Here is a 144,179-nt window from a genome sequence, read left to right as displayed (position 1 = left end):
AATGTATATACGGAGTAAAGCGTACTCATTTATTTTCTGTCTTATTCTGGAGCAGTGGTTCTCAACCTGTGGGTCGCGACCCCTTGGCGGTCAAACGACCTTTTCACAGGGGTCGCCTAAGACCATCCCGCATATCAAATATTTACATGATGATTCATAACAGTAGCAACATTACAGTTATGAAGTAGCAACGAAAATAATGTTATGGTTGGGTCACAACACGAGGAACTGTATTTAAAGGGCCAGAAGGTTGAGAACCACTGTTCTGGAGAAGATATTATTATTACTAGCATTGTTGTTGTTTTAGGATATAGTTTCCTTCATATGGTGCTTTAAAAATAATTAGAGTTGTTTCTGGAAATCAGACCATTCCCAGGTTCTTTGTCTCCTCAGTGAATCAAAAACATCTACTGAGTGAAACACCGTTGAGGAGCTAAGTTCTGAGCACTGGGTTAGGAACTGTGCAGGGAACAAGAGAAGGGCCAGGGTGGGGCCAGCACTTACGGACTGTGCTTCCTGGTGCCGGTCTTTTACACACTTACGCTCACACCTCCCCTCAGGTTGACCGCGGGATCCTCACTCTGCAGACAAAGAAACTGAGGCTCTAATAACTCGGTCCGGAGCCAAGTCGGAAATCTTGACCCTGGGCCAAACCAAGTCAAAATTCAGACTCAGAATTCAGATCCTCAAGGCCCCTCACCTCTACACCAGGGGAAAAGCATACCTGGGGAAACTCTCCCTCCTGTAGTTCCGTATCCTAGTTACGTCTCCTCCTCTCAGATATTCCTGAGGAGAGGAGAGGGTTTTGTGGAAAATAGCGAGAGAGACTCAGCCCAGAACGTGGGGCCTTGGTGGACAGGCTGTGCGTGCTCAGGGCTCCTGGGCCAGTGCCCGCTGGGGCTTTAGGCGGAAGGCCTACGGAGCGAGGGCAGGACCCCAGAACCACAAGAGGGAAACACAAAGCTTTATGAATGGGAGGTACCCCCTGCACCCGTGCCCGTGTTCTGCTTATATGAAATCTGGAGGCCTGGTGCACAAATTTGTGCACGGGTGGGGTCTGGCCAGCCAGCCCAGATTGGGGCGATCGAGCTGGGCTGGCCGGGGGGAGGAGCCTCGGGTGGTTGGCAGGCCGGCCCCGCCCCCTGGTCAAACTCCTGGTCGAACTCCCGTCGAGGGGACAATTTGCATATTAGCCTTTTATTACATAGGAAGGATTGGTAAATTTACTACTCACAAGATGGTGAGGGACGTACACTTAGAGCCATGGCAAAGAAATACTACTTAAAATAGTGGCTGCCCTCCTGTGTGTGAGACAAGTTCTTTGCCTTTCCATTTTTAAAAATTAAGCAACTTTAGCCAGAGCCAGTTTGGCTCCGTGGATAGAGCATCGACCCACAGACTGAAGGCTCCCGGGTGCCACTCTGGTCAAAGGCATGTACCTGGGTTGCAGGTTCCATTCAATCCCCGGCCCTGGCCAGGGTGTGTGTGGAGGCAACCAATCAATGTGTCTCTCTCTCATATCCATGTTTCTCTCTCTCTCTCTGTCTCTTCCCCTCCCTTCCACTCTCTCTAAAAATCAATGGGAAAATCAAGTGAGGATTAACAAAAATAAAATTAAGTAACTTTCCCCAAGAAAGAAGCTAATGAATGAAACCTCTTCTTCCCGTGGCTCCCGTGTCACCGCGGGTCCCACAGCTGGTGATGAATGTCTGCGGAGATGCGATCTCTGCGGGTGTAATCATGTGTCTCGCCTTTATCGCTTGTTATTTTTTCAAACACAGTTCCATGTGGTAAAACCATTCATCTAGTTGACATTGTTTATAGCTCCAGAATAACCCAGCATATTGTTTTATTATCATTTCCCCGATTTGGGGGCAGGGCGGGGGGGAGTGGTGGTACATTTGAGGTATTTTCAAACTTTTAATTTTCTATGTGAAATCATTGCGAACCTCTTTGTACAAAGAATCTTGTTCCTTTGTTTTGCTTTTCCCCCTTTGGGTTTTCTTGGAGGCTCTTCTCCAAAGTGGAATTACTAGGTCAGAGAATGCACATGGTGGGACTGTGGCTCCCGGATCTGAGGAGGGGCAGGTGCCAGTGTCCAGGCACAGGTACCTGGGCTACAGCACTGACAAGGGAGGGGCAGGTGCCCAAGGGGTGGCTGTGGAGCCAGGGCTGGAAAGCGGGTGTGTGCAGAACCCGGGTCTAGGGTGTGGGTGCACGTGGGCGGATAGCAGCTGCAGGACCTAGGGCATGGGTGCTCCCTCTGTGGTAGTGTCTCCATCCACTGAAATTTTTTGTTTATTTTTCATTTCTAAAATGTTCATTAGAGTCTTCTTGATCTCTTCTATTTCTTTGCTGAGACTTCCTAATTTTTTATTTGTTAAAACATATTTTTAATGGCTTATTGAGGCTTTTTTTTTTTTTATGCTGATTGTTCCCAAATCGTTGTCAGTTCATTCTCAAATCGCTGTCATCTCAGTGCGGCCATCTATTTTCTTTTTTTATTCAGTTTGAGATCTTTGGGTTCTTGGTACTGTTACCAGACAGGGGGCCTAGCCCTGAGCAGGTCTGCCTAGGGCCACCAGTAGTGTGTGGGTTCTTGACTTTGTGCAGGAAAGATTTCACAACACGAGTCTAGGTGATTTTGAGGGTATGTTTTTTTAAAGGTGGGGACATTGAAACAAGAAAGAACCCAGCGTAGAAGCAACAGGAGAGACCTAGGCAGGGCTGGTTTGGCTCATGGGAAGTCAGAGAAAAGAGGGCCTTGGGGACAGGTTTGGGGGATAGCCCAGGATGAGCTGCCTCTGTCCATTGCTCCCCTGGTTGTGAGTCTCCTGGGGACCCTAGGGATTTAGGAGAAGTACGCCTGGCTGGGGTGCGGGGGTGGGGGAGAAGAGGAGAAGGGAAAGGTGTGGGTATGCTCCCGGGAGGGCGAGAGCATGCTGGTTCCTTTGTTTTGAGGGCACCTATCCCTCCCTTGGAGAGAGGATCTTAGGGGACATCTGAGGGCAGATTTCGGCAGAATCTCCATCAGTTTTCCAGGTGGGCTCTTTCAGGGTCGTGGTCTCCACTGATGGGTCAGTGCCAGGGCAGGGGGTCGTTAGCCATTGCAGCTGGTCCTGGCATCGCCCACCTGGTTTTGCTGCCTTTGTGGGCCTGGAGCTGAAATACACTGAGGCCTAGATGTTCTCTCTCCGGAGGGGATCTTCTGTATCTGCCGTAAATTGCTCAGCCAGTTTGTTCGGCTACCTGCCTCAGTTTCCCCATTCCACCTGCCAAGGAATTTTCCTAGCTTCTGACTACCCTGGCTCAGTACACGTGATTTTTCTTATTGAAACCTAGACATTTGGGGTATTTTAAGACTCTGGGTCTCTTTAAACCTTCTGTCTTTGCTGACTTCCTCTGACACCACCCCCTGGGGAAGGGGGGTGCAGCGTGGTATTGCCAGGTGGAGGTACAGTCCAGAAACCTCTCAGCCTCTGTCAACACCTCAGTGGGGGCTACCTCATTGCTGCTGGAGGGATGTAGGCTCCCACGGACACCAGCTTGTCTGAGCACCTTGCTCCCAGGTGGTCTCCAGAGATACTTTTTTTCTTTCAATCCTCACCTGAGGATATTTTTCCATTGATTTTTAGAGAGAGTGGAAGAGAGAGGGAAAGGCCAAGAGAAACATCGATGTGAGAGAGACACATCGATTGGTTGCCCCCTGCACAACGCCCCGACCAGGGCCCGAGCCAGGGAGGGGCCTGCAACCCAACCGAGGTACGTGCCCTTGACCAGAACCGAACTCGGGACCCTTCGGTCCACAGGCCGACGCTCTATCCACTGAGCCAAACCAGCAGGGCTCCATTGACACTTTTACCAAACTGCTGCGTGGTGATGTCCACTAGGCAACCCTGGTACCAGCGCAGAGAGGAGGGGAGGGTGCCTCCTCACCGCCGGGCGGGCGTGGAAGCCTAGGCTCCCAGGGTGGTCGCCACCGACACCGTGGAGGGGTGATGGTGGGGGGTAAACGGCTTGTCACCTGTGAACACCCTGGTCCACACTCAGCCCTCTTCGACACCAGTGTGATTGGCGGGGGCACGTTGAGGTGCCTGGTTACAGCCTGGAAAGGGTGGAGATCTAGGCTCCCCACCCGGCCTTTGCTGGCCGGGGTGGGGATGGGGACACAATTTCCCCCATAGTGTTTGGCTGGAGTGAGCTGTTGTCCAAATGTTTTCTGTTTTGCTACGCTGACCCTTTTCTGTGTGTATTTTTGGCCAGAGAGCGAGCTTTGGTTGGGCTTTTTGTGTGTGTGTGCCATTCATTTGGGTTTCTGATTTGGCAGCTTCTTAGCGCCAAGTCTGTGGCATGTGAGGCCACAAGAAACCCTGGGAGGTCACTACCGGCTCCCTCGGGAGCCAAAGGCCCTATGTGCTCAGCCAGCTTTTCTCCACCTTTCAGTCTTGTGTTTGCTTCTCATATGATGTCAGGGTTTTCATTGCCCTGAGCAGGAGGGAGAGGGAAAGTATGCCTCCCCAGTCTTTCCGGGAGCTGAAGTCTCCCTGTGGCTACATTTTCAGAGCGTCCACACATTGCATCCTGCCCCTCCAGTGTGGTGTGTGCATTTTTTAGCATGAAATTTCCTTCCCCGCTTGGTGGACTGCGTGAGCCTCCATCTAAAGGTGGCCTCTCCCTTCTGAGCGCCCTGTCGGGTCCCTGCCTGTGTTCTATTGCTCACACTGTCCTCCTCGCTTTGCTGTTTCATATTTTCCCATCTAGACTACACCATCTTTAAAAAAAAAAAATTTAATTAGGAGGGAGGAGAGGAGAGGGAGAGAGAGAGAAACATCGATGTGAGAGAGACACATCGGTCGATTGCCTCCCATACTTGCCCCAACCAGGGTTCAAACTCACAACCTTCCTGTGCACAGGATAATGCTCCAACCACTGAGCCATCCAGCCAGGGCTAGACTACACATTCGTTAAAGGTAGAGACAACTGGGCCTTTTGTGGGAATTGATTAATTACCTTATTTGACCCCTCCCCTCGTGTGTTGGTGAGGTAGACAAGATTTATCATTTTCCCTTGGAAGGGGGTGTCCGTCTACCCACTTTCTGTTTATGAATATATTCGATTTGGGGGGAATGTGGTCAAGTTCAATGAACAGGGCCTTTGGGGTCAGACAGGTTTGGATTCTAATCCCAGCTTCCTCTCTTCCTGTGACCTCAAGTCTCCTGCGCTCTTGGAACCTCATCTTTCTTATCTGTAAAATGTAGACCATATCATCACCTGCCTCTCAGAATTGACTCAGAGAGTTCAATGTTATTTATTCCTTTCTGCAGGCTCGCTTTTAAGCTTTTGGACTAAATAATTTGCCACCACTCAGGAGTTTTCTAAAAAACCCATTCGTTATTCATTACTTCGCTCCTACCTCCACCTGCCCCCAGACTCTCCAGAGAAAAGGCACGGAGCTTTGGGGCCGAAAGCAGCCCCTGAGAGGTTCCTGGGCCCCGGCAGATAAGGCCGAGCTTCTGCACGCTCCTTGGGGGAGAGATAACAATGGGCCCTGTGGACAATGTTGCTGTCAGCTGCTCATTGTGCAATGAATCTCCTTGTGGCTCTCAGTCGAAGAACAATATCTCTCCTTGGCTTTCTTTCTAAGTGTCCTCCTTTTTCAGATACCCTTACCAGAGGATCCACGTTCGCTCCACAGTAAAATATGGGATCAAAGTGAAGGTCTGATTCCCATCCTGCCGCTGATCGGTTGCATGTCACGGAATAATAAATGGTTCGCTTTTTATTTCATGATCAGAATACCAGTAAGATCAATTCTTTGGATCTAAGACAGTGACTGTGGGCATTTTAAGTTGTTTGACCTTGAGCATGGGCCTGCTGAAATAGACTCAAGCTGTAAAAATCTATGCATCCGGGCCACTGGGCACGCTCTCTGGAAAGGAGCTGTAATTCATATCCACAGGCAGATCGATACCGCTGTGTCCTCAGCTGTGGGCAGTTTTTACACAGCGATTGTATCCATAGCGCTCACACCTGAGGGGCACGCTGCTATTCCAACGGTTTCTGGGGCCACTCAAGGAAGCGAAAGCTGCATGCTTCACAAACAGCCAAGGATGCGTTCTGACGCAGACGGAGGGAGGGTGTTGGTGGCCTGTGGCTGCTATAACAAACTACTGAAAGCTTGGCGGCTTAAAACAACAGACATGTATCTTCTCACAGCTCTGGCCGCCAGAAGTCTGAAATCTATCAGGCCAGTGCTGCTGGGAGATGGAGGGGAGCCTCTAGCTGAGGCCACTCTGGGCCTCTTCCTGCATTCCTGGGCCCGCCTCCCTCCAGTCTTGCCTCCGTCTTCCTATGGCTTCTCCTCCGCGTGCCTGTGTGCTCTCCTCCTCTGTCTCTCTCAAATCTCCCTGTCCCTCTCTCTTTTAAGGACACTCATGGCCCATTTGGATAATCTTCATCTCAAGATCCTTAACTTAATTACATCTGCAGAAACCCATTTTCCAAATAAGGTCACTTTCATAGGTTCCAGGTGAGTGTCTTTTTGGAGTCATTGTTTTAGCCTGCGACAGAGGACTAACCATGACTCCAAGTTGGATGACTTCACAGGCCCTTTCTCTTTAGCCCATGCCTTGCTGGTTTGGGGCACAGAAAGATTTTTGTAGACCGACTTACTAGATAGTTCCTGGGGAAATATAGACGTGATTATGCTACTATATAAACACTGTGATTCTGGTTATTTCTTTAATTCCAATAGTGAAATCTCACTGGTGTTCAATATGATTTCTAAGACTCAGATATGCAAAAAAGGAAACCCTTAATTGTTTCCCCATAATTTCTATCTCAAGCTTCATTTATCTGATCAAAATTTAATCAAGCCACTTCTAAAAAACTCAATCCCTTCAATGATTCCTGAGACTTTTTTTTTGTTATAATTAGTTATTTCTTTATTATCCAGTTTTTTAAAATCTCTGCCTTTTAATTGGGGGTGATCAGACAGTTAACATGTTATGCAATTACTTTCCTTTTTATTGAATTTATTGGGGCAACTCTGTCCTTTTAGATTTAAAGCTCATTACTGATTTCTACTACTCCTCTCCCTTCTTCACAGGGTTGCTGCTACGTCCCCAGCTTAGGTGGGGCCTACAGTGCAATAGTTATGAGCGAGCCTTTGAACCCACAGTATCTGCAATGAAAGTCAGAATCTCTGATTACCAGCTGCGCAGTCTGAAACTTCCTGGCCTGCAACGCAAAGGGTCACAGGTTAAAGTGACCAGGAAAATAAAAATCAAAACCAACAAATACCGCTTAACCCCATCACCTCTCATCCTGCCCAAATGGTGACTCATGCCATTTCTTCCCCTTATTCATGTTTTACTGTCCTAACAGAGGAAGAGACTCGGCAGATTCTGAGCCCATTTAGTCTCGGTTTTATTTTGTGGGGGAAGTTGTCCGGCCATGCACACAATTCCTCTGAGAAACAGCGTCTCCCAGTTTCAGGAAATTCGAATGCAGCCCACGGAGGACCCCGTGTGCCCAGCAGCTGCTGCCCGCAGTGCGCCAGAGCCACTCCTGTTTGCTTTGTCATGGAGAGAGTTCAGGTTGTGTTTGCGTGTGTGGGTCTCAAAAGCCCAGTGTCAGTGTCTGCAGTGTTACAGCCACTTTGCCAAAGGGCCTCGCCGGTGCAGGGGAGAGAGAAACCAGCCTGGCTCCTCCTGGGGCCCCATCAACCGGCTCTGCGGGCCCCACGAGGAAGCGGAGGCTGGAACTCTGGGCGTTTGGGCCCCTTTCAGAGTCTCTGGCTGTTTATAACCTGCTCTGTTGTATGGAACTCACTTAGAAATCAACATCCCAGCTTCTTTCAATTAACATTGTGCTTTGATAAGGTGAGCTTCGTTGAGGGGAGCCGAACATCCCTTCTGGTTGATCTCCAAATGGCTAAGGGCAAAGATTGAACGTTCAGCTGGAATCGAGGCTGAAGCCAAAGATCACCATCACAGAAAGAACTTATGGGATATAAGAATGAATCTGACATTTTCTTCTGTTTTTTTGCTGTTTCTTAGAGTGGAAAATATACATTTTTGTAAATGGCCTCAGACACGGCCATATGAAAATTCTGGGCATTTTGGTTAAGCACGTGCATATTTCTTGCATAGTTAAGATGGTTCATAATGGATTTTAGCTTTTGATAATCCATTGTTCAGATGCATCATGAGTTCTGCAAAACATAAGCACTGGTTTTCCAATCTAATTCTTAAGATGTACAACTTACCCATCCGTGTACAGGTGAGCTGATGGTTGCAAGATGTGTGTTGGTCGGAGGTATCTACAGAGCAGTGTCCGTAGTTCTGGACTTTCTGGTGCTGTTTCTATCTTCCACTTTGATGACACCCACAGAATCCTTAAGGAACTAGGTACAGGGGTGGGCAAACTTTTTGACTCGAGGGCCACAATGGGTTCTTAAACAGGACCAGAGGGCCGGAACAAAAGCATGGATGGCGTGTTTGTGTGAACTAATATAAATTCAAAGTAAACATCATTACATAAAAGGGTAATGATGGATACATGACATTATACAGTTTCCCACACCCATAGAATGTACAACACCAAGAGTGCACCCTGATATAAATTAAGGACTCTGGGTGACTATGATGCATCAATGTAGATTCATCAACTGTAACGAGTGTTCCACTCTGGTAAGGATGTTGATACTGGGAGAGGCTGTGAATGTGTGGGGACAGGGGGCATAGGGGAAATCTCTGTGTCTTTCAGTCAATTTTGCTTTGAATCTAAAACTGCTCTAAAAAAAATAAAGTCTACCCGTAGCTGGTTTGGCTCAGTGGATAGAGCATCGCCCACGGGCTGAAGGTCCCAGGTTTGATTCCCAATCGATGTGTCTCTCATATCCATGTTTCTCTCTCTATATCTTTCCCCCTCCCTTCCACACTCTCTAGAAATCAGTGGGAAAATATCCTCGGGTGAGAATTAACAACAATAACAACAAAAGTCTATTTTAATCCAGTGACAATCCCAGTGGTTTTTTAGTGGTGAAGGTGCGATATGTTCCCAGGCTCGCTGTGGTCGAGTTCATTAGAAAGCCCTTCAAACCTTGAGCCTAAAGTCTATAACCAAAACTCGCTGACGTTCATCAAATGTCCAAGGTGCATTTTCAAAACCACACGAACTATGCCCAAATACCTCCATCTGCAGGCAATAGCTCTGGGAACGCAAAGGGCTGGACAGACATACTAGTAAGCATTGTGCAAAATAGTGTAAACAAAGCCACTTCAAACTGGAGTGGGAGCTGCCATCCCAGAGGAACTGCCCTGCATGCCTGAGTCCTCAAACCTTTGGAATGTGAAATCTGGGCAAAATAACCTTTGGACTGGGCCTGAAGCCGCAACCTGTCCCAAACCACTCAAAGCTAACGGAAGGCAGACATTCCGACTACAGGGCTAAAAATTACAGACATTCTTTAGCATTAGCACCGCCGCACATCGTTAATGAATAACTTAGCTCATGTGCACCTGTAGGGAGTCCTTCCTTCACTTGTTGACACCAACAGGAACCCTTTCCTTCTATTTAGGTAATTATTGCCCTTCCCCTTCTTATAAACACCCCTTGTCATCACCCCCTCGTGGGGACACTATTTGGGGTTCTGCCTGAATTACAACTCTTTTTGGATCTCAAACAAAAGCCTGTTGCCTCCCACCTTAGTTTTTTTTATTTTTAGGGAAACATGGTCTGTATCTGAATGGGCAACAGCATTCACATCCCCAGAGGCTGGGCTCCAGAGCACAAGGTCACCTGTCTGTGTTGCAGTGGGCGTCCCTGCCAGGACTTCAGGATAAATGTCCGCACTGGTCCCTGCAGCCACAAGATGGAGCCTATAGATGAATATTATTACATTTTTTATTATTGAAAGTTTAGAACTCAGATTCTAAAAGCGTGACACTCCAGTACAGGAATCATAATACTGCACTGCCCACTCAGCAACTAGATTCTTCCTGTGTTTTCCACGCCACACATTTGCAACACCAAATAGGTGCTTGCTTTTTTTTTTTATTGTCTAAAGTTTTACATATGTCTCCTTTTCCCCCAATTGACCCCGCCCCCACCAGCCAATCCCAGCCCCAAGGGCAAGCCCCCACCACCCCAGTGTCTGTGTCCTTTGGTTATGCTAACATGCATGCATACAAGTCCTTTGGTTGATCTCTAACCCCCCCCCCCTCACTTCCCCTGCCATTTATCTCTGGATCTATTTTTGTTCATCAGTTTATGTTGATCATTATATCCCACATATGAGTGAGATCATGCCATATTTATCTTTCTCCGACTGGCTTATTTCACTTAGCATAACGCTCTCCAGGTTCATCCATGCTGTTGCAAATGGTAAGAGTTCCTTCTTTTTTATGGCGGTGTAGTATTCCATGGTGTAGATGTACCACAGTTTTCCAATCCACTCATCTGCTGATGGGCACTTAGGTTGCTTGCAAACCTTAGCTATGGTGAATTGTGCTGCTATGAACATAGGGGTGCATATATCCTTTCTGATTGGTGTTTCTGGTTTTAGGTGCTTGCTTTTAATGTCACTTTAAAGACATATAGTCAATCCGATTTCAGTGAGTGCCCACAGGCATTCCCCGTTTGGAGCCAATATTGTGGTTCTGATTATGACTGCAAGATGCACCCCAGCAACAACCACCAGGAACTTTGAGAAAACAAGGTATTCCGGAGACACCTGGGCTTCCGCCCTCTTATCGAGCCCACAGGACGCGCCAAAGGGCCCACACCTGTGCCGGAGGACAGAGCTGGCACATGGATGAGGCCAGGCACCAGGAGCTGGGAAAATAGCAGCCACCCACCAAGAGGAGCGCCATCACCCCTTTTTCTTTTCCTGGGAGAAGCAAATTATTTAATGGAAAATTCCAAAATGCAGGACAGCCAGCCATTTCCTTTCAGCATGCTTTGATACAACAATTCCATGTGGTTAGGAAAAGGAACTCGGGCTCTTTAAGAACAGCAGCTCACGGGCCTTCGTTGTGAGGCCCTAAAGCAGTGGTTCTCAACCTTGGCTGCACATTAGAATCACCTGGGAATCTTTTTAAAAACCTGATTTCTGGGCCTCATCCTCCGGGATTTTAAAAAGATTCCCAGGTGATTCTAATGTGCAGCCACGGTTGAGAACCACTGCCCTAAAGTATTTCAGCGCCTCTAGCACGTCATCATGACTAACCACCGAGCCGCCCCACGCCACGGAGCGCGTGGGTCCTGCTGGGCGCCAGGAGAAGATGGTGGCAGGAGCCCAGGTGAGGGTCTCTGATGGTCCCTCCATCCTGCAAGGGGCCATGTGTTCACTGTACCCCTGTTGAAACACTACCTCCAGTCCAGTCCATGGGAATTTGCAAGGATGGCTCTCGGGAAGCTGTGTTCCAGGGTGGAGGTATTTCTAAAACAATCTGTGCGTTCTCACAAGGGGCGGTCCCAGCAGCTAGAGGCTGGTGCAGAGCAGAAAACAGTATTTTAACCGGCATGATGTCTAGAAGTAACCAGGCACCGAGGGGCTATGGCCCAGGCCAACCTAAAAGCCCCTCATCTTCCCCTGCTGGCAGCACCGTCCGGAGGCCGAGCATATGTACCTTTTATTTCAAAATCTTAGCTTCTCTAGATCCCAAACCATGAGGCTTGTCTTCTGAAAGTATTCTTATTACATCTGTTGTTTCGAATTTGATTAGTAAAAACAATGTGTTTTGGTTATCCCGTTTCTCTTTATCACGTTCTTAATGTCTTCATGTGTTTTATATGCGTTTGGCCTGAATCAAAGTGATTAATCACGCAATCAAGGTGCATGATTTTGGGAGTTTTACCTTCTTCAGGAAGGTTTGCGAGCCCAGAACCAGAATCTCCCATGTGTGGGAGTTTCTTGCGGACTCGGGTTTGGGGTTCCAAAGCTTGTTTAACAGTCACAGCCTCTGACGTTTAGGCCTGATTATTTTTTTCTGGTGGCAATACAATTCTAAGGTTGTTTCGAGGTATAGCCAATGTGAGAACTTGTTTATGAGATATTTTACCGTTTTTCTTGACTGCGTCTGAAATCCGGTGTTTATTTTACACTTTCTGTTCATGTAAGTTGCAACCAGCCGTATTTCCGGTGCTCACCGCTGGCATTAGACAGCGTGTTCCAGACATAATTCCCAAGCTCGCTTTATTTGTTTGCTTCTTCACCCTCAAGCCTCTCTGTTTTTCAACTTAACGGGAGCCACCTGGAGGCGTGGAGGCGCTTGTGTTGAGTGGATGAGACAGTCTGGTCTTTGCTGCAGTATTGAGTCCCTCTCAGTAATTAGTGAAGCTCTTAGGGGTTAGATTCCTGGTTCAGCTTTTTAACGCATATTTTTGTACTATTTCTTTGTCTTTGTTCTCAAACCAGGTATTGTTGCCTATGCTCAAGTCTTTCTCATGAGACTTGCTGAAAGCAGCAAGTAAAAGCTGACACAGGTGAATGCTGTGGCTTGTCCAACCATTTCCCTAGCAGGCTTGCGAGTGCACAGGGTCTGCCTTCCAAGTTATAATCAGATGACAGTTTTACCGAATGTTCGTTTGGCTTATGAAATCTATTTGTCTCACAACTTGTCCCTCAACTGCCAAGCTATGATTACATATTTTTTATTATATTATGGTAGCACCCCACTTGAAATTATCAATCTCTGATGAAGGCAAATGCTAGCTGCTGTAACAAATAATCCTCCCCTTACCCATCCCCCCCCCCCCCATTTTCATGGTTTCTCACAACTGAAGTTTATTTCTTGCTCATATAATAACCCAGTTGGTGGGAATCAGGCTCTTTTGGTCTTGCGGATGGAGCCACAATCCACTAGGGCCTTGTAATCCTCTGTTCTTGGCCAGTAGAAAGAGAGTGTAGGGGAAGTGTGAGTACTTTTTAAAGGCCATGGCCTGAACTTGCACACATCACTCTGGTCGCATTTCATTGGTTGAATGCAGCACCCTGGTCACACAAACTGCAAGGAGGGCTGGAAAAGGTCACCTTGGTGCCCAGGAAGAATAGGAGCGCGTGGATTTTGTTGAATAGCCGACATCCTTACCATGATGTTTACGTGAGTCGGATTGGCTTTTAGCTTTCCTTTTTCTTACATTCCTTGTCTGGTGTTTGATACCGAAGGTTAGATTGGCTAGGATCAGTGGTCGGCAAACTCATTAGTCAACAGAGCCAAATAGCAACAATACAATGATTGAAATTTCTTTTGAGAGCCAAATTTTTTAAACTTAAACTATATAGGTAGGTACATTGTTATTAACTTAATTAGGGTACTCCTAAGGCTTAGGAAGAGCCACACTCAAGGGGCCAAAGAGCCGCATGTGGCTCGCGAGCCGCAGTTTGCCGACCACGGGGCTAGGTTATGCTAGCTATAAAAGGATATTCATTGGGAAGTATTTCTTTCTCTCTTCCTTGGGAGCATTTGAGCAAGACCAAAATTTATCCTTTTTAACAAGGATTGGTAGACTTTTCCACTAAAGTTCTCTGTGCTTCTTTGTGGAAAGATTTTTAACTATTGATTCAGATTGCTCACTGGTGATGGGATAATTCAGGTTTTCTATGAACAGTTTGGTAGGCTCCACTTTTTAAAGGAATTAAGTAATTTCAACTCCTTTTTCAACTTAAGTTTGTTCACAGTGTAGTCTTCATATCCTTTTAAAGATTTTCTGCTACATTGGGGTTGTGTTTCCTGTTTCATTTCTAATATTATTTAATCTATATTTCTGAGAAAGTGACTTCAGGATGCAGCAAAACAAGGGTGTAAAGCAGGAAGGGGAAAGCAAGAGAATGGTGGGACCCCAACCCCGGGGGCAGGGCAGGAAGGTTCAGACACAGCTGTCGGTGGACTTTGAAAGTCCCAGCGGACACGAGAGAAGACGACCAGGGGCCGTCTTCAGAAAAAAAGTGAGGGGGATCCACAGAATGAGAGTGTTACAAAAGGTTGGGGAAAATTGAGGATATAAAGGCAAATAATGGAGGCAAGGAAATTAGAGATTATAAGGGATAAAACTACACCAGAAACATGTAAGCCAATATCAAATGTGACATCATTTTAAGGAGTTAATTTGGTAAAAAGTCAGAGAATCTTATGTTTTGTGGATGCCAGGAATGTTTTCCTCCCAGAGCCCCGGTGTTGTCCTGTGGAATCCATCGAGAAACCAATGTCATTCTGACTCCCTACATGGCCAGCGTAGGACAGTATTTGCCTAGTCATAGAAACGAGATGCTGCCTTTGATTGGTTTCAACCTTTGGAGTGCGCACATGGACGAAGAACACAGTGGAAGGAGAGAAGTGAAGTTTAATAAGCCTTGAAAATATAAAAAAAGTGAAACTACAACTATCATCATAACATACATCTTTGTACATATGTCCTATTATGCCTTTAGGATAAATTTCCAGGGTCTGTGAGGCTGCAATTATGGGTGTGTACATTTATAATTTACTAGAGGCCCGGTGCACGAATTTGTGCATGGGAGGGTTCCCTCAGCTTGGCAGGCAATCGGGCCGATCGGGGCCATCTCGCCCAGTCCTGATCAAGGCCAATCGGGGCAGGCAAGGGGAGAGACCGCGGGAGGTTAGCTGTGGGAGCACACTAACCACCAGGGGGCAGCTCCTGCGTTAAGCATCTGCCCCCTGGTGGTCAATGCGCATCATAGCGACCAGTCGACCTGTCATAGTGGTTGCTTAGGCTTTTATATATAGAGATATACTGCTAAGTCACCCTCCAGAAAAGTGTGCCATGTCTTTTCTCAGTATATCTCCCTGTTTCCATCTGCTTCAGTTCTGCTAGGAAATCCTCAGAGCTCCTGATCTATGGCATCCTCCTCTGTTTTCCAGCACTGCTGTAGATATATCCCCCTATATTACTATTTATTGGATCATTTCAAAGGATTTTTGCATTAGAGGGGAGGTAGAGTGTATGTCCCAAAATTACCCTCTTTTTAAAAATATGTTTTTATTGATATTTTAGAAAGAGAGAGAGAGAGAGAGAGAGAGAGAGAGAGATGTTGATGTGAGAGAGAAACATTCATTGGTTGCCTCCTGCAAGTACCCCAACCGAGCATCAAACTGCAACCTGGGTATGTGCCCTGACTGGGAATCGAATGGTGACCTTTCAGTGCACAGGACTATGCTCAACCAACCGAGCTACCCTGGCCAGGGCCTAAAATTACCATCTTGAAAGCAGGTGTCCCTGCCAGATTTTTAAATGGAGATTTTTTTCCCCTTCTTCCTGATTATAACAGTAATGATGCTCATTATAGGAACTGCATGAGGCAAAAAGCAAACACCTAGTTAGTGGCTCTGAGCTTTGAAAAGGGCTTAGAGAGATGAGAACAGTGGCCCGAGCAGGTGATCTGGGGAGAAGGGACAGAATCTTTTTTGGTATTTCTCTGCCAAGACCGGGAAATGGAAAAGAAACAACAACCTCTTTCTCCCTCTCATTTGCCAAATGTATTGAGACAGAAATCATCCACTTTGGCCTTGTCAATTTCCCAACGGAAAGCGGCACCATTTTGTTTGGGATTTCTGTATTGTCCTTGGTGCTTGTATAATTTCACTTTCCCCAATACCTTTCCTTGGCCTCACTCACGCTGCTGAAGAGTCCCTCAACACCCTGGGACCCCCACTGACGTGCCTGCTCCTCCAAGCAGCGGGCTCGGTCAGCTGGCCGATTTAGAACTGCTGACCGATTACACAGCTCCAGGGCGCGTAGGCTGCATCAGGCTGTGCTACCTGATGGCCACCAGCCCGGGGAAGAGAGGGACTCCACTAACCATTTAGATCTGGCTTGATTGGTGACAATCGGATATCCTGGGGGTCTCCGCACCCCTTGAAAGTCTGGTAGCACCAACTGGACCCAAACTTGCTTCCACAGCCTGGGGTATCACGCGCCCCTACACTTCCTGTCCTTGCTTTTCTTGTGGCTTTCTTCTGTGTTCCTACTTCCACATCTGCAGCCCCGATTCACAGGCATCGCATGAATTTGCTAACTGAAGGCTCACAGGGAGGGATCATTTCCACTGCCTTCGGCCAGGTGTCTTGTCTGCCCCCTCCCTCCCCCATGTCTTTCTACTTGCGCAGTCACTGACCACCCACCCTGGGGGCCTTGGAAAGGGTGCCCCCCTCCAGGCTCCTCAGGTTCTCTTGTGAGGGACAGCCCCTCGTCACACCAGGCTCTCTGTCCCAGGCCCACTGAGATCCGGTAAATGCAAATGCTGCCATCTTTTATTTCACTCTATTGCTTGAAAAGAATTCTCCTATGTGATGGTTAGTTTTGTATGTCACCTTGGCTGGGCTGCAGCACCCAGTTATTTCATCAAACACTAATCTAGGTGTTGCTGTGAGGGTAATTGGCCAATGTGGTTATCACCCACAGTCTGCTGACTTTAAGGAGATTACTCTGTGTGTGGGCGGGCCTTGCACAGTCAGTTGGAGGCCTTAAGAGCAAAAACTGAAATTTTTCAGTAAAGAAATTCTGCCTCAGGACTGCAACACACACACACACACACACACACACACACGTGTCTCCTATCTATCATCTATCATCTATCTATCCATCCATCTATCTATTTACCTACCTACCTACCTACCTACCCAATCTACCTCTCTTATGGGTTGTTTCTCAGGAGGACCCTGACTGATAGACCCTGTGTATTTATCTTAATCACATAGGCAAGGCATGTTTAGTATAGAAAATTAGAAATCGGAACTAAACCAAAAGAAAAATCTTACCAGCAATTTCATTACCACCACCAAATACTGTAATCACTATTAGCCTTTTAAAATCTGTGTGTAGGTATACAGATTTTAAAAAGATATATATTTTTATAAGTTGACTTTTCATTTAATATGTTATGAATCACTTTCTCCATCAGTAGAGATAAACATAATTTTCAGTGACTGCCCAATATTGTATTTTCAGCTATACCACGATTTATTTCATTCTCCCCCTTCTGTAGGAAAATTGCATTGTCTCTGCATTTTCACTGTTATAAATGACACTGTAAAGAGAGAAGCTAAACTGGCACATTAATATGATGGAATATACAGTTATTAAAATTATTTATGAAGACTATACAATAACATAGACAGTGCTTATAATGTGATGCTTAGGAAACCAATCTATATGGATTCCAGTTATTATAGCTTTGTATTACAGAAAATACAAAAACACTGCACACATGCTCCCCCCAAATGTTAACAATGGCTGCCTTTAAGCTATGACTATAGATCGTGTCTTTTCTTCCTACTGATCAAAATGTCCAGCCTACAAACCTTTGTCTGGGATTTACCATGGAATACATTCTCCCGACCTTCTCATGCTCCCCCCACATCCATACACACAAGGGGGTGTTTTCTACAAAACCGTGATCTCCGTGGGCAGTTGGCCTCTTTGAGTGGGATTCCTCGGTTGTTAAAGCTGGAAACACCTTGCAGATCTGCATCTTCCTATCAACAGAGGCCAAGAGAAGGGAAGCGATTTTCCCATGTTGCACAGGCAGCTGAGAGCAGCTGTTTCACAACTCAGTTCGGATAAACTGAGTCCCCGCTGTTCAACGGATGGACTGTTTTCTCAGGGAAGCACCACACTGTGTCTAGGTGATCTCCTTCACTTTGGTGATAATCGACGTTCAGAGCAAATGCCCTTAGCGTTTCGCCCCTGTGAAACCAGCCCAGTGAAGGATGAAAGAGAAAGACTCAAGTCCTCAATTTGATTTTTGATTAGGTGAACTATCCCCCAGGCAAGATAGAGGGTTGCTGCTCAATCAATGTTTACAGAAATTGAACTGAGTCGTAGTAATTATTCATGGAAATAAAATGTACCTTTTATTAGAAAAAAGGTTTTTACATTAGAAAAATAATCTATGGTCTTTAAAGCTGGACATTTTGAACAGTGGGAAGAAAATAAGTTATCTGTAATCACGTGGCCTAGTGGTAGCCACTGCTAATAATGGGGAGACCTGAACATCCAGTGCTCTTGTATTTTCTATAATACAAAGCTATAATAAATTGGGGTTCATATAGATTGTTTTCCTTGACACATTATAAACACTGTTATTATATAATCTTCGTAAACACAATCTTTATTTTTTATGTATTTATTCTTTTTTACTTTTATTGATTTCAGAGAGGAAGTGACAAAGAGAGAGAGAGAATCATCAGTGATGAGAGAGAATCATTGACTGGCTGCCTCCTGCACGGCCCCTACTGGGGATCGAGCCTGTAACCCGGGCATGTGCCCTGACTGGAATGGAAGCATGACCTCCCGGTTCATAAGGTCAACGCTCGACCACTGAGCCACACTGGCTGGGCTATAAATACAATCTTAATAACTGCATGATATTCCATCATTTTAATGTGCAGGTTCAGCATCTCTCACTGATCATGTAGTTGTCTCTCCTCTTTCACTAACTGAGATTTAGACGGGCACAGCAGAAGGTCCTCCAAGGCCGGGGTGGGGAACGTCCTGCCCACGGGCCGTATGAGGCCCAGGAAAGCATTTGGTCTGGCCCTGCCAGGGTATAGGGTGAGCTAGTTAAATGCCTGACCAGATACAGCAGGCCAATTGTTAGGTTGATAATGTTGTGTGGCCCGCGAATGTTAGAAACACCTAAGTGGCCCTCGGCAGACACATTCTGCTCTGAGGGATGTAGAGGTTGGAAATACTGGAAACAGTATTTCAAGGTTAATGTGCACATCAGTCTAACAGGCAGACAATAACTAGAAATAATTTAAATCTGATAACACTCTTCAAAAGTCTCCAGCACCTGTTCGCAGGAGGGCCCTTTAACATACCTATTTAATCTAAGGGTTTCAAAAATGATCATTCTTCCTGTACATTAAATTTTATCAGCCTGATAAAGGTCTTATGGCCCCATTCTGTCAAACTGGCCTCTGCATATGAATTGCCGTGAGAACATGTTAAAATTTAGGTTGCTGGGCCCACCTGCCGGAAGTCCGATTCAGGACTGGGCTGGGACCTGGGAGTATGCATTCTTAACCACCACCCCCGCGGCTTCTGATGCGGGTCACACATTAACCCCCTCCGAGGACCACTGCGATGCTTGCTAATGGAGTAGCTTCCACCCGGTGGACGCATGCAGGCCCTACAGTCAATTCCATTCTTCATGGACTATTTCTCTGATGTCTCACCAGTTCACCATGAATCCGTTCCTTCACCATACAAATATAACAGTCTGCATAGCAGCTCACGTTTTTTTAAGTCCTCATCCGAGGATATGTTTTTATTGATATTTAGAGAGGAAGGGAGAGAGAGAGAGAGAAACATCAATGTGAGAGAGAAACATTGGTTGCCTCCTGTATGTGCCCTGATCAGGGATCAAACCTGCAATCTTTAGTTTTGATGTATGTGACGGTGCTCCACCCAGCCAAGGCAGCAGCTTACATTTTACATTCGGAATAAGTAGCAAATGCTGCCACAGATTACTGACTACCTCCTCTGTAGTAGGTATACATTTCTAAATTTTCCCCCTAAATTTTAGTTTACTGAAAGGGAGGTATTAGACCCTTGATTTCATAAAATTAGCCATAATGTTCCTAACCTCGAACTCTCTTCAAGCAATGATTACGCTATGACTAGATCTGTCTTACCGTGGTGCAGATGAATGCCAGTCTTTACTCTGAGTCCCCAAATGACATGAGAAGAACAGTACTCGTAGTTGAGGACAAAGGAGCAACTTTGTCATAGCAGCATAGTCCAAAATAGACTTGCCCGTCCTGCTGATGTCACAGCCCTGGGGACATGAATGTAACCTGTGCACCTGGGCCTTACTAGCAGATATGGCCAATTGGACCAAAAACAATGACTGTTTAAACAATGGACTAAATAACAAAAAGACAACCCTAAAAAATGGGCAATGGACTTAGACATTTTCCCAAAGAATTTCTACAAATGGACGATAAACCCATTAAAAGATGCTTAGCATCATTTCTCATTAGGGAAATGCAGACCAAAATCACAATGAAATACCATTTTATACCCAATAAAATGATTTTAATGATTATCATTGTCATCATCATCATCATCATCATGAAGAAAATTAACAAGTATTGGTGATGATGTGGACAAATTGGAACCCGCTGCTGGTGGGAATGTGAAATGGTACAGGCACTGTGGAAAATGGTTTGGCAGTTCTTCAAAAAGTTCACCATAGAACTCCTGGATAACCCAGCAATTCCACTCTTAGGTATGTACTCCAAGAAACTGAAAACAGACTCAAACAGATTCTTGTTCACCAATGTTCCTGGAAGCATTATTGCAATAGCCAAAGATGGGAACAACCAAGTGTCCATCAACAAGTGAAGAGATAAACAACAGCCCGGCCAGTGTGGTTCAGTTGGTTGAGTGCTGTCCCATGCACCAAGAGGTGACCAGTTGGATTCCCTGTCAGGGCACATGCCTGGGTTGCAGGATTGATCCTCAGTAGGGGATGTGTGGGAGGCAGTTGATCAATGTTTCTCTCTCATCATTGCTTCTATCTCTTCCTCTCCTTTCCTCTCCCTCTAAACTCAATAAAAATATATTTTTAAAAAAATAGATAAAGAATAGCCCTAGCTGATTTGGCTCAGTGGATAGAGTGTCAGCTCTTGGACTGAAGTGTCCCAGGTTCAATTCCGGTCAAGGACATGTATCTTGGTTGCAGGTGTGTGCAGAAGGCAACCAATCTATATGTCTCTCTCACATCGATGTTTCTCTCTGTCTCTCCCCCTCCCTTCCACTCTCTCTAAAACTCAATGGAAAAATATCCTCAGGTGTGGATTAAAAACAACAACATATGGTTTATACATCTAACTTAATATTTTCAGTCATAAAAAGGAATGAAAAGTACATGTGGAAGAACCTCAAAATCATTATGCTTAATGAAAGAAGCCAGTAATGAAAGGCCACAATATTACATTATTCTACTGATATAAAACTAGAGGCCTGGTGCACAAATTTGTGCATGGGTGGGGTCCCTAGGCCTGGTCGGCGATTGGGGCCAATCGGGGCCTTCTTGCCCAGTCCCAATTGGGGTGATCGGGCTGGCCAGTCGGGGGGAGGGACTGTGAGAGGTTGGCTGTGGGAGCACACTGACCACCAGGGAGCAACTCCTGCATTGAGTGTCTGCCCACTGTGGTCAGTGCACATCATAGCTACTGGTCACTTAGGCTTTTATATATATACTAGAGGCCCGGTGCACAAAAATTTGTGCACTCGGGGGTGGGGGGGTGGGGGGGTCTCTCAGCCCGGCCTGTGCCCTCTCGCAGTCTGGGACCCCTTGGGAGATAACGACCTGCTGGCTTAGGCCTGCTCCCGGGTGGCAGAGGGCAGGCCCAACCCCTAGGTGCAGCCCCTGGTTGGGCTCAGAGCAGGGCCGATTGGGAAGTTGGGGCGCCACCCCCTGTCATGCACAGAGCAGGGCGGATTGGGAGGTTGCGATGCCACCCTCAGTCACGCTCAGGGTAGGGCCGATTGGGGGGTTGGGGCACCGCCCCCTGTCACACTCAAGGCAGAGTCGATGGGGAGGTTGTGGCGCCACCCCCTGTCACGCACAGAGCAGGGCCAATCAGGGGTTTGGGGCGCTGCCCCCTATCACGCACAGAGCAGGGCCGATCAGGGGGTTGGGGAGCTCTCCCCCGTCATGCACAGAGCAGGGCCCATCAGGGGGTTGAGGAGCTCCCCCGTCACTCACAGAGTAGGGCCAATAGGGGAGTTGGCACACCGCCCCCTGTCACATATAGAGCAGGGCGGGTCAGGGGGTTGGGGCGCCGCCCTCTATCACCCACAGAGCAGGGCCAATCAGGGGGTTGGGGCGCCGCCACTGTCACACTCAGGGCAGGGCCAATGGGGAGGTTATGGCTCTACCCCATCACACACAGAGCAGGGCCCGTGGGGGGGAGGGGAGTTGGGGCACCGCCCTCTATCACCCACAGAGCAGGGCCAATCAGGGGGTTGGGGCGCTGCCATTGTCACACTCAAGGCAGGGCCAATGGGGAGGTTATGGCTCTACCCCGTCACACACACAGCAAGGCCCATGGGGGAGGAGGGGGGTTTGTGGCGCCACACCCTGTCACACACAGAGCCGCAGGGCAATCAGGGGTTTTGGGCGCTGCCCCCTGTCACGCTGATCCCAGTGCTGGGAGGCATATTACCCTTTTACTATATAGAATAGAGGTCTGGTGCATGTGTGGGGGCTGGCTGGTTTGCCCTGAAGGGTGTCCTCGATCAGGGTGGGGGTCCCCACTGGGGTGCCTGGCCAGTCTGGGTGAGGGGCTGAGGGCTGTTTTCAGGCTGGGACTGAAGCTCCCAACTGCTTCTTTTTTTCTTTTTTTTTCTTTTTATTCTGGGCCAGCTTTAGCTCTGAGGCTCCAGCTCTTAGGCCTCCGCTCCTGAAAGCAGGTATCTGGTTTGTTTTGGTTCTCGAAACTCTGTATCAACTCCAGCTCTGAGATCCCAGCTGGCTGAGGTTTTGTTTAGTGTCTATATTTGTTACAGTGTTTGAAACTGCAGGCTCAGAGGCCTGCAGCGGCTGGAGGGGAACGTTGGAGTCCTCCGTCACTGAAGCAAGCAAGCCTCATGTTAGTTTCAAGCTGCCTGGCTGCCGGCTGCCATCTTGGCTGTCAGTTAATTTGCATATCGCCCTGATTAGCCAATGGGAAGGGTAGCGGTTGTATGCCAATTACCATGTTTCTCTTTTATTAGTGTAGATAGATGTCTAGGATAGGCAAATCCATAGGGACAGTAAGTAGATTAGCTTTTGCTGAGGGCTAATGGGTATGGGGTTTCTGTTTGTGGAGATGAAAACGGTCTAAAATTTATTGTGGTAATGGTAGTTGCAAACTTTGTGAATATACTGAAAACCATTGAACAGTATACTTTAATTGGGTGAATTGTATAGTATGTAAATTATGTTTCAATAAAGCTGTTTTATAAAAGAAAGAAAAAATTAGTATAAATACATTTATAGCTTGCATTCTAGATTCAGAGGAGTTTTAAAAAACTTATATAATTATTAATGTGGAACTCTGCTTACAATTTTAAAAGAAGTAACAACAAAATACTTTAAGAAAATAAAACCACCCTGACTGAGTGGCGCAGTTGGTTGGAGGATCGTCCGGTACACCAAAAGGTTGTGGATTTGATTCCAGATCAGGGCACATACTTAAGTGTTGGGCGTGTGCAGGATGCAACCGGTTGATGTTTCTCTCACATCTATGTTTCTCTCCCTTCTAGCTCTCTAAAAATCAATAAAAACATATCTTGGGTGAGAAGTAAAAGAAGAAGAAGAAAATAAAACAAAAATCTGTGTATTAGTACACAACATGTTATCTGAGAAACATACCAGCGGGCATTACATTGTAATATATTTGCTTGTTACTATTGATATGATGATGATAATGATGAAAACTGGAAGTCTTTTCTTCTGCATTTTGGCGAAAGGTGCATACTCAGAATAACTTTTTCTGATCTTTTCAGTATACATATGTACCCAGGAGTACAGATCTATGTGTATTTTGTGTATAATTTATTATAATCAAGATGCATACAAATACTTGCAAACAAGTTTGACTCTAGCCACGTTTGAGTCACATGCATAGTAGACCTGAGCAAATTGCTGGCCAGATCCTGTTTTTATTCCTCAATGACTGTACTTCTTCTCTTTACTTGCTTTATATGAATAATGCTCTTGACTATGTAAAGGACCCTTCTCGGAGCCTGTCCTGTGCTCTCACCACTGGTCCTGGGGTGTCAACAGAGACGGGAGCAACCAATGGCTTTGCATGGAGACTTCTTATGCACAGCATCTAATTTCCTCTGGGTTCTGGCTGCTGTGTCCTTAATGCCTTTCACAGTGTGGGTAATCCACTTGTTAATTCAACCAAAAAACTGGTATTAAAAGTTTACATCCTGAGACTTAGAAAGGAGCCAACTAGAGTGAGGAAAGAACAGGGAGAAAATGTAAGGCGAACATAATTTTTCAAAAAGAAATTACTGTGTCACACTTTGATGGTTCAGTTTAAAAGGCCAGGGCCCCAAAATAAATAAAAATAAATTAAAAAGGCTGGGGCCAGAGCACACACATCCCAACAGGTCTAAGAAAGGACCTGGTACGTGTGGAGAACACTGCCTCTGGGCCTGCAGCATGCATGTGGTCATTCATGTGGTCCTTTGTCATAGGGTTATGCATTTTCCCCTGCCTGATCTGGAGTATTAATTTATTCTTAAAATCTTTCTCCAGGTGATTAAAAATAAATAGGCTATTCCTTAGGGAAGGTTTAGGTTCACAACAAAACTGAGCAGAAAGTACAAAGTTCCCATACACCCCGTGCCCCACTCAGCTTCCCCACCTACCAACACCCCCACCAGAGTGCTGCATTGGTTCCAGTGGATGCACCCATATTGACACACGATGGTGCCCTCAAGTTGGTGGTTTATATTAGGGTTACCCGTGGTGTTGTCTGCTATTCTATGGGCTTGGAGAAATGTGTAATGACATGTATCCACCATTATAATGTTACATAGGGTAGTTTCAGTGCCCTAATCCTCTGTGCTCTACCTCCCAGTATTCATCCCTCCCTTCTCCCAAACCCTGGCGACCCTTTTGTCCTTTCCAGAATGTCATCCAGCTGGAATCATAGTGTGTGCAGCCTTTTCACAGGGCCCCCTTTCACTTACGCATTTATGGTTCCTCCATGTCGTCTCATTTCTTTGTGGTCCTGAGTAACAGCCCATCGTCTGGATGAACCACAGTCTATGTATCCATTCATCTCCTTGGAGGACGTCTTGGTTGCTTCCAAGTTTGGGCAATTGTGAATAAAGTTGCTATAAACATTTGTGTGGGCATAAGTTTTCACTCCCTTCGGTCAATATCAAGGAGCATGGTTGCAGGATCCTATGGAAAGGGAATGTTTAGCTTTGTAGGAAACTACCACACTGTTTTCCAAAGTGGCTGTACCATTTTGCATCCCACCCCATCAGTGAATGAGAGGTCCAGTTGCTCCACATCCTCACCAGCATTTGGTGTCGTCTGTGTTCTGGATTTGGCCATTGTAATTTAGCGTGTGGTGGTATCTCATTGATTTAATTCACAACTCCCAATTGACATATGATGTTGACTATCTTTTTATATACTTACTAGAGGCCCAGAGCATGAAATTCATGCACAGGTAGGGTCCCTAGAAGCTGCTGGCTGCGGGTCGGGCCTCCCTTCCCCGCTGCCAGCTGGGGCCTTGCTTGTTCTGCGCCGCGCCCTGGTGGTCAGCACATGTCATAGTGAGTGATCAAACTCCCGGTCAGTAGAACTCCAGAGGGGACACTTTGCATATTAGGCTTTTATATATGTAGATTTTCCATGTGTGTATCTTCTTTGGTGAAGTGTCCAGATCTTTTGCCTAATTGTCCCTCACCCCCCTTATTGTTGAGTTTTAAAAATTCTTTATATATTTTGGATGTCTTTTATCAGATGCGTATTTTGAAAATATTTTCTTCCAGTCAGTGGCCTGTCTTCTTATTCTCTTCTTAGTGTCTTTCCCAGAGCAGAAGTTTTTAATTTTAATAAAGTCCAGCTTATCAGTTCTTTCTTTCATGGACTGTGCCTTTAGTGTCCTATCTAAAAAAAGTCACCACATACTCCAAATCATTTAGGTTTTCTCCTATGTAATTTCCAGCTGTTTTATAGTTTTACATTTTACATTTAGGTCTTTGATCCATTTTAAGTTAATTTTTGGGAAGGGTTGTAAGTTCTGTGTCTAGATTTCTTTCCCTTCTTTTTCTTTTTTTTGTCTACATGTGGATTGCTGGGTATTTTTTAGAAAAAATGTATATGTTTTAAAGGAATGTTTTATTTACCATGGGGCCTTTTCAAAGTTACATCCATCAAAAGAATTCTTAAACAGTTTTCAGACACAACTAGAGAAAGGTTTTTTCAGTCTCAGCCGGGGGCATGGACTATTTGATTATCAGTTAGAAACAGCCTGGGCCTCGGCCAAGTACCATCTTCTCTCTTGTGGGTCTGATTTTTTCCTTTTTCACCTTGGTGAGTAGCCAGGCAGGGCAGGGCATCTATCAGTGCCAGCCATTCTCAGGTGAACAATGAGTTGGAGAAAAGGTTACTGCTGATTTCGGTTCAGCTGGCAGCTGCAGCCGCTGTATGGGGCCAAAAGCACGGAAACAGATCCTAAATCCTACATTGTCTCTGGAAAGGAAAACGCGGAGCAGAAGCTACGGGGCAGGGTGGGAGGGGTATCGGTGACTCAGTGCTTTATGGCCCCTTCACGGTGAGTCACCACAGAAGCAATTTCCTCAGAGGGATGATCCTCCAAGGGGAATGTCGCCTGGTAAGCCAAGCAGAGCCCCGCTCCGCAAAGTGAACAGACTGCAGTGAAGGTGGGCCAAGCCGGGGCCCGCTCCCCGCAGGAGGTCAGGCTTGGGTGAGGGAGACCCCAGCAGGAAGGAACGGGGGCCTCTCCAGGGGGGAGCTGCCAGGCTCATCAGCACAGTGGGGGATGGATTGGTGAGCACCCGCGGGCAGTGCCATCATCGACTTTTCCCCAGATCGGTTTCTCTCCTGGGCCTATTCCTTCACCTTTCCCCTCTCCTGCCCCGCTCCTCCCACTCTGCTCCTCACTTGGCTCCCTCCCTTGCTCTAAACTGGGGGTTTCTGATTTAAGCACCCCACCTCCTTAAATCAGATTATTGAGTGTCTGCTATGAGCCCAGACCCTGGGCCAGCTCCGGGTGCTGGGGAGCAGAGGTACAGAAATGGGTAAGACATAGTCGCTTTTACAGAGAGCTGGGAGGGGAGATGCCGGACATATTGTTACTGAACTCCAGGGGATCGTCACGTGGGGTGCTCTGTTAAATAATGAGACATGGCTGCAGTTTTTTTTTTTGGTTTTTTTTTACTTATAGTAAGTAAAGGAGCCAGGGGATTCCTATCCAAAGCTCTGCCACCCCACAGGGAGCCTTAGCCATTGCTTTGGTCAATTACACGTTGATTTCTTCTTTGCAGTTGGCTACACTTATCAGCCTGAGTTCTTGTCAAGCTCATCCGGTTTATAGCTGGTCTACAAAATACTATGCTACATTTTAACATTTAGCAAGAATAGCATTTAGTAAGAATGGCCCAGCCCTGGAGACCCTTGTCCTATCTAACAATATTAATGCCACCATGTTGACATCAGGACCACGTTTTAAAATTATGGTGAAAACACAGAGCATTAAACTTACCATCAACCATTTTCCTGTGTACAGCTCAGTGGTGTTAATTCACAATGCTGTGCAGCATATCTCCAGAACTCTTTCATCTTGCAACGCTGAAGCTCCATACCCATTAAAACACTAGTTCCCCCAACATCGAGATAACTTTTAATGCCCGTGTCTTGTTAATCACAATGTCAGAAAGCAAAATGACTGAGCTTTCATCTTTAAAAAAAAGCAAGCACATACACTGATAAACTTGCACCTGCACTGAACGCCTCTAAGAAGACGGGGAATTGCTTTGGGAGAGGATGGGGACTGGGGACAGGGTGGTAAAGGAGACTTAGTTTTTATGATTATAGCCTTTGCACCTTTGGGATTTTGTACCATGTGCTTGCATATCCTAGTTTAAAAATATGAAAGTATCTAAGGGGGATAAAAGATCAAGTCATGTGTGCCATAGACCCCGCCCCCCTGCATTTCTGAGCACAGCCAGGCTCAAGGAAGGGTAAGGGTTAAGGATGTCTATTATAAATTTGATGCGGTCCCGTTTGTTTATTTTTTCTTTCCTTTCCCTCGCTGGAGGAGACATATCCAGAATTATTACTAAGAGCAATATCAAAGAATTTACTGCCGTGTTTTCTTCTAGGAGTTTTCAGATCTTACACTTGCCTTCAATTAATTTTGAGTTTACTCTTGTATATGGTAAAAGACAGTGATCCAGTTCCATTCTTCTGCATATACCTGTCCAGTTTTCCTAACACTGTTTATTGAAGATACTGTCTTTCCCATATTGTATATTTTTGCCTCCTTTATCATAGATTAACTGACCATATAGGTATGGGTTTATTTTGGGGTTCTGTTTCATTAATCCATGTATCTGTTTTTATGCCAGTACCATGATTTTTTGATTACTATCAACTTGTACTATAGTTTGCTGTCAGGTAGCGTGATATCCCCAACTTGTTTTTCTTTCTCAAGATTGCTTTGGCTATTTGGGGTCTTTTGTGGTTCCATATAAATTTTTGGATTATTTGCTCTAGTTCTATTGCCATTGGTGTTTTGATAAGGATTGCATTAAATCTGTAGATTGCTTTGGGTAGTATGGACATTTTAATTATGTTAATTATTCTTCTCAATGAGCACAGTATATCCTTCCATTTATTTGTATCTTCTTCAATTTCTTTCTTTAATGTCTTACAGTTTTCTGATTACAGGTCTACTACCTCTTTGGTTAAATTTATTCCTGGGTATTTTGTTCCTTTTGGGATTGTTTTCTTAATTTCGTTCTTGTAATTTGTTATTGGTGTATAAAACGCAACCCTCCCACTTTACAGAATTCATTTATTAGTTCTAACAGTTTTACGCTGGGATTGTTAGGATTCTCTATATACAGTATCATGTCATCTGCAGATAATGAGTTTTACTTCTTTCCAGTTTGGATGCCTTTATTTCTTGTCTGATTGCTGTGGCTAGGACGTCCAATACTGCGTTGATTAAAGTGGTGAAAGTAGATATCCTTGTCTTGTTCCTGATCTTAAATAAAAAGCGTTCAGCTTTTCACCATTAAGTATGATGTTAGCAATGGGTTTGTCATATATGACCTTTATTATGTTGAGGTATGTTTCTTCTTTGCTGAGAATTATTTTTTGTTAATCCTCACCTGAGACTATTTTTCCATCAATTTTTTTAAGGAGGGAGGGAGGGAGAGAGAGAGAGAGAGAGGAACATCAACATGAGAGAGATACATCAATTGGTTGCCTCTCGCATGTGCCTCAAGCAGGACTAAGGATTGAACCTGCAACCCAAGTACATGCCCTTGACTCAGCTTGGAACCCACGACCCTTTGGTGTGCAGGCTGACACTCTAATACTGAGAAACACTGGCCAGGGCAAAAATTTTTTTTTATCATAAACGGATGCTTGCTTTTGTCAAATGCTTTTTCTGCATCTATTGATGTGGTCATATGATTTTTATCCCTCATTTTGTTTGTGTGGTGAATCACATTAACTGATTTGCAGATATTGAACCAGCCTTGCAACCTGGGTATGAATCCCACTTGATCATGGTGTGTGATCTTTTTAATGTATCGCTGAATTTACCTTGCTAAGATTTTGTTGAGGGTTTTTGCATCTACGTTAATCAGGGATATTGGCCTATGTAAATTTTTGTAGTTTTTTTGTGTGGTTTTGGGTAACTGGACTCATAAAATAAGATTGGAAGCTTTCCCTTTCTTTGATATTTTTGAATAGTTTGAGAAGAATTGGTATGAATTCTTCTTTGATTGTTTGGTAAAATTCACCTATCAAGCCAAGACCGGTTTGGTTCAGTGGATAGAGCGTCGGCCTTTGGACTGAAAGGTCCCAGGTTCGATTCCGGTCAAGGGCATGTACCTTGGTTGCGGGCACATCCCCAGTGGGAGGTGTGCAGGAGGCAGCTGGTCGATGTTTCTCTCTCATTGATGTTTCTGACTCTCTCTCTCCTTTCCTCTCTGTAAAAAATCAATAAAAAATATATTTTAAAAAAATTCACCTATCAAACAAGCTGGGTCCAGGGCTTTTTTGTTTTTATTGAGTGTTTTTAGATTACTGATTCATTTTTGTTATTAGACTGTTTTAGATTTTTCTGTTTCTTTCTGATTCAGCCTTAGAAAATTGTATTATGCTTCTAGAAATTTATCCATTTCTTCCAGGTTTCCAATTTGTTGGCATATAATCGTTCATAGTATTTCCTGATAATCCTTTGTATTTCTGTAATGTTGGTTGTCACTTCTCCTCTTTAATTTTTGATTTTATTAATTTGAGCTCTCTCTCTCTCTCTCTCTCTCTCTCTCTCTCTCTCTCTCTCTCTCTCTTTGGCTAAAGGTTTAACAATTTTATCTTTTCAACCAGCTCTTGGTTTCATTGATTTTTTTCACGTTTTTTTTTACTTCCTTTTATTTTTGCTCTGATATTTATTATTTCCTTCCTTTTACTCACCTTGGACTTTGTTCTTCTTTATCTAGTTCCTTTATGAGTGTGGTTAGATTGTTTATTTGAGATTTTCTATTTTCTTGAGGTATTGCTATATATTTTCCTCTTAGAATTGCTTTGGCTGTGTCCCATAGATTTTGCATCATTGTGTTTTCATTTTTATTTGTTTCAAGTATTTTTTTTATTTCTTATTTGATGTTGTTGGTAACCCATTCATTGTTTAGTAGTATATTACTTAGCCTCCTCATGTTTGTATGTTTTTCAGTTTTCTTCTTGTAATTGATTTCCAGTTTCATACCACAGTGGTTGGAGAAGATGCTTGATATGATTTTAGTCTTCTGGAATTTTTTGAGACTTGTTTTGTGGCCTAACATATGGTCTATTCAGGAAAATGTTCCTTGTGTGCTTGAAAAGAATGTATATTCTGCTGCTTTTGGGTGAAATGTCCTGAAAATATCAGTTAAGTTTGATCAATTAAGTTCATCTGGTCTAAAGTGTCATTTCAGGACACTGCTTCCTTATTGATATTCAGTCTGGCTGATCCATCCTCCGAAGTCAATGGGGATGTTAACATTTCCCACTGACTGTTACTGGTGATCTCTTCCTTTATGTCTCTCAGTATTTGCTTTCTGTACTTCGGTGCTCCTACATCGGCGCATAGATGTTTATGAGAGTTACATCCTCTGGTTGGAGTGATTGCTTTGTCATTATGAAATACTCTTCTTTGTCTGTTGTTACAGCCCTATTTTATTTTTATTTATTTTTAAAAATCGATTTTTATTGATTTCAGAGAGGAAAGGAGAGGGAGAGATAGAAACATCAATGATGAGAGAGAATCATTTATTGGCTGCATGCCCCACACTGGGGATTGAGCCTGAAACCTGGGCATGTGCCCTGACCTGGAATTGAACCGTGACCTCTTGGTTGATGTTCAATCACTGAGCCACACCAGCCAAGTTACAGCCTTTGTTTTCAAGTCTATTTTGTCTGATGTAAGTATTGCTACCCAGATTTTTTAAATTTCCATTTGCATGAAATCTTTTCTATCCCTTTACTTTCATTCTACGTGTATCTTTCAATCTGAAGTAGGTCCCACCAAGATCAGCCCATGAGTTTTCACAACTGGAGGGAGCCCTTTGGCTCTCCCTTTCCAGGCACTCCCCGTCTTGCTTAGCGGCTGTCTTGGAGACCCCTTAGTTATCTTGGGGAGGCCTCTCCCTTCGTTTTCTCCTCCCATGAATTTCCTTCAAAGAATTCTTCTTTCCTGGTTCAGCCTTCTCTTTGTAGGCTGGAGGTGGCCAACTGGCTGATTCTGCTCTAGTTTACTGCATTATTGGTTTTGCTAGTTTATTCAGCTCCTATCATTGGTTAAATTTCAGTTCTCTGCAGAAGTGGAGGTCACTGTCATTACCACCCTCAGCTTGGGGACTTCCGCCAAAATTCTGAGCCAACAGGCAGAGTATCACCACAACTTGTTTAAAGCATGCACCTCCACCATAGCTTATTGTACTTTTGGTGATGTTCTTTTTCTTAAACCTGCTTTCTTAAACCTTGGCCCTGCAGGCATGTGAGATTTTAACCTCTGCTCTATATTTTTACTTACTAAAAAAATGTTTGATTTGACTCTGACAGAGGTGACTATCTCCCATTGCTATTGTTTTGTCCATTTGGCTGCACGTCTAGGTTTTGTTTTTTGTTTTTTTTTAATGTTTGCAGGAAGAGTTAGCGGGAACTTGGAAATAGGCAGAAGAGATGCTAGCTGTCCTGTCAGTGTAATGCTGGGCTTGACTCTGTTTACTGGGTGTTTCACAAGGCTACAGGGCAGGGGTTAACTTGTAGATGGTTTTCAGGTAGAGATGGAAATCATTGCTGTCCAGAGGAATAGATAAACCCAATGTTATGGGTTATGGCCCTGTTGGACATTAACCAGTTTTGTATCTAAACTCATAATTGATTAACTTCCTCTACCTATCTTAGCTTCTCAAATGGTCTTTTGACTGGTTTTAACATCTTCTTGGTTCCCTATTTGTTAAATGAATTCTTTGCTAGGTGTTCTTTTTATATTTGCCCGAGAGTCAGAATTTTGACCTTTATGAAAATTACACTTTAACCATTTATAAATGTTGATACTGTAACTTGGCATGTAATGATTTATGACAGTTATGACCTCTTTGTAGATCATCAGCTCTGGCGATAAAGTTTTCTTTTACAGCTTTAATATTTGTAAAATGTTTTAAAAGTATTACTTAAAGTATCAAAGCCTCAAATTCAGCTTTGTCTGATATGAAAATAATACCAAATTTTGCTTTTGGTTGGTATTTAATACATTATGGGTTAGGTGCCTGTTAATTTTCATTTCCCATTATCTTAAATACCTCATATCAACATATAATTGAATCTTATTATTTGATCTAATGTGGATTTGTTCTACTTACATTTGTTAAAATTGCAAGTATATGTTTGGTCTTAATACTGTTATCTTTTTGTTTTGTTTTGTCTTTAATACTTCCTTGTAATTTATTTACATTATTATTTTCCTTTTTTAACCATTTTATTTTCCCAGGTAAAATAAAATAATGCAGTAAAGTTTGTATCCTTTGCAGGTCTGCTGGCCTCATTCTTTATGCTCTATGGTCCTTCCTGTACCGTCCTTCCTGCTGTTCTTCTGGAAAATTCAAAGTTTATAGACTGTTTTTATTTTTTATTTTTATTTTTTTTAATATATTTTATTGATTTCTTACAGAGAGGAAGGGAGAGAGATAGAGAGTTAGAAACATCGATGAGAGAGAAACATCGAACAGCTGCCTCCTGCACATCTCCCACTGGGGATGTGCCCGCAACCCAGGTACATGCCCTTGACCGGAATCGAACCTGGGACCTTTCAGTCCGCAGGCCGACGCTCTATCCACTGAGCCAAACCGGTTTCGGCAATATAGACTGTTTTTAGTTCTTCTGTTAATGATCAACTATAGCTCTAACCTCTGTTTCTTGATTTATCAAGTTAAAAGATGAAGTTGAATGTATTGATTCTTGCTATGAACTATGAGGAAATTAGTGTACTCATGCCTTTCTTCGCTGTTTCTTCTATTTCCTAATCTTTTTTTAGTTGACTTTCTGTCCCAGTGCATTATTATTATACTAGAGGCCCGGTGCACAAATTTGTGCATGGGTGGGGTCCCTCAGCCTGGCCGGCGAACTGGGGGAGCGGCCTTCCGGGGGGGGGAAGGACCACTGGAGGTTGGCTGGTTGGCCCACCCCCTCTCGACCAACAGCAATGGGAGGGCTGGCCAGCTGTGGGGAGGGAGCTTGGACCCAGCAGCAAGGTAACTAACAGCCGATTCCACGAGGAATCGGGCTCCCTCCTCCCTCCTGTCTGGGTTCAGGGCGCGGATGAACCAGATTCGGGGCTGTCAGGGCCCCAGCAGCAAGTTCTGGGTCAGTGCTACTGGCCAGTCATCTGGTTGTTCCAGTTGTTCAGTCATAACGGCCACTTAGGCTTTTATATGTGTATAGATTACATTTCTCTTCTACTGTATTTTTTAACCATTTAAATAACAAAGACATGTTAGAAATTTTAGAGTGTATAAAATAAAGTATGAAGAGAAGTAAACTTGTGTACTCATCACAACTTTAGAAGAGCCCCCCTGGATGTACCTCCACAATCACAATTCCCTACCTCTCCATCTGTTTGACTCTGTGCTAATCTGCCCTTGCGTCTCTCTGTCCATCTGTGTGTATGCATTTTTATAGCTTTACCCAGCTGTGTAAGGCCAAGGCGAATCGCTACTGTGAGAGGAAGGCTCCCAGGAGAAGATGAGCTGACCAGAGACTGGCCATAGTCTGGCTTCAGCTACCCTGAGACTTTCCAAGTGCCTCCTCCGGAGAAGTCACTGAGTAGGCTTATGAGCGAGTCTCTGGGAATATAGGACTCCCATCGTCAGGTGTCCGGCAGGACTGCCGTTCGGGGCGGGTACTGGGTGTCCGGCAGGACTGCCGTTCGGGGCGGGTACTGGGTGTCCGGCAGGACTGCCGTTCGGGGCGGGTACTGGGTGTCCGGCAGGACTGCCGTTCGGGGCGGGTACTGGGTGTCGGCAGGACTGCCGTTCGGGGCGGGTACTGGGTGTCCGGCAGGACTGCCGTTCGGGGCGGGTACTGGGTGTCCGGCAGGACTGCCGTTCGGGGCGGGTACTGGGTGTCCGGCAGGACTGCCGTTTGGGGCGGGTACTGGGTGTCCGGCAGGACTGCCGTTCGGGGCGGGTACTGGGTGTCCGGCAGGACTGCCGTTCGGGGCGGGTACTGGGTGTCCGGCAGGACTGCCGTTTGGGGCGGGTACTGGGTGTCCGGCAGGACTGCCGTTCGGGGCGGGTACTGGGTGTCCGGCAGGACTGCCGCTTGGGGCGGGTACTGGGTGTCCGGCAGGACTGCCGTTCGGGGCGGGTACTGGGTGTCCGGCAGAAACATGGCCAGGGACAGGAGGCTGCTGTGTGTTCTGTGTCTAATGTCATCATGATTGACCTCAGAGAATTTGGGTGGCAGGGCAAGGAGGGATGAGCACAAACTTCATCAGCATGTGGCAAAGACAGGCTGGGTACAGATGAGGATTGGGAACAGGCTCACGTGGGCATTCTGGGCTCAAGTTATAAAGGGTACAATGGCAATGGGGGTTTGGGGTGATATTCCTCAACATGTGTGAGTCTTGAGTCTCCTCGCTTTAATCTGGATTTGTTCCCCTGGGCAGTGGGGTCAGTCATCATTCTAGAATTTCCCTTCATCATCATCCAGAGGATTTGGTCTCCTCTATCGTCCTTTATCTTGTCTCTAATAGCATCTTCTTTCTGGGTTCACTCCTTTGCTAGAGTAGAGCACATCCTTAGTAGCCTCTTGAGAAGGAGCACATGGGAAGTAAATTTTTTGAGACCTTAAATATCTGAAAATACCTCTATTCTTCCCTTACACCTAGTGGATAATTAGGCTGACAACAGAATTTGGAAATTTTTCCCTTTAGAAATTGAAGGCATTGCTTCATTTTTTTTCATGCTTTCAGTATTGTTGTTGAGAAGTCCAAAAGCATTTTCATTCCTGATCCTTTCTATATATAAAACTTGTCCCACAGCCCCTTTGAAATGTGTGTATCTTCTTTTGTTCTCCAGTGTCCTGAAGTTTCACAGTCCTTTGGTGGGGGTGTGTTTTCAAGCTATCACACTTGAAAGTCACAATTCCATTTCAAGCTGGAAATTCATGTCCTTCAGAATTGGGAGACTATCTCGAATGGTTTTGTTACAGAGTCCCTTCTCTCTTGTTTCTCTCTGTTCCATTATTCTGTAACTCCTAATGTTCAGTTGTTGGACCTCATGGATTGGTCCCCCGATTTTCTGAGTTTTTCATTTTAGCTGTGTGTCCCCCGCCCCTCGCCCCCGTGATTTTTTTTACCTTTGTGAATATCTCTTGATATATGTTGAATGAAATGGCATTATTCAGGGACCTGCTGTATAGAAGTGCTAATGATTTTTGTATATTAATTTTGCATAATTTAACTTTACTGAACTTACTGATTTTTATCTGATAGGTTTTTGGAGTCTTTAGGACTATATCTATACATATCTATATCTATCTATATCTCTCTATATGTATGGCTATATATAATCATGTCATATGCAAATAGAGACAGTATTACTTCTTCCTTTCCAGTTCTGATGTCTGATTCTTCCTGCTTGTTCTGGCTAGGACTTCCAGTTACTGTGTGGAATAGGAGTAGTGGGAGTGGCACTTCTGTCTTGTTCCTGATTTTAGAGGAAAAGTTTTCAACCTTCACTGTTGACTATGACATTAGCTGTGGGCTTATCCTATATTTATTCGGTGGAGGAAAGTTCCTTCTAGACTTGTTAAGAGTTTTTATCATGAACAAATGTTGGATTTTGTCAAATGCTTTTTCTGCATCTATAGAGACGATCACGTACCTTTTTCTCTCATTTTATGAATGTGATGTATCATATTGATTGACTTCCATGTTTTCAACCATCCTTTAACCCCAGGGATAAATCTCACTTAATCATGGAGAATTATCCTTTTAATGTGCTGCTGAATTCTGTTCGTTAGTATTTTACTGAGACTTTTTGCATCTATATCCAGCAAGGGTATTAGCTTGTAGTTTTTCTTTTCTGGTAGGGTCCCTTTCTGGATTTAGTATCAGGGTAATTCCGGCCTCATAAGATGCGTTTGGGAGTGTTCCTTTTGACTTTTTTGAAGAGTTTGAAAAGGATTGGCATTAATTCTTCTTTAAGTGTTGGGTAAAATTCACCAATAAAGCCATTTGGGCCTGAGTTTTTACTGTTGGGAGATTTTGTTTTTGAGTTACTGATTCAATCTCCTTACTAGTTATTGGACTGCTCAGATTTTCTATTTCTTCCTGCTTAAATCTTGGTAGGTTGTATATTCCTAAGAATTTTTTCCATTTCTTCTAGGTTTTTCTTGTGTCCCATAGTCCTGTAGGCTTTCTGCACTCTTTTTCATTCAGTTGGTTGTTGCCGTTATTCCTCTAGATCAGTGGTTCTCAACCTTCCTAATGCCGCGACCCTTTAATACAGTTCCTCATGTTGTGGTGACCCCCAACCATAAAATTATTTTCGTTGCTACTTAACTGTAATTTTGCTACTGTTATGAATCATAATGTAAATATCTGATATGCAGGATGTATTTAGGCGACCCCTGCGAAAGGGTCGTTCGACCCCCAAAGGGGTCGCAACCCACAGGTTGAGAACTGCTGCTCTAGATGGATCATTTCAAATGTCCTGCCATCTAAGTCATTTATTCTTTTTCTGTGTGGTTCTGTTTTGATGCTACCTATTGGATTCTTTAGTTGTATTTTTCGGCTCTAATATTTCACGTATTCTTTTTTAATGCTTTCTATTTCTTTGTTGAATGTCTCGTTTTGTTGATGCATTGTTTCCTTAATTTTGTTAGTTGCCCATGTGTTCTTGTCGTCCATTAAACTTCCTTCAGAAGATTATGCTGAATTCTTTGTTGGACAGTTCCTAGATCTCCTTTCCTTTAGGTTTATTGGGGCTTTATTGACTTTTTTTTTTTTTTTTACCTGTTTTGTAATCCTTGGTTCCTAATATTGATATCTGAGCATTTGAGTAAGTAGTTTCCCCTTCCAGAACTTCCAGGTGCCCACTCTTTGGCAGACACTTCATCCCCAGCAGCTCAGTGTGGCTTCTGGCTGTGTCCGCTGGTAATGTCCTTGAGCAGGTGGGGCTCGCTAAAAGCGACCGCTGGTATAAATCATATTGGCTCCAACCTTCTCCACTGCCCAGTAACTCTAAGGTTAGGGTGGAGGGTTTCTGCTCACTGGCTGAAAACCATGAGACAGGACTACTGACTTGGTTCCGAGCAAGGCTCGGATGAGTGTTCTGCAGTTGCCTGGGTTCTCTGGTCAGGATTACTAGACGGAACTGGGTACTATGCTCAGCAGTAGATGGGGCTAGGAATTAGCTTTCCCGCCCTCACAGGGCAGCAGGACAGGCCTCGTGCCCTGCACAGCTCATTGTTTAGGGACTTGAATCAGACAAGACTGCACTGAATTCCCTGGCCAGTCAGGGCCACTAGGCTTGCTCTGCAGATGGAAAAAGCCACGGGCTTTGCTTTCTGTTCAAGGGCCTGTGTGAGCAGAGCAGTTCGATGGGCTATGCAGCTTCCCATGGGCTCTGATTAGGTTCCCTGGCAGGGTGGCTGAAGGCTGTGCTCAGCAGTGAGCAGGGCTACCAAGCAGTTTCCTGGCCAAGGGGGAGTGGGAGAACCAGCTCCAAAGGTGGCAAGGCTATTTGAGGTCTTCACTCAAGCTGACCCGTTCCCCGAGTTCCCTGACTTTGCTCTGCGATCAGCTCTGCCGGTTCTCCTCTGCTCAAGCGTTGGCCGGCTATGCAGCTTCTAGGTGTTCCCAATGAGGCCTTCTGGTTGAGGAGCTGGGAGCTACATTCAGCTGTGAGCAAGCCTGTGACTCAGCTCCCTGCCGGGTGGGGCAGACCAGGCTCTAGAGCTGGCAAAGCTCTTTGTTTGAAGACCTGGATCAGGCAGACCCGCATCCCACCGACTCCCTGGCCAGACTGCCGCTGCCCGGGCCCTGCAGGTGAGCAAAGCAGCTGCAGTGGTTGGGACTGCTCCTTGGGCACCGCAGGTAGGAGCTCCGTCTGCCAAGGTCTGAGTGCTGGTTGGTACCAGCCCCTCCTCCCTTCTCCATCACAATTAGATTCCCAGGGCCCAAGCCCCGCAGGTGCCCCTGCAATTCCTATGGGGCACAACCGGAGTAGGGCCCCATGAAGTGACCTCAATGCCGGGGAGGCTAGATGCTGGCCCTGGGCTCTTCTACCACTGGAAGGACCTAGGCTCAGAGGCAGCCTCTTGGTGTGGTCCTCACGGGCCTGGGGGAGGGACAATGTAGCCAGCGGGAAGCCGCTCCTCTTATCCTGCCAATGTGACGTTTTGGTCTCTGTGGTGCAGGGGAGGCTTTAGCCCACCTCCGTTTTCTAGAATTCTCTCAGTGGTGTCTTGTCCTGTTTGACAAGAGTTGTTCATTCTGTGAAGGGGAGCAAAGTCAAAAGGGACCTATGTCACCATCTTGGTGACCCCTCTCCTCTGTTATCTCTCTACTAATATTATTGGATCAAGGCTCTACCTTTCTGACCCCGCTTAACGTTACCTCCAAGAAGGCCCCATCACAAATACAGTCCCATTGGGGGCAGGGGCTTCAATATATGAACTTGGTGGTGGTTGGGGGGGGGGGGGGGGGACGGCACATTCAGTCCCTAACCAAGGAGTTTACTGATGCTGTATAGCGGTCATTGGGGTTGTTTCTGGAGAAGCTTATATAGGACGGTATTTTGGGGTCTTTTCTCTAGCGCGGGTTAGATTCTCCTGAAGAACCTTTCAATTTCTGGCCTGTAGGGAAAAGGTCTAGCCTCCAGCATTCTGAAAACGGATTTGGGGAGGATTCAAGTTAGTATGCATGAGCTCACTTCATCATCCTGTTTTATTACCTTGACCTTCCACTTTGTCTAGAGTTCTCTTATCCCAAGGTCTGTGTGACTCTCTTCAGAGTAAACTCCAGACTATTGCTGGGGTGGAACTGAGCATCTGCTCCGTGGAGGAAATGGTATGGGGACCTAATGGCTGTCAAACAACTGCCATCAGTCTTCCTTGTTTTGGCGGCTACCCTTGCTCTCCAACGTGTGATGGTGTCAGTTCTAGGGGCTTTGAAGTTTCCGTGGTATAAATCAGCGGTCGCCAACTGGTGGGCCATGAGGTCGAAAGGTTGGCAACCGCTGGTATAAATTGTATTGGCTCCAACCTTCTCCACTGCCCAGTAACTGCTGAGTTACTACTGTCCACCTGCTGTACAGCTTCCAGATCTTATCCCTTTTGTCTTTTCTTTTGTTCTTCCTGTTCTTGGAGATTTGTGGTGTTTCTTTTAAAATCCCCTTTAGTCTTGTGTGAGCTTAGGGTGGGAGCAAAACTAGAGGAATATTCAGTCCTCTTATTTTAACCTAGCGTTCCTTCTTTTCTATGGCAGTACATTAGTTTCAGTTCTCTAAGTAGGTTGATTACTTATTGCTGGTTCTTTCCACATTGTCCCTATTCTCAAGTTCTTTATTTCGATGTATTGCTTATCTGTATTTTTTCATCAAGTAGTTTTTCAAGTTGTGCCAAGAAGTGGCATAAGGAAGGTGGGGTGGAGGGCAGACAGCATCTGCTTAGGCCAGTGGTCGGCAAACTTGTTAGTCAACAGAGCCAAATATCAACAGTACAACGATTGAAATTTCTTTTGAGAGCCAAATTTTTTAAACTTAAACTATATAGGTAGGTACACTGTTAACAACTTAATTAGGGTACTACTCCTAAGGCTTAGGAAGAGCCACACTTAAGGGGCCAAAGAGCCACAGTTTGCCGACCACGGTGCTAGGCAAATGTAGCTTCAAAAACCCCCATGCCTTTCCCCAATCCAATTGCTAGCCCCAAACCCATTCTTTTAGAAATTCTAGAGCCACCATTGCCCATAGGTATTAGAATCCTTGAAGCTTTCTGAGTTTTCAAACATCAACGTGTTGCCTTTATACTCAGCTCTTCACTCACTAGCTGTGGTCTTGGTTAATTTACTTACCTGTTTTGAACCCTGGCTTCTCATTTGTAAAATGGAGGCTGTAATTCCCGCCTCAGAGAAATAGTTGTGAGGTCAAGACTAGGCCTAACTGCTCAACAGATACTATTCCCTTTCTTCCTCTTTCCCCGTTTCCTCCCTTCCCTTTTCTTCAGGTAGATGTAAATGATCCTTTGCCTGCTGCCCCAACACCCCAAACACAGTGGTCCAAGCCCTTAGTTCTTGCAAAGCCAGACAGAGGCAGAAGCCTCAAACCCAGGCAGCTGGCCACCAGGCCTGCTCTTTCTTGAGGGGTCCAAGTGCTGAGCCCTCCCCCCGCCCCCCACCATGGGCTGGTCGGGACAGTAGTTACTGTCACCTTCCTGGCGCTCACATTTGCTAATCTTCCGGACAATATGAGCCCTGTGCAAGCGGACAACCTTCTCTGCAGGCTTTAGCTGGCAAGGGAATCCGTCTTGAAGCAGTAACGTCTATCAGGGGAGAAAACGTAAGGTACCGTCACCTCTAACCTCAATAAAAGCATGTTACGCTCCAGTACCTTTCAGTGAACCGGCAGCTTGACATTTTGTTTGATGGGACTTGTTCACCATCAAACGTGCTGCTGCCTTAATGGAAAAGGCCAAGCTGCCAGACAGGTTTCTCCTCCCCACCTCCTGGACGGCGAGTTACGAACGCAGGACTGAAAGACTTGGCGGTAGAAGTAAAGGAAGGGACACCGAGGAAGCCTGCCGTGGCTGTGTGACTGCTTGTAGACAAAAATTTAAAGCAAATCTTATGAGTCAGTAATGTGTGCAGCCCTCATGCTTAATCATTCCAGTTGCTATGAAAATAAGAATATGAAAGAATATAAGAGATGAAAGACCTGCTTAAGTAAGCTGTGGCAGCTGCAGACAGTGGAACGGTGGGTAGTTATTAAAAAGGACGAAGTAGAGCCATGTGCTCTGCCGTGAGATGTGCCATTATTTTGTCAAGTAAAGGTTACAGAGCAACACATGCAGTGTATTCTTTTAAATAAAACTGTGTGTGTGTGTGTGTGTGGCGGGGGACGGGGGCGGCGGGGTGGTGGGTGAGATGGATGGATGTTCATCGCAGTGCTTAGCACGGATGCCTGTGATGGTGAGACTTCAGGTTATCCTGTGCTTTTCTGTTTTACTTCAAATTTTTTCCACAATGAGCATATGTAATTTTTAGAAAAAGCTGTTTTCATTTAAATAGAAAGAGCAGACTGATTGCTTTGCATTCTCTCCTGATGAAGCCGCTCACGCCCACTACCTGCCACTGTAAACCTGAGACAGGACCTTCCGCGCAGGCTGGCGGTTGAGGGTGAAATCACATGGGCTGTTGGGTCCTCGAACGTAAGCCGCCTGAAACCTCTTCTCCCTAAGAAAGGAAATGTGAGGTAGAGGAGTGAGCAAGTCTGAGTCACTGGCTCAGGTCTGACTCCTAAACCCATTTAGTAGCTGAGATGGGGTTGCCTGCTGGGCCGCTCCAGGGGCACGAGGCGTTGAGTGTGCGAGCCACAGACATTTTATAACTGGTTCCGACTGGAACTGGCAACGTGGTGGCCCTGTCTTTGGGTTGGTGTCCTTGCTTGTTAATTGGGGGGAGAACAGTGCTCACTCTAGGGCTGCAGTGAGGATCACCCAGGTAACGGATGTTCTGGTGCAGGGGCAGCGCGCAGTGGGCCTGAGGTGGTGGTAGTTTCTTCCCTGGAGGAGGAGTGTTTGGGTGCACAAGGGGTGCTCGAGGCCTGTGAAGACAGAGGTAGGAGACAACGCTGCGAACTTGGATGCAGATGGCTTGCTACTTTTGTAGGCATGCATTTGATGCAGGACTCCTGAAGGGGACACAGCTGCCAGCACACAGGGGAGACCAGCCACACTGACATGGACACCTTGCTGGGGGCCCCCAGAACTGTAGGGAGATTTAAACATGCTTTTTGCTGTTGGAGTCTCAGCTGGTCTCTCATCCTTCACAGTATGGTTTTGTCAATCTGCAACCCTAGACTTCTGTGAATGAAACAGAAGGACCGACAGGAGGAAGAAATGGCCTCAGAGACCAGATACTATTCTCTGACACTGGCAAAAAGTCAGATGCTACTGCCAATAGACAACTTTGTTAAAATGGGCCAGTCTGCCCCGTTAGATGTTAGCAACAGCTGGGACTTCTGGTGTTTTACGCTCCACAGGCCCTGCTCTCGGAACCTTACACGCAGGAGCTCATTCAGGTCTCTGCATGGGGGAGTACGCGTACGGCTTCCATTTTGGAGAGAGGAACTGTGCCGAGCCAGGGATTTACTGGCCCAAGGGCACACATCTGGCAGAAGCTACGGCATCAGAGAAACAACTGTTTCTATAGCAAATGGCATGGTTCATGCAGCCTCTGAAATGTGACCGCATCTGACCCTCACTCTTACCCTGAGAGATGGGTGTGCATCTCCCGTGGGAAACAGGAAGCTGCAGGTCAAGGTGAGGGACCTGCCCACATCCCCGAGTTAACGGAGGAGCCCAGGTTTGCAGAGCCTAGACCACGAGGTCTTTCATAAACTCGGGGGTCTGTGAGTTCTTTATGAATAAATGTTTTTCAATTTAATGATAGTCTCACAAAAAAATCTTTGGAAATGAAAATTTGCAATTTGAAGGATATTTTTAGAGAACAGGCTTTGTTTTTTGTTAATCCTCACACAAGGACATTTTCCACTGATGTTCAGAGAGCGGAAGGGAGGGGGAAGACACAGCCGAGAGGGAAACATCGCTGTGAAAGAGACATCGGTATGTTGCCTCCTGCATGCACCCAGACTGAGGCTGGGGATCAAGCCTGCAACTGAGGTACGTGACCTTGACTGCAGTGGAACCCACAACCCTTCAGTCTGCAGGCCAACACTCTGTCCTCTGAGTCAAACCGGCCAGGGCCATCTCAGGATTCTTTTGAGCCTGTGGAAATTTTTTCCTTTAAAGGGAGTTCATTCTTTCCCACATTTGAGAAACTGAGCTTTATTCTTTCACTGGGTGATATGGATCTTTTTTTTTTTAATCTCATATTCTATTCAAATAGATTTGTCTGTTCTTAATTTTTTTTTAACTCTCCAGGTGGTATCACAAGAAGCTGAACTAAGCAGAGCTATTTGGTTTGAGGTGGTTGCTCAGCTGTTCAATACAGATCAGGAACCCAAGGTGCAGCTCTCAAGGTTTCATGCAGAGGCCGCCGGGTCCTGCCTAATGGATCTTTCTTATGAGGCGGCTGCTCTACTGAGGAGCAGCCATTTCTGGGAGGGCCAGGCCGGCCAGGCCACCGGGTGCCAAGCGCCATGAATGCCAGGAGAGGTCCTTGGCAGTCAGCAGAGAAGCTGGCTCTAGTGACAGAACGCTGCGGGGACTGCACCCCCGGGAAGCTTGAGAAGCTCCGCATCTTTGCTCAAGGCTAGGAGACTCACTCCTAGGACGGCTGGGGATGAGCTAGGTAGGTACTCCTGAGCCCTGAGATGAAAATCCAGATGAAACAATGACTTATCCATTAGAAACGGGCAATTACGTCTTAAAAACTTGCTCTAAACTGTCATTTTACAATGAACCTTACATGTGAAAGTCCTTTTACAACTTTACAAAGGACTTGTTTGCACCTTACACAGTTTGACACATGGAGCTAAGTAGGACAGATGAGAAATTGGAGGTGCAGGGACTTCGGTGGAGGCAAGCCTGGGCCAGCACGCTCTCCCTTCTAGCTCGTCATGTGTGCTAACAGCCATCACAGTATATGCTTTGTTAGCGTAACAGTTTTATTTTTAAAGGAAACACACACATAATTGAGAAGCAGCTAAGTGCCCTAAACTACGCTCGTGGAAAGCCTCTGGCTCCACCGAGCCCACGGGAAGGCAGTGCATTGGCCTCGTGGCAGTTGAATGAAACGGCAGACGGCACCCAGGGGGAGGGAACAGTGTCAAAGGCTGGAAACAACCCTGTATATTCATGGCACATGCCACCGCGTTTACAGGGAGAGGAAAACCCCTTACGTGATTCTTCTCTGTTTGTCGGTTTTATTTTTTGTACCTTTGAGAAGAACCAATCCCATTTAATAATCCTTGTGAAACGCCACAGAAGCCGAGGGGCACAGGCTTCAGCCATGCTCTCAGGGACTGACCCCCTCCAGGCCGAGTCTCCTTAGATAACCTGGAACTTACGAGACAGTTCAAGGTGGAGCTGGGAGAAGCCGACCTTTTTCCTATCTTTAGATTTGGGCCCGTTCTGCAGTACCGTTTTTAGTTTTGCTTTCATATGAGTTGAACTCTTATCTTTATCCATTTAAAGCAAACCGAAATTCATCTTAAAGAATTAAAATGCAGGGAACAGCTCCTGTGGGAGGGCATCTTCACTTAGGGCCACGCCACCTAAGACACACGCATGCCCGACTCCGCCTGCTCAGGAGAGACAGACGGAGAAGCCAATCGTTTCTCTGGGTGTAGGTGCTGCCCACACTGCTCTGCAGTTATAAAGAAACATAAACACATGTCAACTCCTCTCTCCATCACAGTTACTGCAAACATCACAGAAACCAGAATGACTTGCAATAGAAGAAAAGCTCATTTTCGTGTGCTGGAATGCTTCTGAGTTCAAGTCCAGAGGTCAAAATCGGTCAGTTTTCACGTGTTCAACCTGCCTTTTTGTCCCTGTACCATATAAATAAGTTTCTCCTAACTTTGCTTCTACCCACCACCTAGTTTTATTTCATGAATTATGGAACCCAAATGAGTTGACTAATTTGCTGTTGTCAGTCTGAGTAAGTCACTTGCTGCCCACATGCAGAATTTAGAAACTGGGTACATGACTTAGCCTTGAAAACTGGAGTGACTTCTTGACAACACACAGATCAGGGCACAGGAGCGCCGAGCGCCAGAGGCTCCATGCTTGGTCACCAGATGCCCGGTCGTGCCCTGAGAGCAGTTTCCAGTCTCCGCAGCTGCAGGATGAGGGTGAAGCTTCTTGCCAAGGGGACAGGGTAGGTCCATTTGCTTTGCTCAGCCTCTCTGTTGAATATTCAAGACACCTCCACTTCCTGCCAGAAACACTGCATCAGGTGGACTATTGGGGCTAATATTTTAGCGTCTTCACCATGTACGGGCCTTGTAACCGGTAGCCAATCTTTCTGTAATAATTCCTGGTGCCAACCCCTGTGAAGAAGCAAAACTATACAAGTAAGAATCTCTACTATACATAACCATAGCGACCCTCAAAAGCCACCAAACACTCCCTCCTAGCCACTCTCCCCTCTCCCACTCACAGACCACATTGCGTTTCAGATTGAATCTTACTTTAATTAAAGTTTGGACCATTTCTATTATTTTGAATTCAAGATGCTGTCTTTCAGAGGCTGCGTGTGTGAGATGTCTTCACTCCAATGGAGCCCAACAGCAGCATGCTTTCCAGGAAGCTGAGACCAGAGGTGCGGGAAGACGGGGTTTCCACAGAGCGCCAGGGACAAAGGTACGCTGCGCTTTACTCCCAGGGCCTACTCACTCCTCGCGAGTGACAACTTCAGCAAAATATCATCAGTCACATGAAGACTAATGAAATTAAGTTGCATTAATTTATAGTTTTGTTTTTATTGATTGATTTGCTACATGATCAGTATAAGCACCAGGAGTTTATACCAGTTTTATGTTTGCAAACATTGCAGGAATATTAGCTAATTTAAGTCGATCCAAAGTACACCACCATCAAGAAGCTGAGCCCATAGGAAGATAAAGCATGGCTTATGTAATGGTCTCTTAGAGGGTGGTGAAGAGAATGGGCTTTTGAGCCGCTAGAGAAGGCCCGGACCTGTCATTTTATCGTCTGTAACGATGTTCCTATGTGTTAAGGATGCTGAGTATTCATGAGGTAGTCCATGAAATGTGATTAGTCTAGAGCCTGGAAAAGGCCAATTCCTCAGAAACATTGGCTGTTATTATTGTTTTAAAGCTTTTCATGATCTAGTATCTGATTATATTTCCATCTTCTGCAACTACTCTCTCCTTAAACACTATGCTCCAGGCTGGAGTGAATTTTTAATTTTTCTAAGTTCCTGTGAGTGTCTGCCTCTTTCCTCATGTTGTTCCCTCTGGCAAATTAACTGAACCTCAGGAGGGAGTTGTGGGAACCTACAATTTATAGCCCGTTGGTTAGAAGCACAGGTAACAACCTAGACGCGTGACTGGAATCTGAAGTGGGAGCAGTCTTGTGTGACTGAGCCCTTCAGCTGTGAGATCTGTCATTATCTCCAGGGAGATAGTGTCGGACTTGAGCTAAATTGTAGGACACCCAGTGGTGTTGCAGAACTGCCTGATGTGTGGAAACCTATATGTCACGGGTCGGTAGTGTGGTCGTATTCAGAGCACTTTATGTGACGTAAATGAAAACCAGAGTTTTCCTTACAGTGCTTTGCCCTCCACAATGGACCGTGATGGCTGGTCTGCCTCTTACGTAGGGTAAGCTCCATGTATCTTGTTCATCACTTTGTATTGCTAGTGATCAGTACTGTGCATGAAATCAACTGTTAGTTCTCTCAAGTCTGGCCTAATTCTTTGGCCTAAACGTTTGCTATTTAGGAACAGGATTTCCTACCCCCTTCAAAAATTTTCAGGTACTAAATGGAACTGATGCAATGGGGCTCACAGAACCATATCTTGTGATAACAGGTCACTAGAGAATTACCCTTTTAATCCAAGGATTGCTGTTACTCATAACCTTGTACAATATCACCTTGTCTCTGCATTCTAATCATTACTTCAGTTCAACATTGTGGCCTGGGCTAGAGCGAGGAGAAGACATGAAGACTAATGTGTCAGGCAGTACAGCTCAGACCACTGAATACAGGAAGACTTCTCAAAACCCCAAAGAGGGGTACGGACACTTTATCAGATCCTCTATCCATCAGCATATCCTATGACCCAGCATTTATACTGTCAAGTGAAAAGAAGAATTCTTACATCCAACAAATGACATGTATTCATAATATCCCCAAAATCTATCAATAGAATAGATAAATCGTGGTATTAAAAAAAAAATGGAATACTATGCAGCAATGAAAAATGTACAGCTATCTGCAACAACATGGGTGAATATCATACCTTGTTTTGCATGAAAGAAACTATAAAAGATTCCATTGCCCTGACCAGTTTGGCTCAGTGGATAGAGGGTTGGCCTAAGGGTTTGATTCCCAGGTTAAATCCTTGCCCTGGCCAGGGTACATGCAATCTATGTATCTCCCTGTCTCCCCCTCCTCCCTGCCTTCCACTCGCTCTAAAAATCAATGGAAAAAATAACCTTGGGTGAGCATTAAAAAAAAAAAAAAATTCCATCAGATAAAGGCAAAAGTAATTTTATGGTGACAGAAATTAGAATATTGGTTACATTTGGAAGATAATAAGGACTGAGAGTTCTCAAAATGTATCTTGATCTGAATTAGTAGTTACATGGGAACATACACATGCACAAACTAATTAAGCAGTACACTTAAAATGTATTTTATTGCATGTATGTTATATCTCAATTTAAAAAACATCCATTTAACAGAGGTTTCAATATGTTTTAAAAGCTCTATTTTGCCCAAAGAATTATGTGAAAGAAGGCAGGAGGAGCAGGAAGAGAGGCAGAATGATCACTCTATCACACAGATGCCTCTGGAGTCATTCAGTGCAGTGCTTTCTACTTCTAGAGTCCTACCTGCTAGAAACGATTCTTCCCTTTCCCCTTCTCCCACTTGAAATTCCACATTCAAACTGAACTAGGCTCTGTGGCATAGCAGCATTTAATAGAGCACAGGAACGTCAATGTTAAAACCCGACTTTTCCTCATCTTCAGTTACAGGTAGATAGTATTAGCATGGGCAGGTGAAACGAAGGATTTTGATCAAAGGAGAGACATGACTGACTTATACTGTATTTGAAAGAAATCAGTCTGACTGCTGTTTTGAGAACAGAATGAAAGAAAGCTCCAAGAGGTCAGGGAGTTTGATCTGTTCTAGTCACTGCAGAACTGCTAGGACCAGGAGCAATACCTGGCACATATTTAAAAACTCCAATATTTTTTCTTTTTTAAAAAAATATATTTTATTGATTTTTTACAAAGAGGAAGGGAGAGGGATAGAGAGTTAGAAACATCGATGAGAGAGAAACATCGATCAGCTGCCTCCTGCACACCCTCTACTGGGGATGTGCCCACAACTAAGGTACATGCCCTTGACCGAACCTAGGACCTTTCAGTCCACAGGCCGATGCTCTATCCACTGAGCCAAACCGGTTAGGGCTCCAATATTTTTTTTCAATGAATAGGTGATCAAGGGCAGAAACAGTGAGACCGGTTAAACTACTGCGATAATCCAGGAAGATATGGAAGTGGCTCAGAGCAAAGTCATGGTGGTGAAAAGTAGGCGGAGTCTGGAAACATTTTTAAGGCAGGGTCAAAAGAAAATAATTTGTTGAAGTATATAGGGTCTGACATAAGGAGAGGGGTCCAAAATGACCCAAAGGTTTTTAGCCTGAGTGATGGGAGGGTTTGGAGAGAAGAGAACTTGCCACTATGAGACTGGAAAGACAGTGAGGAGGAGGGATGTAGGAGGACATCGGGAGCTCGGTGCGGGCCATGCTGCTGAAATGGCTGTTAGATGTTCAAATGCAGATGCTGAGCAATACGGGACTCTGGAAGCCTTTCTTAGTCTTAAAAAGAGAGATGGAGAAAGACGGTCTCTCTTCATGGCTGTCGTGCTGGAAAGTAATTTCTACCAGGGCAGATGTCTTGCAAGGGGACCTGCCTGTGGAGGATGGCAGAGCAGACAGATGAAGACAACCTGGGTCTCTTATTGCTACCGCTGAAACCATGAATTCGCCTAACCCTGAAGCTACTCTGACGATGAAGTTGTTATGAAATAATGTTTTCCAGTTAGTTTAAGCCACTTTGGGAGCCAATTTTTTGTACTGTGGTAAAATAGATAACATTTACCATTTTAACCAATTTCAAGTGTACAGTATAGTGGTATTAAGTACATTTACATTGCAGTGCAACCCTCACCACCGCCATCTCCAGAACTCTTCATCTTGTAAAACACACTCCATACCCCAATCCTTCCCCGTCCGTCTCTGGCAACCACCATTCTACTTTCTGTCCCTATGAATTTGGTTACTGTAGGAACCTCTTGTAAGTGGGATCATACGTATTTGTCCTTTTGTGACTGGTTTATCTCACTATATCTTCAAGGTTCCTCCACGGTGACTTTATGCCATTTTGAGTTTTCTCTTACTGAAAATATTACAACTGGCATGTCAGCTTAAGGGCAGCAACTGATAAACACATGAGGTCACGTCACCATTTAAAATCAGCCCTGGCTGGGGTTGTACAGTGGTTAGAGCGGCAGCCAGCGCACCAAAGGGTCATAAGTTTGATTTGATTCCAAGTCAAGGGCATGTACCCGGGATACAGGTTTGATCCCTGGCTCCGGTTGGGACTCATGTGGGAAGCAACCAATCAATGTATCTCTCTCTACCCTTCTGTTCTAAGGATCAATGGAAAAATATCGTTGGGTGAGGATTAAAAAAATCAATTCAGGGGGGGTAGATCAGACTATGCTACTCTCCCATTTAAAATTGCTAAGGGCGAGTCCCAAGATAAAGCTCAAATTTCTCGGCCTGATATACAGCCTTTCATGCCCAGTCTGGTTTGCCCTTCAGCTTTAGTTCCTGCCACAAATGACCTTTCCCTATCCAAAAAGAAGCTGGGATTCATAACCCCGTCTTGATGCTAGCTGGTCTATTGTTTTGGTATTCATGCTTTATTTCACTCTGGAGGCATCTCCATACTGTCTACCTCCCCTCCTAGAATTAAGTTCTTATTGCTGTGTTTTATTTCATTTTGGGGGGCACCTCCATACTGTCCTAGAATTAAGTTCTTTGAAGTCAATGATGTCCATCATTAGGACTTAGCACAGTACAGTGTCTAGCATGTAATCAACATGCAATAAATGCTTGCAGATTTACTGTCCAGGCATACCACGTTTTATTGTGCTTTGCTTTACTGTGCTTCACTCTAAATGAACTTCACAGAGACTGTGTTTTCATCAACACTGAGGCAAAGTCCTCCACCAGCAAAAGGATTATGAATTAACACCATTAAAATGTCCATACTACCCAAAGCAATCTACAGATTCAATGCAAATCCTGTAAGATACTAATGGATTTTTTTCACAGAACTAGAATAGCCCTAAAATTTATATGGAACCACAAAAGACCCCGAATAGCCAAAATAATCTTGAGAAAGAAGAACAAAGTTGGATGTATCCTGCTACCTGACATCAAACTATACCACAGGCTATAGTAAGCAAAACAGCAAGGTACTGGCATAAAAACAAACACAGAGATCAATGGAACAGAATAGAGAGCCTAGAAATCAACCTAAACTGATATGCTCACTTAACACTAGAAAGACTGAAACTTAGTATATACCTATATTGCCCAAAAGCAGTCAAAATGACTGCATTGTGAAAGAATAATATCGGAGCACTCTTCACTTATGTTCCTTAGCTTTTCCAATAACTCACTTCTATTCGACATTTCTTTCATGAATTTAGGGCGCAAAAGAAATAAAATAAACAACTTATTAGAACAAGTATCACTGCATAAAGATTTGAATAACAAGTACTAGTTTAGCTTATTGAGCAACTGCAACTTATCAAGTATCGACAATTTATCATGTACTTGTATGTTATCATGTGACGGTAATCGAAAAAAATGAAAACTGTTATTTCAATACAGGGCTGAACTGGTCATATAAGAAATTTACTCAATTCAATAATAAGAGTCATTTGATTATTTAAAATTTCCCAAGCAGTCAAAATGACTGCTTTTGGGCAATATAGGTATAACACACATATATATACCGGAAATGAAGGAGGGGGGAGGTAACTACAATTATTAATAAACGCATTTATATGTTGTACAAAAAGTCACAAAATTCTAAGACATTGTGTCCTTATATACATAATTGTTTTTCTAATTGAAATTAAAAAGCAGTCAAAATGACTTCCTTGGGCAATCTAGTGTTAATCTATGACAAAGGAGGCAAGAATATACCAGTATACAAGGGGGTAAAGATAATCTCTTAAATAAATAGTGTTAGGAAAACTGGAGAGACACATGCAAAAGCATGAAACTGGACCACTTTCTTTTACTACATGCAAGAATAAACTCAAAATGGATTCAATACTTAAATCTAAGACCCGGAATCATAGAAGAAAACAGGCAGTAAACAATCCGAAATCGCTCTTAGTAACATACATATTTTTAGCTATATCTCTCCTTGGGCAAGGGAAACAAAAGAAAAAACAAATGTTTGATATTGAACTATAGAGCTTTTGCACAGCAAAGAAAACCATCATCAACAAAAAAGACAATCCACTGAATGGGAGAAGATAGTCACCAATGATACATATGATAAAGAGTTAATATTCAAATATTTAAGGAACTCAATGTGACTAAAAAATGAGCAGAGAAACTAAAAATCGGTATTTCTCTCAAGAGGACATACAAATGGCCAAAAGACATATTAAAAGATGTTCAAAATCACTAGTCATCAGGGAAATGCAAATTAAAACCACAATAAGGTATATCACCTGACACCTGTCAGAATAGCTATCATCAATAAATCAACAAGTGTTGGAGAGGATATGGAGAAAAGGGAATCCTTGTGCACTGTTAGAACTATAAAATGATGTAGCCACTATGGAAAACAGTAATGAGATGCCCCCCAAAATTAAAAATAGAACTACCATATGACCTAGAAATTCCACTTCTGGGTGTTTATCTAAAGAAATCCAAAACACTTATTTGAAAAGATACGCTCCCCTATGCTCATTGCAGCATTATTTACAACTAGGGGCCCGGTGCACGAAATTCATGCACTGGGTGTGTGTGTGTGTGTGTGTGTGTGTGTGTGTATGTGTGTGTGTGGAGTGTCCCTCAGCCCAGCCTAACCCCCTCTCACATACTGGGAGCCCTCAGGCGTTGACCCCCATCACCCTCCAATCGCAGGATCGGCCCCTTGCCCAGGCCTGATGCCTCTGACAGAGGCGTCAGGCCTGGGCAGGGGACCCTCATTTCCCCCCATCACTGATTCTGCCCCTAGCCCAGGCCTGATGCCTTGGCCAGAGGCGTAGACCCCCATCACCCTCCGATCGCCTGATCGGCCCCTTGCCCAGGCCTGACGCCTCCGCCAGAGGTGTCAGGCTTGGACAGGGGACCCCCATCTCCCCCTGCTCATTGGCTCTGGCCCCCGCCCAGGCCTGAGGCCTCTGGCCCAGGAATCATGCCTGGGCAGGGGACCCCCATCTCCCTCTGATCGCTGGCTCCACCTCCCGCCCAAGCCTGACGCCTCTGACCCAGGCTTCAGGCCTGGGCAAGGGGACCATCATATCCCCCCAATCCCCGGCTCCGCCCCCTACCCAGGCCTGATGCCTCCCTCGGCCAGAGGAGTTGACCCTCATCACCCTCCGATGACCAATCACCGGATCGGCCCCTTGACCAGGCCTGAGGCCTCCAGCAGAGGTGTCAGGCCTGGGCAGGGGACCCCCAGCTCCCCGCGTTGCAGGCTCCGCCCCTGCCCAGGCCTAACGCCTCTGGCTGAGGCATCCGGCTCGGGCAGCAGGGACCCGCAGCTGCAGCGGCCCCGCGATCGTGGGCTTCGCATTAGGCCCAGGCAAGGGACCCCTAGCTCCCGGGACTGCCAGCTTCGACCGTGCCCAGCTCCCATTGCTGGCTCCACCCCTACTTCCTGCTATCACTGGCCAGGGCAGCAAAGGGCCCAGGGCCGCCTTGGCCCTGCCCCCCAGCTCTTAGCTCCCCCCTGGGTTTCCGATCACTGTCAGTGGCAGGGGGCTTCTTCCTGCTTTCCCTTTCGCCTCCCTGCATTGTGCCTACATATGCAAATTAACCGCCATCTTGTTGGCAGTTAACTGCCAATCTTAGTTGGCAGTTAATTTGCATATAGCCCTGATTAGCTAATGAAAAGGGTATCGTTGTACGCCAATTACCATTTTTCTCTTTTATTAGATAGGATAGCCAAGCTATGGAAGCAACCTAAGTGCCCATTAACAGAGGATGGATAAAGAAGATGTGGTACATATGTACAGTGGGCTATTACTCAGCTATTAAAAAGAATAAAACCTTCCCATTAGTGACAACATGGCAAATACCATCTGATTTCATTTTTATGTGAAATCTCAAAAAAAACCCCCAAAATAGAAATAAGCTCATAGAGAACTGATGATTGCCAGATGGGAGGGGGTTTGAGTGAAAAAGATGAAGGAATCTACACTAATAAAAGAGAAATATGGTAATTGGCGTACGACCGCTACCCTTTTCATTGGCTAATCAGCGAGATATGCAAATTAACTGTCAGCCAAAATGGCAGCCGGCAGCCAGGCAGCTTGAAACTAACATGAGGCTTGCTTGCCTCAGTGACGGAGGATCGTTGGAGGAAACCAACGTTCCCTGCCTGCGGCTGCAGGCCTCTGAGCAGGCAGTTTAAGAAACATTGTAACAAATACCGCCCGGACTTCAACCAGCAGATTCGCAACATTGTAAGCAAAGGCCAGAAACCTACTTTCAGCCGCGGAGGCCTAAGAGCTGGAGCCAAGCCTCAAGGTAAAGCTGGCTCAGAATAAAAAAAAAGAAAAGAAAAAAAGGAGCGGTTGGGAACTTCAGTCACTCCCAGCCTGAAAACAGCTCTCAGCCCCTCACCCAGACTGGCCAGGCACCCCAGTGGGGACCCCCACCCTGATCTAGGACACCCTTCAGGGCAAACCAGCCAGCCCCACCCATGCACCAGGCCTCTACCCTATATAGTAAAAGGGTAATATGCCTCCCGGCACCGAGATCAGCGTGACAGGGGCCAGCGCCCAAACCCCCTGATCGCCTTGCGGCTCTGTGTGTGATAGGGGGCGGGGCCCCAACCCCCTGAGCAGCCCTGCTCTGTGCCTGATAGGGGGGAGCTCCCCAACCCCCCCCCCCCCCCCACGGGCCCTGCTCTATGTGTGATGGGGTAGAGCCATAACCTCCCCATCGGCCCTGCCCTGAGTGTGAGACTGGCGGCGCCCCAACTCCCTGATAGGCCCTGCTCTGTGGGTGATAGAGGGGAGCTCCCCAACCCCCCCCCCCCGCCTACGGGCCCTGCTCTATGTGTGATGGGGTAGAGCCATAACCTCCCCATCGGCCCTGCCCTGAGTGTGAGACTGGCGGCGCCCCAACTCCCTGATAGGCCCTGCTCTGTGGGTGATAGAGGGCGGTGCCCCAACCCCCTGATTGGCCCTGCTCTGTGCGTGACGGGGTGGCGCCGCAACCTCCCCATCGACCCTGTCTTGAGTGTGACAGGGGACGGTGCCCCAACCCCCCAATTGGCCCTACCCTGAGCGTGACTGAGGGTGGCATCACAACCTCCCAATCTGCCCTGCTCTGTGCATGACGGGGCGGCGCCCCAACTCCCCAATCGGCCCTGCTCTGAGCCCGACCAGGGGCTGCACCTAGGGATTGGGCCTGCCCTCTGCCACCCGGGAGCAGGCCTAAGCCAGCAGGTTGTTATTTCCTGAGGGGTCCCAGACTGCGAGAGGGCACAGGCTGGGCTGAGGGACCCCCCCCCCCCCCGAGTGTACAAAGTTTTGTGCACCGGGCCTCTAGTTAAAAAATAAAAATTGCCAGTTATAAAAATAGTCACAGGAATGTCAAGTCAATTATATTTTAATAACTCTGTATGTTGTCAGATGGCTACTAGACTTACTATGGTGATAACTATGTAAATTATATAAATGTCTAATTACTATTATACACTTAAAACTAATATATTGTATGTCAACTGTACTTTAAAAAAATTTTCAAAACCTTAAAGACTCCATCAAAAAACTAGATTTAATAATTTTGTATCCTGCTACATTGCCAAAGTCATTTAACACCCAAAAATCTATGGCTTTTTTATACACCAATAATAACCTAACAGAAAGAGAAACTAAAAAAAATCCCATTTACCATTGAAACAAAAAAATTAAGATAGGTAGGAATAAACTTAACTAAGGAAGTAAAAGACGTGTACTTGGAAAACTACAGGACGTTGAAAAAAGAGATAGAGGAAGACATACTAGAGCAGAAGAATATACTGTGTTCATGGATTGGTAGAATCAACATCATCAGAATGTCCATACTACCCAAAGCAATCTATAGATTCAATGCAATCCCCATTAAAATACCAACAGAATATTTCACAGACCTAGAACAAACTCTCCAAAAATTTACCTGGAATAAAAAAAGACCCCAAATACTAACAGCAATCCTGAGAAAGAAGTACAAAGTTGGAGGGATCACAATACCAGGTATCAAGCTATATTACAAAGCCACTGTTCTCAAAACTGCTTGGTACTGGCACAAGAACAGACATATAGACCAATGGAATAAAACAGAGAACCCAGAAATCGACCCAAACCACTATGCTCAATTAATATTTGACAAAGGAGGCAAGAGCATACAATGGAGCCAAGATATTCTCTTCAATAAATGGTGTTGGGAAAATTGGACAGATACATGCAAAAAAAATGAAACTAGACCACTAACTTACACCATACACAAAAATAAATCCAAAATGGATAAAAGACTTAAATATAGGACGGGAAACCATAAAAATCTTGGAAGAATCCATAGGCAGCAAAATATCAGACACATCTCGTAGCAATATGTTTACCAGTACAGCTTCTCAGACAATGGAAACTAAGGAGAAAGTAAACAAATGGGACAACATCAAAATAAAAAGCTTCTGTACAGCAAAAGGAACCATCAAGAAAACAAGAGAACCCACTGCATGGGAGAACATATTTGCCAATGTTACATCCAATAAGGGTTTAATCTCCAAAATTTATAGGAACTCCTAACAACTTAAAAAGAAGATAAAAAATCCAATCAAAAAATGGGCAACGTACCTAAATAGATACTTTTCGAAAGAAGACAGAAGGAAGGCCAAGAGATATGAAAAAAGGCTCAATGTCACTAATCATCCGAGAGATGCAAATCAAAATGACAATGAGGTACCATCTCACACCTGTCAGAATGGCTATCATCAACAAATCAACAAATGACAAGTGCTGGAGAGGACATGGAAAAAAAGGAACACTCCTTCACTGCTGGTGGGAATGCAGACTGGTGCAGCCACTGTGGGAAACAGTATGGAATTTTCTCAAAAAATTAAAAATGGAACTTCCATTTGACCCAGTAATTCCACTTCTAGGAATATATCCCAAGAAATCAGAAACACAAATCAGAAAGGATATATGCACCCTTATGTTCATAGCAGCACAATTTACAATAGCTAAGATTTGGAAACAGCCTAAATGCCCATTAGCAGATGAGCGGATTAGAAAACTGTGGTACATCTACACAATGGAATACTATGCTGCTATTAAAAAAGAACTCTTATCATTTGCAACAGCATGGATGAACCTGGAGAGCATTAAGCTAAGTGAAATAAGCCAGTTGGAGATAGATAAATATCACATGATCTCACTCATTTGTGGAATATAATGAACAACATAAATTGATGAACAAAAGGAGATCCAGAGACAGAGAAGCATCAGACTGTTAAACCTCAGAGGGAAGGCAGGGGAGTGGTTAAGAGATCAACCAAAGGACTTGTAGGTGTGCATATGAGCATAACCAGGGGGTGAGGGCATGTGCTGGAGAGTGGGTGTGGCCAGGGAGAGGTCAATGGGGGACAAAGGAGACACATGTAATACTTTAAACAATAATTTAAATTAAAAAGAAAATACTTTACCATTGTCCCTTCAATAATTAGGTTTGACCCACACAGTTCAAACATGTGTTGTTCAAGGGGCAACTGTAGTTTGGATGTGCAGTTGGGGATGGAGGGCTGACTTGGTTATACACTGATTTTTGACTGTGCAGGTGGGTGGTCAGTGCCCCTAACACCAGCGTTGTTCAAAGGTCAACAGTACTTCCCAAAACATGGCACAACCCACATCTGTCTACCACAAACAGCAGCAGCGGTGAGAGAGAAGCAGTTCCCATGTCCTACATGGGACTAGACAGCTGCTAGATAACCAGAGTGCAGTGATCGAGAGCCCTGATTTCCCAGGCTTGCCGGTTAAAAGAATATCTTTATTGGGGCATAACTAAGGAATGATTCCAACCGAGCATCCAGGTGCCCTGGGGTCTCTACTCCCACCTGTGCTTTCACCTTTCACAGGCGGTGGGCCCAGAGCTAGCACCGACTTGAGAGGCACCAGGGCTTTTTGAAGGAAAGGCTTATTTTTGAGCTCTTATCCTTGTTCTTATCTTTTCAATAACATGCCGTAGCACTGTGATGGAAAGTCTATTTCTGGACCCTTTGGGAAGCTTTAAACATTTTGGGGAAAGATGTCTGGACTCCAACCTCTTTTTACTTAAAAATTCCCCATTTGTATTTCTTTGTGCCTCTTGCTTGAAAAAAAAAAAAAAAAAGATCTCTCCCCGTCCCCACTCCCCCCAATTTCTACAATCTACAGAACAGGCTGGCAAAAATATTAGTGTTGTTAGCCCCCTGAGAAAGGAACACACACACCATCACCTGGGCTGGATGGAGACCACATTCTGTCTCCTCTCCATGCTTTTCGGGCTCCTGGACCGCCCTGGTCACAGTAACTTTCCTTTCGTTAGCCAGCCAAGAAAAAGCAGTTAAGTTTCCAGCTGACGTCAGCCAGCCTCCCGGCCTGACGTGGGCAGGCTGTCTCACAGGCCCCCGTGTAACGCTGCTCCTGCCCTTGAGGAGAGACGCAGCGGGCGTACAAGCAACCACGTTCTCCGCTTGGTGGCCTGTGTGTGGTTCTGCTGGCCCCTGGGCGGGGAGTGGGCAGGAGTTAAACCTGTGCGGCAGTCCTTGGGCTCCACCAGCAGAGGCAACAGTTGCTAGAGCACCGAGGACAGGAGGAGGGAGGCAGTCCAGTGCTTGCCTTGTTCGATCCTCCAAGCTGCCTAACCCACAACCAGAACTTGCCTGTATTGCGGGGGCCTTTTTCTTTTCTTGGAGACAGGATAAACGTTTTTATCTTCACCATTTTACCAGCTGGGATGATGATAAAATGAGTAAGGCAGAAAGAATGCCTCGACATGTGCTCAGAGTGATTTCTGAGATTGGGCTTTAGTGACCAGCCTGTTTTTCCCTTCCTGGCCTCCACCTCTGCCCAGGGCGTACATCTCTTTTTGGGAGAAAAGCACAAACTTTTCTGTGTATGTATAAACTTTAGATATTAAGAATTAAGTTATCAAAAGAACAGGTGATACTTCAGCAGCAGGTACCTTAGACAGAATGCAGCCCCTGGGCAGTGTTAAATTACAGGCTGTTGTCCACGCTGTGGGATGACAGGAGTACAGAGTGTGAACTAGGGGAGAAAGCCTCCTTTCCATTTCCCAAGGCTGGCTGCCAGGAGCTGCTGGCCTCCCCCTGAACCTGAGACCAGGGGCTACAGCATTTCTCTAATCCTTTTTCTGTACCAAATGCCTTTCAAGCCTCAAGCCCCAGCTAAATCAGCGGTTCCCAACCTGTGGGTCGCGACCCCTTTGGGGGTCCAACGACCCTTTCACAGGGGTCGCCTAAGACCATCGGAAAACACATATATAATTACATACTGTTTTTGTGATGAATCACTATGCTTTAATTATGTTCAATTTATAACAATGAAAATACATCCTGCATATCAGATATTTACATTATGTTTCATAACAGTAGCAAAATTACAGTTATGAAGTAGCAACGAAAATAATTTTATGGTTGGGGGTCACCACAACATGAGGAACTGTATTAAAGGGTCGCGGCATTAGGAAGGCTGAGAACCACTGATCTAAATATTGAGGAAGAAAGGCAATCACAGAAAATGTACATGCCAGCTGCCTCTTAAGAAGATTAATCAAAGATGAAAATGAAACAAACCTAGCTGTTCATTTAAGTTCTACTCTGGATTAGAAAACAAAGGGAGGAGCAGGCAAAAGGAGTAAACTAGTCAATGTGGTACCCAAACTGGCTGCAAAGCAACTCTGCTTCTCCACATCACTACAAGCCCTCTTTCTAAGGGGACAGATCCAACACCAGAGGAGAGGCTTTTAAAAGAGAAAAATCAGTCAGGAGCAGGAAATGAGCCTAAAACCAAACGTGCTTGAGATTCTGACTACTTCGTTTAAAAACAAACAAATGGAGCAACAACTGTATAGCTGTTTATACTAACGTATAAAGCTAGACGAGGAGGACACTTTCTGAGTATACACGTGCCAGGCACTGAAGTTTCAGGAAGAGTCATAACTCAAGTTCACACAGCCGGCAAGTAGAACTGGGACTCAGACCCAGCCTGCCTGACCCCTTGGCTCAGAGTATTCCTAATGAGCTCTGGCACCTGTGTTATGGAAACGGCTGCTCCGTGCCCCCAACTTGGTCCTTAAACATCAAGTCTGCTCTAGTAACAGCACATCCCTTCTTTTACAGAACAGAAAGGCCATCTGACTTGTCTTGATCACTTTACCTCCTCTACATGTGTCCAGTTTTTCTCCTTTGTTTCTAGATCACTAAATGAAACAAACATAATGACCTATTTCCACTTCACTAATGGTTCAGTAAGGAATAGAAGAATAAGGCATATACAAGGGTCTGATAATATAGGTAGGCAATACAAAACTTAAAAATGAAGATAAATGAAATATAGGGGTTTTTTTTGGGGGGGGGCAATAAAGATGGAATAATGATGGGAACTAGATCCTAGAGAAGAGCAGACAAGTCAGGAGTATTTAAGCTTACAGAAAAAGTGCTGAAAGGAAATGAATACAAACTCAGAATTCAATACACAGTGAAAACTTCCTTTAAGAATGTAGCAAATTAAGGGCATTTCATACAGTCAATACTGGAATAATTTGCTACCAGCACAAAGAAAACAATACTTTCAAATTGCCCTTATACCCATTGATAGTAAATTAGATGAAGTGAAAACGGATAGCAGTTTAGAAAACTACTCTGCAGACTGTTATAGTTGAACATACATACTCCCTACAATCCAGCCACGCCACTCCTCTAGGTATATATTCCATAGAAATGTTTATGGATCCCAAGATACATATACAAGAATATTCACTGGAAACTACCCAAATACCCAGCAAGAGTACAAAAGATCAATTATGAGATATCTGCATAACAGAATCCTACATATCAGTAAAAATGAGCACAGCTACAAACAATGTGGCTCAATCTCACAAGATTGCACAAAAGTAGAACAAAAAAATATGCTATAAATGATCCCAACAAAACTATACAGGTAAGGAAATCATAATTAGGTAGTGAAATATAAATAAAATCATGGACAGTAATAACAAAAACGTTAGGCTCCTGGGTGGAGCGGGGAGAAGGCACCATGATTGAGAAGCGTCAACAGGAGGGTACTTCTTGGGTGCTGGTTATGTTCTTGACCTTGTTTAACATTTGATGAACTTTACTGTCAACTTTTAAAAAATGAAAAAGAGAAGATTTATGTAATTTCATCTATGTGATTGCTCCTATAAATGGGGAAATAATTCATGCATATGGAAATTCAAACAAAATTGGGTTTAGTGATTCCAACTCCAGAAAAAAATATATAAAATTACTAATGTGTTTTAATAGAGGACAAAATAATAAAGGAAAATTAATCAAGTATTTAATGAGTCAGTACTGGGAGCCTGGATATTAAAGTCTTATCTCTTGGAATTCTTCAAGGAAAGAAAAATTCTGGCCATATAATTTAGACATTTTCTTATCTGAAGCAGGAAAATGATTTAGAAATCTGGAGGTACATTCCTGTTCTTTAAATTTTTTTAATTTTTAAAAATTGTTACTGAATTTATTGGGGTGACATTGGTTAATAAAATATGTAGGTTTCAGGTGTACAATTCTCTAATACAGCATCTGTATATTGTATTGTGTGTTCACCAAGTCAAGATTCCTCCCATCACCACTTATCCTCCCGTTATCCACTGCTGCCTCCCTGTGCCCCACTTCCCCTCTGGTAATCACTATACTGTTGTATGTGTCTGAGTTTTGTTTTATGTTTTTTTTTGTGTTTTTTTTTTTTTTTTGCTTGATCCCTTCACCTTTTTTACCCAGCTCTCTCCCCTCTAACAACTGCCAGTCTATTTTCTGTATTATGGGTCTGTTTCTATTTTGTTTATTTTATTCGTTAGAGTCCACATATAAGTGAAGTCATATGGAATTTGACTTTCTCTGACTGGCTTATTTTGATTAGCATCATACTCTCCAGGTCAATCTATGCTGTCACAAAAGGTAAGATTTCCTTCTTTTTCACACAGCAGAGTAGTACTCTATTGGGTAAATGTATCACATCTTTTGTATCCATTCATCTACAGACGGGCACTGGAGCTGCTTCCAAATCTTGGCTATTGTAAATAGCACTGCTATGAACATACGGGTGCATATACGTTCCTGGTTCTTTGACACTACCTTTGTTAGGACATGAGGCCGTCTTTCATCCCTACTTATGTGTTGTACTGAATTAATATTGAGCCCACATACATTCCTAAAGCCAAACTTGAAAAGAGAAAGAAAACATGCTAATTCTAGCTTTTGACACTAAATCTGATTTTTTTTATTAGATGAAAGATTGATATGACGATTCATGATTACTTAATAAAAAAAATCAGTGAAATAAAAACAAATGAAAAAAGCTATTTTAATTACTTTTGATTTCAATTAATCAACTATTTGAGTGCTTGATATATGCCTAGCAGCATTAATTCAAGGCAAATGTATTCATTAGATACTGAAATGAGACTATTACATCTCATTGATCTTAGTATGATGGCAGTATTTCACTCTTCAACAATGCACACTGATATGAGAGTTGAGCAAAGGTTTCTATTCTGGACATTTAAAAAAGAACCAATTAACTCAATGACTCTAGATCTCTGAAAGAAAAAATGTTTTCTTCTGCTGTTAAAAAAAAAATCTTACAAGGTCACATATAATCTCAGCTCTTCAAAGTAGCTGGTATTGCAAATCATTATCACAGCACATGAGCACATTACTCCCCATTACCTGGGAAGATAGGAAATATCGCAGGAGAGGTAAAGGATCCCATTTGCTACGCAGCAGCCTAAAGGTTCCTCTATGCATTTTGTAGTAGTATGCTAAAATAATATAGAGTAAATATGAACAAAAAATAAAAGTAGGTAACTTACAAAGAGCAAGCATGGAGAATCTAAACAGAAGCTACTGTGGTACTTACAATAGTGTGATGCTGGTGGGTTAGCCTATAGCCCTTAGGTTTTTTCCTCACTGGGCATCTGACATAGGAGGACCCACAATCATCTAATTCAAAATGGAGTGGCTCTGTTCCTACCAAGGTGGAATGTTTGCTATGTCCCAGATCGTTCTCACTACTTCACCCATGTCCAAATCATTAGTGTGTCTCTGCAGAAGTTAAAGACTGTGCCGTCTATTATAACCCAGAAGGAAGAGGGATCCCTTCTACTTATAGTCTTAAATAGACTTTAAGAGGGAAAATGGTGGCATAGGGAACTCCAGAGATAATTCCCTCCACTGAAACAAACATTAAGCTGGAAAAAAAAACCAATCAGAACCAACTATTTTTGGGCTCTAGAACCTGATAAAACACTTAACACACCAGGGGAATGCTTGATCTTTGGTAAGAGAGCGGATGTGAACCACCTACCACCCCGATTCCTAGAGTGACTGGCTGGAGTCATGCTGGGCAGTAAGCCCTAGTCCTCCAAAAATTTGGGGTCGTCCTTCTTCCCTAGGGTGTCTATTGTAAGATTTAAAGAGACATCAATCCCTCCCCTTCCCTTTTTAACGATCCAGACATTTAAGGAAATCCCTGTCAGTTCACAAGCTGACTGCAGAGGTAACAGAACAGAAACTTTAGTGGCCACATGCAACATAGAATACTGACTCTATAAAAGTCACTCTACTAATGGATGACTATAGCCCTCCAGAGTAATCCCCAAGGAGGGGAAGAATCCTGACTTTTATAATACTCAAATGCAGAAAACAGGAAAATAGAAGTCATTCATAGGAAAAAAGAAAGTTGAGAGAAACTATGCTGGAGGAAGCCTAGACACTAGAATTACTAGGCAAAGTCAACTTATTAAATACTAGACCAGCCGTGGGCAAACTATGGTCCGCGGGCCGGATTCGGCCCGTTTGAAATGGATAAAACTAAAAAAAAAAAAGACCGTACCCTTTTATGTAATGATGTTTACTTTGAATTTATATTAGTTCACACAAACACTCCATCCATGCTTTTGTTCCAGCCCTCTGGTCCAGTTTAAGAACCCATTGTGGCCCTCGAGTCAAAAAGTTTGCCCACCCCTGTACTAGATGCACAGTGCACGGATTTGTGCACCAGTGGGGTCCCTTGGCCTGGCCTGTGGGGGTCAAAACAGGCTCTCCAACATCCCCCAAGGGGTCCCGGATTGTGAGAGGGCGCAGGCCAGGCTGAGGGACCCCACCAGTGCACGATCGGGAACAGGGAGGGACCATAGGAGGGCTCCAGGGGGTGTCCAGCCCACCTCGCCAGGTCCCAATAGGCCGGACCCCAGCAGCAAGCTAACCTACCAGTCGGAGCATCTGCTGTAGTGTTTGGACAGGTTCAAGTCTAGGACTAATGAGAGGGCACTGTCCTCCCAGCACAATTATAGCCAACAGCTATAGTTGTAAGCTTGAACCTATGGTCCGAACACGTGGCCCCACATGGCTGAGTAATGTGGGCTTGATAGGCGAGTTCAGGTGCATGTAACTGAGTAGGATTGAAACTCATGAGAATGTTGTAAACATCTTGACCACACCCTTAGTTTGCCTCATGGAATCTGGCTATAAAATAATGCAGACTGGTGCAGCCACTGTGGAAAACAGTATGGTGTTTCCTCAAAAAATTAAAAATAGAACTGCCATTTGACCCAGTAATACCACTTCTAGGAATATATCCCAAGAAAACAGAAACAACAATCATAAAGAATATATGCACCCATATGTTCATAGCAGCACAATTTACAATAGCTAAGATTTGGAAACAGCCTAAGTGCCCATCAGCAGATGAGTGGATTAGAAAACTGTGGTACATCTACACAATGGAATGCTACGCTGCTGTAAAAAAGAAGGAATTCTTACCATTTGCAACAGCATGGATGGAACTGGAGAGCATTATGCTAAGTGAAATAAGTCAGTCAGAGAAAGAAAAATAGCAGATGATCTCACTCATTTGTGGGATAGAAAGAACATTATAAACTGATAAACAAAAATAGATACAGAGGCAAAGAAGCATCGAACAGACTGTCAACTACAGCAGGAAGGCTGGGGAGGGTTGAGGGGAGAGGGGGAGAAGGTAAGAGATCAACCAAAGGACTTCTATGCATGAATATAAGCATGGACGCAAGACACTGGGGGATGGGGAGGTGAGGGCATGTGCTGGGGGGTAGGGGAGACTGGGGGAAGGTCAATGGGGAAAAAAGGATACATATGTACTACTATTTGTAATACTTGAAACAATAAAATAAAATTTTAAAAAGCGGGAGACTGGGGTGGTTGTATCACTATGAAATAAAATGCACTTAAGTCAAAAAAGTTTACCATAAAAAAGATGTTACATATTAATAAAGGTGCAATTCATCAATTTATAAACATATAATTATAAACATATAACTATAAACTTAACAGAGGCCCAAAATATATGAAACAAAAATGGACAGAACTGAAGGGAGAAATAGATAGCTCTATAGTAAGAGTTGGGGACTCCAATACCTACTTTCAATAATGAATAAGAAATCAGACAGAAGGTCAATAAGAAAATAGAGGACATGAACAACACTTGAAACCAATTAAACCTAACATACATACACAGCACACATTACCCAACAACCACAGAATACACACAGAAACCATGAAGCATTCTCCAATTCAGATAATGTATCAGGCCACAAAACAAGTCTTAAGAAGGACTGAAAACATATGCAGTATGAGAAAATACAAAGAGAAAATACTCAAATCAGTAAAATTAGAAATGAAAGAGGAGATATTACTGCTGACTTTACAGAAACAGAAAGGATTATAAGAGAATATTAAGAACAATAATATGAATGTGTATGTACAGTAATACAATGGATAACCTAGATAAAACAGAAAAATCCTAGAAATACAAACTACAAAAAGAAGAAACAGAAAGTCTTTATAGTCCCATAATAAGTAAGGAGATTGAATTAGTCACCAAAAACTTTCCCTAAAAGAAAAGTCTGACCCAGCTTTACTGGTGATTTCTACCAAATGTTTAGAGAGTTAACACCAATCCTTCTTAAATCCTTCCAAAAAACTGAAGATCAGAGTCACTTCCTAACTCATCCTATGAGGCTAGCAATACCTTGATACCAAAGCCAAAGACACTACAAATAAAACTATAGACCACTATCGAGGTACATGCCCTTGGCCGGAATCAAGCCTGCAATCGAGGTACATGCCCTTGGCCGGAATCAAACCTGGGACCCTTCAGTCTGCAGGGAGAAAATATTTATAATTCACAGGTTTTATGAGTCTAGTATCCAGAAACTACAAAAAATCCCTACAACTCAACAACAAAAAGGCATCCCAATTAAAAAAGGACTTGAATAGACATCTTTCTAAAGAAGATATACAAATGACAAGCACACAAAAAATGTTCATCACTAGTCATTAAGGAAATGCAAGTTAAAAGCCCAGTAAAACATCACACCCAACAAGACAGATATTAACAAAAAGAGATAAAACAAATTAAAAGTGTTGGCAAGGATGTGAATAAACTGGAACCCTTATGTACTGTTGATGGGAGTGTAAAATAATGCAGCTACTGCAAAAAACAGTTTGGCAATTCTCAAAAATTTAAACAGAACTATCATTTGATTCAGTATCTCCATTTCTGAAATTGAAAGCAGGAACTTGAATAGATATTTGTACACCAATGTCATAGCAATATTACTCCCATAGCCAAAAGATGAAAACCACCCAAATACAGGGTGGGGCAAAAGTAGGTTTAGAGTTGTTTATATGGAAAATAATACAATAATTAATAAATAATAATACAAGAATAAACTTTGTGTTTTGAGTACTCACAACTGTAAACCTACTTTTGCCTGACTCTGTGTGCGTACACACACTGATTATTATCCACCTTAAAAAGGAAGCAAAATCTGATACATGTTATAGTGTGTAGGAACCTTAAAGACATTATGCTAAGTGAAATAAGCCAGACACAAAAGAGCACAAATTATATGATTCTATTTCATAGAGAGAGAAAATAGATTAGGTTACCAGGAGCTGGGGAGATGAAGGAATTGGGAGTTGTTGCTTAATAAGCACACTTTCTGTTTGGGGTGATGAAGATGTTTTGGAAATGGTGGTGATGGCTGCACAACACTGTGAATGTAATACCACTAAACTGTATACTTAAATATGGTTATAATTTTGTGTTATATACAGTTTAGTACCTCCCTAAATAGAAAAAAAAGACGACTTTAAAATGCATTAATTATCTTCAGGTGTTTTTAAGGAAGAGGATATGGATTTAGGGTAGGATATCTCCAGAGGAAAATCAGGTACCTTCAGCCAAAGATGGTCTTCTATATTCCATAACTTAGAAGATATAAGTGGCCAGTATCATAGACCTAAAGCATCAGACACTTAGGCGTGTAAGGAGAAATAGAGAAATGTCCTCATGGAAGCGAGATGGCAGACAAGAGGTCAGATGCAGGTGCTACTTGTGGGGCCTGCCAAACTCTGCTTAGTGTTAGGTATAACTGTGCTTCCAGGACTGGCATATAAAAATCTGATATGGGGGTTGATTGGGACAAGAACCCTTGAAGGTACATCTTAAGACCTTGAGAGAAGGCTAAATGAAGTTTCCTATAGAAAGAAACTGGATGCCTGTTAATTGCAAGTTCATGAAAATGTATTCTAACACTTAGTAGCCACCAGATCCACGCTCTTTGAGAAGTGGAATTTATTTCCTCTTCCTTTAAATCTGGGCTGGCCCAATGACTTTTTTCCTTTTTAATCTTCGCCCGAGGATATTTTTCCATTGATTTTTAGAGAGAGTGGAAGAGAGAGGGAAAGAGAGAAATATCAATGTGAAATAAACACATTGATTGGTTGCCTCCTGCATGAGCCCCAACCAAGGCCTGGGCCAGGGAGGAGCCTGCAATCGAGGTACATGCCCTTGACCGAAATCAAACCTGGGACCCTTCAGTCTGCAGGCCGACACTCTATCCACTGAGCCAAACCACCTAAGGGCTCAATGACTTAACCACCAAAATGGGGCAGAAGTCACATTGTGGTGGGCAGTCTTTAAGATGGACCCCCTTCGCCACACAGCTCACTGTCTAATGGGATTAAGAGTCTGTGTAATCCCTTTCCTTTGAGGGTGGGTTGGACCAGGGGTGGGCAAACTTTTTGACTCGAGGGCCACAATGGGTTCTTAAACTGGACCAGAGGGCTGGAACAAAAGCATGGATGGAGTGTTTGTGTGAACTAATATAAATTCAAAGTAAACATCATTACATAGAAGGGTACGGTCTTTTTTTTTTTTTTTTTTTTAGTTTTATTCACTTCAAACAGGCCGTATCCGGCCCGCGGGCCGTAGTTTGCCCACGGCTGGGTTGGACTCACTGACTTTCTTCCAGTCTAGGTTATAATGACTATGGTTTCCATCTCAAGCTCTGTCTCTATGATCACTCGGCTGGAAGAAGCAAGCTGCCATGTGCTGACCAGCCCCTGTGGCACGGTGAGGAACTGAAGCCTGCCAAAACCAGTGAACTTGGGAGTGGATTCTTCAACCCCAACTGAATCTTGAAATGATTACCGCCTGACTGACACCTTAGCTGCAGCTTCATGAGCTACTTGGAGAGAGCTGCTTGTTGTTTTCAGCCACCAAGCTTTGTGGTAACTTAACACACAGCAACAGGTAACACATGTAAGGTGATCGGAGACTTCTAAGCCCAGGGCTTCCCTTCCTTCCTCTTAGAACCCAGCCTTTGTGCTATCAAAAGCGCAAGGCACGTGAGGAAGAACCAAGGTGCTCATATTGACAGTCTCAACTGAGCACCGCCTACCAGCCAGAACTAAGACTTCAGACCAGCCATCCAGCCAGCTGCCAGCCAATGAAACCACTCCAGCCAAGGCCAGAGACACCATAGGATATGATGAGCCAGCCTCTGAATTCTTTTTAAAAAATATATTTTATTGATTTTTTAACAGAGAGGAAGGGAGAGGGATAGAGAGTTAGAAACATCGATGAGAGAGAAACATCAATCAGCTGTCTCCTGCACACCCCCTACTGGAGATGTGCCCGCAACCAAGGTACATGCCCTTGACCGGAATCGAACCTGGGACCCTTCAGTCCGCAGGCCGACGCTCTATCCACTGAGCCAAACTGGCTAGGGCCAGCCTCTGAATCCTGACCCACAGAATCAATGAGCAAATAGAAAGGTGGTTGTGTTAAGCCCCTACATTTTGGAGTGATGTGTTACACAACAATGAATAGCCCAAACAACCACTAACCAGCAGGGTTTGCAGTAAGAAGTAACAGACCCCATCAGGTACAGATCTGGGGCTTCGGGTTGCTATACTGAGCACCAGTGATTCATTCATAAATGATGGGTAACTGGATGCTTAGGGAGGTAGAAGACGTGGATGCATAAGAAAACGTTTACCCATGGTCACAATCTAAAACCCTGTATCTACCAGGTAATGTCTTGGAAATGGGAGCTCCTGTCTAAGCCAGGCTGACCAAAGAATAAGAAATTGTCTGTGTATGTCCTGTTGGAATTAAAACGCCCAAACAAAGAGGCTCTATAGAAACCAGTATCTCGGTTGCTGCTAAGAAAGGCAGCATCCATATTTTCCCGCATTACTTTAGTTATCTGCTCACTCAAAGGGGAAAACTCTCTCAAACCCCTGCCTCTAGTAGCTATAAAAGAGAAACATTTTTATCAAATTGATTACAGAACATATTTAGAGAAAAGAATAGTATATTATATGTAAGTTACATTAAAAAGGAGTTAACATTGCAACTGACTATAATCAGACTAGTAGTGTGAGTAATATAGGCTAGACCCCTTGGAGAAGGCTTCCTGGCTCGGAAAAAAGCCTGTGAAGTTTCTAACTTTACAATAAAGGCAGTCTTTGATAGCAAAGCTCCCAGATCTTTCAGGAATATTATTAGGAACCTCATGCTATAACCTATTCCTCTTCCCGAGAAAAAGCATACAACCATCATTTCCAACAGCAATACACCAGGAGGAACAAAAATGGAGAAAAAGTCTACAAATCTGTGTGTCAACATTAGCGGGGCTTTCCTCTGTGACTTTAACGTGCCTGTTTCTGAAAGACGACTTGACAGCACAGACCTGGGAGGAGCAATAGCACTTGCCAACTGCTGCTCCTCAAATGTCAACGAGCCACTAACTACTGGCATCACTAGCTTCTGCCTAGGAAACGTCACCAAATATTCAATTGCCCACAAGATCCAAATAGTGGAAATTCACTAGTAACCTATTTATAAATATGTGAAAAATATGCATTAACAGTCATGTGATGCCATGCGAAGAACAGGTCTTTATGCAATGTACTATAAACTGGTACCCAATTCAGCCACAAATAAATATCAAGTCAGGGAATAACAAGTCCTGAGAAAAACTACGCAACAATGCCTTCAGAGTCCAGTTACAATGCAGATACCAATTAGCAAACATTTGTTATCTAACAAAATAGTATTCCATGTCATTAGTGCTGGTCTGATTAATAATGAGGCTGAAATGAATAAAGTTCTTGTAAAAGCAATATTTTATTTTGTATCTATTATCTTTAAAAAGAAAGATATTAACCACTACCATAACAAAATCCTATTGGAACATGCACCACAAAATAAATATGTATGAACATTGTTAGAATGCCAAATGGAAGACGGTGAGGAATATGTAGAACCCTAACAATGTGCATTTAACTGGGGAATAATTTATTGAAAGATAAACTATGTAAAGGGATGAAACAGAAACCATAAGAGAGCAAACAATCTTTTTCCTTCCTTTCTGAGAAGCCCTATATTAACACATGCAGCACATGCTGGTTGCATTTGGAAGGCTTCCGGTGTCCATTAGCAAAGAGATACTCCAGAATGAGGAAAAGCTTTCCTAGGCATTTTAGATCATGAGTCCATTACCAGACAGATCTAGTTACAAACGAATCCTTCAAGTAGACTATAATGCAAAGAATAAAACGGCCTTCACCTCAAACAGAGGAGATAAGCTGCATCCTGGAACACAGGTTAAGTTTCTGGGGCCCAGTAAAGTATATCTCAGCTATTTGTAGTTTAATGAAACCAAACAATGATTAGTTCCTGCCCACGTATCATTTTGTTAATCAGGGGTTCTGGGGACAAGACCATTAATTTCAGTCCTAAGAAGCCACACTGGACTGTGCCCGGCACAGGCACATTGATTTTTTTTCACTAGTAGGAATTGTTGAAGTGGCTTTAGAGTCCTCACTCTGAGCATCATGATTTAGAATGATCTCATCTCCACAGTGACTCGTTTACTCACCCTAAATTTAAGCTTCTTTTCTCTCCTTTTTTGTCTTTTTAATAGGCTTAAACAAAATGGCTATCAGTCTCTGACTTCAGTGATTCCTATCATCAACCAGTCAGACATTTTCCTCATTTCTCATCATCACTGTATGATATCAACCTTGTACAATTCTTGGCCAATGGCCATATTAATTTTCTACTTGAAAGAACACAAATAGAATACTGCTTATGACGAAGGTAGGAGGGGGAGCTTGGGGAATAGCTGTTAGTCTTGATGCATAGCAATTAGCTTTGCAAATAGAAACAGTAACATGATTGGACCTGATACCTAGCCAAACTGCCAAAGGGGGGGGGAAATCATTCTGTTGGGGGTCCTGAGTGACTTTTTAAATAGTGGCTACATTTGCCTTTTTGGAAATGGTATGAGCAGTGTGACATCAGAGATCTTCCGTTTCCATGGTGACTATTAGTGATGGCATTTCAAATGTTGTGGTTAGGTTCCACGATATCCCATGAGAGAGGGAAGAGAAAGCACTGCTTCATTTTAACATTTTTAAAGGAAAGAATGCTGATCATCCAAGTAGATACGATCTGTTCATCTTAAGCATGTGGGCTGATAGAAGCTACATGAGTAAGCTGGTGAGAGATACTAAAGCACTTGGACTTGATAGGGACTAATTAACTGCTTAGGTATTTAGCAGCAATTAACTGTCATTTTCCGTCTACACATTATTTTATAAAGTGGTTTTCTTATACCACGGATTTACCCACATTTTACGTGTAGGGAAAGTAGTGTAAGTTGGGAGAAAAACTTAGCCTTCCGCTGCAGTTAAGGACAATCTCTAGGGTGAAGACGGAGAGCTGTCCAGCCCAATACGACATCCCTCACAGGCAGGCAGCAGTGCGCACTTCTCTCTGCCCGCTCGGCCCTGGGTCCCTTGCACATAGGAGACTTAATAAATACACTTAGTGATTTTGATGTCGATGAAGCTAAACATTTCATTTTTGCTTTGTTTAATTTCCCATTTAGAGCTGACGGTTAACTTTAAAACACTCAGTTTACTTACGAAGAATTGCATGTAGTTGAAAAAAATAGAATAAGCAAAAGCCTAAGAAAGTGCTTCATTTCACTCCGATAAACAAGGAAGTTTTTAATTTTCTCATGTAGCTGTAAAGTTAATCTCTTAAAAAAGATAAATCAGTTATAAACTTTATATAATGCCAGGTATTCTTTTTTTCTATTAAAAATTGTTTTTTATCTGTTACTTCAATATATTTTGTTTATAGAAGGTATATGCTAGTTTTTCTGACTAGTGATTTAAATCAGATCTACTGGGTAGTTAATATTGTCTAGAGCCAGAATCAAAGATTACAAATCTAAGTAACGGAGAAAATCTGCTGGCATGATGAAAGGAGGTCATAATGAATCAGAATGTAATTTAAAAACAAATTCTACATAAACGCATTCTTACAGTCACAGTAACCAGAATGATAAATAAGCTGCCTCTCTCTGACTCAAGCTACTAGTTACGTGGGGACAGAATATTTAGGCCATCACTGGGTAAGAGTGTTACAAAAGCCCAGAGCAAGAATGGATATGCACATTGATGACAAAGTCAGAAAAAAAAGTAGGACATTTAGGTCACAAAGTACCATCAGTCGTGATGAAGTTAACAGGCATCCACAAATCACTGATAGGACTGAGCCACCTAAGGTAAACTTTATTTTTATCATCACATACCCAATCCACAATGAGACTGAGATCAGTTACTGATGAAATTAAAGGGTATCCTGCCACTGTTTCAGAAAAGAATCTACTTACAATGTAAATGTAAACAACTGGCCATGTGGAGAACTTAAATAAAGACACTAGGGGGCAGAATTCCAGACTGTTAGAACTGTAAAAGATGACGTGAATCACATGTTTTTAGTAAGAAAATAAAGGTCCATGAAGATCAAGTGAAATTATCCAAGATCACAATAGCTACTGTCCATGCAGAAATGGAATCGTAACCATACCCTGCCTAAGTGTCTCTTCTTATGTGCTACCTCTAATGGCGTATTATGAATGACTGCAGCACACAAATACCAGTGCTACCACAAAGAGACCTGCATTCTAAGAGTCAACTTATGGAGAGTAATTGTTTGGCATTTTATAAAAACCAATTAAAACACACACACACACACACAACCACTGTACTTAAATAAATTATGTAAAAGTGTATGACTAACTACTAAGCAGTATACCTAAAACCAATACAAAATAAAATTGAAAGTAAACTGTTAAAAAAAAAAAAGAACCAAAGTCAAAATGAACAAACATGGAAGGAAAAAAACAACAACATAGAAAACATGTGAAAATAAACACTTTAAATTTACCTTCCTTGAAGTTCTGAATAATGGACATCTCAGATGTCTGATTCAGAAATTTAAACAGAACAGTAACATATTAGTAAATTAGATATCAAATGCATCATACACAGACAAAAGTCCTAGCTTTTTCATTTGAAGGGTGACCAGATTTTGAGTCAAACAGAAAGTCAAACCCCTATGTGTTTCCCCAAAAGCAAGCAATGTGGGGCCTACAGGCCACAGTGACAGCAGTACCACTTTCTTCCTCCCACAGAACTCACTCAGTTCTTCCAGGGCTGCTCCTCAGGCCAGAGACCCACTGACCAAAAGAAACCCCGTAGGGAAATCGAGTAGTTCCTATTGTAGGTGCCGATAAGGAGAAAGGCTCTTCCCTGTTATTCTAAAAAGTCTACAAGCAGATGATCTGAAATTGAGCTATTATTTAGATTATGATAAAAAGCTAGAAAGAGTACAGATGCTGATTTCCATTATCTGCTCATAAAAAGCAGAAACTGAGGCTCTTATGGGGAACTGAATGTGACCTCAGGCAAGTCAGCGGCCTTTCTTCCTTGCATGTATTATTTCTAAAAAGAGAGATATCATGAAGCTAAATGAAATAACACGCAGAAGTGATAGAGTACCAATGCTCTCAGTTTTAAGACTGATTAGGTTTCCCACAGATACCAGAAAATCATGAAATTGCGTATCAGCCTTTAAGAGTGCAGGCACGGCCAGTGTCACAGGCAGTACCCTTACCTTAATGATCTGGAAGAGGATATTACATTTGGAAGAGAATACTAAAACCCTGCTACTCAAAGTGCGGTCTTAAAAGAATCAGCTTGGGTGTCACTGGGAGCTGGTTAGAAATGCTGGCTCTCAGGCCCCACTGCAGACCTAACGAGTCAAAATCTGCATTTTAACAAAATCTCCAGGTGATTCCCAAGCACATGAAAGCGTGAGTACTGTACTGCAGACACTGACAGTGCCCGGAAAAGAGGCCACTGAAATTTCAGATGATCGCTGCCCTTCAGATACATATGGAGAATGAGCTCTGAGTTGGTTTGGCCTTTTCCTGGTACCACCAGGAAAGGCTGACTTCTGGTCAACTACAGATTAAACCATTGAGAGGTAATCATTTGTTATCACATATATCAGTATCAATCATGTGAGCCTCATTTAGTTCATTTAGTTCCCTCTTCTTTAGTGGGGTTAAAGATAACAGCAAAAAAATTATAAAGCTAGCCATGTTAACAAGTGCTTTATTAATCTGTCTGGATAATGCCAAAAACCATGGCCAGAATAAATGATTAAGTGAGCCTGGGTCATTACATTTCCATAATTATAATCATTAAAAGTTAGGCAAAGGTATTGACTTACTGATGGGCAACAACTTACTGATTAAAAAAAAACACCTCATTTCAACTTTCATTTTCAGAGAAAAGAATATTTTCTTAAAAGGAAATAATCCGCCTTTAGAATGGAGTAATAAGAAAACAAACACTGGAAGAGAAATAACCTACATTTTGATCATGGTTTTCACCATGTTAGCTTCTTAATCGGAACAGCAATTTGTGTAGGGATACAATACCAAGAAGCAAGTGTGAAAGGGAGCTACATTACTTCTTGTCCCACTCATCTACAATGTCCTTTTCATGCCCCTTCCCAATGACCTGCTGTCCTAGATCAGGAATGGAGAATCCACACAGCGCAAGCTCTTCCCCAAGAGCAAAGTCACTGCGAACGGTATTTAAGGAGCAGGAAATTCTGCCTTTAAAAGGCATTTTGTACTGGCAACTGAGATTCTATTTTAATTTCCTGAACAACAATATTGATAATCTCCACACTGATTTACATTTTTCTTGGATCCATATCATCAAACTTCATTTTCCCAGACAAAGTAACTGGGCATAAAGCACAAGAGGAGAGATGAACACGATGACTAGTGTGACAGACAGTGAGGAAGACAGCACACTCAGAGACGGGTTGCTTCTGAATGCTCTATTCCAGCAAACTGCTTATAGGAGTTTTCTTTGTGTTTAAGCACAGGTATTTCACTATTCAGTTTTGTCCCATTTTGAACATAAACAGGCGCGAAAGAGTCCTGGGGTAGTTTTAATTGTGGTACCAAGTTAAAAATGTGAACGAGTCATGAACTTTGCCCTCACCAGCCCCACCCCCCCTTACCTGATATAACAGCTATTTTCCCAGACCCATGTTCTTCTCTAGCTATTCTTTCTGCTTCCTCCATCAGCAGCATGCCAAATCCCTATAAGGAGCAATAAAGAGGGTGAGTGAATTAAGGAGAAGTCATTAAGGGAATCTATAAAACAAGAAGGCTAATAATTAGTACTTGCTAAAATCTGTTAAAATAAGAGTGACAAAAAGAAACCCACTTATGAAAGTACGGAAAGAGAAATCTTTTAATTATACTGAAAGTACACTACAGCAGGCTAGTGGGAGGGAAAATAAAAAAGGAATAACTTTGCAACAAAAGCCAAAAGGTATTTTGTGGCTGATGTAATCTACTCACAGCAAGGGGGTGACTACTTTCACTTCTGTCTCTTTTTGAACAAGTTCTACACAATTTCAAGGTGATGAAGTCTAGGGCATCTAACCTGTATTTATTAGTCACCCCTCCAATTTCTAAGAGGCTTTGAGTGCTAGTCTGCTTAGCCTAGCACTTAGTCAAAACTACCAGGTAATATTCTTAAAAAGAAAAAAGATTTTAGAGAGAAGGGAAGTGGGAGAGAGGAGGGGGGAGGGAGGGAGGTGGAAATAGAGAAACACTGATTTGCTGTTCCACTTATTTATGCATTCAATGGTTGATTCTTATATGTGCTCTGACTGGGGGTGGAACCCACAACCTTGGTGTATCAGGATAATGCTCTAACCAACTGAGCTACCTGGCCAGGGCCCCAGGCAATATTCTTAATTCACTAATTTTGGAGTCTATGCTAAATCTACCACTAGTGTCTTTAACCCATTTTCCTAAAACTTAAAAAGTGAGTTTTTTATTTATTTAAGTTGTTTGGGGAGAGTGGAACAGTGTTCCAATATATATCATATAACTCGCATTTATGAAGTGCTTTAATACTTCTTAAGTGCTTCCACATTATCATCTCCTTTGATGCCATAATAGTGGATCATTCAAAACTGCCAGGATTGGATCATTTCTGACTTTCAAAAACAGCAATTTCATATCATTCAACCTAGTATTATATTCCACTTGCCTGAGTCTCACTTTGTCTCTTCCTCCTCCCCCTCATACCCAAAAGTGGGCAATTTGAAGAGAAGACATCTCTGAACAGCTAAAATATTGGTTCCTGTTTCTATACTTCCCTTTCACCTTTTGCTGGGTCTTCCTCCCATTCCATTTTTCTTTCCCTCCTTGGGGGAATTTCCTAAATAATTATGGTCAAACAGAAATTAAATACAGGATACCTGATGCTGAAACTTAGTAGGATCCCGACTGCTCACAGGGACCACACTCCCATACACATGCAGCTCTCGGACTATGGAAACACCTCCAACCAATTCAAAACGGAAGGTTTCCTCCGAACACTTTCGTAATCGCAGGAGGCCAATCAAAATGTCTTGATCTGGGTCTTCGTATGATAAGAATGTTTCCCAGCCACCATTTGCAACATAATCTCTCCTTACCAACTCAACCTGTTAAATAAAACAACAACAACAACACAAAATCAACAAACAAAACCACATTTTTTAAAAATTAGAGAACAAAGTTCATTTTTATAAATATATGTATTTACTTAGACTAATATCCACAATTAAGGTAAAAAATAATCACGAATTATTTCTTTTTACTTGTCCAATCTTGAACATCAAATAAATCAGAGTTCATGCATTGTTCATGAACTGTTTTTCCTCCTGGTGGGTGCCAGGGCCACTGATCACTAGCTACCCAGATACCAAAAAATTATGCTTCTGAAATCTCTTGATGCTGATTCCGCATGTGGAGCACTCAAATTGCTCTACGTGTGCCACTCATGAGAGAAGCCCTTTCTGATGTTCCTGAACTATTATAAAAAACAGACAATTTTACAGTTTCATGAACATTTGAACTTCATTAATCTTGAGATTCTTACAAATATCTAGCTTAGTAAATGCTTCCATGCAGTTAAATCTCTGCTGCTCCATGAAGAGTCTCTAAGGTAAAATTATACACTATGCCACATGCATAGCTCTTAGGAGAACCCCTTGGCCCCAGAACTTTCAGATGCTCAATGGTTTAACTTTCTAGTTCTTCCTCCATTAAAACACTCTTTTGCGGGGAGGGGTATGTGTCAGTGTCACTTACTTGTTCCCTGACAGCATCCCATAGGGCCTTAAATTATTATGTCTAGTTATGAGATTAATACATTAAAGAAAATTCAATCACTGGAAGAGTGGCTTTTTGGAGGAGACTTCTGTGGTAGCAATCTACATAGCTTTTGATTCAACTCATTGTTCAAGTGCCCTTGTACTTTGCATAAATATAAGCAATATGTAACAACATACATACACAGAAACCTACGTATGTGGGCATCAGGCTCAAGTTTTGTGGAACCCCTGTCTGCTGGTAAGGACAAATCTATTCATTTGATTACCTCCAATGGGCAATAATTTAACAGCTGCACACAATGAGATGAGCAGATCCCATCCAGCTTTACCTGAATATAGCCACTAGTCACATGTGGCTATTTACATTTGAATTAATTAAAATTAAATAAAAGTAAAAACTCAGTTCTTCAGCTGCACTAGCCACCTTTCAACTGCTTAATAGTCACATGTGACTTGGCAGATGCCACACTGGATGGCAGGTTATAGAACATCGCCAGCACTGCAGAGTTCTATTGCACAGTGCTGGTCCAGAATGAAGTTCAGATCTGGTTTTCCTAACCTGGCTCTTCTAGAATTCATCCCCTCATACTTGGCTCTTTCCTGGCTTGACATCTGTATCTGATCCACAATTACTCTTTGCTCATAGTTTACTCATTAACTTTGAGGATCCAGTCCATTGGTAAGAAGATGTGGGTTCAGGCTTGACAGAAAAAGATTTATGAACAGGACCCAATCTCTCTATAAAATGAAGAAACTAACCTGATACGGCCGTACTTTGTGATGAATTTCTTGAATTCCAACCTCTCTGGTTCTCACATCTCGACACTGGAGAGAAAAAAAAAAGTGAATGAGGGAGCAATTATAAAATTGGTAACTAATTCAATTTTTATTGAAACCACTCCACAAACCCCAGGCTCAAAATTAAGTTTGGATACAATTTACATTGAGATAAAAGAACTGCACTAAAAAATGAAACCATCTTTAATAAATCTGAGGATGGGAACCATGGAAGGAAAATGTACGAAGTGAGTGCAGTACAGTACTGCTTTTAAAATAAGTTTAGAATTCAAAAAAGATCGATATATAATGTAATATTGGAAGTAAAAGAACATACATCCTAAAACCTGATAACGGTTTTACCCAGGGGATATAACTGTATTTGAAAGTGCAATCCAAAACTATGTATATAGAAGAGTAAAAAGCAAATTCCTAACTTTTAAAAACTCTCACCACTTTATGGCAGTTAATATTTTTAGCATCATCATATCTGTATCACTTTGGAAGTCTTGTCAAAAAGAGGGATGCTGAGGAGTGCTGGTTTTTGTTGTTGTTTGTTTTGCAGAGAAGGGCACTGCAGAAGAAAGGATGGGAGGGCGGGAGGAAGGACAGAAGAAAAAAAGGGGTGGGGGGAAACTTTCTAAAAAATAAAATAAAAAAGGGACCTAGACTCATTTATTATATAACCCGAACTCCAGTCACAAATGGCTCTAGTGCAGTGATGGCGAACCTTTTGAGCTCGGCGTGTCAGCATTTTGAAAAACCCTAACTTAACTCTGGTGCCGTGTCACATATAGAAATTTTTTGATATTTGCAACCATAGTAAAACAAATATTTATATTTTTGATATTTATTTTATATATTTAAATGCCATTAAAGAAAAATCAACCAAAAAAATGAGTTCGCGTGTTACCTGTGACACGTGTGTCATAGGTTCACCATCACTGCTCTAGAGTCCCAGGCAGGCACGGAGTTGCCTGCAGATATGGATGCAATGTCTGGTCTGCATAGCCAAGCATCTATGATGCAACTCTCACTTCTATTCCACATGCTCCATGGCCTGACATTTATAATTACAAATCCATAAAGTATTCAGTTATAGGTCTTATGGCCTATTTCCCTACAGAATAAACTGTAAAACTTATTTTCAGGGTTCTAACATTTTCTACCAGTGAGGAAGATCACCCTAGGAGATTTGATGATGTCATTCATGCAAGCTAAACCACCAACAGTGTATTTACAAAGGACTGCTAGATATGGGTAAAATTCCATAAGAAACACTAAAAGCTGCATGCCCCAGGAACCAGTCCAAAACAGTAATACCTTGCTAATGTGGATTCCATGAACTCAAAAACTGTATAGCAAACAAGGATGACAAGTCTCTGTAATTATAAGTCTACTAGGGGCCCGGTGCACGAAATTCGTGCACTGGGTGTGTGTGTGTGTGGGGGGGGAGTGTCCCTCAGCCCAGCCTGCCCCCTCTCACATACTGGGAGCCCTCAGGCGTTGACCCCAGCCCAGGCCTGACGCCTCTGACAGAGGCATCAGGCCTGGGCTGGGGGCAGAACCAGTGATGGGGGGAAATGAGGGTCCCCTGCTGGGCGGGAGAGCGGGTTGGGGGCGAGTCGCCCTGCCGGCCCGCGTGATCGGGTCCCGGGCGACCACCGGCACTCACGCCCTCAACCCGCTCTCTGATGGCGCTGTACCATCCTGCCTGCAATATGCAAATTAGCCGCCATCTTTTTTGGCGGTTAACTGCCATCTTAGTTGGCAGTTAATTTGCATATCTCACTGATTAGCCAATGAAAAAGGTATCGGTCGTACGCCAATTACCATTTTTCTCTTTTATTAGTATAGGATTACCTTTGTATGTTGTCTTTTAACTACAGCAGTTCTATATAGTAACTTGCATGTGAATGTACTATATTTACATGACCTTAATGATCGCCTGCATGCTTCTGGGTTTTTTGGGGTTGTTTTTTTTTTTTTTTTTGCGGGAGTGGGGAATGCTTTTTAAAAGGCAGAGATTGGTATTTGCTTAATTGCTGGTATAGACATTGCCTCTGTGAACTAGATGTCTTTTGGCTATGACTGAATTCCAGTCTTTAGACTCAACCCCAGTTACTGAGAGGCTATCAAGGTTTATGAGGGTACAGGGCTAAAGACAATGGGTGGATGATAAGGTTATCAGGATAACCAGGCCAGATCAGTCACTTTTAGTGGTATTTTCAAGAGAAAGAGGAGGTGGAAATGAAGAACAGCTGAATGGGAAGCAGAACAGACCTACAATCCTGTTTGGTTTATTAATTATTGCAAATACGTGAGCTGATTTTCTAGAACTTAAAATCATTTAATTTGGGGAGGAGGATAGAATAAGCCAATAATGTTCACACACTCTCCTCTGCACAATTTTCTGAAAAGTTTTCTCCATAGTAATTTGGCTAAGAGAATAAAATGCCTTGGGTAAGTCTTCAAACATGATACAAGGCCCTCAAAGTGCAGTCCATGCTTACATTGTGCATGAGGACATTCACAGCCCCATCCCACACCTAGTGAGCCAGAATCTCTGAAGGCAGAGCACAGGAACCAGTACTCAGGGCAACACCACTCCTGGCCTTTTCTCTTGAGCAGTTCAGTTCTAAGAAGTAGTTTCTAGGGCACTGATTTTAAATCTCATAATACTTTAAGTAAGAATCACCTACAGAGATTTAAATTGCAGATTCCTGGGCTCTTTGTACTTCTAGGGCCTGCAGAAAGGAAGTGCTTAGTAAACATCTGTTCACTGGGTGTGGGATGGGGCTGTGAATGTCCTCGTGCACAATATAAGCATGGACTGCACTTTAAAGACATCGTTTTGAGGGCCTTGTATCATGTTTGAAGACTTACCCAAGGCATTCTATTCTCTTAGCCAAATTACTATGGAGAAAACTTTTCAGAAAACTGACTGAATAGATGCGAGGGTGGAGTGGGATGAGGAGACTGTTGTATGTGGCAATAGCATTGTCTGGTAATTACTTCACGCACGTAATCCTTGTTTTTTCAAACATCGTATCCTCATATACTGATCTAACCATTAGTCAAGAATCGAACACTCAATTCTTCAAAAGAAAAATGTTTTTCAAAAAGTGAGTTAAGTACATAGTTGGCAATCTGGGTAGGTAGAAAAAAAATTACACTCTGAGAAGGGAGCAGAAGGGGTGTAAGGGATGGGATGCAGCCTTTGCAACCACTAGCTTCAACTTCAACATGTTACACAGTAAGAATACTTTCAATATTTGAAAGTTCTTTGACCAAACTCCTAAGCTTGTGAGAATATAAAAGTATTTTTGCATTCCAGATTACTTTGAACTCAATAGTTACAGTCAGACTCTTACCTGTATTCCAAGGTCCTTCATTCTTGCGAATGCCAGCTCTCTCAAATTACCATGCTCGACTCCTGAGCTGACTAAGGGCATTGGAATATCCCTGTAGGAGAAAAAGATCAGCTGTTGTCAAGTATAAATCATTCTTTACAGCAGTAAAATAAGAAGACCTTAAAAAAGGAAAAAAGAAAACAAAAACTCAAACCCAAACAACCTACAATACAAATCAGAAAAGCAGAGGCTGAAGATTCTAAGCAGGGAGCCAGGTTCAGAGCTTCTCTATCCCTCAGTTTTCCCATCTATGAAATTATGATTTTCACCTACCACTCAGGGTTTCTGAGAAACACCTGATAAAAATCACTTTATAAGATTATAAAGTGCAAGCCAAACCGGTTTGGCTCAGTGGATAGAGCGTCAGCCTGCGGACTGAAAGGTCCCAGGTTCGGTTCCGATCAAGGGCATGTACCTTGGTTGCGGGCACATCCCCAGTAGGAGGTGTGCAGGAGGCACCTGGTCGATGTTTCTCTCTCATCGATGTTTCTAACTCTCTATCCCTCTGCCTTCCTCTCTGTAAAAAATCAATAAAATACATTTTAAAAAAAAGATTATAAAGTGCAAAATAAATATCTAATAACCATTAGTAATGATTTCTGGCTGAAGAGACATTTGTATTAAGCAAAACAAGAAATAAAACTGTTGTGTGTGTTTTTAATCCAATTTTATAGCTAGTGAATGACAAGTAACCAAAAGCCCATCTTAGCCAACAACTCGTCTCAAAGAATAATTTTTTCCCCTGTTTCCCAAAAACCTAAATGAGAAGTGACTCTGTAGTAGGAGAGTAATAACTTGCCTAAAGGTGAGAGGAGAGAAAATTGATTTCCTGGCATTAATCTAGTGTAAAGTGCCTGGTATCAAGAAGACTTCAATCAAAAGTTGAAGTTCCATATAGTAGCCCCAAACACCCTCTTCTAGACAAGCAGTTTTTAAAAATCTGAAGAATATGCTCAGCACATCTGCTTTCTACTATTTAAAGACAAGACCCCAATTTGTTTTGTCTAATATCTGGTAGATTAGAAGAAAGATGCAGAATACACCAATTATCTTCTCTTATTTTTTGCTTTTGAATCAATTTGAGTCTTTTCCTCCTCTTGTTACTTACCCTTTCAAATATTATGTACAATTAGCTCCTCCATCCATTAATTCTAATAAGATATTTCTCATTCACTCAAAAGTATCAAAAGCCAATCAATTAGCATTAAAAACTATACCGAATAAGTCTATTGGGCTCTGGAAGTCAGTAGTTTCCATAAAGACACTATAAAACAATGACCAGTCAAAATTCTTTAAGATGACTCCCCAGGAAATCCAAAGCAAGAGTAACAACCAAAGTTAAAGTCTTCTCAATGCCCTTTTATACTTTAAAATATGGTATAAATAACTCACAAGTACATATGTATACTTTCACAACTTAAAAGTGTAAAACATTGTTATATATGATGTGAAATTAATAAAACCAATGGCAACCACTGTTAGTCGCACACATGACAGACATTTGATTTTTGTTATGCACAGCAAGTTATGTTTTATAAAGGTGCCAAAATACTGAATTAGCAAATACTGAAGCATTGATCCTAGGGAAAATGCAGAGTTGGTTTCCTGCAAGTCTTTAGTCACATTTTCTTTAACCGATCAATGCATAACCTTGTTTTATTTGTGTTTCTGTTTAAAGGCACTTCATTTAACATCTAAGTGATTCATTAATATTGCACTCGTGGCCAACAGCACTATAAATTCATGCCTCAGTGAAACCTCTAACCATGTATTTTCTTCATCAGGCACATTACAGCCTTCTTGTGCTTAGGAAACTAGATAGGTAGCACTATGCCTGGGGGCCATTTTAAATAGCAAAATCAACAAAAAGGTAAGAAATGTGTTATTGAATAGACTGTGAAAAGAACACTGTTTACAGCATGAGAGCTGAAACAAGTGCATAGTATCGCACCAATATCCTATTACTCCTTCATCAACCCTCCAACTACCAGTCCGTCTACCACTTACCAGTGACTCCTGTCTGTAGCATCTTCCTATAATGGTTGTCAATGGTGATTATCTATTTCTATCATCCCATCTGTATTTATTAGCTGAGCTTGTATTGAAGGAAGAGCTTTCCCTTTTCCCTATTTATTCATTTATTTATGAATTCATAGATTCCCGTTTTATTCAATGAGATGTAACCTGGTATTCACCCATTTATTTTGTTGCTTAAGTTAGATTTGACCAGTGGGCATGGATTCAGGCTGGCATTTGAGAATATTCACTTTTCTATTTCAAGGGGTACTATTTCAAGCTTAGTGGTGCTAATATTTGCAATTTACTCATCAAAAAACCTTTAAAAGGATGGCTAGAGATTTTTTGGTCTGAAGTGTCTCACATTCCAGAAGCATGTTTTGGTTGCAAATTGGCATTCCTGTTTAATGCTTTGCAGTGATTTAAATATCACATCGAGGCAGACAGCTGTCAAACAGCCTGTGGGCAGCAGCAGTTTAATGTGGCTCTATCATATGTCTGGACAGAATCTTACATTTAATCACTGACTGCACCCTCAGGCCTGCAATACAGAACCATCTATTAGGTGGTTCATAAAAACACCCAGTAAGATGTTATTGACTCAGCTGTCATAAAGTTAAGAGAGTAAATTAGTTAAGGGGGGGAGGGGGAGGAAGGGGAGGGTAGGGGAAGGTAGGGGAAATGGCCAATTAAAAATATCAAGTAATATATTAGTAAAATATAGCATTAAAAAAAAGACATCGTGTTTTCACTTGAAATATCTTCCCTTCTACTTTCTTTCCTGTCCCTCCCTCTTGACACTTGTCTAAAAATTAGTTCTTAAAATCTTCGCCATGTACACATTTAGATTCACTAATCAACATTAAGTAGATAGCCTATAATTGGTAAAAGCTGTCATAGGTAGAAATGAAATGGCCAGCCCAGTTGGTATAATGCAGTGATTGTTGACCTCTACACCGGAAGGTCACCAGTTCAATTCCCGGTCAGGGCACATGCCTGGGTTGCAGCCTTGATTCCCAAGAGGCAGCCAATCAATGATTCTCTGTCATCATTGATGTTTCTATCTCTCTCCCTTTTTCCCTTCCTCTCTCTGATATCAAAACATTTTTTTAAAAGAAAGAAATGAAATGGCCAGATTTTCAAAAGGCATATATGACTTTCCATATTATGATTTAAAACAAAAATAAATCAACTATGATTATTAAAATTGTCTGGATTAAACACTCTGGGAGAACCTTTGCCAATGGTTTCTTTCTAGCAAGACATAACTGAATGCTTCCAAATTAGACTAATATCAGTTTTCCACATTCTAAGAATTGTTTTAAAAGTTTATAACTGAAGCCAGAAGAAACAATGCAGAGTCAAAGCCCTGTGATTCTCCTTCCCCAAATCAGAAGGTTTCTCAGCCACTTAACACTGTCTAAACACCTATCTTTCTCTTGCTCAGTTAGATATGAAGCTGTTTTACCAAGCTATTATTAGTGTTAAGTATACTATGTGAACATGGACATGGCTTTTGTGTTCCCTGGTCTTCTTACTTGTGCAGGAGAGAGGAGACAATTCAAAAGACCCCTAAAAGGTAAAGGTAAAATTTATGATTTTTATTTTTTTTTTTAGCCATTTCAATAGAAAAGAATCTCCATTCTGATCCAAATTGCATAACTGGCAAATTATACATAAACAGACAATCGATATAAGAAGAAACACAAATACCCGGTTACATGGAAAAATGTTAATCCTTACTATACCTACAGAAATGCAAATTAATACCCCTATGTAAATGAAATAAAAAATTTAATCATCCACGTGTATAGAATTGTGGTAAAACCAGTAACTATTTACTATAAACTGGTATTATCCTTCTGGAAAAGCATATCAATATAATTAGTGAAAATTAAAACATTCATTTATACTCCTCTTGTTCCAGAAGTTTAATAATAATAATAATAAAATATGCTTAGATCTTTTATCTTACTCTGTTAGATCATACTGCTCTAACAGATAACTTCAACGTAAGTAAAAGTTCCGTGTACATGACTCTGACCTGTAGCGGAGACCAGGATGATTAAAAATTGAAAATAAAAAATTGGAAGCAACCTAAATATCCAACATTAGGGAACAGTTTACTGAATAAAACTGTTCCCAAACTAAAATGCTAGACTACTACGCTACATTAAAATTATAACTACGAATATTATTCTAAGTCTTTAACAAGAAATGCAAATACCATATTTGCCAATGTATAAAATGTACTGCTGTATAAAGATGCATCCCAATTATACAAAGAAGTTTTTGGAAAAATAATGTAAGCCTGTTATTAATACATACATTGAAAGTGATTTTAAAGTAGCTTTATAGAGAAAGTATTATTTTGTCCATATAAATATAGCTGGAAATTAAGAAAATATAAGTTCTGGATAATTAGTAATATTCTACAAACTGTTGGAAAAAAGTATAAAATCACAAAATTAAAAAAAAAATCTACTGGGACAAATGAATGGTGGTATAGAGCAGAAACACATCACACCATACACCTCAACTTGGCAAAAGACAAGTCTAGAATTTCAATGATTACCGATAACAAAAAACAAGCCTATCTATCATCTATCTATCTATCTATCTATCTATCTATCTATCTATCTATCTATCTATAAAAGCCTAAGTGATTGTTATGACCAAACAACCGGTTGACCAGTCGCTATGACGCACACTGACCACCAGGGGGCAGATGCTCAATGCAGGAGCTGCTCCCTGATGTCAGTGCACTCCCACAGCCAACTTCCCTACCCCTACTCCGCCGGCCAACCTCCCGCAATGCCCCCTGGCCCCCGCCCGGCTGGCCAGCCCCAATCGGGACAGTGCGAGATGCCCCGATCGGCCTCCATCACCAGCCAGTCTGAGGGACCCCACCCGTGCAGGAATTCATGCACCAGGCATGTAGTATAAAATAAATGTGCAGTATATATATATATGAAGAAAGCATGTAAGTAAAAGTGGGCAGAAAGTAAGTAGCAAAATATAATTAATTTGAATAAATTCTTATGCAGGTAGTCACAGTAATATTCAATGCAAAACAAAGTAACATAATACACTTGAAGGAATTCTGCCCATGCTTACAGAAAAACAAATGCTAACTTGAACATTTGTCCACACCAAGCTACATTTAAAAAGCTAGCATTCTAATGGAAACTTGTATAACAATATCATAGCTGTATTAAAAACAAAAAATATAAAGTGGAAAATATAATAAAATTTTAATCTTTATACTAAGAAACCTAGAGAATAATCTCAAAGTTAAGTAAATTATCAGTCCCATAGCATGAAACTCTGATATCACAGCCAGATGTCTCTCCAAAGGCATTTACTGTCAGGAACTGAGTCATCACCATCTTCAAACAACACTGTCCTCAAACTCAAGGAAGACATTCCTAGCTACACATTTTTAAGGAGATTTAACCTATTTTACAGTATGTATTCCACTAAGTTCTAATTCACCCACACATCTGTAAAGTAATAGAATTAAATGTTAAGCCCACAGGAATCCTTTCAAAGATGGGTGTCCACCCAAAATGTATACGCACTTTAACAGTGGATAGCTCAATTTTGAAAATGAAATGTATTTTAATAAAGACTGCCTTTATAATTATTCAAAGCGTGTGTACATTTTTGGGGGACACCCTATATAGCACGCAGTTGGCCTTCTGGAATTACAGCTGGGAACTCTACTACAGGCTGACTCTCCAGAGAGAGAGATCTGTGGTGGGGTCATGCTGGGAGAACTGAGTACAGGGAGGTTTCTTTAGCTTCATGCTGGTTCTCCATGATCATGCCTTTCTCAGCAAACAACCTTTTGGTTATATAATGTGCATGTTCTTTAAAAAATATATTTTATTGATTTTTTTACAGAGAGGAAGGGAGAGGGATAGAGAGTTTGAAACATCGATGAGAGAGAAACATCGATCAGCTGCATCCTGCACACCTCCTACCAGGGGTGTACCTGCAACCAAGGTACATGCCCTTGACCGGAATCAAACCCAGAACCCTTCAGTCCGCAGGCCGATGCTCTATCCACTGAGCCAAACCGATCAGGGCTAATGTGCATGTTCTTAATTCTTCCTGTCATTACCCCTTTACAATTTTTCTATAGAGACTATATTTGCTGCTGTTTTCTTGAAATCCCCTTGGGATAATGTCCCATTGTGATATTTCATAAAGTCTACAAAATTAATCTTTTAATGTTATAGCAATGCCTCTGTTGCTTTTGACTCACTGATTATAGCAGTAAGAAATTTAAAGCTCAAAATGAAGAGGAGGATGCAAATTCCCCATCTGATTGCCTGTGTGATCTGTGCCTTGTTATTTCTGATAAGAAAACTTTGATGTCCACGGCTGTGAAATTTCCATCCTGTGATATTTGTTACCATGCTGGGAGGTATCATCTTTTGGTTACCCTGTAATGTAAGTGCCTGACATTAAGCTTTTTGATTGTAGTATGAGCGCTTGACATTTTAAGTTTTTTACTGCCAAGGCATCCATTTCCGAAGGCATCCATCCTGAATAAAAGTATGTATGACAGCTACCAGCAAAACAACCACACAAGGAACTAGGCTGTCCCCACTCATGAAGTTCACTTTTCCAGAAAGCCCTGGGTAACCTGGATAACTGACCATTTGAGTAGCCCCATTTCTCCCTTCCTGCACCCTAACTCCCTTTCTTATTATTTAAATTAGCCAATAGAGAGTGAATCCATAAAAACCTAGGCACCCCACCCTAGAACCCTAACAAAGGCAGAGCTCTAGGTCTGTGCTCTCTCCCATGCCCCCAAACTTGCTGTGCCCCTTGGGCTTGCTGGGTACCCTCAAGGACTGTGAGTGATAAATCTTGCTCCTCAAAGCTCCCTGATGATTTTGGTGCAGCACATCCTGCAGCCATAATAGAAAGCCTGGGGCTGGTCCTGCCACTACATTAACCTCCCCCCAAGCCCCTGCCCCAAAGCGGGGTAAATGTCTGTGCCGGCTCACCACAAGTCATCAGGCCAAGCAAGTACCTCGGGCGTTCCTAGCAGACAGCATCACGATCAGCAGGCAGAGAGCCACGCGACAGTGATACTGCCACACTCTGTTCCTGGGAAGTAGTATCTTCACTGTTCTCTGGTTGCCCCAGTCAGTTAAATGCAAATAATCTTTTTCTTTTGTCTTTGCTAATACTTATTGCATCTTTATTTTCTATTGTTATTAATTTAAATTTCTTGAAACAATCTTAAAGTTACAGAAAAAGTCCAAAACGCAGTACAAATAATTATTTTCCTTAACTATCTCAAAGTAAACTGGAAACACAATGTCCCAACACTCCCAAAATACTTTGAGTATTTTCTACAACAATGATGTTCTCTTATATAGCCATAATACGACCACCAAAATCAGGAAATTAACACTTCACTATTGTCTAACCTTAGACTCCATTCTAGCTTCACCAGCGTCTCAATATCTTTGTCCTTTATACCAAAAGGATCCAATAAAACCTTGCGTTGGATTTAGCTGGCATGTCTCCTTAGTCTCCTTCAAAATGGAACTCTTCCCTTGATCCCCTACTTTTGAAGATTATAGTCCACTTATTTTCTTAGAAAGTTCCTCAATTTGGATTTGTCTGGTGTTTCCTTATGATGAGATTCAGATTATGGAGTTCTGGCTGAGTAATACAGAAGTGCTATCAGGTGGCACACAACCAGGATTTGTACTATTCCTAATAATATTCACACTGATCAGCTGCCAGGCTTCTCCATGGTCAAGTTACTCTTTTCTACTTTAATTAATAAAGACATTGTGGGAGGTACTTTGAAACAACGTACAGTCAATTCTTATCATTTGTGGTAGTTATGTTCTAAAAACTTGCCATGAACATTTAATTAGTGAATATCATAACATTGCTCCTAGAGGAAATACAGGGTTAGGTTCCTATGTACAACATTTTCATCAAATGATCAATATATAACTTGTTTTATACATGTTTCTGTGTCGGGACACCATATCTATTGAACTTGAGGCCAATGGTGCTGTAACTCATGGCTGAATGAAGCTTATCTAACACATATTTTCTCCATAAGGCACACTGTAGTCTGCTTACACTTAGGAACATTACACAACACTTCATTACCACACCTGGGGTCATTTTAAACAGTACAGTCACCAACAAACAGCATAAAAATGCAAAATGTGGCCATTAAATAAACACATAAACACACACACACACACACACACACACACACACTTCTATTCCAAAACACTATGGAGAGTGCATTCTAATTATCTCCTTAAACCTAGCTAGCTCCCATTATCCTTAATATTAGGGCATACCTATAAGAACAACCTTCTGCAAGTAACCAATCTTTTGCTGCTGTCCTCTTCTCTGCACCCTCTCAGACACATCCTCCTCACCCTGCTCAGCTCTGACAGCCTGTGCCAGATCAGCCCTCCACGAGAATGCCCATTTTACCACATCTGGGCTGTCACAGCCTGCACCACACCACTGCCTCCTTCATAAGAACACGCTTCTTTCTCAGCCAGCTCTGGCCCTGCAACTCCCTACTTCTCCAAGTGAGACGCCTGCATTGCTCAGCACCTCCTTATGTCTTCTTAACTCAACTGTTCCGGAAAGGTAGAAAAAGGGGAAGGACAATGCAAACAATTCCGACAGCTGAATTTTTTACTCACTATCTCCTTAGTATCTAAGTATTTTAAAATACACAGATCATATAGGCAATTTAGATCCTTAAGTTTGGCCAATAACTTCTTTAAGTGTTTATTGATTTTCAGAGAGAGGGAGTGAGAGGGAGAGAGTGAGAGAAACAACAAATGATGAGAGAGAATCATCGATACACTGCCTCCTGCACACCCCCGACTGAGGATCGAGCTCGAAACCCGGGCAAGTGCCCTGACCAGGAATCGAACCATGACCTCCTGGTTCATGGGTTGATGCTCAATCCCTGAGCCACACCGGCCGGGCAATTTGGGCCAATAACGTAAAGAAGTTAAGAAGTTGTGGCAGAAGTATGGTGTAAATGTCCTTTGACCTTAAAGCAACTCCATTATTTTAGAGCCTTGGTAATTTTCCTTTGGTTGGTGATTCTGCCTGTTCACAGTAGTCATTGTTTTATACTATTAGTAACACAATTTTTGTGCTCAGTGGATACTAGTTGCAGTAGGAAACTGTGTATGTATTTGCTGTCATCTTTTGACCTTACACAGTAACTCCCCCCTTATTCGAGGTTCTGCTTTCTTCAGTTTCAGTTGCTTGCAGTCAACCTCCATTCAAAAATATTAAATGGAAAATTCCAGAAATAAACAATCCCTGAGTTTTAAACTGTACGCTGCCGGTGCCATCCCCTTCCTCCCAGGACATGAATCTTCCCTGTCTGGCATATCCACGATGTACACGCTGCCCACTCACTACTCACTTAGTAGCTGTCTTGGTTATCAGACTGACTGTCACACTGTAGTGAGTATGTTCAAGTAACCTTGATTTTACTTAATAATGTCACACTCATGTAACTTTTATTACAGTATATGGGTATAATTGTTCTATTTTATTATTATTGTTAATCACTTATTATGCCTAATTTATAAATTAAACTTCATCACAGGTGTATGTATATGTGTAGGAAAAAACAGTATACATAAGGTTCACTACTATCCAGTTTCAGGCATCCACTGGCGCCTGTGGTCTTGGGACAAATCCCCCGCAGAGAAGGGGAACCGCAGTGTCTATAATACAGGAATCCAGGCAGCTTTTGACAGGGTGGTGGAAATGTGCCCAATGACCAACAAATACAGGAACAGTTTTGTTAGGATTGTAGATAAATAGGTAACTGTATGGCTTCTAGAATTTTTTCAATGTTATATTTCCAGTAAAAAAAAAAATTCTTAAAAGGCCCATAACTACAAATGAGATCATAATTTCTCCGATGAAAAAAACAGTTGATTTCCTTCATGCCATCAGGAATATGTCACTCTTTCTCCATATTTACATTATCTGCCAACAATGATTGTTGCTACTCTTCGTTTTACTTTCAGAGGCTCTAGGACAGGGATAACAGACACGTGGCCGCACCTCCAGCTCCCACACCAACTTCTGTACCTGACCAAAGTTCACCAGGAGAAGGAAACCCTGATCTAGATCATCCGCTCCAGGAACCAGGCACCATACCTATTTATCACCTCATGACTCCACGTCCTGGCTCATGAAGGGAAAGGGGCATACTTGAATAAATATGACACTGGCAAAGTGGCTTGGACCTGGTTTCCTTTCATTTCTATCCCTCTCTGTTTATAGATAGCATTCTAGGTGTTCCTTTTTTAATTTAAAAGAATTCAAACCCCTCCATATGAAAGCAGACTATTCTCATTAGAAACTGTGAACAGAGTAGTCACTGATTACTTCTGGCATAAAAGGTAACACACTACCTCTGCACGCGGTACACTCGAGTCCATGGAGGCACAAGGGCAAGGATCCGAGCCACCAATTCAATCAGGTCACTAGGCGAATAACTCTTATAGCGTCCTGATTTCCACAGCTCATAAAGCCCAGTTCCACGAATCACCAAGGTTGGGTAAAGTTTTAAACCATCGGGACGAAAAGCAGGGTTCTCAAAAAACTCCTGTGAATAGAGAACAGAAGATTACTTCTTCATTAGTTATGTAGAGATTACGCATGCAAGTTTCAAACCTGGGCCGGCGTCTCTCACATACCTGCCTGGTCCTTAGAATGCCTTTCCTTTCCACCCAAGGAGGGGATGCAGACAGAACAGGAATCCATTGTTTTTACGGCCTCACTAGGGCAAAGCATGTTTGCTGGACCCAAGGCCCTCATCACAGCCCTGTCCATTGCTGCAATGTCACCGCACGCCACTCTCACCACCTTGCCTTTTCGCCCCTACAAAGGCAATTTTCTCTGCCTGGAAAGTCCCTCAATTTTTCTTCATCTAGCTAATCTTCAGGCCTCAGCTTAAATGTCAGTTCTTCAGAGAGGCCTTCCTGACCTTCAAATATAAACTGCCTGACTTAAAAAATCCTATCGAGTTCTATATTACCACTTTCTTAACATTATCATACTGACAATTTATCCAGTGCCTACCTTCACCGCTAGACTGTATAATCTTTTAATAATGAAACATATTGTGCCAGAGATCACCATCTGGCCTGCAAACCTAAAATGTTTACTATATGGCCCTATGCAGAAAGTGTACCGATCCCTGGATAGGACTATTTTGTCCTCAGACCAACTGGCACCATTCCTAACCTGGGACATACACTCTCCATTTGTTATCTGGACATTGAGCGATACATTTTATTCATCTACTGTGACATAGCCATTTCCTGTACTATATCATCCCAGCTGGCTGCCTTATTTCTTTATTTGGGATGTAGCAGGAAAACATAAGGCAGTCTCCCTTCCATGACTCTGCACTCCTAATTTGTTCTTATCTTGATTTTGCAGGATATATGGTGGAGGAATGAAGGTGGACTCATACAGTTCCCTTCACCCCCACCCTAGCTTTAGCATCTATTCAGCCAGCAGTACCATATCTTCTGAACTATAAAGTGCTTTTTATCTTGTGCTCTGTTATTCCTGCAGAGCTATCCATTATTTAACTTGCTTTACAAAGAAATGTAACTGCAGGGTATTTGATCTCTCTCACTGATTTGTCATATTCTTAAAATGCTATATTCTTTGTGCACACTTTGGTCTTAAAGATATTTCCCTGTAATATTTATATAGTAAAGATTCATCAGGTCTTCAATAAATATTCTATAGCCATCCACAAAGAGCATGCATGCAAGTCATTCTCTTCCTAGTCTGATTCCGTATTGAAACATGGGGTTTCAGAAAAGTACTTCTGAAACTTGTATAATAAATTTAGGAGATATATGGGCTGACATACTCCTGTAAAAAGAATAATAGGTAAAACTGGTCCTAGATTTCTGGTTAAACACTAAGAATTTAAATATGTGTTTCTTTCCTTCCAAAACCATGCTAAATTTTTGTTTTAATTTTAAATTTTTAAAATTGATTTTAGAGAGAGGAAGGGGAGAGGGGGGAGAGAAGGGGGGGGAGGGGAGCGAGAGAGAGAGAGAGACATCTATCGGTTGCCTCCACACACGCCCCAACCGGGATGGAACCTGTATCCTGGGTATGTGTCCTAACTGGGAATCAAACCCGCCACTTTTTGGTGTGCAGGATGATGCTACAACCAACCAAGGTCTGGAAGACCAGCCAAGGCCTTCCAAAACCATGCTAAAATAACAGGAAATAATACAATTTTTTAAAGTATAAATCAAAAGAGACAGGAGGGGAACAGGTGATGGAAGATTGGTAAATGACTTTGCCAGTGACATGAACTGCAAATAAAGTATCTGTAAAGTGGGACAGATACTAATGAAAGGCCAGCTCAGTCACACCCGCGTCCCAGAAAGGTTCATGGATCACAAGTACCAGGAACTGGGCAGGTGGGAGAGAACACTTGATCAAAATCTGTACATGAAGGGATTTATCCCTTTCCTTATCCCTTATCACCTTCCTACAGGCAGTTGCCTGATTTTTGCTGGAGATACTGGAAAGCCTCTGGACTCTGAGATTCCAGGTACAAAGGAAGGCCTGAGTGAGGACCCAGAGTGAAAACAGGGAGATTAAGTGAAGGCCAGCACACTGACTGGTGGACTTCCTGTTGCAATTTTCTGTGATGTGCGCACAACACCCACTCCCAAGGAGGAAGCTGGAGAGTTATCTCTGGATCAATTAAATGGCTCCAAATAAGAGCTCCATATACTGACATTTGGAAATTCCCTACAGAAAGGAGAGCACATTACATGAACATCCTTCAGTGAGGCATACTGGCAGCTAGCTACATAGAGCTTGCAAGCTGGTTTTTAAGCCCCTCACTTTCAAAGTATGACCATTTGGCTAAGGATCATTAGAAACTAGAAGCCTAGAACATAAAAAGCAGACCAAAACAAAGAGAGAAAAAGGAATTGGGGGGAAAGCAAGGCAAAAAGGAAAATAAAACATAAAGAAAACAACTATAATAATTCCATCAGAGAGATAAGAAAAGACTTATTAATCTGTAAAACAAGGACAAGATACTAGAGAAATCAAACAGTCAGCATAAAAGAAAGAACCCTTAGAAATGAAAACTATTTAACAAAAATCATTTAATAGAAAGGCTGAAAGATAAAGGTGAGAAAATAAGAAAGCAGAAAAAAAAAGGCAGATAAAACTAGAAAAGAATTTTATATGATCAGTCTGGGAAATCCAACATTTCTTAGTAGGTTTTAGAAAAAGAACATAAAAAAATGAAAGGGAGAACATTATCCTGTATAGTCGGCTCTTGTATCCGAGGATTCTGCATTTACAGATTTAAAATATTCAGAAAAAAATGTTATGTTGTTACTGACAGGTACTGTATTGTTAGGCCTACAATGGTTGCATCTGCATTGAACACGTACAGCCTTTTTTCTTGTCATTATTCCCTAAACAATACAAATATAACAACTATTTTCATAGCATTTACATTGTTAGGTATTATGAGTAATCTAGAGATGATTTAAAGTATATGAGAGGATATGTGCATGTTATATACAAATACCACACAATTTACATAAGGAACTTGAGAACCTGCAGATTTCATTATCTAGAGGGGTTCCCTGAACCAATCCCCAAGAATACCAAGGGACCACTATAGCACAAAGAAATTTCCCAATGACAGGGTCCTTTAATATCGAACACAATTAATTTTAAAACTCTTGCCAAAATATACCTCTATGAAATTGCACTACATATGGGATAAAGAGAATTTCCTAAAATATCTGTATGGAAAAAAAACAAATTACATACATTATAGGATTCAGGAATAAGGAATATAAGATTAAGAATAATATTGTGGTTTTTAATAAACATAAATTTGTTGGTTATTTGAATTTCCTATCTGTGAAGTATCTGTTCAAGTTTTTCTGCCCATTCTCCTACTGGGCTATTTGTTTTTTCTAATTGATTTGTAGAAATTATTTCTTTTAAGGCAATTTATCAATTAATTTTGCAGAGAATTTTTCTTTAGGGAGGAATCAGATTTCTCATTTTAGCTCTTTTGTCACTCATTTGCTAGGATGCAGGTAGAAAAGGTATATGTTCTGCTCATATTCCCTGTAGGTTTCTCTCAAGATTACAAACAAGCAGATAAATCTATTTACATGAAGGACTGTCTTTGCAATGTTATTATTAAACTATTCTTTACAGTAGCTGCCTCCCTTATCTGTGGCTTCCCTTTCACTTGCCCACGGTCTGAAATTTTAATGGTCTGAAAATATTAAATGGAAAATTCCACAAAACAATTCAATAAACAATTCATAAGTTTTAAACTGCTTGCTGTTCTGAGTAGTGTGATGCCATCTCTCGCCAAGACATGACTCATCCCTTGTCCAGAATGTCCACCGTATACAATGCATTCCCATTTGTCACTTATTGGCTATTGCAGTTATCAGGTCAACTGCCAGGTATTGCAGTGCTTGTATTCAAGTAACCCTTATTTTACTTAATAATGGACCCAAAGTGCAAGAGTAGTGATGCTGGCAATTAGGATGTGCCAAGAAGCCGGAAAGTGCTTCTTTTATATGAAAAGATAAAAGTTCTCTACTTAATAAAGAAAAATAATCATATTCTGAGGTTGCTGAGACCTATCTGTGAAATTGTGAAAAAGGAAAAAAAAATTTATGCTGGTTTTGTTGTTGCACCTCATACTGCAAAAGTTAGGTCCACGTTGCATAAGTGCTTCGTACAGAGAAATTTGAGGGTAGGAGATATAAACAGAATGATAGCAATGTGCAGTGCAAGAAAGCATTGGGGCTACACAAAGACTCCAGCAAGGGATCCCTTAAAATGAGTGCCTACAGCCACGGTGTGGCTCGGTTGGTTATGGCATTGTCCCATGCACCAAAGGGTCTTTGGTTTGATCCCCTATCAGGGCGCATATGTGAGGCAGCCAATCAATGTTTCCTTTCACATTGATGTTTCTCCCCTTCTCCCTTCCTCTTTCTAGAATCAATGAAAAACATATCCTCAGGTGAGTATTAAAAAATGAGTAACTACATTCACATGACTTTTATTACAGCATATTGCTATAGTTGTTCTATTGTATTATTAGTTACTAGAGGCCCGGTGCACGAAATTTGTGTATGAGCAGGGTCTCTGGGCCTGGCCAGCAATCAGGGCTGATCTGTGGGGCGACCGGGGGACTCCCACTGGCACCTGCCTTGGCTGGCCTGAGGCCTGCATGCTGGGGGCAGCTCCTGTGATGAGCGTCTGCCCCCTGGTGGTCAGTGCACATCATAGTGACCGGTTGTTCTGCTGTTCCGTCGATTTGCATATCAGACTTTTATTATATAGGAGGATTGTTAATCTCTTACTGTGCCTAATGAATAAATTAAACTTTATCACAGGTACGTATGTGAAGGAAAAACCACAGCATATATAGGGTCTAGGACTATCTGTGGTCTTGGAAGGTATCCCCCATGGCTAAGGGGGAACTACTATATTTTGAAGACACTAAGGAAATGGACACCGAGACTCAGATATTCGCTATTATTTGAAACATGACACATTTTTTCCAAAGGCCCTTAAAGTTATGAATGCAGGCTATCCCATTTGCCCACCTAGGAACTGTGTTAAAGAAAAGTGTGTTTCAGGTGCCTTTTAGGTTTGGAGTCTGAGTTCCTAGCTATTAACTACTGAGCAGGTATCAGCTTCAAAATCTATTACACAGCCAATAAGGGGGAATCAATAACAGTGACATCTGTGAATTAATGCTGTCTTATAAATAGGCTTTCAGCTGTAATTCACTGGCTTAAAAATAATAAACTTTTTAAAAGGAAGGAATTATTAATTTCACAAATAAGGCATGGTAAATTCTATCTTTTATAAACAGAGCAAAATAAAAGTATTTTTGCGGATGAAATAACTTGATAAATATTTTCATCATCTTCTCTAAAAGGCTATCCCTAAGACATTCTCTGTCTATGGATCTGAAGAAAAGTTTTGACCAATCTCGTTTCCCAAAACAAAACTAACATGGGTTAAGTTAACATACGATAGAGTAAAAAGGAAAAAAAAAACACACAAAAAACACACACAACCAAATCCCAGAACTAGGTATTAAAATTCAAATAACAGAAAAGTATAAGAAAACAGTATTTTCTTTCACTGATTAATGAAATTCTAAAAGAGAATGGCAGTTCTAACCTTAGAAGTGTCTAAAGGAATCATCAAGCAAGCAAGAGAAAGATCTGAAAACAGGAGCAAAAGTGAAAGGCCAAAGATAGGGTGGGGGAAATATTTGTAAAAAATATAAAAAACATGCCGAAACCGGTTTGGCTCAGTGGATAGAGCGTCGGCCTGCGGACTGAAGGGTCCCGGGTTCGATTCCGGTCAAGGGCATGTACCTGGGTTGCGGGCATATCCCCAGTGGGGGATGTGCAGGAGGCAGCTGATCGATGTTTCTCTCTCATCGATGTTTCTAACTCTCTATCTCTCTCCCTTCCTCTCTGTAAAAAATCAATAAACTATATTTAAAAATATATATATAAAAAACAGTAAGTCCATAATGTCCTTACCTGGGTGTTCATCTAAATTAATATTAAAAATACTCATATCCAATAGAGTCAGAGGACAAAAACATACCAATTCCAAAAAGATGAAAGAAGTATAATTATTAGATATAAATTTGAAAAATATATTACTACTAGGGGCCCGGTGCACGAAATTCGTGCACTGGGTGTGTTTGGGGGGGGGGGGGGAGTGTCCCTCAGCCCAGCCTGCCCCCTCTCACATACTGGGAGTCCTCAGGCGTTGACCCCCATCACCCTCCGATCGCCTGATCGGCCCCTTGCCCAGGCCTGATGCCTCCGCCAGAGGTGTCAGGCTTGGACAGGGGACCCCCATCTCCCCCTGATCACTGGCTCTGGCCCCCGCCCAGGCCTGAGGCCTCTGGCCCAGGAATCATGTCTGGGCAGGGGACTCCCATCTCCCTCTGATCACTTGCTCCACCCCCTGCCCAAGCCTGACGCCTCTGACCCAGGCTTCAGGCCTGGGCAAGGGGACCATCATATCCCCCCAATCCCCGGCTCCGCCCCCCACCCAGGCCTGATGCCTCGGCCAGAGGAGTTGACCCTCATCACCCTCTGATCACCAATCACCAGATCGGCCCCTTGACCAGGCCCGAGGCCTCTGGCAGAGGTGTCAGGCCTGGGCAGGGGACCCCCAGCTCCCCGTGGTTGCAGGCTCCACCCCTGCCCAGGCCTAACACCTCTGGCCTAGGCGTCCGGCCCGGGCAGCAGGGACCCGCAGCTGCAGCGGCCCTGCGATCGTGGGCTTCGCTTTAGGCCCAGGCAAGGGACCCCTAGCTCCTGGGACTGCCAGCTTCGACCGTGCCCAGCTCCCATCGCCTGCTCCACCCCTACTTCCTGCTATCACTGGCCAGGGCGGCAAAGGCACCTGATTCTCCGATCATGGCTGGGTGGCAGGGCAAAGGCGGCCCCAGGGCCGCCTTTGCCCTGCCCCCCACCTCTTAGCTCCCCCCTGGGTTTCCGATCACTGTCAGTGGCAGGGGGCTTCTTCCTGCTTTCCCTTTCGCCTCCCTGAATTGTGCCTACATATGCAAATTAACCGCCTTCTTGTTGGCAGTTAACTGCCAATCTTAGTTGGCAGTTAATTTGCATATAGCCCTGATTAGCCAATGAAAAGGGTATCGTCGTACGCCAATTACCATTTTTCTCTTTTATTAGATAGGATTATTATAAAATGCAAGTTGAAATAGCACTTTTATCCATCAGGTTAGCAAATAGAAAAATATTATATGTACATATACATACAGAAAATACATAAACAGGAGACAACCGTTTGGGGGAAAAGATAACCCAGCTGAAATGAGTGTAAATTGTTACAACCCTCTGAAAAGCAAATAAAAAATATGATGATATTTTTAAAGTATTAATACTTTCACCTAATAATTCTACCCCAGGAAATTTATCCTAAAGAAATAATCCTGCCCAGCCGTGTGGCTCAGTGACTGAGTGTCGACCCATGAACCAAGAGGTCACTAGTTTGATTCCTGGTAAGGGTGCACGCTGAGGTTGCAGGCTTCGTCCCCAAGAGGGGGTGAGTAGGAGGCAGCCGATGGATGTTCTGCTCTCATCTCACATTGATGCTTCTATCTCTCTCTTCCTTCTCCCACTCCCCTTCCTCACTCCCTCTCTCTCTCAAAATCAACAGAAACGTACTTTTTCTAAAAAAGAAATACTCCTAAATATTACACAAAGTTATAGGCATAAAACTGTTTACCTGAAGTATTATTTACACTATCAAAAAATGGTATTCAATTTTTAAAAATTTGGAAGTGATTAAGCAAAGTATGGCATATTTATTCACTGGAAATTAAGCAGATATTTCAGTATAAGCATTTTAACAGAGACCAAGCTATAACAGGATAAATGCCTGTTATAGTGTCAAGTGGAAAAGCTATTAAAAGAATTATTTATCATATATATAACTGTGCCTGTGTGTATACATGTATAAACCATATCATCCCCCCAAAAACCTGAAGTCTAACAAAATCCTAAAAGGGAGTAAATGAAAATGTCAGGGCTTTACTTGGTGTTGGGCTGTGAGTGACCCTTCTTTTTCTACTGTGTTCCCACTACTCTATAATGGGAATGCACTGTCTTTTAATGGGAAAAATAATCAACAATCAATAATAAAAAAGAGCAGAGAGGATAGAGCATCGTGCGGAGGCCTTCTAAACTGGCCGGGCGTAAGGTGACACTTACTATAAACTGTTCGATGTCTCTCTCCAGTCCCACGTTTGGCAGATCAGGCATCATATGAGCCACGACTTTGAAACCTGAATCTTTGGCCAGGTGGAATGACTCACATACCGCCTTCACGGTGTGGCCCCTGAGGAGAGAAAATCCACGTTACACAAATAAATGGGCAATAAGGTTAACACAAGGAGCAGAGGAAAAACAATCTCCGAGGCATGTAATGAAGAATAATATAGTTGGGGGAGTGTGTGTGTGTGTGTGTGTGTGGGGGGGGGGGGAGAAACATTGATTTGTTGTTCCACTTATTTATGCATTCACTGGTTGGTGCTTTTATGTGCCCTGATTGGGGATGGAACCCACAACCTTGGCATGGTGGGACAACACTCCAATCAATTGAAATGAGGCCAGGGCCTCATTTTTACTTTTGGGATATTTCTCAGAAATTCCCTATGCACCCAATAAAGGTTCTGACACTAAAATTATTTGGTTTAGCAACAAAGGCAAAATAAGCTTACCAATATAAATATCTAACTTAGAAACCAGATTAATGAGCTCAAAACCATGCAGAAGCAGCTTCCTACTATTTCTTTTCCTTTTGAAATCTTTTGAAATGAGAGAGAGGAGGAGAGGAGACACACACATACCTATATACAAAACATATTTCACTCTGCTGGGTTGGAGGGTCCTTTAAAAAGTGAGAAGACATAATAATTTAGTGACGAGGCAGAATCACTTGGGCCAGATGGATCAGTCATCTTATCATTCTAGTGCCCTAGGCAAGTAGGAAGCAAGCTCTATTAAGAGTTTGGAGCTACCAAAGACTGAAGCCTGTGCCAATCCTTTCACCACCAAAACGTTCCCATTCACCACCAAGCAATCCTGGAGACCAGGGGTTCCGTCATTTCCACGGCTTCCACTTCTCACCTCTTTTTGCTAATAACCTCCCAATTTATGTGATTAGGCTGGACCTCTCTCCTGATACCACACCAGGATAGCCAATACTCTATAAAGCTGCACTGTGCAACACTGCAGTTCATTAGGGACATGTGGTTTATTCAAGTCTATACTTAAATTAATTAAAATGAAAAATTCCGTTCTACAGTTGCACTATCATATTGGAGAGGGCTGGTAAATCACATTTCAATCACTGCAGAAAGTTCTGTTGGACAATCTTGCTCTAAAACAAGCTTCAACTGGATGTTCCACAAATATCTAAAACTCAGTATATGTAACTCATCTTTCCTCCAAACCTCCTCTTCTCCCCAGTCTCTCTTACCCTCATTTCCACTCAGTCACCAAACACTGTCATTCACTTTTCAGGGCATCATTTCTTGCTTAAATTATTGCAACAGCCTGTTAACTGGTCTTCCTTCTAGCTTCCTCTTAATCCAACCCCATACTGTGCTCCCCATAAAGTAATATTTCTAAAATGCAGAGATGCTGGTATCACAACTTACCTTACAACCTGTCCTTGGGTTACAGCCCAAACTTCAAAGGCCTCTCAGAATTTGGCCCCTCTGGCTACCTTTTCAGTCTCACCTCTTACTGCTTTCCTACCTCACACTCTACACCTCTAACCAAACGAAACCACTCTGAATTCCCTAAATGTGTCCTGTGCTCCCATCCTCAGCAGTTTGCTCATATTTTTCTTTCTGCCTGAAATAATTTTTCTCTTCCACATCTAAGTCATACTCTTCCTTTAAGTAAGATATCAGCTTAGATGTCCTTTTCTTCAGAAAGCTTCCCTAATTTTTAAGAGACTTTTCGTCTCCACAGGTTCCTCTCTAGCACAGCTCTCCATTCCTGCCGCAGTCCAGCCAGTGCTCCTGGCTGGTCTTCCCCTACAAGAATGCATTCTATTTAGGTTAATCTTCTCAAGCCTGACTCCCATCAGTCTTCCCTGTGCTCAAAAAGACTCAACAGACCTCTATTACCTCACAGAAAGACCCCACCCTCCTTAGCCTGGCATCCTTCTTGGTTGACTCTAAGATGCTGACCATGTATGTCTCCCTAGTTCCCCTTTACTTCCCTCTCCTGGCACAGCCCCCAATCACGTCTACACAAATCGAACTCAAGTAGCCTTTAAGGTCCAAATCAACACAAACCTGCTCCCTCAAGCCTGCCTTCACCACCCTAGGTCAGTGATCAACGCTGATTAATAAACTCCTGAAATCTTTTTTTACTAATTTACCAATCAATCACAAAGTTCTTTCTACAGCTAACCTTTCATCTGTACCTTTTCCCCTCAACTCAGTGACAGTGTTCTAGAAGGAAGAAAACCTCACATGGCTCTCTCAACCTGTTTTTCTTTCCTTCCTTACACCCCCAAATTTCTCAATGTTTATACCCATTACCTCACCAACCTTTCTCCCACTACCCTGTCAACTGGCATCTGCTTCACAAACACTAATCTCTCTTAAAACTCACCCTGACTTCATTTCTGTTCAAACTCTTTTCTTTGTTCCCATTCTCCTTTGCTTTCTCTCTTGCTTTAACTACTGACCTTGAGCCCTAACTTCTGCTAACCTTTTGGGAAGGCTGTTTATGACAAGACGAGGAAGAGATCTACTAAGCATGTGTATAGGCAGCTGGAAAAAGTCTGTAGACAAAGACTGAAAGTCAAGGGAAGAGGGGTAGAGGAGAGATAGAAGAATGAGTCTAAAGGAGGAATGCCTACACCTCTTTCTTTAAGAGTGGTAGGAAGAAGGGAACATGTATATAACTGGTGGGAGAAGAGGAAGGCTTGTGCAAGAGCATTTGCCATCATCTCACCTGTTGGTATCTCTGGCCACATCTTCGTAGACACTCTGCACCCCAATCTCCAGCCTTGTACAGCCATAGGTCAGCATGTCACTTAAATGCCGCTTCATGCAATAATCAGGTCTGGTCTCAATAGTAATTCCAATACACTTTGTGAGGCTCCTCTCAGAATACCTGTGGAGCAAATCTGGAAGTAAACCACCTGCCACAGCTTTAGGACTATGCTTCCATTTAAAGCAGTGGTTCTCAACCTTGGCTGCACATTAGAATCACCTGGGAATCTTTTTAAAATCCTGATCTCTGGGCCTCATCCTCTGGAAATTCTGTTTCTTTGTTACTTAATGTTGTGGCCTCACCCCATAACAAAGAAATAGAATTTCTGGAGGATGAGGCCCAGAAATCAGGATTTTAAAAAGATTCCCAGGCGATTCTAATGTGCAGCCAAGGTTGAGAACCACTGATTTAAAGGCTTGTATTCTTTTCGTCCTCCCAGAAAAAGACAGTGGTTAAGAGCATGGGCTTTGGAGCCAGGCTATTTAGATTCAAATCCTGGCTCTGTTGTTTCCTAACTATGCAAACAGGAATGCCATTAACCTCTCTGTGCTTTGGTGTCATTATCTGCAAAATGAGGATAATAGTACCTATGCCTCCTAGAATTGACGTGACTGAACTAGCATACAGTGATGTTGTCATCATTATCATTCTTTTGCAGTATGCTACAACCATATTCTCCTTGAAAGCAGTGATTTCAATGGTCAAAACTCTATTTTTCAATTCTTAGCAACGATTTTTCATAAATGAAAACCACCTGTATTACTTATTTCACACTCTATATTTTTGTCATGTTAAATTAAAGAAGGGAAGGAAGTTATGTATGATGATCGTAGGAATAATTTTGGGGAAATATCTTCTACATATAAGAAAAGTCTTTCTGCCAAGCCAATTAATCTTAGCGAATGATTTACAAAATTAAGAATCTTCTTTTCTCTTCTGTTAAAATCACATACCAGAGTAGTGAGTACCACTTTAGATGCAAGATGCCCGAGTTAATGGCCGTAGTGCTGGCCAAAACTCAGATAAGTAAAAATGACCTGGTAAGGGAGCTACTGATGTAGGAATAGAAACTAATATTCAGAGACCATTGTGGCCAAGCACTATGCTATATATACTCCATACATATCAAATGATCCCATCAGCTCTATGAAGCTTGTCTTATTATTAGTTTTACAGACGAAGAAACTGAAAATCAAAGAGATTAAATACTTTGTTCATGGGTACACAGCTCACAAAATTCAAGTCAGGATTTGAAGTTGGGTCTATATGACTTCAAAATCTTTGCTCTATATTTCTCTTCTTTTTTTTAATCCTCGCCCAAGGATATGCTATTGTTTTTTAATTGATTTTAGAGAGAGAAGAGGGGCGAGGTGGGGTAGGGGAGGCAGAGAGAGATCTCAATCGGTTGCCCTCTCGCACCCACCCCACCCGGGGATCGAACACGCAACCTAGGTATGTGCCATGGTGGGGAATCGAACCTCTCAACCAACTGAGCTGCCTGGTCAAGGCTCTATATTTCATTTTATCACAGTGCTCAAACAATTCATTAGACATCAGATTTCCTTTTCAACTTCTCTAAATGTCCTAGAATCCAGTAATTCTTCATGACGCACCCTTTCTTAACTTTCTCGATTCTTTGGGGAGGGTTAGACAAGCCTCTTTTTTTGCCATTCAATTTAATTTCCTCCTTTCCAAAGGAGTTCATAGCTCTTCCTTGAAAAGTAAAAAATCATAAAATTTCCATCATTTAAGGCTACTCCTTTATTGTCAATAAAAACTTATTTAATGTTAATATTAGTAATAACTATTAAGAAAGTTAAGAACCACAGAACTGGAAGAATGATTCTGAAGTCTTTCATTATAGACATTCAAATTCTACTGTATTCTATAAGGTTCTTCTGTATAGAATTATATGAGCGATAAGACTAAAGTCAAACAACTAGTCCAAGAATCGTAAGACAAAAAAGGGCTCAGATTTTACAAAATAGTCTAAGAAAGAATACTAAATCATTTGACTTTTCTGAAACAATCTAATCAGAAAGCACCGTGCCTCACAAATAGACGGGTACCAAGGCCTGCAGTAACAAAGGTATGTAATGCCATACGATAAATGTAACTCACCTTCTTTAAATATCAGTTACTGTTTGGGGGGGGGGAAATTATTTTTTAAAATTAAAACAAGCACATATGGAGAAAGAAAACTGCATGAAGGATGCTTTAAGAAACAAAAAGCAGAAAAACTCAGAGCATATTTAATTAAGTAAATGAGAACATCTCAGAATCAGATATTCCAAAATCATATCATAACCTTCCTATTAATCCATATTTTAATAAAGCCTACAGTATTACTTAAAGGATACCATGAAGTTAGCAAGCTCGTAGCACAAGAGTAGCTTGCACCACTGGGAAAAAACTAGAAGGTAGGCAATAGCACAAATGGAATTTGTCTAGAAGACAGAGAAAATTCACTAGCTAATCTTCTATTACACAGCTTGTTAAAGGCCCAACCAAGACGTATAGAGGAAACTGCTGCAGGGATGATAAGGTTTCTTCATAAACAGAACACAGCATAGGATGTAGAGGCAAATCTTATTCTCAAACAATAATCTAACTCCGTTTCAAAAATGTCTTTCTTCTGGGAAGAAATATCATTACCCTTTGCAGGAGCAGAAATGGAGAAATAAAAAATAATTCAAGTTTTAAAAAGCCAATTATTTTATTTATAAAAGGCTTTTACTACTATCTTCTTTTCAAAATTTTATTTGCATTTGAAAAGCAACAAGCAGAAATTCTTAACAAATTTGAATGTAAAAACAATGGAATATTTTCCTAAAGAACAAAGTATAAGGTATTCTTTCCTATAAGATTGCTGTATTTTTATTAGAATGTTTTGTTAACGTTATATTTAGTCCTACATATCACTGAATCTGCCTCTTCATTTAACAGAGATGTGGACATATTAATATGATTGTTCATTAATATGCAAATATGTGCATAAACTTTTTGTCTTATCTAAGTAAAATATTTGAGTTGACATTTTATGGCCTGTTATAATCCTCGATATCATTTAGACAGTCATCAATGTATGGCTATCTTTAAAGACCTAGTTCAACTCCCACACCTTCTTAAGTTCCAGGAGCCACAGGCTTCTTAAGTTCCTGGGCATTTAGGAAATGTGCCAAATATTTTCCAACCCTGATCATAAGCTTCTAAGAGACAAAGTCAGGACTTGTACAAGGTCTCCTGATTCCAATTTTACTGCTCTTTTTGGGTTAGTACAGGATCTCAAAAGCCGCTACCCCGGCTATATTGCATCCTACACTTTTCTGTATGTCATAGGAGGGGCACCAACTATAAAAGATGCTGTTCTCCACAAAGCATAACTTAAACCAATAATTTATGTTGATAACATTTTTAACAAGGGGAGTTTGGGGAAAGGGGTGAAGATTGGACAATAACCTGTAAATTTAAAAGCAAACAAAAATCAAAACCTACCCAACCTTCAAAACATAGGACAAACACGTCTCCTCTCTTGACACCTTCCTACCACCTCTCACTAACAACCACGTGCTCCCATTCCTAAAGCACTTTGTCCATACTAAGTACAGCTTGCCTCGCTATCTGTGGATACCCCTGTCTTCCCATTGTGACAGGAAGTTCCTGGAAGGCAGTATAAGCTCCAACACATTTAAAGGTAACTGCTTAAAGGCTTCAGCACCAAAAATACTCCTTCAATATAAAAAATACAAATATGAAGAATGAACACATGAATTAGCCATAACTGAGGATAAAGGAGGTCTCTCTTCACTCCCAGAGCAGCATCTAGATCAGTGGTTCTCAACCTTCCTAATGCCGCGACCTTTAATACCGTTCCTCATGTTGTGGTGACCCCCAATTTCATTGTTACAAATTGAACATAATTAAAGCATAGTGACTAATCACAAAAATATGTAGTTATATACGTGTTTTCCGATGGTTTTAGGCGACCCCTGTGAAAGGGTAGTTCAACCCCCAAAGGGGTCTCGACCCACAGGTTGAGAACCGCTGATCTAGATAATTCCACTGCTTACCTTTCATCTTTCAAACAATCAACCCTAGAAGATACCTACTAGGTCAGATATGCTACAGAAAGTAAATATACAACAGTTCTTATCCCAGACATGCTTAACAATCTAGCTGCAGGGATAAGACACCCAGATAAAACCAAGGCCCAAGCACAAAGCTAGAAGTAGCAGATATATAAATGGATATAGATTATTTCTTGGGAAGCATACTTCTATTTCAGAAAGGAAGAAAGTGGCCTCTAAAAGTGATTTTCCTCTGTCCTTGCTCTAAGAGACATGAGGAAATACAGCACATTGAATGTTAAGTCTCTTTATAATCATCTGGAAACTGTGCTTTGATTCACTTAAGAAGGCTGTGACATCAAAGAGCACTTCTCATTACTATCAATATGCCGCAGACCTCCTTAAAATCCTCTGTCATAAAAGAAGTCAGATGTGCCTCAGTCCCGTCCTGTGTGAATCCTCACTGCAGCTCCAGGCCCACATTCATGAAAGGCTTGTGGAAAGTTTCCTACGTGGACATCTCTCTACCTCAAACTCAATCTGCTCAAACCAAACTGCAAAATATATAATAATGACAAATATTATTTACCCTTATTAAATTACATAATAAAAAACTACAGGAAGTAATAATAACATTAAAGTAGATAATAAGTGAAATATTAATTTTCATTAGTCACAATGTACAAACTCTTCCCTGCATCTAGAGTCCCAGAATGAGTAAGCAGATTTTGTTAACTTCTTTGGCCAGCCAAAGATTTGTTTGAACTGCTCAGTAACATCTGGAGTTATCGGTGTACTTCCTAAGAAGTAGCACCAAAGAACACATTCGTTTTATATAATCAATCATATCTGGAAAATATCTCAAAATTGTATGTTCTAGATAATGCTGTGCTAGTGATATTATACACTTAAGAATGATTGAGCTAAATGTTTGGTGTCTTAAGAGGATTAAAAATTAACTATCTCCCCACCTCTTTTTTTGAGATGGTAGTCAAGTTTGCTTCCTGGATATTGATAGTTATGCCAAGAGGGTCTATAAAATAACAGGGTTCTGCCCAACACAAACTGTAGAAATAGAAAGAAACAGAATTTTGATTTTTAAATGAGTACTACCTATGAAAAACCAAATTGGTGGCAATGTAGCTTAAGGACTAATCAGGGGCCCCTGCTCCCTCTTTCATGCTAGTTGACAAGGTTTAACATATATGAAAAACAACCCATTACATTCTGAGTTTTGATTTTTTCAATAGTTGACAAGAATGCTACAATTTTATACTCCTAAAGACATCTGAAGAACCTATTATTAGAAAGGAAAAAAATCACATTTATTACACATTCTTTTACTATTATATTCACATTCAAATGTAAGGGCTATATATAAAAACGCATTATAGAAATTCTTCATTGTCAGAAAGTGACTGCTAGATGAATCATAACTTGTGAACATATATTTTAGATAGAAATCTCATTCCAATACAAATCTTCAAATCACAGAATGTCAGAGAAAGAAGTAATTTTAGAGATAATCTAGTTCCACTTCCCACTTTTATAGATGGAGAAACAAGCACAGAATAAATAAGTGGCTTAAATCAGGTCGTATTGTAAGCTATAACAAAAGTAAATGTGGAATGTAAGTCTCTTGATTCTTAATGCACAGTTCTTCCCACTTCACTCATTTAACAACACCTTGTATTCTTTTTTAAAAAGTATATATTTTATTGACTTTTTACAGAGAGGACGGGAGACGGATAGTTAGAAACACTGACGAGAGAGAAACATTGATCAGCTGCCTCTTGCACGCCCCCTACTGGGGATGTGCCCGCAACCGAGGTACATGCCCTTGACCGGAATTGAACCCGGGACCCTTCATTCCGAAGGCCGACCCTCTACCACTGAGCCAAACCGATCAGGGCTGCACCTTGTATTCTTAAGGCATTGTACTAGATCCCTTAAGGAATTTTTTTCTCTCAAGAAGACATTTCCTTAAGGGATATAGAAAAAAGCGTTATACAAAATTAGACAATAACAGTATTCATTAAAACTATTATTCTTGGCTATGGAAAACCAAAGAGAGGGGATGATTAAATTGGTAAATGAAAATGAAATTTTATCAATAATTATAGCTCAAAACAACAATGAGGTACCATCTCACACCTGTCAGACTGGCTATCATCAACAAATCAACAAACGACAAGTGCTGGAGAGGATGTGGAGAAAAAGGAACACTTGTGCACTGCTGGTGGGAATGCAGACTGGTGCAGCCACTATGGAAGACAGTATGGAGTTTCTTCAAAAAACTGAAAATGGAACTCCCATTTGACCCTGTGATCCCACTTCTAGGAATATATCCCAAGAAACCAGAAACACCAATCAGAAAGGATATATGCACCCCTATGTTCATAGCAGCACAATTCACCATAGCTAAGATCTGGAAACAGCCTAAGTGCCCATCAGTAGATGAATGGATTAGAAAACTGTGGTACATCTACACGATGGAATACTATGCTGCTCTAAAAAGGAAGGAACTCTTACCATTTGCAACGGCATGGATGGAACTGGAGAGCATTATGCTAAGTGAAATAAGCCAGTCAATGAAGGAAAAATACCACATGATCTCACTCATTCATGGATAATAGAAACCATTATAAACTTTTGAACAATAATAGATACAGAGGCAGAGCTGCCTCAAACAGATTGTCAAACTGCAGCGGGAAGGCTGGGGAGGGTGGGTGCAGGAGGTAGGGGGGTAAGAGATCAACCAAAGGACTTGTATGCATGCATATAAGCATAACCAATGGACATAAGACACCGGGGGATAGGGGAGGCTAGGGGACTGTCTAGGGCGGGGGGAAAAAATGGACACATATGTAATACCCTTTGTAATACTTTAAGCAATAATAAAAAAAAATAATAATTATAGTAAACTTAGGCAGACAACTAAAAGGCAGACATTGTAAAAATGGATTATAAAATAACAAGAAGACCCATATACTACAGATGCTGTCCCAAGAAACCCACTCTCATTATAGAGACATATATGGGGATAAGTGTATGGATGGAAAAAATAATACATAGGGAAAACGGTAAGCACATGAACGCTGTAATGGCTAAGTTAACATCAAATAAAGAAAACTTCAGGACTAACGGACATTTCACACGATAGAAAGGTACTCTCATAATGATATAAAGTTCAGACATCAAGAAAACAGCAATCCTAAGTGTATTTGCACCTAAAAACAGATTTTCAAAATAAATGGTCATAATATAACTGCTGGAGAAGCGGACAATTCTTCAACCATGGTTAGATATTTAATATCCCTCTCTTAGCAACTGACAGAACTAGACAGAAAACAAAACAAAACAAAAAACCCAAAGATAATTTGAACAATATGGTCAATCACCTTGACTTAACTGATTTATAGACCATTATATCCCACAACTGCAGAACAGACATTCTTGCAAATACACATATAGTATGTTTATTACCAAGAGACACCATGTATGCCACAAAATAATTATAATAAAAAAACATTAAAAAACTGAAATACAGAATAGACCCTATCTGACCAAAATGGAATTAAATTAGAAATCAGTAACAATGAGATATCAAGAAAAATGCATGTATTTGGAAATTTAAACAATGTTTTGAATTGAATAATTAAAATACAACATCAAAATGTGTGGGATTCAACTAAAACAGTGCTTAGAGGAAAACTTAAAGCTTTAAAGACTTATATTAGTAAAGGAAAAAAGATCTATAATGATGGCCAAGCTTCTACACTTTAATTAAGTCAATAAAGAGCAAAGTAAACCCCAAGAAAGTAGAAGATAAAAATAAAAGCAGAAAACAATGAAGTAAAGGACATAAACAAAAACAAAATTAATTCTCTAAAAAGAAAAACAAAATTGATAAATCTCTAATCAAGAAAAAAGAGAGAGACTATAGATTACCAATATCAGGATTTTAAGAGGGGTGATCACAACCATCCTACAGACATTGATAGCATAATAAATAATATTATGGACAACTTAATACCAGAAAGTTTGACAACTTGAATGAAGCAAATTCCCTGAAAAATGTAACTTACCAAAAGGAGACACAGATGAAACAGGTAATTTGAATATCCCTAAATCAGTGGTCCTCAACCTTGGCTGCACATTAGAATCACCTGGGAATCTTTTTAAAATCCTGATTTCTGGGCCTCATCCTCTGGAAATTGTTTCTTTGTTACTAATGTTGTGGCCTTACCCAATACATAACAAAGCAACAGAATTTCCAGAGGATGAGGCCCTGAAATCAGCATTTTAAAAAGATTCCCAGGTGATTCTAATGTGCAGCCAAGGTTGAGAACCACTGCCCTAAATCTATTAGAGGCACTGAATTAATCATCTATAGCCCTCCCATAAAGAAAATTCCAGCCTTGGATAGTTTTACCGGTGAGTTTTTACAGACATTCATGAAGACATAACATTCATCTTAGATGGAACTTTTCAGAAAATAAAGAAAATACCCCCCAAGTTTGTTTTATGGGGCTGGCATAACACTTATACCAAAACCTGACAAAGAAATTACAAATAAGGGTATTACAGACCACTTATTTCTCATGAACATGGACACAAAATGCTTTACAAAGTATCAGCAAGTTGAACCCAGTGATATATAAAAAGGAGGATACATTATGACCAAACAGGGTTTATCCTAGGAATACAAGATTAGTTTAATATTTTAAAAAATCAACCAAAGTTATCTACATTTCAGAATAAAGGAAAATCATGTGAGTATTTAAATAGATGCAGAAAAATCACATGATCATTTAAATAGATGATGCAGTGAAATCATTAGACAAATGAGTTAATGATAAAAACCTTTCTTCAATCTAATAAGGTATCTACAAAAAAACTCAAGTAACACTGCACTTAATACTAAAATATTAAAGTTTTCCCTGTTTTATTGTGAAAAGACAAAGAGGCCCGCTCTTACCACTTCTCTTTAACACTGTCCTGAATGTCATAGCCACTGCAATAAGGCAAGAAAAAGAAACGCAGGCAAATCCAAAAGGAAAACACACTACATGTGCAGATTACATGATTCTTTAAGAAGAAAATCTTAGATTTACAGAAACAACTTTTAGAACTAGGTAGTGAATTTCATAAGATCATATGAGGTTAATATACAAAAATCAACTGCATATCCATAAACAGTTGGCCCTCTGTATCCATAGGTTCCACTTGTGCAGACTCAACCGTGAATGAAAAATATTTGAAAAAAAAATCTTAAAGTTACGTTATTGTTGACATGTACTATGTAGTTAGGCCTATGGTGATTGCTGGATGTGTCTGTACTAAACACATACAAACTTTTTTCCTTGTCATTATCCCCTTAACAACTGTTTATATAGAATTTACACTGTATTAGGTATTGTCAGTATACAGGAAAGGTGATTTAAAGTATATGGGGAAATGTGCATAGATCATATGCAAACATCATGCCATTTATATAAGGGATTGAGCATCTGTGGATTTTGGTATCTGCAGGGGGGTCCTGAAACCAATCCCCCCATGGATACTGAGGAACAACTAAACTAGATGCAAACAATTTTTAAAAATTTTTTCACTTTCCATATCATCAACAAACATATTTTGGAATAAATTTAACAAAAGGCTTATAATATCTCTATACTGACTAATGCTAAGAGAAATTAAATAAAATCTAAGTAAATGAAGAGATGGACTATGTTCACAGGTTGGAAGACTCAGTATTGTTAAACTGTCAATTTTCTCCAAGTTGTTCTAAATTTTAACACAATCCCAATCTCATCACATTTTCTGGCTCCCTCAGGAAATGCTTTACTGTCTGTCAGAGTGAGAACAGAGCCCTCCTTCCTCAGTACCTCAAAGCTGGACTCTCAGCCCCACACAACTGCAGCTATCCTCACCATGAGTCCATCTGCCTTAACCTGCATACCTCCGACACCTGGACAATCCCTTGTACTCATGGGCCCGTTACAACCACTACCAAAGGGAAAGAGACCCTTGGGGGATATCAAGGGCATTCATGCTGGAAACTTTATTCTTGAGAAGTTCAATCTTCATTTCTGCTACAGTTGGAACTTCCAGAGGGAGGAGAGAGACCTGAGGGCTTGCACATTTTGGGGCCTGCTCAGATCCAAACCTTCACCCTCCCACTGCAACCTTGGCAGCAGAATACACTTAACCTAAAGCAGTATTAGGGGTTGAGGAAAACCTGGAGGGATGAGCATCTATGTGAATACATTATTTCTGTTTGATCCTGTGGCTCCATCTTATTCTGTCTTTATGACGGTGATGCAACTGAATACCTCCAGGGGAGAAAGAGGACTGGGTTTAGCAAAAATAATCATTTGTGAAATTAAAGTTTATTTAAGCACACACACAAAAAAAGCTCTGTACTTGCTAGAGCTCATCAAATGATACACTTAAGATCTTTGCATTTCATTGTATGTATACTAAATACAAAAGACACCACAAACAGCAAGCTAATTAAATGAAACGGACAAGCTAATTCTAAATTTTACATGGAAATACCAAGGGCCTAGCATATCCAAAACAATCTTGAATAACAATGACAGAGAAGATTTATACTATTTGACTTTAAAATACACGATAAAGCTGCAGTGATCAAGACAGTGTGGTAACTGTCAAAAGGATTGACAAATAGACCAGTGGAACAGAAGAGCCCAGTTTCCATTTATACAGTCAACTGAGTTTTGACAAAGGTGCCAATACAATCTGTGGGAAAGATAAGTTTTTAAGTGATACTGAAACAATTAGATCTCTACATAGGGGAAAAGAAGCATGGGCCCCTACCTCACACTACACATAAAACTATTTCAAGATGGATCATAAGCCTAAATGAAAGCTAAATACAAAAACTAGAAGAAAACAAGAGAGTATTTTCTTGCCCTGGGGATAGGCAAAGGTTTATTAGAGACGATACAGAAAGCAATAACTGTGGAAGAAAAACTGTTAAATTAGATTTCATCAAAATAAAAAGTTTCTGCTCAAAGATTATCATTAACATAATGAATAGACAAGCCACAAATTGGGTTTTCTATTTGCAAAATGGAGATCTGACAAAAGACTGCTACTCGGGGTATATATAACAGCTGACTAAAAAATAGGAAAATTTTAAAAGACACTTCACAAAGAAAATATACAGAAACATAAGCATATAATAATGTGCTCAACATCATTAGTCAGAAAAATGCAAATTAAAAGCACCATGAGACACCACCGCACACCCACTAGAATGGCTAATTAAAGACTGACAACAGCATATGCTGGTGAGGATGTGGAACAGCTGAATGCTCATATATTACTGGTAGGAGTACTAATGGTACAACCACTTTGGGAAAACCTCTGGCAGTTTCTTATAAAACTAAACACATGATGTAACAATTCGACGCCTAGTTATCATCCAATGCATATATTCACAAAAGACTTACGAGTATGTTTATTGAAATTTTATTCACAATAGCCACAAGCTGGAAACAGCCCAGTGTCCAACAACAGAACAAATAAACCAACTGACCTCTATGCAGACAATGGAATACTACTCAGCACTCAAAAGGTAACAACTACTGAAATATCCAACAATGTTGATGAACCTCAAAATCTTGTGTGCAACGAACAAGCCTTACACAGCAGAGTACAGGCATACTTCCTTTTATTGCACTTCACTGAACTGTATTTCACAGATACCGTATTTTTTGCAAATTGAAGGTTTGTGGTAACCCTGATTTCAGCAAGTCTATCGGCACCATTTTTCCAACAGACTCAGATGATGGTCAGTATTTTTACTTAAGGTATGTACATTGTTTTTTTAGACATAATGCTGTTGCATATTTAATTGATTACAGTATAGTATAAACATAACTTTTATATGCACAGGGAAATAAGATATATGTGACTCCCTTTCTTACAATATTCTTCATTTCACTGTGGTGGTCTGGAACCAAACCTACAGTATATCTGAGGTGTATGCTGTATGGTTTTACTTTATATAAAGTCCTAGAATAGGCAAAGCCAATTTACAGGAGGGGGAAAAAAGAGAGAACAATGGCTGCCTCTGGGAGGTACAGAGGGGAATTTACTGGGAAGGAGTACAAGGAAACTTTCTGGGATGATGGCAATGGTCTATTTTAAAAGGGTTTTTGCTGCACCAGTATCTTCTGTACTTGCTAGAGCTCATCAAATGATACACTTAAGATCTTTGCATTTCATTGTATGTATACTAAATACAAAAGACACCACAAACAGCAAACTAGTTAATGATGGGCATGATGATGTATTTGGGGAGAAGTGTACTGAAGTCTGCAACTTACTTTGAAATGCAACTCAAATAAAAGGGGGGGTGGAGAACAGATGGATGAATAGAATGGATAGTTGAATAAATATGTGATAAGCTAAACAAATACTGTAGAACACCACCATATGTACTAGTATGTGGTGTTCACTGGAAAATTCAATTTTTATTTGTTTGCAATAAAGTGGTGAAACAAAAACAACTAATGTATCTTTTTAAGATGACTAAGATTGTATCCTAGGTTGGGCGGCCAATGATAAGGATCCAGGTCAGCATCTACACAAATCAGGCTGAGCAGAGGAGGAAGTAGAAGGGGCCAATATATCAAGTGAGGGGTGGGGAAGTATGAGAGCCAAAGCCCAGAAACACGGCCCAGGGCAGCAAGGCAGCAGTCACTTTCGGACATTCTTAGGGGGCTTTTGCTTTCTTCAAAACTCTGCAAGTCTCTGGAATTATCATTCAGGCCTGATACCCAGCATTTCCTAGCACTTTAGCTTTTCTAATAAACGCAAGACATAGTTGAAGGATTCAAAGTCATTGATTGGGGTGGGAGGGGGAGGGAGGAAGGACTGGAAAGGAATTAAAAATTCTACAGGGAGGTCTGACTCACCCACTTCTTGATGGGTAACTACCCTTTTAAATTGCATCTTGTGAAAATGGCCAAGGAGCATTAAAGATGGAATGTAAAACTGCTTCTGGGCACAGCTGATTAAAAAGGAATAAAACTATTTTAAAAAGTTGTTCTGAGTTATTTGGCAAAATTTGCGTTTTGGTGAATGCATGACTCAGATCCCACTGCAGGTCCTTTTCATCTCCAGAGCTGTGACTTTTAGAGGACGATAGTCACCAGCAATTGTTGCTCTCTGGAGATGATTGCAGAGTCTCCGTCTGGCTGACAGAAATCAGTGATTATCACTTTGCTTGATTTAATGAGCCTGCACAGAAACCTTACCTGCTTTGTCCTTGAACTTCCTATTCACTCAGCTTTCCGATTTTTCCATCTGCAAGGATATAGCATACTTTTTGCTACTAACTTGCCTTCGATAATAAATAGGTTCACCTTTATAGGGCTTTTTCTTACTCTAACTTTTAATCTTTCAGATAAGAAACAAAACTTAATCAGATCAGACACATAACAAAACAGGGACACACAAGCTAACCCTAATTTGAACAGACTTTTAACCATAAAATTGTTGACTCATCTATCACAATATGTAATTTTTAATTGAATTTAAAATTAATCTTTGAACTAAAAATCTCCGCTAAGCTAATGGAACTATTACATCTGTATAGTTAGCAAGCAAAAAGAACTAATATCAAGGAATAGTAAAAGAAATATGAAGTTCATCACTTTCCACCTGAGAGGTCAGCTACCCTGGGTAACCCAACCAGTTTTCAGGAATATGCTCTGGACAAGATAACACAGAGAACAAGATAAATATCGCATCCAAAAATGTTGAAGAAAACACGTTATGTCCAAAACACAGTATCTCTGAACTGCTCTTCATTTCACAAAGATGTTAAGATCTGAAAATAGTTTTCTGTATCTCTAAGTCAGTGGTTCTCAACCTTCCTAATGCCACGACCCTTTAATACAGTTCTTCATGTTGTGGTGACTCCCAATTTCATTGTTACAAATTGAACATAATTAAAGCATAGTGATTAATCACAAAAACAGTATGTAATTATATATGTGTTTTCCGATGGTCTTAGGCGACCCCTGTGAAAGGGTCGTTCGACCCCCAAAGGGGTCGCGACCCACAGGCTGAGAACCGCTGCTCTAAGTGCTATAGCACAAACCAGGCTACTGTTTCTTCAAATTATATGACGTTTCCCTCAAAAACAAATACCAACTCTTATCTCAGCAAAGCAAATAAGATGCCACAAATCGGCTTTTTTGTTTTGTTTTGTTTTTAGATTATCTCATAAAAGCACAGAGACTAGGAGAAAAGAGCAAAACCCGTCCAGTATGGCTTGGCAGGGTTTTATGGCTCCCAGATTGTACTTTCTTACTTCCCAAGAGCCATTCATGAGATTTGTTGCAATGATGACTCAAATTATATATAAATTTTAATCTGAAAGTAGAGTCTGTTGCCCTCTTGAGGTAAATTGAAGAACAGAAAGAAAACAATGCTATCTTTGCCTAGAACATTTACACAGAGAAGCTTTCTTCTCCAAAGGGCTTTTTCTACAAACATATTGTGCTCTGAAGCTAGCTAGTTGTAATATAAAACTCCATTTTCACCCCAATAACAGATAATTTACAAATACCACTAGGCATCAGAATATTTCTGCAAAAATAAAGCTAACCTTTCTTTACACCAAGAATAAAGAGAAATTTTTAAAGCTTCAATGGATGAAAATGTCAAACCAGGTGCATCCTAAAAATTCATTATGCAGCTCTTCAGTAGGCCTAGCTAATATGATTCAGGGGACCTAAACTGTAGACTGAAAAGCACTGTGGCAAGCTTTTATAGGGCTTGTGGGGGGTTGGGGGACAAGGCAAATCCCATATATTTTTATAGTTCAATTCCACTTAATATGCAAGGTCTGCAACACAAGAATAGCTGCACTGAAAAAAAAAAGTATGTAATATATAAGCGTGGGTAGAAAAGTTTAATAGTCTTGATAGATTATCCTGCTAGGGAATTAATTTTAGTAACTAACCCTCTGAGGTACTGTTCCTATTTCAATGTCACAGGGCCTTGAATGAATTAAGGTTCTTTTTCCTCAAATTACATCTTATTCTAAGCTATCATTTGATTTTCAGTATTATTAAGAATGAGTTGGATGACATCATTACTCCTCTAAAGTTTGAAAGACTTCAGCACTTGACTGATAAGCATGACTCATATTCATGAATGATCAAGGTTTTGAATGAGCAATAAAAATATGGTCACCATCTCATCCTGCTTCTATGTCCCCTGCAGGCAGAAGAGATCACAGTGGCCAGCTGTTAGGTCTAAATTCATGGATACAGAATTAACCTGTCACTGTATCTGAGGCGATCAAAGTAGGATGCTCACACGCTCTCTCCCAGTGCTGAGCTCTTTACACAGGCCCCTCGAGCTACTGTTGGTATTTATTTCAACTTATGAAAAAGCCTCTCTTTTTTTTTTCTTTCATTTTTTACAACCCTAAAGGAGAGTCAAAGAAGTTAAGGGGGTAGGGGAAGTAGGAGGGCACAAAAAGACACTCCTAGCACCAATTTCTTAATATTATGAGCAGATAATCCCAAAATTTGCACTGTCAGCCCAGGCATCTTTTGTATAGCCTACCTGACATCCAACTGGATATATCCTAAGCATTTCAAACTTAGCCTATCTAAAAAAACAGAAAACATGTTCTCTCATAAACCAGTTCTTCCCTCTGTCTTTTCCACCTCAGTATACGTTGGTGGAAAGTACCCATTGTTCTCACAACCCAAACCTGAGTGCCATCCTTGACGCCTTCCTCTTTCTTACTCCCAACCTGATCCAAAGTCCTGTCAGTTGCAACAACAAATACAGGTCTAATCCACCCTCTCTTCTCCATCATTACTATCACCACTCTCACCTGAGCAAGGATGGACACAACAGTCTTCTCTCTGGTTTCCTACTTTGACTTTTGTATCCCACCTAATCCAGAGATTTTCAACAGGTGTGCTGCAAGGATTTTTAAAACATGCAATACCTGACTATTTAGTCCGGAGCACTGACCTCTTTTCCCTTAGATTATCAAATTAAAAAAATGATAGCAGCCAACACAAAATAGCCAACCGGTGTGAATGAATCAAAATTATACCTTTTGCCCTAGCTGGTTTGGCTCGGTGGATAGAGCGTCGGCCTGCGGACTGAAGGGTCCCTGGTTCGATTCCTGTTAGGGGCATGTACCTTGGTTGCAGGCACATCCCCAGTAGAGGGTGTGCGGGAGGCAGCTGATCGATGTTTCTCTCTCATCGATGTCTCTAACTCTCTATCCCTCTCCCTTCCTCTCTGTAAAAAATCAATAAAATATATATTTTAAAAAATTATACCTTTTATTTTCAGAATGGCCAAAAACATATATTTTGGTGTGCCATAGAATTTTAGCAGTTTATGTGTGCCATGAGATGAAAAAGGTTGAAAATCACTGCTCTAATCCATTAGTCAGTCAATAGTCAGAATGACCATCTTACTTATGACCCTGAATATGTCACTCTCCTGCTTAAAACCACTCATCAACTTCCTACCTCATTTCAAATAAAATTTTAGTTCCCCTAGAGGAGTGGTCAGCAAACTGTGGCTCGGCAAACCGTGGCTCGCGAGCCACATGGGGCTCTTTGGCCCTTTGAGTGTGGCTCTTCCACAAAATACCGACTTCTGCATATAGGCCACGAAGTTCCAATTGCACTGTACGTGCGCGCCCGCACATGGTATTTTGTGGAAGAGCCACACTCAAGGGGCCAAAGAGCCGCATGTGGCTTGCGAGCCGTGTTTTGCCGACCACGGCCCTAGAGTTTACAAAATTTGGAAGCTTTTGGCCTCCTCTCTGTTCCTAGAACAGCCCAACTTCTTCCTCATTTTAGTGCCTTTCTCTTATTTTTTTCTGCTCTTGGCCTGAGTCTTCCTCACACTTCAGATCTCAGCTTAAATATCACCACTTTGTCTAGAGAGTAACTCTGTTTATTCTCTAGCGCCATAGTCTATTTCCATCACAGCAGTTACTGTTGATTATTTGTTGAACTAGTAGTATTAAGTACCACGAGGGCAAGGACAGCATCTGTCTTGTTCACCACGTTGTTCCCAGTGCCTTTATCAGTGCATAGCATCTAGTGTGCCCTCAATAAACATTCCGTCACCCTAGCCGGTTTGGCTCAGTGGATAGAGCGTCGGCCTGTGGACTGAAGGGTCCTGGGTTCAATTCTGGTCAAGGGCGCATGCCCGGGTTGTGGGCTTGATCCCCAGTAGGGGGCATGCAGGAGGCAGCCAATCAATGATCCTCTCTCATCATTGATATTTCTATCTCTCTCTCTCCCTTCCTCTATGAAATCAATAAAAATATATTAAACAAACAAAACAAATACCATCAATAAGAGGGACTAGCAAGGTGTCCCTGAAACTTCTGAAAATAAAAATTATTTTAAGATTTTCACTTCTTGCCCTAGCCAGTTTGGCTCAGTGGATAGAGTGCCAGCCTGTGGACCGAAGGGTCCCGGGTTCAATTCCAGTCAAGGGCACGCACTTCAGTTGCAGGCTCCTGACTCTGGTCAGGACCATGTGGGAGGCAACCAATCTATGTGTCTCTCTCACATCGGTGTTTCTGTCTCTCCCTCTCCCTTCCATTCTTTCTAAAAATCAATGGAAAAAATTTCCCTGAGTGAGGATTAAAAAAAAAAAAAAAAAAAGGAAAATAAATAAATAAATAAATAAGACTTTCACTTCTTAATTCATTGAATTATATATGAAACTTTAGAATTCTTCTTGCTAAAAATTGAGATATGAAGCATCAAAAGAATGCATAATTCTGTTTTGTCAACTAGACTTTGGAATAAATAAATGATCAATTCAAACACATTATTTAATAATTACTAAAAAGTAGCTATTTATAAAGAAAATAATGGTTACTTAATACTAGTCACTTGTTGTGTTGATTTTATAGCAGCTAAACGTTTCAGAGTACCCAGGGCTCTTATGCGGTGGGCTAAAAACTCAACTCGCTCAATCAAAACTACTCCTGCCTGCAGTTTAGACCAGCCTACGGCTAAAAAGAGCTTCAGAGGGATCTTGTGAACCACTCTTTCTCTTGAGAATGCTAATGTCAACAAACCATACTCACTTAAAAAAAGAGAATTATTTAAATGGAAATAATCCATTCCCACAAAACAGAACTACAAGAACTAGGGATGTGTGAGAAGATACATGTTAACTTAAACTTATTGTGGTAACCATGTAAGTCAAATCAGTTGCTGTACACCATAGCATATACAGTGATATGTCAATATATCTCAATAAAACTGGGAAAAATAATGTATTACAATCCATCAAAAGCAAATAAAAATCATGAAATCTCCCATTTCTCGCCCCCCCACCAAAAAAAAAAAAAAAAAAGGAAAGAAAGGAAGAAAGGAAGAGGAATGTAGATGTAGAGCCAAAGGGATTCTCATAGGCTGCTGCTGGGAAGATAAACTGACAACCACTTTGGGGAATATGACAAGATAATGATTTCTTACTTGACTGCCTCGTAAATATTGTTAGAGGTATGTCCTGACAAGGCATCATGTAAGTTGCGTATAAAATAATCTCTGTATTCTTCAGGAAGGGCCATAAATGTTCCACCCATCACAATAAACTCCACTTTATCCACACTGTGACCAAGCTGTTTCAACTGAAAGACATAAATTAATCAACATTAAAAGGATACAATCATTATCCTAAGAGAGTACTGCAAATTTCTAATTTTATTTTGCAGTGTTTTCATCAGTATAGTTTAAAAATGAGAAGCAATTAAACATACTTAAGTTCTGTGGATTAAAAAAAAAGACTCCAGATTCTGAAATAAAAAAAAATAGTAAAGCTCAAATAAGGAGGGAGAGTGAAACTATCTCAGTGATGGCGAACCTATGACACGTGTGTCAGAGGTGACACGCGAACGCATTTTTTTTGTTGATTTTTTTTGTTAAATGGCATTTAAATATATAAAATAAATATCAAAAATATAAGTCTTTGTTTTACTATGGCTGCAAATATCAAAAAAGTTCTATATGTGACACGGCACCAGAGTTAAGTTAGGGTTTTTCAAAATGCTGACACGCCGAGCTCAAAAGGTTCGCCATCACTACTCTATCTATATAATAGAGGAATATGCAAATTAGCCAGGATGCCATAACATCACAACCAAACAGCAGGGACCTGAGGCTGCATGGCCCCTGACCAGGGCGAGGGACCTCAGGCCGTGCCCCCCACCCCAGTACTGGGCCGGGGGACCTCAGGCTGTGCCCCCTGCCCAAAGGGGCTTGGCGGGGGTGGGGCCGGCCAGGTCTGGGTCTCACCCAATGGGGGTGGGGCTGGCCGGGTGTGGGTCTCCTGCGTTTTTGAAGCACGTGCGGGTGGTGGGCGGGGACTTGACTCTAGGTCCCGTGGTGCGCCCCAGACTGACAGGAGGGAGAGTTTCATACACATTCTACTAATTTTCTTTCATGCCTGACACTTCTATTATAAAGGGCAAATAGCAATATTAAAATATTTCCTCTAATTAATTCCCTTTTAATGTGCACAAATTTCATGTTCCGGGCCACTAGTTAAAAATAATAAACAAGAAGCTTGATGTTAATACCTACAGAGTTCAGTGGAAATTTTAAAAACACATAGAATATAAACTAGAAAGCAGTAAAGGCAAATATAAGCAACTATGTATCAATCATGTATTTTATGCCAGACTCTGTGGTGAGCCTTGGGGACAAAGGAGATCATTCATGCAGCATAATCAGGACTTGATGCAAATGAAAGAAAAAGAACACTATATTAAAAACAGAAATTAAGAAAGCAGTTGTAAATTAAAACTTTAAAGTTTTAAATCAATTGTGAGGATTCTCGACATAGGTGGAACCTCAAGCCTGCTTTCCGGGAGGAAAATAAAAATCTGATTGATAAAATATGAAGTATAATGCCTCTACTATCAGAGATGCAAATGGTACAGATCTTTGATTTTATCAACCACAATAAGCCAAGATTCTACTTTTCAAAAACAGGTATTTAAATTTCTTGCCATATCTTAGGCTTGAAAAAAACTGGATTAAGTTGCTACCAAGTTATGAACTCAAATGAATGTACTATGTAAAGGATGTGTATGCTTAATATTTGTTTCTTAAAATGGCAAATAATTTATACATATATACATCTTTATGTATGTATACATATTTACATAGCCATATGTATAAATATATCATATGCATATATATTTTTAAAATATATATATAAGTATGTTTATATATATGTATATAAATCAAGACTAAAAGAATATTCTGTATGTCTATGGTTTGCAAGGGATACACAACAAAATCATCCTGGTATATTTTTCAGAGTATCTTGGCAGGACCCCAAACCAGGCGTAAGGAGAACATCCAGAGGTAAAGATCTGGCTCATGTTTTGGAAAAGCTGTGATGATTCTAGTAATTTATAGTTAAAAAAAAAAAAAATAACCACTGCTCTATGGTAGTTCTAAATCTTTTAAATCCATGCTCTTTTTTGGTAAACAAAAACATTTTACACAGTATTAAAACATTTTAAATAAATTAAATATAAATATCATGGCTAAAAAAGGAAATCCAAGCAATGGTCAGTTTAGAACATGCTTTTCCAAACTACGCAGACTCCCTGCCCCCAGTGGGGTCCTCTCCTATAGCTGACCATCCCGATCCACACATGCTTGGGTGACAGTGAAGAGAAAATCAGAACCGGATGGTCTTCACTAATAGTGACCATTAGATAAACACAGAGTGACTTGCTATGGTACATATTACAGTTGAGATTTTGTGGTTGCCCTACTAGATGTTACTATGACTACTGCACACAGTGTTCACGTATTTTTCAATTGGACAAGTTTAAAATTGTAAAATCTGTAAAAATAAAACTGTATTAATGTTCAGATTTCTTGAACAGAGCATAGCCATTTACAAAGTTCTTGCTTTCAATCAGCTATACTGAGGTATAATTTGCATACAATCAGCTGTCTGAGGTATAATTTACATACAATTAATTTTAAGGATAAATTGGATGAGTTTGAATAAATGTTTGGGGTTGTATAACCACCATGACAATTACGATACAGAATGATTCCACAGCCCCTGAGTGTTCCTCACATCCCTTTGCAGCCAATTCCCTATTCCTGCTCCTCCAAACAGCACAAAACTCATGTGGCCTAGGAAAGCTAAACTTCAATCCATCCACCTACTGCCTAAGTGTTTCCACACATCTACATCCTGTAAATTTCATACCATAAATGACTTCCTACAAATTGAAATCTATAGAATACAAAACGTTTAAAGAAAACAATAGTCTCTAAAGGAAGTGATAGTTCTGATCTTTCTAGGTATTGCAAAATAGTCTCCCTCCCTCAGATGGATAGTAAAAACTTACAATGGGGAAAAATACTCTTTTAGGGCTTATTTCAGGTACAACTCAAATCAAGAAATAATACCTCTAAGTATAAAAATCTAATTTAAAACTGCTTTTTAGAAACTTACCTGCTCTATGCGGTGTCTTGTCTGTAGATAAGGGTCGTATCTAGCACGAATAGCTCGCATGGAGGTTGGCTGAGAAAAAAAAAAAAGAGAAAAAGGTTCTGTTATGCCCACACTAAATTAAAAATGAAAAGTGGTTTCAAAGGGTGTATTAAAAATAAATTCTCCCGTGCTCCTTTCTTCCTCTCTCAGTCTTCAAAACAATGTCCGGTAGCAGCTGCTAGTCTCCGCCCCACTGTCATGAGGATCTGAACAGCAGGGCGTCTTCTTAGATCATATTTATCTTTGTATCAGCACTTATGGAAACAACACAAATTGTTATACGACTCACAGACATAGATGTGCATACATATTCAAGAGAGTTATTTGGTAAAATAACCTTTAAATAAAGGCTTAACAAAAAAGACTTTATGTTTTTATACAATGGAATATTCTACAACCAAGAAACAACATACTAATATGTTTTCTAAAATATATCGCCAAATGAAAAAGGCAAGGTGCAAGGTTTTGATACAGTAGCTGATATGTAAAAAAGTAGGATAAAGAATAACTATGTGCTTATATATCCATATAATATCTTTAAAGGATATACAGGAAAGATAATACTGATTGCTGGGAGTGGAGGGGGCTGGAGCAGAAACGGACAAGTAGGGGACAAGAGGAACAAGGAACCTTTTCATTGAATAATTCCTTTTGTATTTTTAAAAATCTGAACTATGAAAGGCAGGTAAAAAATTTAAAAAAACATACTAGTGTGTATATATATATACACACATATGTATATGTGTATATATATGTATACGTATATGTATATGTATATATGAAGAAAGGCACATAGTTAGCTGGCTACTGACCTCTCTGAAGAGGCTGACTGCTTCAAAAGCCTACTCACTGGTCTCCTCTTTCACTCTTGCCCCCACTCTAATCCTCTGTTACCTTCAAATGATCTTTTAAAAAACTATATTGGATTATATCATTCCTTTAAATCGTTTTTATTATTGTTAATCCTCATTGGAGGATATTTCTTTCCATTGATTCTTTGAGAGAGAGGAAGAAAGGGGGGTGGGGGGGGGAGAGACAGAGAGAAACATCAATGTGTTTCACCCTCGACTGGGCCAGAATTGAACCTACAACTCAGGTACGTGCCCTTGACCGGGAATTGAACTAGAACCTGAGAACTTCGGTATACAGGCCAAATGCTCTAACCATTTAGCCACGCCAACTAGGGCGATTCCTTTAAATCTTAATGACGTCTCATGTCACCTATGATAAAATCCAAACTCCTTGCCCTGGCTTACAAGTCACTATGATATGTCTCTCCAAACTCATTCTTCCTCTTACCCTCTATGCTCCAGAACATCTCACTGTCATTCCTAACATGGCTCCTTGTTCTAGCTATTCTCTGCTGGAAATGCTCGTTGCTGAAATTCTGGAAAGGCCCCTTCCTGTCATCAGGACTCAGTTAAAACATCACCTGCTCAGAGAACCCCTTCCTAACACCACAGCTAAATTACCACCCAGCGATAACTTACAATTTCACTTCTCTGTGTAGCATTTACTAGTACCTGACATGTTTTTCTTGTGTGTTTCTTTATTGTCTATCTCCCACTATTAGAATGTAAATTCCACAAGACAAGGGACCTTGTCAGTTTTTCCACTGCTGCACACACAGGTAGTACAATGTAGTGGTGAGAAACACAGAATTCAAAGCCTGGCTCTGTCACTGACTCGCAGTGAGTCTTTGAGCCAGTTGTTTAAGGCTTGTGTTTCCTTATCCATAAAGCCAGGATAATGGTAGCATCTACATTCAAAATGCTGCTGGTAAGATTTAAAGTCATAAAATGCTTGTCTGACATATAGTAATAATAAATGCTTCCATAAGTATTTCTCCAATGACTAGAAAAATATATGTAGTCAGGAAAAAACTACCTTTGTAATCAGGAAAAAATAAACATTTTAAGACAGCTAGTACTTGTAAAAGCACACACAGGCAAAGTATGATGTAACATTTCCTCGGACAGCCTCACATTACTTTACCTCATATCCAGTATAAGACTGGGTCGAATACTCAAAATCTGAATCAGGTCCACCAGGGCAGTATCTGCCAATAAAACAGAAGAATGAAGATGTCAGATACAAAACGTAGTTCAACAGTCGAGTTCAAATATTGCTGTCTCCATAAAATCCAGATAACAAATTTCACTTTCAAATCCTAAGAGAAAAGTCTACCTTTGCAGTGTCTATAAATAATATTTTCTACTAACAAGTAAACGAGTTGAACATATAAGGGAACAATATTACAAGCATTTTCAGAATTCTGCCATCACTATTATTTCAAAGATTTAAGATTTTAGGGGCAAATAACAGGACCTAAGTTTTCCTAACTTTGGGTTGATATTCAGAGTGCTCTCTTAGAAGCTACACTTAAGAATATCACTCACCTATTTAATCTTTCTACTTGGAATCATGCATATTCTTCCACTAATTTTTCCAATTATCTAGATTTTAAAAGTTTAAAGGTTATTTATAAAAATAACTTTATTTTTATACTTTTCTGACCCAAATTCATTTAAAGTTTCTGACATTTGGAATTTCCATGTTTCATTTATTGCGCTAACAGAACTGTTTACTGAAATTAACAGAATTTATACTGTTCTGAGTTCTATAACCTATGTATTTTTTATTGCATATTGTAACAAATTAAAATCTTTGTTTCGTTTTTAAAACAAAATATCCTATCAATGGTTGCTGTTTCAAAGAACTAACTTATGAATCTATTAAATCAAAGTTTTAAATATTACCAGCATGCACTGATTAAGGCTCTAGGGGATGTATTAATTGAATTAAAATATATACACACACAACTTATCAAAATCATCATACTTACACACAAATATTTCCTGTGAAACTAATGTGTGGACATCTGTGGGGTTTGCACATCACAGCTACAACAGCAATCTATAAAATAAAGGTTAATATAAAACTATTATGAAAGAATTGACAGAAAATCCCGGAGCGAGACTGTATCTCAGAAAAAGGGAGCGGAATGGAATCAGAGAGGCACGCGGGCTTCAAAGGTATTGATAATGCTGTATTTCTGAAGCTGAGCAGTGGGTACAAGGGCGATCTCTTTTCAATGTTGTTTGAAAATAACACTGATCTCTCTAAAATGCACATATGCATTGTATATACTAGTTTGTTTTAGACTTTACAATAAATTAAGTAAAAAAATAAGAAATAACTTTTAAAGTCACAGTGACTCTTATTCTCTCTGATTTGTTTTACTAAAATAGCCTAGGAGAAAAAAACTACTTTATGCAATTCTACACAATTACATCTAAAGTCCTTGTGGACACACTAGATCTCAATATTTAGAGCAGAGACAATTACACTAGGAGCTAGACTTCACAGTGTGTGCAAAATATTCTCAGAGGGGTCTTTCAGAGCCCAAGTTGGGTGAGTGAAGAGAGTAAGGCTTGAGAAAGAAGGGGATGGTGGAAATAGGAGACTGGTTACATATAGGAGTGGTTACTCAAATAAAGGCACACACTAAGGTGAATGCAAGCCAGGTTTCTTACTGTCAGAAAAGAAAGTTATAAATATGGAAAGGGAGAGAACTAAAATGAACTCTGTGTCCTGGATAGAATTGAAGGTACTATTGTGAACTCATAGTTTTCAACAGACTGGTATACAAATCAATATGGAAGCAAATGTGTTATGTATATGTGTGTGCATGTATGTATGTATGCATGCATATATATTTCCTAGCTTGATCCACTGACAGGGTCTGGAAGCAGCAACACCCTAATAGCATACCTAGCGCTCATATCTTGGCCTCTAAATGCCCTTCTCTACTAAAAGGAACCAGGACTCCTGAGAGAAAAGGCTGATTCCAGAACCCAGGCAAAGAAAGTATAAGAGGAGCCTGAAACATTTTATTATGACAGAAAGCTAAAAACTGCTCAAAGAATGATGGGAACATTTTTTTTTTTTAAAGACAGAAATCAAGTTGAAAGGGCTCCCACTGGTCAAACCTGGGATAATTTGTGCATCAAAATAAATAATGATTATAACCCACCTAATAAGAAACCATGAATCCACTCATACAAATCTTCTATAATAATAAAAGCGTAATATGCAAATCGACCAAACAACCAAAGAGCAGAACAACCATTTGGACAACCTTCTGGATGACTTTCTGGATGACCACACTATGACATGCAGTGGCACCAGGCCAGCCAAGGCAGGTGTGATGCGACTGGTCGGGGGTTAGAGGGCCCCGCCATTGCCCCACAGAGAGAGGTCCAGACCACCCTCTGCCTGGTGATCGATCATGGAGCCCGGCCGGATGAGCAGGGCCTCCCTCTACACAGCGATTGATTGCAGCAATTGATTGCAGAACCCCGGCAGGGTGGGCAGGGCCTCCCTGTGCGCTGCAATCAATCGCAGAGCCCCACCATCAATCGCCTCAAAGAGGGAGGCCCAGGCTACCCCACCAGCGGCGCTGTGGCGGGTGGGTGGGGCTTGCCAGTGATCGCCCACAGGGGAGGCCCAGGCCAGCCAAGCAATTGCACCCCATGCCTGTCGCCTGCAGAGGGAGGTGACCAGTGGTGGGGCGGTAGGGGTGGGGAACAGTGCTGCACAGATGGCAAGCAGTGGCAGTGGCAGGGGCAGGGGCAGGGCCAGCTGCCAGCAGCCAGGGGAAGGAAAGCCCCCATAGGCCCTGATCGCTAGCCAGGCCTAGAGACCCTACCCAAGAGGTCCAGGATTTTGAGAGGGTGCAGGCCGGGCTGAGGGACACCCACGCCCCCCGCACCCCACCCCTGTGCATGAATTTCATGCACCAGGCTTCTAGTCTATAATAAAAGCGTAATATGCTAATTAGACCGGACATCCTTCTGGACAAAGCCCTGGCAGGTGGGGCCAAGGCAGAGGTGGCCACTGCGGTGACGGCAGCAGGGACCAAAGCCCTTGCATGAATTTTGTGCATCGGGCCTCTAGGATATCAATAAGTAAATTGGAAGTCTGATGAGGAACAGGAGGATATTTACATAATATTTACAAAAATACTTTACCGCACAAAACTTCTTAATTACAAAGTGGAAAAGAATAACTCTACAGAGGAGAAGCGTGGCAGACATCAATGACAAAACAAAATGAAATTATGCCCCCTGATGGGATGCAGTAATACCGAATCACTTCTGTTAATGCTCCTGCCAAAGACACATGACCTGAATCTAATTATGAAAAAACATCTGATTAAACCAAATTGAGGAACATGCTACAGAATAACTTGCCTGACATCCTCAAGTGTTAAAGTAACAAAATCAAAGAAATACAGCAGTGTCCAGACGGAAGAGACATGACAACTAAATGCAACATGTAATTCTGAACTGGGTCCTGTAGGTCATTCTTGAAACAGCTAGTGAGACTCGAATGAGGTCTGAGGATTAGACATCAGTCACGTATCAGTGTTAAATTCCTGACTTGGATGGCTGTATTGCAGCAATGTACAAAAATGTCCTAACTTGTAGGAAATATGCACTAAAGTATTCAAAGGCTTGAGTTTCACAACTTACTCTTAAATGGCTGGGGGAGGGGAGGAATGTTCTTTGTACTGGACTTTGGACTTTTCTGTAAGTTTGTGATTATTTTTCATTATAAAAATTATTAAAATTTAATGTAAAACATTCAATTATGATCTCTAGAGCAGTGGTTCTCAACCTTGGCTGCACATGAGAATCACCTGGGAATCTTTTTAAAATCCTGATTTCTGGGCCTCATCCTCCGGAAATTCTGTTTCTTTGTTATGGGTGGGGCCACAACATTAGTAACAAAGAAACAGAATTTCCGGAGGATGAGGCCCAGAAATCAGGATTTTAAAACGATTCCCAGGTGATTCTAACGTGCAGCCAAGGCTGAGAACCTCTGCTCTAGAGAAACATCAAAATACATAAATATTCTTATCTGTTTGCAAAACTAATTGTTTCAAACAAACGTTTTTATTTAAAAGGAGACACAACCATATATATACCACTGATAAGGCCAACCTGATTTAGCATTGTTTTACCAAGAGCCTCCATAGACAGGCCATGTTCGAGCCACACAGGGCAGGGGGGAGGGGGGGCCTGAGACTATAAAAATATGAATACACTGCCTCTGTCCTCTAAAATCGTACCTAGCAAAACTGCCTTAGGCATACAGAAATAGGCTATTTCAAAACCACACCCATGTAGAAAACCCCGGGAATGCAGAAAATCCTGGGAATGCCGAAAGGAGGGAATTAATTAGCCCTGACCAGGGGAGTCAGGAAAGCCTTCCCAGAGGGGCTAAGAACCGTGCTGAGTAAGAGTTAACTGAGCTAACAAGGTGTAGGGCCAGGGAAGCAATATGCAGTAGTTTCCAAACATTTTTAAAGCAGTAGAACTCTTGTTTCGTAACGTTTTACTTAAAACCTCAATTTATAAGATTAAAAGCAATAGCCCTGGATGAAGTAGAGATGCGACCTGCTCCCCCGGCTTCCCTATACTATTCTCCTTAGCAGCTCCTAAAAAACTCAAGGAATCCTGTAGTTTTGTTGAATACTGCTTAAAATTTACTGATAAAGTAGAAAAAACAATGACTTTGGAGTCAGCCAGAGGTGTAGGTCTGAATCTTTCCTTTGCCTCTTGCTGTGCATTTTCCTATTTTGGAAAATGAAGACAATACTATCTATCCCTCAAAACTGTTTTGAGGATTAAATTAGAAAACATACCGGCACAGTGGCTGGTATGTAACAGGTGGGCAACATGTGGTAGCTATAGTTGTAATTAATAGTGACACTAAGAATAACAACGAACATGGTGTTCTAAGCAAACCAAGCAGACAAAATCTTAAATACAAGCTCAAAATGGATCACTGACCTAAACGTAAAATGCAAAACTATGAAACTTTTTGAAGATAACTAGGTGACCTTCAGTTTTGCCATGAGTTTTTACATACAACATCAAAAGCACAATCCATGAAAGAAAAATTGGTAAGTTGAACTACATTAAAATTTGAAAGTCCTGCTCTGAGAAAGATACTGTTAAGAGAATGAAAAGACAAGCCACAGACTAGAAGAAAACATTTGTTAAACACCTCTCTGATAAGAGACGTCTTCCTTAAATAGACAAAGAACTCTTACAACTTCACAATAAAAAACCAAATAACCCATTTAGGAATAGGGCAAAAGATCTGAACAGACACCCCAACAAAGACGACATGCAGATAGCAAATAAGTATATGAAAAGATATTCAACATCGGATGGCATTCAGGAATTGCAAATTGAAACAACAATGAGGCACCACTGCACACACATATTAGAATGGCCCAAATCCCAAACACTGACTGCTGGCAGGCATGTGGATCAACAGGAAGTCTTGTTCACGGTTGATGAAAAATGCAAAATGGTACAGCCACTTTGGAAGACAGTTTGACAGTTTCTTACGAAGCTAAACATAGTCTTACCACGTGATCCAGTAATCATAAATGAGTTGAAAACTTAGGAGTACACAAAAACCTTCACACAGATGTTTACAGCTTTGTTCACAATTGCCAAAAACTGGAAGCAACCGAGATGCCCTTCAATAGGTGAATGGATAAATAAACTGTGGTACATCCAGTGGAGTATTATTAAGCACAAAAACAAATGAACTATCAAGCCACTGAAAAGACAACCTTATATGCATCTTGCTAAATGAAAGAAGCCAATCTGAAAAGGCCACAGACTGATTCCAACTATATGACATTCTGGAAAGGGCAAAGGTATGGAGACAGTAAACAGATCAGTGGTTGCCAGAGGTTTGGAGCAGAGGAAAGGATAAACGGGAGTTTTAAGGCAGTGAAACTATGCTATATGATCCAGCTAATAGTGAATACATGACATTACACACTTGGTAAAACCCATGTACAACACTTTGAGGGACCCTAATGTAAAAACTGTAAGCTTCAGTTAATAATAGTGTGAAAAGATCTTGTTGGAGAAAGTCGCACTAATAAAATCCACTGGATTGAGAAGGCAAATCATTCCATGGCAGTGAAAGGACGGTCAACGAATGATGTTTTCAAAGAAATAAATACACACAGTTTGTTTTGGATTCAGGAAATCACTGAAAGGGACAAGAAATAATTGTCTTTAGTTAAAAGCCATGTTATTTTGAATACAAATACAGTTAATTTGATAAAGAACAGCATAACTCTCAGCATTATGAGGTATATTTTCAACTAACTTAATGTTCCCCCATTTATAAAACATGTGTTAATTGTGAAATTGATGTATTTTACAAAATGTGTTTTGAAAGCATAGTTCTATAAAGATGATGCACAAGTGTTGAAGATGGTCTAAATATAATTTATTTTTATTAATATAGTTAAGTTTGAAAAAATTAAACATTTGAATTTTGTTACAGTGAAAAAAAAAATGAATTGTAACAAATGCTCCAAACCAATGCCAGGTATTCATAATAGGGCAACCTGGGGAGAAGGGAAAGGAAATATATGAAAACTCTGAACTTTCTGTTCAATTTTTCTGTAACCTGAAGACTGCTCTCTAAAAAATACACACACAAAAAAAAACAAAGAACCACCAGAGTAACAGCAGAAATAAAAGCATGGAGGTCAGGATGCAGAGCACATAGAAATCAGCTGTGTACTTCTGATATTTTTAATAGATTACTCTGGTGACATTGCAGAATACATCCGGCGCAGGCAAGACAAAGCAGGTTAAGAAATGACTGAAATAATCTAAACAAGAAATAAAACATTCCTACCAGCGGTGATAGGAATGAACAATGCATTTCATTCCTGGGGAGAAGGGAAAGGAAGTAGATGAAACTGAGTGAAGCGGGGCACTAGAAACTAAGATGGACAAGAAAGATGGATGAGCACATCTGAGGTTAGTTTGGGTTATGATACACTTGAGGGTCAACATGGAGTCAAAGGAGAGATGTCTAACAGGCCATCTGAAATGAGCCTGAAGCTTGGGGAGAGGTTGGACCAGGGAGTAAGTAGTATATGGCTATACTTAAAATGTGAATGAATGAGATCACCAAAGAAAGCAAGTACAGCATAAATACAGTGGGCCTAGGACCACAGAAAACATCAATTTTTAGAGGCAAGCAGAACAAGAGTAGCCCTCAAAGAAATAAAAGAAATGATCAGAGGAGCAGATAGAATGGTGTCATAAAGCCAAGTATATCAGGTTGAAAGGTTGCTCAATCTTTGTCTTCCACAGTGTCAAGCTCATAAACCATGGCAAAACCAAAAATTCAAGACTTATCTATAAAGCATGTTATTGGGGATAGGGAAGTAAATGCTAAGAAATCCGCTAAGAGTTAAAAGTGGTTGCCCTTGGGGGAAAGAGGAAAAAGTGAGAGATTTGGAAATGCTGGTTTTTCTTAACGAGCCTTTACCTAGATACAAACAAACAAAACAAAAACACTTAAGTACAAGGGAGAAGAGACCAGGATTGGTATACATTTCATGTAGTTTTGGGGCTTAATTAGCCATACATGTAATATAATCCAGGATATACAGCCACCAAAGAAGTCAATGCAAGTTTCAATTACTAGAAATATAATATCCTCATTCAAATAACAGACTGAACTTTTTTTGTTAATCCTCACTGGAGGATATTTTCCATTGATTTTAGAGAGAGTGGAAGGGACTGGGAGAGACAGAGAGAGAAACCTCAACTGGTTGCCTCCGGCAGCTGGGGCCGAGAATTGAGTCTGCCTGCAATCGAGGTACATGCCGCCACTGGAATCGAACCAGTGACCTTCAGTCCTCAGGCCAATGCTCTATCCACTGAGCCACACCAGGTAGGGCCAGACTGAACTTCTTAGATTACATGAGGAACAGAGAATTCAATTTGGGTACCATATTTTAAGAGGGTCCAAATCCTATCTCCCCCACCCATCCTTTTTATCCTAGAGCTCCTACCCTAATTCAGGCTCTTAACACTTCACACTTAGGTAAAGACAAGAGTATCTTAACAAGTTTGTTTTGGTTTTCGTTTGTTTGTTTGTTTTTCTCCAAACTACCCTACATCTTGTATCCAAAGTAACTTTCTGAAAATTTATTTTGTTCATATCACTCCCTTTCTCAAAAACGTTAAGCAGTTTCCTATTGTCCAGTTTCTTTGTGGGACATTTAAGAACTTTTACAAGCTGATCCCAAACTAACTTTGTAATCCAATGTCCTGAGGCTTTCCCAAATGAACGATCAATTCCCCGCAATCTGGCGTCCTCACTATTCCCTGCACACACTTCTATCATCTCTATCTCTGCACCTCAGTTCCCTGTGCCCTTGTTCCCATTCTGTTCGAGCCTGCTCCTTCTGCTTATATGAGCATCATTTATGTCAAGCAAGCGCCACACATTTTTTTAAAATATATTTTTACTGATTTTAGAGAGGAAGGGAGAGGGAGAGAGAGATAGAAACATCAATGATAAGAGAGAATCATTGACTGGCTGCCTCCTGCAAGCCCCTTACTGGGGATAGGCCCACAACCCTGGCATGTGCCCTTGACCGAAATCAAACCTGGGACCCTTTAGTGTGCAGGCCGACGCTCTATCCACTGAGCCAAACCGGCTAGGGCTAAGCTCCACACTTTCTACTCGGCTTTCTTAGTCCCTTTTACTGCAAGGATGTCTCTCTCTGTCTTCTGGACTCCCACTGCATTTCCTACTGTGTCAATCTCTTCAGAGTCACCATGTATAGCATGACTGCACCATCAACTACCTTTTAAAATTACCTTTTATAAATATCAATTATTTTGAGAGCCATAAGCTTAATATGGAGGCCAACAATATCTATCATACTGTGAAAATCACCAAGCCTCGATCTATACTTTTAAAGACACCAAAACATCATTTACTCTTTTAAGCCCAGTGAATTCTTTCCCTTTCAAGGCCCTCCTAGCATTCTGTACTCAGGTTCCACTCCACATATATCATAATACACAGGTTATATCAGTTTAAATTCCCCATCTCTACCTCACTACCTGGGCATTACATAGAGGCAGGAATTTCTGGCAGGACAGATACACAATCAGTATTACGTGAATTGAAGTACTCACCCCACTGGCAGTTCTGATGGGTTTTGCCTTTAACTTGGGGACCAAAACCTTTCGATACTGCGGTGGGACTGCGGCAATGATATCCACCAGGCGAGGCTGTGCTGAAAGGCCATATCTGGCAGCTGTCTTGGTTTTCACCCTGAAAGTAAAACATCTAGCATTATCAAGATCACAGCATTTCAATGAAACGCTACCAAAAGAAATGACCTGTAAATAATATCATCAAGTCCTCCTCTACCCTTTCATCAGATGACAGCAGTGGCTTTAACGGCTGTAAATATCAGGGGCCCGGGACACTGACACCACGTAAGTCTCATTCAAATGGTGCTCCAGCTTCCAAGGGTTTCGTCTTTTCTCAGCCTCGGCACTGCTGCATTTGGAATCAGATTAATTCTGTCGTGGGGTGTGTAGCAGCATCATTAGCCTCTACTCACTAGCACTCCTCTTCCTGTTGTAACAACCAAAAATGTCTCCAGATATTGCCAGATGTCCATTGGGAGGAGTGAGGGGAACCACACCTGGCTGCAAACCACCGTCTTAGATCAAACAAACAAAAAACAAAAGAAAGCTACACAAAAGTATACAAAGGATTGTATACATAAAAACAGAACATAAAACATACAGACTTTTACAATTGTAAGGCAATCACTTGCGTAACCACACTTTAAGAAATAGAATATAAGAACTTCAGAATACTCGTTTGCCCCTTCCCGGTTATAACCCTACTCTCACCCTCAGGAGTAACTTTATCCCAACTAATAATCCCTTACTCTTCTCTATAATTTTACCAACTTTTCTTTTTCCGATAACCAAACCCTAACAGTCACGTTAACTTCTAGTTTTAAACCCACCTAGAAATATTGAGGTGTTTGCATCATTTTCTACAAATGTTAACTGAGTGCATGGAATGTCCAAAGACTACAGAAGTACTTGGTATGTCAGGAGGTATAAGGCATAGTCATTTCATGCTCTATGTTTGCAGATAGGCATGAACAAAAATAAATGTGTGTGATAAAACGCACACACACACACAACAATGAGTACTTCCAGCATTCAAGAGAGTAACTCAATGTATGCTGGGGAGATATTCAGAGAAAATGGGCCCAGAAAAAAGAACAGACTTCAGACATGCAGTGAAAACAGAAAGATGACACCGAGAGCAAATAGGATGGCTTATTCAGTGGTTCTCAATCTTCTGGCCCTTTAAATACAATTCATGTTGTGACCCAACCATAAAATTATTTTCGTTGCTACTTCATAACTGTAATGTTGCTACTGTTATGAATCATAATGTAAATATCATAATGTAAGGATGGTCTTAGGCGACCCCTGTGAAAGGGTCGTTCGACCGCCAAAGGGGTCGCGACCCACAGGTTGAGAATCGCTGGCTTATGTGACGCCGCAAAAACAAATATACACATATTTTAAGAAATATGGGTAGACCAACTTAATAGAAAGCAAAAGGTTATCAATGTAAAAGTGCAGAAATTTAAAAAGCTGGAAAAGTGGATTGAAGCCAGACCGAGTGGCCTTACATAATGGGCTGAGGAATCTGCATTTAACTCCATAAGCAACTGGGGACATGCTGAAGCTCCTGCACAGGGAAACGACATGATGACAGATGAGATCCTAATTGGACCCAAGGAAAATGATTCAAAGGTAACACTAGTTTCACTAGTGGGTGAAGGTTAACACAACTAATCAAAGACATCTGAGTAGGAACTGATTTTAAGGAGAAGCTAGCTTTAGCTTTAGATGTCTAAATAAAAGAGAATGATAAAAATTTATAGTAAGTAGAAATGCTCACTAGAAATAAAAGAGTTGTATAATTGGTAGTATAGCCAACAAGGACAGAAAAAAACCTGCCAAAGACATGGTAGAAAAAAGATTAAAATGTAATGTCTTGCCCTGGCCGGTGTGGCTCAGTTGGTTGGAGCATTGTCCCATACACTGAGGTTTTGAGTCCCAGTCAGGGTACATACCTAGGTTGTGGGTTCAGTCCCTGGTTGGGGCTCATGCAAGAGGCAACCTTTCCATATTTCTTTCTCTCTCTCTCCTCCTTCCTCTCTCTAAAATCAATAAACATATCCTTAGGTAAGGATCATAGATAAGTTAAATAAATAAATAAAATGTCTTCCTAGTCAAAAAAGAATAGTTATTCCTTTAGCAAATGTTTATTAAATAAATAAGCACAATGTTCCAAGGAAGGGGTAAAACATTACAGTATCTCAACTAACAGAGAATAGGGTCCTAAGAAAGGTCATGCATTTGGTGAGAAAGAACCCATATTTCCACATCCCAGCTCTGCCAATCACAGCCATTTATTTTTAGACAAATTATTTAACCTTTCTGTATCAGATTACCCATCTATCAAATGATGTAAGTACCTACCTCATACAGTTTCTGAAAGGATCAACTGAGCTAATATATACAATGCACTACTAACACTGACTGGGACATAGTAAGTGCCCAATAAATGTTAGAAGTTATTAGTATTATTAGTTATGGGACAATTTTGCCATGAGTAGCTGGGCAGGGCAGAAAAGCTAAATTCTCGAGTAAAAAATAAAGCATGAGATAGGAAACAAATAGAATTTGATAATTTCATAAGAGATCTATTACCTGAGAGTAATAGATCTCTTATGAAGCCTTTTTTATAGATCCACTTACTTATTTAGATCGATGTCTTTCCCCTGTTCATGGGCTTCAATTAGTTGTTTAATAACATCTCCTATGGTCAGCATCATTAGCTCAGCCGGGCTGAGGTCTCCTGGAAAGATAATATTTAACAACGTAAAAAAATCCTATTATTCAGTAAAGGTGTTTTTATGTATTATCCCTTTTCCTTCCAAAATTATTCCAACCATGCCAAATAAATAGCTCAAGTTAACAAGACACTAAACCTCTGTTTACAGGATGATCATATCTTTGGTATCTCTATTTTAAAACAAATCTGGCTTCACCTATATATGGTAAGAGCTTGCTTTAGAAGCTCATACACCATGAGAATGATAGCGACAAACACGAGGAGAAAGAACCTAATTGCCCAGGAAAGGACCAAAGTAGTTAAAATAACTTCCCTTTATCTCCAGATTTATAATTCTATTTCCATGTCTTATTTCATCTGATTCTCAGAACACAGTGAGATAGAACAGGAATATTTGCCTGTCCCATGAAAATGCTATCAAGGGGTGAAGTTAAACTCAAACCTAGGTATCCTGCAGAAAGTAGAATTTACTTTGTAACAGAAAAGTCGTGGGTTTATACTAAGGATCTTAATGCATCTCTAAGATTTAGTCTGCCCACCATCATCACACTCTCATGGCAACTGAGGCTTCCCTTCTCATCTAAAAGGCAACAGCGGAAGCTGACATGTTCTTACATGACGCCATCCCTGCAACTACAGTTGACCAGCACCTACCCACGTCAGGCCAATGTGAGCTCTTCCCCTCAAGGCAAAAACACACAATCTCTCCAATGATAAAAACTATGAGATTGCAGCTTGGGAGCTGTTAGCAACCATGCTTCCTGTTCACACAGAAAGCTGGTGTTCCATGATAATAAAGTCACCAGGAAGGAGCATAGAAAGCCCGCAGTTATAGAGCCCTTTCATTTATTTTATCTCCTCTGAAACCTCACAATACTGTAAGGTAAGTATCGTTAGCTCACTTTGCAGATGTGAAAAATTAAGGCAAGCTAAGATGCGATTGTAAATGGCAGAGTTAACTCAAATCCAGGTCTTTTCTCAACAACGTCCATGTTTTTTTCACTGTAACAAGCTGCCTCTAATTTAAGGAGGCAAGGCTAACTTGAACAAAACAATCTGAAACGGGAAAAAGTCCATCTAAAATCAAAGGCTAAATGCTTTCCAAACCTGTAACTCAGCACTTCAGAGTTCTAGAAAGGCACCTCATTTGCTGTGTAACAGAGGGAGGGCTGGTGGTGGAGGTAAAGGAAGGGGGAGAGGATGGAAAGGGAGAGCTCTTTCTCCATTTCAACCAAAGCAGCTCAGCTTTCACCTGTTTAATACTAAGTTTCTGCAGACGAATTTGGAGGAAAAAGGAGGATTCAGGTGATAAAAATAGATAAAGATTGGAAACCCACCTGTATAGCCCTTGAGTGTATCAAGAATTAGCTGAAGAAGTAAATTAGTAAGAAAAGGCTTCATGGAGGAAAAGGCACAGGGGTCTTCAATGACAGAGCAGGATTTGGACAAGCAAAACAGATGGCAATCCAGAAGGAACAATGTTAGGAGGAGGAATTCCCTATCCGTGTGCGAAGGAGCATTGTCTAACCAGAACACAGGCTTTCTGATGGAGTAAGGTGTACCCTACTAGATTATAGGGCGCATTAGCTACTAGGCAAAGACATTTAAATGGAGTGCAATAGATAATGGAGAATTATATAGTCTCAAGTTTGGGGGTAAAAATATGAAAGTAGTGTTTAAAGAAAGTAAGTTTACAAAAGAAAATGAGGATACAAAAAGTGATTCAGATGGTGAAAATACATAAAATCTGGTAATATGGGGTGGAGGGGAGGTGGGCTAGAGTGGGGAAAAAAAGGGGACATATGTAATACTTTCAACTATACACACACACACTTTTAATCTGGGTACTAGGTGAAAGGCTTTTAAAAGGAAACATTGTAAAAAAAAAATAGAGAAAGAAAAAGAAAAACACAACACCCTCAAGATTTACAGTAAAAAACTTGGATAGCCTCTCTCTGCAGCTCTCAACCCCTACTGGCTGCGTGATAATGAGAAGATCAATAACTTCTAAGCTCCATTCCCTTACCTGCAAAATTGGGATAATACCAGTACATACACATCTCACAAGACCACTGTAAGGATTAACTGAAATAATGTCTACAAAAGCCAAAGTACTATTCAAAAGTAGCTATTGATTAAGGTTGAGTTAAGAGGATGGTGGCCAGAATGGTAAGGAATAAACTATTTCAAGAGGCATTTCTAAGAGCTGATAGGGTTTGGTGACAGATGAAGTTAAAGCTGCCCGTCTGACAGATTAAGGGACAACTTAGAGGAAGAAGATGACTAATTTGGGGCATGAAGAGCTGGATGCCAGACAACTGAAGGTAACTTGGACACCTGTTGCTCCAAAAAACTGCAGCTGATGTCAAGTAGCATAGTAACTAAAAACTGATTTTTAAAAAATGATTTTGGGTTCATAGAGACAGTCTGACCCACCAGTTCTAGTTCCTACGAATAATTTTGGGCTGGAAAGTCAGTTAACTCTTTGAATCGCTGCTTCGTTTGTGAAATGGGAGTGGTTATCAACTTCAAAATCGATTAGCAAAAAGCTCAATAAAAGGTAGTTATTACCATAAAACCTGTGAGAAAATCCTTGAAATCTGATCCCATCCAGTGGAGAAACTAAAGATGGGATTGCTCCATGCTAACTCGGGAGGCAATAATACACATGGACATAACTGTCCCACGGATTCCAAGGAGAATTCGGGGTTGTTTTTAACTTACGGCTTGAAAAAGAAATCTAGAAGGAAAAAAGAAAAAAAACCAACACGTGCAACGTGTCCTTTAAAGCCCTCAACAATTAAGGAATCCGAGCACGAGTTAAATCGACCGACCACGTTAACTACTTAGAAAACACACCTTGAAATAAAGTTTTTCCTGCCTTTTATGCAAAAGCCACCAACTGGCTGCCGAAGAGGGAGAGAGGGAGGGGAGGTCGGGTTAAAGGAGCACAATAGGTAAAGCGAGAAGGGAGGGGCGGGCGCCGACAGAAAGACCGACCCCCGCGGGGAGGACTCCGGGGTCCGGCAGCGGGTTCCCGCGGGGAAGACCGGGCCCAGCATCGGACCGCGAAGGGGCCCGCCCTTCCCCGCCGCCTCCGCACGCTCGCCCCGGCCGCACCTTTCCGCTTCTGCCTCATCGCTCCGCCGTCGCCGCTGCAGCCTCCACGCTAATGTGGCTACCAGCTCGGAGCTCGGGGAAAGTTGACAGCCACAAAGCAGCCCCGCCTGTCGTAAAATGAGAGTCAATATGTCGTAAAGCTGTTCCCAGACGGCGGTGCGCGCCAGGCCGGCCCCGCCCCTCGCGGAGCGCCTAGCGGAGCCGGGGAGGTGGGAAGCTTTGTCCCTGATGCTTGGGCGTAAAAAGCTGGACTTGGGAAAGACTAACCAAAACCAAAAATAATAATAATAATAATGATAATAATGAATCAATAATAGCTGGACTTGGGAAAGACTAACCAAAACCAATAATAATAATAATAATAATTCAATAAAAGCTGGACTTGGGAAAGACAAACCAAAACCAAAAATAATAATAATGATAATGATAATAATGAATCAATAATAGCTAGACTTGGGAAAGACTAACCAAAACCAAAATAATAATAATAATAAATCAATAAAAGCTGGACTTGAGAAAGACAAACCAAAACCAATAATAATTATAATAATAAATCAATAAAAGCTGGACTTGGGTGGTGCAGAGACAGGACGAAGCTTATGCATAGAGGCTGCGCCAGGAAGCTTAAAGGAGAGTGTGGATGTACTAGTAGGCGGCCTCTAAATAAGGGTCTGGAGGCTGGGCAGGCACATAGCATTGATAACCATCATGAAAACTATGGAGGTGTCTCCAGAAAATGCACGCATGCAGTGTTTGTAGTCTGAGATAAGTTTTCCTGAAACCCATCCATGATCTCCTTTATTCATGAACCAGAATGTAAGAACCTCTCTCCTTAACATACAGAGAGGAACATGCGCTGTTTCCAGTTCCTTCCCACCAGAAGTGAGGTAACCCACCTTATCAAGTCCTGTGACTCCCCATCAGGTCAGTTCAGGAGTACAATCTGTCCTTATTGTCATCCTGGTACCAACGGACATAGTCAGCTCCTGGAGAAGTCTTTCATGATAGGACTCTCCATGCTTTCTCGGTTTTCCTTCGTTTTATTTTTCCACAGTCTCTTTGGTGGATTCCTCTACTTCCCCTCAAAATATTGGCGCACCAGTGCCAGGGGCCACTTCTTAGCCTCCTCTCTCACAAAGTGATCCCCAGAGCACCATAGCTTTAAGTACCATCTGCTTCCAGGCAGCTGGAAGTCCAGTCCCAGCTTCTTCTCTGACATCGTATTAGAACCTGGTGTCTACAATGCATCTCAAACCTAACATGCCTGAAACAGAATTCTATTTTACTCCAAATCTGCTTTCTCTATGCTTCCGTATGAGGACTTAGAAGAACTTTAATATCATAATTTGTGGATCAACATTTGTATTTCTGCAGTTTGCACCCGAGGCTGCTTGCAGAGCACGACTCTGCTCCCTGGACTTGGGAACTGCCTGCAGAAAGAACAGTCCATGCTGTTTGACTTCTGTTGATGAGTAACCCAAACGCTTCTGTTCTACAAGCCTGAGGGGAACTAGGATGTTAATAAATGCCTAATCATGGTTACCCACTGTACTTTTTTTAAAAGTATATTTCTATTGATATCAGAGAGGAAGAAAGAGATAGAAGCATCAATGATGAGAAAGAGTCATTGATCAGCTGCCTCCTGCACTCCCCACACTGGGGATCAAGTCTACAACTTGGGCATGTGCCCTGACTGGGAATAGAACAGTGACCTCCTGGTTCATAGGTCAGCACTCCATCACTGGGCCTTGTAGCACAGCCCCACCTGCTGACCATTGAGTAAGCTGATGGTTAAAAAGTCCAGTTGTCCCCACCAATCAGAAAATGAATAATGCAAGTTTGTTGCCTTGTTTCCCCTAGCAACCCATCTCTTCGATCATTACCTCCTTTCAACATTTGCCTTTAAAATCCTAAACTGATAAGATGTCTTTGTAAGATGTCTTCAGTTCATACCAGGGGTTACATCCCTGACTTGCAAATCATATATGAATAAAA

At 41.7% G+C, this 144,179-nt stretch overlaps 1 protein-coding gene and 1 non-coding gene across 2 annotated transcripts; both read right to left on the bottom strand.

The window, feature by feature from the left end:
- Positions 1–44,127: 44,127 nt before the first annotated feature.
- ELP3 (elongator acetyltransferase complex subunit 3) lies at positions 44,128–142,298 on the bottom strand. The gene is made up of 15 exons (XM_059697554.1): positions 142,185–142,298; positions 138,968–139,067; positions 136,298–136,436; positions 128,086–128,156; positions 127,236–127,299; positions 125,202–125,270; positions 122,189–122,343; positions 103,546–103,707; positions 100,780–100,906; positions 92,374–92,567; positions 81,860–81,950; positions 78,468–78,533; positions 76,809–77,036; positions 75,552–75,633; positions 44,128–45,537 (listed from the first exon to the last, which is right to left on the bottom strand). The coding sequence occupies exons 1-15, from the start codon at positions 142,201–142,203 to the stop codon at positions 45,458–45,460; spliced, it is 1,647 nt and encodes a 548-aa protein (XP_059553537.1). The 5' UTR covers positions 142,204–142,298; the 3' UTR covers positions 44,128–45,457.
- LOC132236343 (U11 spliceosomal RNA) lies at positions 77,259–77,392 on the bottom strand. The gene has a single exon (XR_009453279.1). It is a non-coding gene; the product is annotated as a U11 spliceosomal RNA (small nuclear RNA).
- Positions 142,299–144,179: the final 1,881 nt, after the last annotated feature.

Source organism: Myotis daubentonii, chromosome 5 (genome assembly GCF_963259705.1).
Source record: "Myotis daubentonii chromosome 5, mMyoDau2.1, whole genome shotgun sequence".
NCBI lineage: Eukaryota > Metazoa > Chordata > Mammalia > Chiroptera > Vespertilionidae > Myotis > Myotis daubentonii.
The sequence above is the reverse complement of the archived record's forward strand: the minus strand, read 5'-3'. Positions and strand labels throughout refer to the sequence as shown.

Bases quoted from the DNA above. Each gene is read 5' to 3' on its own strand.
- ELP3 (XM_059697554.1), bottom strand. The intron at 128,157-136,297 runs GTGAGTACTTCA...TTTATTTTATAG, and splicing joins CCATCAGAACTGCCAGTGGG to ATTGCTGTTGTAGCTGTGAT. The intron at 78,534-81,859 runs GTAAGAGTCTGA...TTTTCTCTCCAG, and splicing joins TGAAGGACCTTGGAATACAG to TGTCGAGATGTGAGAACCAG.